Source organism: Labrus bergylta, chromosome 17 (genome assembly GCF_963930695.1).
Source record: "Labrus bergylta chromosome 17, fLabBer1.1, whole genome shotgun sequence".
Taxonomy (NCBI): Eukaryota; Metazoa; Chordata; class Actinopteri; order Labriformes; family Labridae; genus Labrus; species Labrus bergylta.
This window is the reverse complement of record NC_089211.1, coordinates 22,341,683-22,485,861: the sequence shown is the minus strand read 5'-3', so window position 1 is coordinate 22,485,861 and position 144,179 is coordinate 22,341,683. Positions and strand designations below refer to the sequence as shown.

The window sequence follows — 144,179 nt, the reverse complement described above, 5'->3', positions numbered from 1 at the left end:
CAGTTCTCCAGGCTGGAACCTACTCTGTGGTTGAGTCCCACCCCCCTGGCTCTGTTCTCTATTCTGCCGGTGATATGGTCTCTTATTCTTAGCACAAGGCAGCTTGTTGCCCTCACGTGACACGTGGCGTAAGCGTGTCTGCCAAACCGCCTGTGCGAATCTCTTGATCTCTTTCATACTAAGCTGATGTGTACGACTATGCAGGGTGACATCTGAACGCACGCAGCCATGCAGATTGTGCATGAAGATGGACTTGAAAGTTGGGTTCTCTTCCAAACCTGGAGCCTTACGTCCCTGGAAATATGCAGATCTAAGTCGCCAGTAATAATCTTTGGGGGCCTCGTGCTTCTGGTGCAAGACACTGAAAGCACTAAGAAGGGCAGATGCAGGGTCAATGTAGGTGGAGTATTCCTGGCGCAAAGCATTGCAGAGCGCAGAGTACTGGTATCTGATCTCAGGCTGAAGGGTAGTCGTGAAGTTACGGACACTCTTGGAAGTTGTCTTCCAGATCAGCCTGAGTTTTTCTCTTGTGGATGCATCAGGTACCTCACTGAGACACAGGTTAATCTCTCTGAGGTAATCATCGATGCAGAGGTCTGAGTTATCTGGATCAAACCGCTCTACATCCTGTGCCATAGATTCAATGAGCCTTATGCGCATTCTTTGATCTCTGGGTAGAAGGGAGCCATCCCAGTCATCTGAGGTTTGGATATTCCTTAGCCGTGAATCCTGCAATGGGAACCTACAGGTAGCAGGAGGGGGCCTGGTGTTATCTCTGCCTCTGGGGGCTGAGAAGTCACCCCCCTTCCTATGTGGTGATTCAAACCTGTGAAGGTGTGAAAGGGTGTCACAGTTGTCAGAGAACTGGGGCGTTTCCCCAAGGAACGGGGCTCCACAGTCAAAATCAGGGAAAACTAGACTTATTTCCTCAGTCCTTGGGTTATCCTGGCTGCTCGGTTCTTTACTGAGCTTTTTCAGCAGGGTTGTTTGATCTCTTAAGGGGCTTGGTCCAGGATCAGAGTCATATCCTGACGATGTGTCTTGCTCCATGCTTACCTGTGCTCCCTGAATTAATTCAAGCATGTCCAACACTTTCTGCTTGGCAGTTTGTAAGTGCTGATTAACAGATTTGTTTCCTTTCTGCAAGGATCGGACCTTTGGTGGGAGTGTCCCCATGAAATCACGGACACTCCTAGCCGTAGTCTTCCAGATCCGTTTCAGTTTTTCATGTGAGGACGCATGAGGCAGGTCAAGGAGACCATGGTCAACTTCTCTAAGGTAATCGTTAATACTTGAATCTGGGCTATCTGGGTCAAAACGCTTCAGATCTTTGGCCTGAGGTTCTATCTGCCTGGTTCGCAGGCCCTGACCCGAAGGCTGGCGAGGGTCGTCCGATTCGTCTGATGAATCGTAAGCCCTGTGGTTGTCACGGTAGTAGGGTTGTAACCGTGGCGGGGTTTGTGTTCGGCTCAGTCGTGGCCGTCTATCGTGGGACAGGTAGCGTTCGGTGCCCAATTGGGCCCGTGTCTCCTCCCTGTCTCTAGGGGGAGTAAAGCCTCTCATCCTGCGGGGTGAGGGTTCTCTTCGCTCAAAGCGTATGGCGGAACGCGGGGGCCCTTCCTCTTTACTCATCCTACTCTTTACCGGGTGGTCTGAGGACGTGGGCGCTTTTGTGCCTGGGTCGACCCGGCGGTGCCTTCCCCTCTCCTCCAGATCCTGCAACATGTCTGTCTCCCTCCTCCAGGGGCTTGGTTCGGTCTCCCATCCTTCATCTGAGGTTTCCTCATCTGATCTGGGGGCTGAAGTCCTTCTCTGCCTGTCTTGAACTCTGGGTACCATATCACTTCGTTTCCTCTGTTCGGCCAGTTTGCTGCTTTCGTGCAGTGTTTTATTCTCCTCCTGCAGGGCCTTGCAATTTTCCTGCAAGGTCTTTAGTTTATCCTGCATTCTTTCGAAGTCGTCCCGCAGGATCTGTCCTTCTTCTAGTACCCGGGCTAGCTGTTCCCGGTGTATCTCATTCTGCACATTTGATTTGCGCTGATAAAGGAGGAGAATTTCGCCTAGAACATCTGAAGCTGTACGTGTTGGCTTCCCAGTTGGTTGATTTGCATATTCAACCAAGCCCTTTAGTCTCTTTTCACATGTGCTGAGGGTGTAGGAGTTCAGGCTGTCGAGCTGCTCTATGGGGAGGTGGATAAGATTAGCAACTACGTCTTGAAGGGGTGGATCGTCTGATCCATAGTGAGCTTTGGCCCATAGTTGATGTATGTCTTCTGCATACATTCTGTCTTTATTAGGGGTGAGCCTGGCTCTGTGGTTGACAAGATCAACTAGCTCTTCTAACTTCTTATCACTAATGCTAATTGACTAGCTATATAGGTTGGCACTCTCCTCTGAGGAGAGGTTCGTCAGACCGGCAGCAGTTTCTTGCAGTGCTGCGTCGTCTGATCCAAAAGGAGTCTCAGCCCCCGACTCACCTAGGGTCTTGGTACACAAGAGAAAATCTTATCTAAGTTTCCCAACTGATCACTGCAGTCTATCCTGGAAGATAGGAGAGGGGATTCACACCTCAAGTCCTCAAAGGAAGGGAGGAACTCACACCTCTCAGACAGCTGGCTATGCCACAATGATAAGGTTACACTCTCATCTGGCCAAATGGCTCTCAAACAACAAGGAGCACCACAATCCTTTAGTCGAATACTTCAGGATCAAAATCTAGATTAATGCAACAAATCAAGTTCCTTGATAAAGTCACACTAGCTGCATCATTATGTCCAATTGTTGTATGGACCCAAAGGGGACAACAGTTACGGCTTTAACCATTAACTAACAACATAAAACACAACTAAGCCACAGCTTGATGTCTGCTTTGCTTAAACCACAAAAATTTAAAGAAAATATAATTTTCTTCCGAAGGATCCTTTATAGGATTTTAAGTTTGGATTACTGTGCATTTACAGTGCAATAAAGCTGGTTTATTGAAGGCCTCACACGGGCCGCACCATTTGTTGGGGTTGTATCAAGTCAACTTTGGTTATATTCTTTAATAATTATACTTAATTATTAATAATATAAATAAAATATCATTAAACTATGTTTAATCTCGTTTTGGGGCACCAACCTGTAATCAGGTAAATATAACCAAAATATCACTCAAATCAGTCTCAAATTAGTTATTTAATTACTAATATTATTAATAATGAATAACTATATTTCATAAATTGAAGGCGTGAAATCCGTACACAAAGCCTTCGCACCCAGCTTATATCACAATGTAAATACACCAGTAACCACAAACAACTGCTCTCTTAAATTATAACAGAATTTATTTAAACAAAGCAACATCAATCCAAAATCAATGAACTTAATTAAACAAATAACTATTATAAACTAATCTAAGCAACAAACATTATCAAGCAAAGGCTTGTGGAAGGGGTGTGAATGTAGGTGTGTGTGTATGTGTGTGTGTGTGTGTGTGTGAGAGAGAGAGAGAGAGAGAGGGAAGAAGAAAGGGGGGAAGATGGCTTCGTACCCTCGTGGTCGTTCACGATGGCGCAAACCTAACAAAGACCCGGGGTGCGTGCGCGTGTGGATGAAAGGGAGAGAGAAGGGGGGGGAAGATTACTTCGTCCCACGTGGTCGCCCTTCCGATGGCACACACCTAACAAAGGCCTAAATGTGGCCTTAAGGTCTAAAAGAGACTGAGTTCGGCCCTACACAGTCTGTGTCTCTGAGGCGTCTGGATAGCCGCGAGTGTATAGATCTCTGTGCGTAATGGCGCGGTGGTGGAGTTGGTCTCCAGATGTACGTTTACACAGGAATATGTGTGTATGTGTGTGCGTAGAAGGGGAAATAAAAGAGAATAAAAAAAGAGAAATGCGTGCCTGAAGAGGCCGGATCACAGTCCGACTCCCGCGCCACAACTCGGAGTAATTCCCTTCATTCACAGAAACAAACCAATAGCCGAATTCAGGTTAATACGGCTTACACTGGCCTTTCTGATCAGAAGAGTAATACCCGGTTATAACGCTGTTACGCTAAACACATATAGGACGCAGCGGTCCGAAACAGGAACAACAAGGGTTTTAAACAGTTAAAACTCAGGACGCAGGTCCAACAAAGATAAAAATTACAGTTTCTGCTTTGATCAACAATTGTTAAAAACACTCTCTAAAGCTAATTCTGCCCAGACCTAATTAAGCCTCACTTGTGAATCGCTTTGTCCGCGATTGGTGAAAGGAAAAGAGTCCGGCGATGGAGCAGATCTTCTGTCTGTCCTGGTGCAGAGGCGTCTGATGGCGGCGAGGGTCCCTTACGGCGAGAGCGGCTTCGTTGGTTCTCCGTCGAGTGGAAAGATGTCCTTTGATGTCCTTTCGTTGCAGGACAGAATAAGACCGTTATCTTTCTGATAATCTGTTATAGTCTGACGCTCTCCGAGAAACTGAGATGCGTTCACTGGACAATCCGAGCTCGGAATTTAGAACACTGCCGGCCGCGGATTACCTGCGCGCCAAAACTTAAAACAAAGGAAGATTGTTGCAGGAAACAGGAGATCTTCTTGGGTCTCCGAGCACCGAAGGTCAGCGCGTGAAAGAGAGCGAGCAATGGAAGTCTTGGAGTTTTGTAGCCTGGCCTGCTCCATGGGGGTCTACCTCAGGTCCCCTCCAATGAGGAGAGAGAGGTTCCGGTCCCCCCTTTACTTCACACGTAGGTGTGAAGTACCGCAGGGGATTCTGGGATTAAGAGTCCTTTTAGGCCTCTTTGTGATCTCAGTGAATAACTCAAATGAGGCTTTTACAGAGGTGCAGGCCCAAGTCCATTGCTTGACTGTTCTAAGCCTGCGTGGCCCAACACAGTACAGTGTACCTTATTCAGAGAGGGACAAAGAAGGTGAAAGAAGCTGTCAGAGTAGCAGAGCAACAGAGAGAGAAACACAATTAACACTAACACAAGAGTTATTGAACTTTCCAGAAACCTTAGAGTCAGCTCCAAACGGACACAACAATCTGTCATGTTGTGGACTGTCCTCGACTGAGGAAGCTTTGTCATTTTATCTCTAAACTAAACGTGTGTTTTGGTTAGCTAAAGCGGCGGGAAGTCCAAAAAATTGACTGTGCATATCTGGCTCCGAATTACATCACCAGCCCAATATGTCAGCAATTGTCATTGGGAGTATTTTGGCTTCATTTTTAAACAACTGGAGTGAGTTGTCCACCTTTATATAAAGTCAAAGTAGAATACAGTATAAGCATAAAGTGGAAGGGGGATTAAGCAAGCTAACTTTTATGATGCATTTATTTTGTACAATAATGTTTCTGTATTTCTTTAAGTCCAATGCTTCTGTTATAAACCTAAAAGCAAATTAGCGATTGCTACAAACTTGTATTCATGGCATCTACTTTGTATTTTACATATGAAGCAATGTTCAGTGGATGTATCCCTGTTAAATAAATTAGAATAAACTAAAAATCAGCCTCCAAAAGATTAAAAAAACAAAACATTTTAAGGCATTGGAAACTTGTTCTGTGCTTTTCTAAAGAAAAAGAAAAAAAAAACTAATGGCTAATGAACGAGCACTTAAAACGTGCAGCCCCAAGAGACTGGAGAAGAAGAAGTACGACTGCAGGGGGTGGGGGGGGGGGGAGTAGAGGATTCAGGGGGTTTAGATTAAAGTAATGAAGACGCAGTACATTATAAAGCAGCATCATGCCTTAGAGCTCAGAGATACCCCGAACATAAACGAGGAGCAGAAACATAAATTCATGAATTCTCAAATGTGCTGCTGCAAAAAACTAACACACACACACACACACACACACACACACACACACACACACACACACACACACACACACACACACACAGCTGCCTGATTGCCTGTAAATAATGATGGCTGTGAGGGACTGCTGGAGTCCGGCCAACAGCTGTGGGGGGTCCCGGTGTGGATGCCCAAACTGCAATTTGATGGAAAGTATTTGTGTGTGTGTGTGTGTGTGTGTGTGTGTGTGTGTGGTAGGTGGATAACAGAGAAAGTGAGAGATCGTAAAAAGTGGTTTCCTTCGCTCACACTGAAGACAGGAAGTAAATGCTTTTTGAATGTGTGCGTTCCTAACACTTCCGGCCATCCTGCAGAAGTCGCCCAGTCCAACCAGTTTGGCTACGCCACTGCTTAGATGGTCACTGGAAAATTAGCATCCAATGACGTCCTTCCATGAACTTTGTGCTCGATCTTGATGACTTAATGTTCCGTCAAAACCTGTAAACGTTGCGGCTCTCTTGAGCACCTGATGTGCCACGGGTAACAATCTCCACCTCCCCTTTAATCCAGGCAGGAAAGTTAAAAAAAAAAGAAAAACTTAACAAAAGTCTTTGCTGCTTTGCGTTTTCTTTCAATTTTGACCAGCAAAAAGCCGAAGACAGAGTTTTAGTACAGTTGAAACAGCTTGACGATGTTCCCCTCGCCTTTCTTTCCAGGCTACTGATTGGCTGACAGATTGCCTCCTGGCCCCCTTTGTGACATGTGGTGCAGACCCATGCAAGCCCCAAAACCCCTCTCTTGTGTTCAGTTTCCAGTGAAATATAGATGAAGCAGAGATAACACACAATAAGAAAAGGTTAAATAGAGCGAATAGACGCTTTGATTGTCATCATGCTGAGCTAAAAGCAAACACTGAGGTATACAAGCGCCCTGAGGCAAACATTCATTTACTGACTATTCAAAGTGAACCTTTTATCCGGTCGGAGAACTGCCTTCAAGCAAACACCTGGTTTAGAATTTCTGCATGTTTGATCCAATCAAACTTTACATTCAGCGTCATGGGACAGCTATATGCAAAAACTCATCCGTCAATTCCCCTCCTCCTCCTCCCCTTTGTTCCACTACTGCAGCTTCAGAGCTCAGCCCACAGACCACGTACAGGAAGGAGCATCAATCACCGCGGAGTCTTTTGACGCAAGTCGCGTCCCATAATTAGATTTCGGGGCTGTCCTGCAGACTGAGAATCAATCGGTACAGTTTACATGACTCTCCTCGCTGCACCGTGCATTAAAGCCCCGGAGTAATGGATGGATCTGTGTGTGTGTGCGTGTGTGTGTGTGTGTGTGTGTGTGTGTGTGTGTGTGTGTGTGTGTGTGTGCGCGCGTGTGCGTGTGCGTGTGCGTGCGCGCTCTCTGCTCACTGCAGATTCACTCCACTGCTGCTTCTATGCGTGTGCCAACTCATTTTAAACACGATTTTTTTTTGGAGCACGACCGGATGGTAACAACCTCTAACACAGTCACCACGACCAGCTCACACACGGAAGATGTAGAAAGTAAAAAACAAAACAAAAAATTGCTTAGAAAAACTCGCATTTTTTTGTATTTTTTCTCAATTTGTAACATTTTGCCAAATTGATATGAAACAAAAAAAGAAAATCAGTCAGGTGCGGTTCTTCAAATGGTCGCTGACCTAATAGCACCAACATATTTTGATCAAATAACATTCATGGTGGTATGTAGTAAACTCACTTTCTGATGCTCATTCTGACAAACTCTTAAAAAAGTTCCCAAACTCTTGCGTCAATCACGCGCCCATTCATAATTTTCAAAATAATAATAAAAAAAACATTTTTAAATCCGCCCTTATCTGCAGTTTCCATTTTGCATTTTAAATGATCTTAAAAGATGAGATCTATGTTTCACTACAGCGGAGTGCGGAGGGAGATGATGAAGTTCTAGTTTAAACAGAGAAAAAAAGAAACACTTACAGCGTACTGAGAGGAACCATGGGTGCATCATGCCGAGCCTCCGGTGAGTCTCCTCTCTGCCTCTTTTTTAAACAGCAACAGGGAGGAAAAGCATCGCGCCGGAGATTTCTTCTTTCTTGTCTTGTGTGCGATGCAGCGGTTTTTCTCTGCTGCAGTCCAAGGAAGAGACGAGAGAGAGAAGGAGGGGAGGTGGGAAGCGTGAGTGCGATGGGAGAGGAGAGGAGGGGAGGAAGGGGGAGGGAGGGAATAGCAGGAGTAATAGGCAGACTGAAATCAATAGGCCTGTATCCTACAGACAACAGTGAGCATTTCCGTGTAATACAGAGCAGCAGTGATGCAGGAGGGGTTGGTAGGAGTCACAGACTGCTGAGATGATGAGAACAAAAAGGAGGAGGAGTGAAGAAGTTTAGGGATGAGGAGGACTGCTGCTGGATCTGCAGTGACAACTGTAAAACCAACAGAGTAGCTACTACTCTAATGCCAGAGTCCAAGGCAACAGAAGACAATACAAGAGGATACAGTTAATTGAACTGACTAATCTGGATGTGTCACTTAAATCCATCAATTGGACCCCCTAGTTCAAGTTCCAGTGAGGAGTTTGATAGCTGGTTACAAAACAGACTGACATTATAGGTGCCGCCTCTTTTTGAAATCAAGAAAATATTTTTTTTTTTTTTTTTTTTTTCATGTAGCACTTTGAGATTTTTTTGCAAAAATGTAAAGTGCGTTACAAATTAAATGCATTATTATTATTATTATTATTATTATTATTATTATTATTATTATTATTATTAAATAAGACCATCTGCAACGAGACTGATTTTTTTGAACATACAGTAGTTATTGTTAATAACAATTTAAAAAAAAAATCCAAAATAAAAACGTTCATACTGCCTTTTGATCGGTAAAATCTTTTTTTTTCTTATGTTTTGCATATCTATATCGAGCGCCAAAGTCGACACAAATGAAAAGTTACTCATAGGCGCTTTGAAATGCTCAACTCTGCAGCTTAAAGCTTCCATATTTTAATCATAATCACCTTTCATGTTGTTAGTTTCTGAAACCTAGACTAGCTTTGCATGAAAAACGACTTATTTATCTGATACTGCATGGTGTATGTAAAAACCCTAATTTCAGCCTCTGCCTGAAACGGTCATTTCAACTGTTGTCTCTTTAAAGCCTCCCTCCCCACGTGCCCACTTTTCTTCTGATTGGCCAGCACTGTGGAAGCCTTCCCAGGGGCCAGAACGCTGCAGGGCTGCCAGGGCCGCCAGGGGTGGTCTTGCTTGGAGAAGAGAGCCTACGTGAGCGGTTTCAACGGCTTACGTCGAGGCTTGAAGCCATCCCATGAAATTCTTGGTTTCATATCGGGGAACTATTGTGCGATGTGCAGAACAAGCCGTTTAGCGCCCTCTGCAGACTCATCCTGGGATTACTCTGACATTCAGTTACCTCATGATCTGAAGCTTCTCTTTTATTGTAGGCATCTTTCATTGTAACACTTTATGTGAGTTTTAAAATGGACAACAGCACAATGGGTCAACTTTAATATAACATTTTTATAGCCAATACAAAAAATTAATTTGCAGCTATGCAAAATTAGTTCTTAATTTATATTTGATGTTGCGCATATTTTGGGACACAACTTTCAGTGACAGGTAGGTATTGCTTGCAGAGTTTTGTGCATGTGTCTTGTTTGGAAAAAGATAACTTAGGTCGGCTCCCAACACAGAAATATCTTTATTCCAAAGGAAGCATGCTTGATATCTAGAATATCAGCCTGCTAACTAATTAGCCAGGGAACTAGACTGTAAAACTTTGAAAACGTAGCTTTTGCCAACCCTTCACTCCTCTCTTGCTCCAGCCTCTGGACCATTTCTGGCTCCAAAACATACAAACTCATACAGTAGAGTTCATAATTGCTTAATAAGAAGGCTTTTTAAGGTCATGATAAAACCTATGACGGTACTGTGTGCATGTTTCTTTTCATCTCTACATCTTCCAATTGTGTCCCAAAAAAGTTCGAGGCTAAAAGAGTTCAATGCGGACGTCTGGGCAGAGAGAGAGTGTTAGCAATCCCCAAAAAGCCCATCCTTCCCTACATGGCTGAAGAAGAGGCCATTATGAACTCGAGTGAATGAGCTCTCCTCTCCTCCGCTCTCAGAAATAACCATTACGGGGGGGAAATCTCGAGGAGCGAGGAAGGAAGCCTGCGAGGACGTCCCTCTTACTCAGTCACATAAAAATGCAGATACATTTGCATTTCTATCCAGCAGCTGTTGTTTAATTTGAGGGCTGAAATGAATGAAAAACCAAACACACACACACACACACTCACATTATTCATATCAGGACACACGAGCACGAGCACACGCACACGCAGCAGACAAAGTACTCTACTGGAACTAATTCACTCCTGCATTAACATTGCATGAGCGCGGTTCATGATGTCGGGAAATCATGATCTGGATATGCAAATGATTTTCTATGTCTTTTAACCTTTTTTTTCTTTCTTTGCTCTTTCTAAACCAAAACCCAAAGAGTTTGTTAATTCAAAATGTTTTGCAGAATTTAAGCAGGGGAGGGGTGGGCAAAGAGAATAAACAACATAAGAGGAATGACAAAGAGAAGTTCAGGTTAGGGTTACAGTCCAGCAAAACAAGGCTTAAAAAAAAATAATCATCAACAAAAATCAAAGCCCCATTGCAGCTCTTAACCTATGCCTGTTGGTCCAGACGGCACGTATACCCCGACTGTACATCTACCATTGAATGTGTGTATCCACTCTACCGTTATTGCACAGCCTCTCTTATAGTTCATAATCTGTAACTCTGCAGCCCAGAGACAGGAATGACCGACACAATATAACATAAAACAAAAAGTCAAAATAATTTGAATATTTCCACGTATTCAAAGTATAAGCTTCCCTCTCCGCCATCTTACTTGCTGAATTAGCTAGCTACTGTATACACATTCTTGCTGAAACGTCTGAAAGCTGACCTGCTCATGCACAGCTACCTGCAAGAAACAGAAACTGCAGAGGAAACAAAAGGAAGAGGGGAAATACAGCATTTTCTGTCAGTACAGAATTATCTTCATGAAAAAGTAACTATTAACAGATTACTTAATCAGCTGAACCGACACTACAAAAAAAAGTAACCAGAGTACCCTAACAGATTACTTTGTAACACGTTATCCCCAACACTGAACTGGACTTAAATCCATCTAACATTAATGATATTAGAAATACATTTTATTCACAGTATGTAGCACCTCTCTGAGTCTTGGGTTACATCAACACAGATAAGGTAAGTGAAATTAAAAACAAAAAGAAGTTGTGATCAAATTGACTAAAAGACAATAAAGCCACACAGCTCAGACTTGGAGATGTTTCCTACCAGGCAGCAAAAGAAAAGACATGATCTCATAATGTTGTATAATAGTTATGTGGGATCAAACCTTTCCAAAGCTGTAAGTTTGATAACCATTACAATGCATCTGTTCCCGCAGTAAGAAGACATTTACATGAACACTGGTGTGTGTCTTTGTATCGCAACCAACTGTAAGGAAAGCTTAACTGAATGAACTGGACATTTAATCATCATCTCCAAGCCGCCTAATATTTCACTCTTAAGTGAATACACTTCGATAATGTACTGCAGAATTGTTATGAGTAATTTAGCTGGATGTGTGATATAGAGTTTAATTGATTTCTAATTATACGCGCTGGTGGGTGCATAATTTCACGAGTAGAAAAAAAACAAAACAAAGAGGGATGTTCACTAAGGTCTTCTTTAGAATGCATCAGGATGCACTGCTTTGTTTTCCCTGTAATTACACACTCCACTCATCTGCTCATATACTTTACACACACACACACACACACACACACACACACAAACCCACACACTTTTAAAAAATGTACTGTGAGAGAAAAAGGTAATTACCTGTTTTGGCCATAACTTCCATTCCATTAAGTAAGTACTTTGCAACATGACGGGGTTATTAAAAACAAAAAAGGACAAACTCTATTCAGTACATCATGAACACCATTTATCTGGAAATGACATAATAGCACAAACATGAAAAAGAAACCGATCAAAGAAGTGTTAGACAAACAACAAAAAAGTAAATTTGCATTTTTTTTTTTGTCAATGAGATCTGTCGGCTTTGAAGAGAGGGATTTATTGCCTGTTTTTGTTTTCAAAAGATCTTTTTCTAAGATAATTGATTCAATGAGTCATTCACAGTTTCACTGTACTGGCCGAGTGTACTTAGACTTGCATGGCTTAATCTTTGAGACAAGCATATTCTACCAGGTAGCCTGAAACGTGGTCACAGGCACGCTGGGTTAAGTGTTTTTGCGAGTTAGGGTTGCTAAACGTTTATCGTTTATCACTACCCATGGACCATCAAGTCTAAAATAACACACTATTCACTATATGTATATATATTTATATATAAGGATTTGACAGAGTAAACGTCAGCTTTTCCTTATGATACTGAAAGTTACAAAAAGGTGTTCACTAATAAATGACATGTAGTCGTTTTCATTGTTTCTTCTTCCTTTCTTTGATGGCACAGCTGAAGCAAGACAGGACATGTTGGGAGGAGAAAGTCTGGGATGACAGCAGACTGTATATATATATATATATATATATATATATATGAATGTAATCTCAGTGACGTCACCTATTGGTCTCTGAAGTGGACTTTTGAAGCCCATTGGTGGCAGTTGTCATATTGTAAATGCTGAATTAACTCTCAGTCAACTTTTCTTATCCCTCATAAAATTCACCCCCTGTACCGTGTGTGCTGATAAGACCCAGGTTAACAAAAATACTGGAATTACACTTTCTGTTTATTAATAATAAACACTCAATACATAAAAAGAGAAGTGTCTGGTTCTGACTTCTTGTTCAGGCGGACGACAACGAGCTCAAATCAGCGTCCACCCTCTATTTGAGCTCAATAAGGAGCTTGAGACATTGTGATCCAGTTGAGTGACATTCAGTAACAAGGCAAATGACCTTTTGAAAAGCCCTGCAGGTTAAAGCAAGGTCAACTACACGTCTGAACATAGAGGGGTGAAGGGTTGCAGAAGAGGAGGAGACCATAAGAGCGAGGCGGAAACATTTACAGTAAGGACAAAGAGCAGGATTTCCAAGATTTTTCAACCTGGCCCCCGCTTTGAAATATTTTGCGCTCTAAAGTATTTTAGGATACAAAGGTTTTTTGTGTTAAACAGTTGATCACTTCAGTTGGCTTTCTCAAAATGGGCTCTGTGGCCGCAATAAAATCTGGGCTGGAGACAAAAAAAAACCCAATAAAAGTATGTCTACCAAAAATATTTACGACCAAAGTTTGTTATACTTCGTGAAAGACTTTCTTTTATTAAAAGTTGCTCTATCTGCTTTATTACCAGCTGAAACTCCCAGGAGGTTATTCTTCTTTGCCTCTAAAAGAGCAAAAAAACATCTTATTCTTGGCAGAAAGGTCAAGGTCAGAATGGTAGGGAGCTTTTCTTTTAAGAAACTTAAATTAAACATCTAAGCTTGTGTGTGGTAAAAACAAAAAGAAGATAATAAATCTATGCTTTAATGATTATTTTGAAACCATTACACCTGCAGGCTGTGGCAGTCTACTTACACCATTCTGCAAAGTTTGATAAATCTGATGTTTACAAATCAAAACATGCCTTACAAGTATTGCAGTTCCCCTTCAAGACTATTTTATTCCCTTATGTTGCCTGATACCACTGTGGATATTTTAATGTGTGAACAGTGATATTCAGCCTCTTGGGAATGAATTCAAGTCGTGATGCTTTTAGTCGCTGCACGGCGGTCCTTTAAATAGCAGCTTCAATGTGGTGCTTTATAACACATTGGAAAGAGACTGGTTATTTCTGCAAAATGGAAAAAAGAGAGGCAGAGATTTAAAAAAAAAAAAAAGAACATGCAGTCGATAAACCTGATGGTAATGCTATATTTGACGTCTTTTTCTTTCTCTAACCAGGAAAAGTTCAGCCTGATCTGCCGCCGCTCTGTGATCTATTACCCCACTGAGAGTGGATACTTGTTGTGGTGAAACCCTGCAAATGTCAAAGTGTCGCGTCATTTTGCTCCACTGAGGGAAAACATGACGCAAACAGGTTATTTAAGAAGCACAAGATTTTGTTCTTTTGTTTCTTACATAACAGTCTGTTTTGAAATCATCTAATGTGCCATTTCTTCTTTGGAGAAACTGTTTATACCTGCAGCTTTTGTGCAAAACATTTCAGCTCCATCATCACATATATATATGTATTATTACCTTAGGCTTTCTACTATAAATGTCTGCATTGTGTTTTTTTTTTTTAAACCTGCAAGCACCAAACAAACAAATGAGCATTTTGCAAGTATAAGAAATCCCTTTTATCATAACCTTACGACTGTGTCCGTACATTTTCTTTCTTAAAGAAAATAGTGTTTCCTCTCTGTTCACAGAGATAACACCACACAAAGAATCAGGCTATTTTCTGAGCATTAAAAAAGGACCAAGTTACCCAGTATGACATGAACCTGATGATGCTGGGAAAACGCTTCAGGGCAGTAACCCTCCTCTCTTCTTTCACTTTCTTTTCCCATCATAGGAACAACTAAAAGCCACAGGATTAGAAAAGAGGAAAAGCTACCATTGTCGAAGCGCTCTCTGCTTTTGAACTAAGTAAAGGCACTGCAAATGACATCTGTGTGTCACTCTGAAGTGTTTCAGAGCGGGCACAAAACCATTGGAAGAGGATATTAGAAGGAAGTAGCAAGTAGGCGTTATGTACAGTAGAGTTGCACACCATTTATCCTGGTTCACTGGCTTTGAAAAGGCATTTCTTATTCAACGATCATACTTTTACCTTGGATAAGTATATCACTAAAATAACCCAAATAATGTAGTCTTTTAGACACATGACGCGTCACACGCTGGGAGTTACAATAACTTTAACATAAACCCATTTGAGGCCATAGTGCATGCTCTAAGGAACCACACAAATGTTCAAGCATTTGGTAAGTAAGGTGACTTGGTGAGGGGTGACAGATGGGTCAAAAAACATTGGACTTACACCCAGAACATTCAAGCCTAAAGTCAAACTTAAAACTTGGAGACAAAAGAACTACCGGTATTTAAATCCACATTATGGTCAGTTTCCTCAACTAAACCATATGTGCCTGAAATCAAAGATGATTGCCAATTACCATTTGGGATGAAATAAGTATATTTGTTATGTCAATTAAGTTGTGGAAGTAAATACATTTACATGTGTGACATTTCGTTGGCACTTCTTGGAAAGAAGTCCATTTGGTGTACGGCAGGTTGGGACATTTACACCAAGAGAAAAACATGAGTCTTACCAATCTAGCCAACCCCTACCATCTCTATGAAGGTACTCTGTTAACTACCTAACCTGACTTTTTCTTGGCTCCTTTCCTAATTAAAAACAGACACTAGAGAAAGCTGCCTAACTTTGCAATAAGCTGCTTGCCCAGATGATTTGTACTGCACATGTTTTGGCAAGGACGGTCTCCTGATCCCACCTGCCTCACATATACTTTCAAAGTTTTTCTCATTATGATTTAACAGTAGTTTTTAGAGTGTAAAAGTCCTTGGTTCTGCTCATTCACTTGAGTGTTTAGTCCCTTTTCGGTATGGTCCGCTATTGGTGAATAAGACCCTTTTCCGCTTTGTAAGTAACATTTCACACTCACACAAAAGCTTTTAGCTGAAATACATCAGCAATGATATATTTTTTTTTACAAAACTCAACTGGCAAATTTTGCTTTGTTGGTGTACCAACAAGAAACACCATCTGTGTGTGCTTGTGTATGTGTTTGAGTGTGTGTACGTGTATGTGGGTGTATAGATGCTGTCAAGGGCATGCATGAGTAAGTGTCATGTGAAACTTAATGCAATGAGGCATGTGTGGGCGTCCGAATTGCCAGGACACATCAGTCAAAGCAACATGTAATTACTGAGTTGACCTATAGACTAGTGGGAGTGTGACTGACCAACAAATGGCCATTCATTAAAAGTCAGCAAAATGGAAGGTTTTCTTCAACAAATGGAGTAAAATAGACTCTCACTGTGATGCGGATTGTTTAATATGGGGATAGTGATGTAGGCATTAGAGCCCTCTGGGGGCAGGGGGGGGGAAGGGAGGGGAGTGGGGACTGTCAGGAAAGAGAGGGTGGAGGCCTGCAGGGTGATGGTCCCCTGAGATGAAAACATTTGTGGTCCGCACCAAGAACCACAGTGTGCCTGAGGTACAGGGGAAGTAGACCATCTATTACTGAAGACAATATGCACTGACTTGTTTTATCCCACAGGTTAAGAAACCATCCAGTTTTATGTCATAGTGTGGTGATAAAAAACCCCAATGGCGGTGACCATGAATGGGGGGAAAAGAAGAAACGGCTACCTGTTAAAAGGGTTCAGCATAAATGTTCTGCTTGAGGTGACTGGACCAGAAAGGTTTAAAGGAATACTACTATATCTCTGGGAAGTTCTTGTCTTTTTTTGGCATAGAAGGAGAAGGGAAATAATCACTATTTTCATGTCTGTGCATAACTAAGAAGCCAGAGCCAGGAGGCAATAAGCATGGCTAAAACAGCAACCTGCGGTGTTGAAAGATAAAGCTTATGCTGAGTGCAAAAAAATGCTGTTCCTTGGTTGTCCTATTGAAGCTGGCCACAAAAAGCCAAGAAATCCCTGTTAGGTCCGATATTGAAATGCCAATTTTGACAGCAGGAAAAAACATGTTTAGCCTGGTTTTAAAAAAAAACAGGTTTGGTCTCTATAGCTCAATTTTTTGTTTGTAAAAATTGAACAGGAGGTAATTGTTTACCAAGGCTTTTGCATAAACATAAAACATAATTAGGGCGGGACTGAGTTGACAGGTGGGGGCATTGTAGCTGTTTGCCAGGAAACAGACAAGACTACATAGGGTAGATGTCCAAGTAAGCATTATCAGTCCAATGTGTTTGGATCATTGTTCATCCTTTAACTTCAAATACAGTAACAGTTTGCCAATTTATAGCTTTACGTTTATAAGTTAGCTAAGACCAAACTTGATGTTTTGATTTGTTTAACCTGATTATCAAGGATTTATTTGTAATCCTAATGAAAATGTTCCATTAAAGGTTAGGGTTACAAGTCAAGCAATAACAGAGCTAATGTTTCCAGCTGAAGCTAGCGGCTAATGTCTGCTAAAGCTAAAATATTGAAAATACCACACTCAGGGCCAGATTTACTAAGCTCCCAAGAGTACTAAATTGCGTGTTCACTCCAAAAGTTTGCACGTTTGGTAGGTGGCCGTTTTGCGGGTGACCTACGAAGAAAATTTGCGTGAATGACAACAGGTGCAAACCTTGTAGAGGCGGAACTATTTAAGTTAGGTTTTTGCGTGTTTACGGTTTAGATCACGGAGAGTTTGGACAGAAAGCAGGATGACTGCAAGCGCAAAATAGGTATTAGTGAGAGAGGCAAATAAACGCGCAATAATTTGGAGTTATAGGAGATAAATCTGAATATTTGGAGAGGAGCGCACCGGAGGGGGCGAGCTGGGGGAGAGATGCGCGACCCGAGAAAAAGGAAATCCCCAGTTTGAAATGTAATGTTGGCGAAAAAAGGGAAATAGGAAGACATAAATGTCAATGGTGAAATTCTATAGAATTCAGAGGCTGTGGATGTTCAGTTTTGTTTGGCTATGACAACAATAGCCTGTAGTTTAATCATAATGTTTCTCTTCCTTAACGATTAGAATATTGAATCAAATTCAAAAATAAATGCCTGCCATTTATTTTTCTGTCATTTGAAACATGTAAACACTTGTGGGGAAAAATGCGATCTTTATGCCTTCTTTTGTTGTGCCTATGTCTCCTCCTAACAGCAGCCTGTTGTGCGTAACACTGGTCTCCTGGGTTAGCACGTTCTTTTCAAAGGTGTTAAATTCAGACACCGTCACAACCACCGCAGTTTTTGCCAGGCTTGGTAAATCACAATGCGTGTACTAACTTAACTTGTTTGCATTTTCTCCTTTCTAGGGCAGAAACGCCCCATATTGAATATTCATTAAGTCAAACGTACTAAATGGACAATGCGTGTTGTTTTGCTCATTTGAAAGACGCAATCCTCACTGCGCGCCGTTAGTGGATCAGATAGCACTTTTTTTTCTGGTGGTATCAAGTTTGCACACGTTTTAAGACACGCAAACCTTTAGTAAATCTGGTCCACAGACAGTTGGTTATGTCACTGAACTTCATGAGGAAGCGGCTAGCTCATAAGCTAACTACATGCTAATGCAACTAGCTTAGAGTAAAACAAGGTCTTGTTATGGAGCATTGTCATTGAGTTATAAAACCACTTTTAGTGTGAATGAAGGAACTTTTTACAATCTCTCACTCTCTCTGTTATCCACACACACACGTACGTACACACACACACACACACACACACACACACACATGCACACAAGGGTGTAGGAGGTGGGCAATGCCATCCCATATTGAGCTCCATAATTTGTCATCTTCCATTAAGATGGAGGATAATAGATGGATAGTGACAGTGATGTTAATTACTTTCCCCCCTCCTTGTCAGCCAGAGGTTGGGTGAAGAAGAGACGGCAGGAGGGAAAGAAAGAAAGAAAGAACCTCCATACTCTTCTACTTACTGTCCTTTACATTTTCTATCAGATTAGTTCATCTTAGAGGTTCAACCGCTCTTCTGTCAGCTCTTGATTTTAATCCAACACTTTTCTTTCAGCTTTCCAGCCCGTTCAGTTTAACAATGCAAATACATCATTATGTTCGTCGTTGTCTCATTACTGCCCTTTTGCTGGACTCGTCTGCATTTCTGGACAAATCTTCCTTTCTGTACGATTTCCAGACGACATTTTGAGGATTTTTTTTGAAAATGCAAACGGAAAAGAATTCTGTTTTTAGTGGCCTGATCAAATATCATGATTTACTATTATATTATTGTCTTCCTGTGAATCCAGAATCGATGTTGTGATATTATTGTTATCGCAAGTTTTCCCGCCGTTCACACTCCTATAAATGTGAAACACTGTTAACCATCTTTCTTCTTTATTCTTTTATTCTTTATTTCGAACAATTAAAAATAGATGAAAATAAATAAACAAATGGAAAAAAAAATCTGTATAAAATAAAAAAATAAATAAAAAGCCAATTTCAATATAATACACATTTGACTCGTTCGAAAAGGGATAGGAAGAAGCCTAGGCTTGTCAAGTCCTACCCCATTCTTCACCATTAACAAATGCAAAATTCAATAAAATGAAATAAACGGACAATACAAAAAAAAATACTCCAATCGAGCTAAATCTTTAAACTGACTTAGGAATTTAACAAACACAAGAGCTTTGGTTCCCAAGACTGAATATCAACGATAATTTTATAGCCTGCTCAACAATTGAATATAATCTATCGTATGGCGAGATATTATTCAAGAAAGCTCGGTTGAAAAGAACGCAGCCATCGGGGTTGAAATATGGAGCGTAAAGAGTGACAGCAGCACTATGAAGTATTGACTTCTCCTCGTGGAGCTTCATGTTTGATTAAGTGTCCGAGAGCGGCAGGAGATGATACATGGGAACGTAAGGTGAGGGTTAAAGAAGAGACTACAAATATTGATCAATGATAGGGTGGTAAACAAAGTGGGGGCAGAAAGCAGAGTGATATATAACACGATGCTGTGGAAGCCGGCGGAGAGGGAAGGCACTTGTCAGACCATTACTTAAATTTTCTTGACTGCCACTAGCATTTTTAAAGAGCATATGGTGACAGGGTGTGAATATCTGTAACACACATACGTTTGGTTGTGTGCCACTTTGCATCGTGGGAGATTTGGCTACATAATTGAATCAATGCACATGGGGGCAAATATGACTCCTCCAGAAATAAGCGTAGCCTATATGACACGTCTAATCCTATTACGATGCCACTCAGCCCCTTCTTCTAACAGCCTCACGGTCTAAAGATGTCATATGGCGCCAGCTCAGAGGAACCAGAGAGAAGTCATATTCTGCCACACTCAGTGACCAATTTTCTACAGAGTGTTGAAGATATTTAATTGTATCTGGTGTCACCGTGACTCAGCAAGAGGTAGAAGTGAAAACAGCTGAGTCATCATTGAAGTAGGAAGTGCAGAATATTGTAATTATACATGAATCATAACCATTTTAGCAGTAAAAAAATCAAAGTTTTGCAAAGGTTAAACACGACTCGTGACAGGATGAATGGATTTCAGGTAGAATTCCTCCTCTTTCTGGCACAGCTTTAATTAAAGGGTACGATGTTAAAGCTCCTGTGAGGAGTTTTCAACTGCAAATGAAACAGACTGAATCTTCTTTGTATCTGTAACCTCTTCACATGAGGCCATTGAAGCAAAGGGAAAGAGATCTTTGTCAGTGATGAGCATTTACAGGACAAGATGAGCTTGGAGATCGATGAACTGCTTTGTCAATTGGGGGCCCAAAAGTCAATAGAAACTTAAAGTTCCTCATGGGACCGTTAACAGTGGTGGAATTAATATGCAAATCTGTCTCCTGCTCCTGCCATGAAAAAAGCCCTCCAGCTGACTATGTGTTATGATTTAGCTGCCAGCAGGCTTGCATTTATTGGTGATGCAGATTGTGAATGTGTGAAATAGAGTTGCCGGTATGTGTTGGCTATCTGAGACAACTGAAATCAAGCTCCGTCTGATGCAATTTTTCAATTGACAATTGTGAATTCTCCGTCTAGATTAGATTTGTAAAGAGTGGGCTCTCGGGTTGTGCCCAATTATCGGGTGGTTCAGGGTGAGGTACATAAATTGTGAGCTTTGGAAATGACTCAGTCATTCAGTGTGAGCTGACATTTCACCACAACTTTTCTGCAATCGTACAGCGCTGCAGAGTTGTAGAATGACGCTACGCTATGTGTCGTAAAGGCTCGTAAAGCGGTCTGGATCAGTTCTGTTCTGTATGGTACCACTTTATGGTGTTTCTACTGTCAAAAGTTGGGAATGGAAAAAAAAAAGAGAAAAAGACGGCTCGCACACTGAAAAGCTAAAATCCTCCAGATAATCAAATTCACTGGAGTAGTGACGTTCAGAACAGACCTGCTCTTCATCCAGACTCAGTGAGATGAAGTCTGATGATGAGCGGTTCTGCTCCATACGTCACTACCCTGGTGAATTATAGTATCTGGACTATTGGAGCCCAGCAGTGTGTGACATGTCCTTCTCTTTGTTTTCTGTGACATTCTTGCTTTGACTCAGCAACTTGCCCTCTTTGATTTGGATGTTTCTAGATTGTTTTTACAATAATACCAAAATAAACGATCTGTACCATCTTACTTTTTTGAAACCCTTGTGCGAGGCTGTGAAGTGTAACAATCCAACTCTGGGTAAATTCCTTTGCTACAGTGGTAAACTGTGCCGTGTTTAACTATCTTGTGGATTCCAAGAGAGCATAACAAGGCTGTTTTTTATTTTTGAAACTAATGTCAGCTTGTAGCACTGCTCCATGGGCGACCTCTGAGGTGTAGAGCTCTGTTGAACGTCCTCCATTTTTACCCTTTATTTACTGTGACGTGTTCTTCTTTTTTGCTGGATTTATTGGCGGGCTACATTGTGTCGCACTGCTATGTTGTCATGCTATTAATTAGCTGAAGCCACTGTCGCTATGCCGCTTACACTTCTTTACCAAACACAGAGCTATCAGGTTGTAGTTCAGTACGGTTTGGCTGTGGAAATGCAAGCAAGATCAGGATTTACAGAATTAGAATCAGATTTATTGGCCAGATATGCTTACACACACAAGGAATTTAACTTGGGTGAACTGTGCTCTCTTATGTACAGGTACAACATTAAATATCAACAATAAACATAATGAGAAAAGACTAATATTTACATGACTAAATATGAAACAGTGCAGTGGTGAATAGTGCAAAAGATGCTGAAGTAACATGATAAGTAAAATGAAGTCATGTGACAGATGGGTCAATTAAGATGTCAATTACAGTATTTACATAAATAAGTGTGCGTATATTATCATTTAAATTAAATGATATATATATACATATATGTATATTCACAGTGACGGTTTACCATGCCAAACTGTACTGATCCAAACCTGACTGTTAACCTGTTGGATAAAGAACAGCTGATATTCATTTAATAATGGCACGTCATCGGAATAGGGTATTAGTCAGTGTGTTCACTTACCAATTTAAGCTTGGTATTCTTGTGTCCTCTTCTGATACTATCAGGACTTTTCTGTCTGTATGCTAAAATGGTATACATGGGATACCGAGCTTTAGACTGAGCCCCTGGGGTTAAAATCTGACGCTCTTTTTTGTTATATCTGGAACTACTTCTGGTCTTTTGAGAACACACCTTTCTTTTATTTATTACAGTCCATATGGCAGCAACAATGATGGCAGTGAAGACACTGACAGAAGGTGGGAGATATAAGGATGCCATTAAATCCACCAGAGCAAAGCCAGTTGACAGAGTTTGCAGAGACAATGTAATAAGTTGCCCAAAACTTCCTCAAAGGCACAGAGTTGGGGGTCAGCTCCTTAATCGCTTAATGGGTGTGTTCAGGCCAGAAATGGGCTGGGGTACGTGATCTATGTGCACAAGTAGCAGCTGGGATATTCAGGCCAGACGTGCATTTCTACATGGTCCACTAGTCAATGCACAACATACTCCAAGAAGGCTGTATTTACATCCAAGTCTTCCAACAGCTGTGGCAAGACCAGACCATCTCTTTTTCTTTTTTTTTTTACTTTCATTAAAGGCTTTATATGTGATTTTTTACACTTGAATATAATAGAAATCAAGTATATCCTCTGAAAATAACTCTGAGTCATGACTGTCTACAATGGGTGTAACACCCGAGTCCCACTGTCTGTGATGTTTTCAGAGTTTTCAGAGTCCTATCTTCACTTTGTTTACATCGCCCGGACGGCCGGCTGACTCCTCCCCTCATGTATAAAAGTTGTTTAATTGAGGGACTAGAGAAAAGAAGAATAACATACTGTACTCACTGCTTAACTGTGTTTCTAGATCACGCTCATTTCAGGTAAATTTACATGCAGTGTGAAGATACGAGCATAGTAAAGATCGCTAGCATTAGCATGCTAACACAACAATGCAGCGCAAGTTGTTTTGGTTTCATGCTGGTGCTCAAGGGCGACATCTGCTGGATCAAAAAATAGCATATAAAGCCTTTAAATTAAGCAGACTGTCATTATGTCATAGGCGTGGTCACATCACACGTCATCAGTACTTATCACAGCTAAAAATACAAAATACAGCACATTAAGAATACTGTCTTTATAACGTCTACCATAACTGTTTCACTATTGGGTCTAATAAATGTGAAATAGAATACTTGAAAACTGTGGCTGTTAAATCATTCAGCACCAATGTCGGCGCAAACCTTTTAGAAATACTTCAAAGTGCTGCTGAGGATCGCAGAGGGAGCCAGTTGTGCCTTTTTCTGGCAGGCAAAGAAAAAATCAAAGGAAGAAATCTTGGAGGCATACGGTTTGAGAAAAAGCTTGTGGGAGACTCGGAGATGTGAAAGCCGGGAGAGAGAGATTGATGAGATGGAAATGTAGTGAGCTGTCTTTGTGTGTTATGTGTCATCATATCTTTGTGTGACATTGATGAGAGCTGATTTGCATTACACAGAGGATCCCTTTTTTTTCTTTTTTCTTTTAAAGAATGAGGCAGATGAGCGGTGAAGGGAGTCAGAGATTTCCCTCCCACGCCTGCATGTCTCATGCAATGCTACACCGTCCTATGACTCACAGATGGGAATTCCTCGGGTGGTGAATCCTGCTGCTACAGTATATCCTCGGCTCAGCACTTTTTATGTGAATTGAGCTGACAGGTTAAAGCCATAAATGAAACTCTCTCTTAATTACTTCCATAACAAGCAGCCATTAGTTTGTGCAAGCCGAGGCGAGGACACTGCATTGTCCTATTAGTTTGCACAGTGGTTTGTCGCATCCATCAGGGCTCCTTTTTGCTCTACTAAGTGTGCAGATAATGTGCTTTCTGATGCACTGCAGCCAATAAAGGGCCCAGCTCAATCTACCAGACCTCCACTTTCCTACTCTACAAGATAAGCAAACATGTGGATACTGCAGTATATAGGAGAGAAGATAAGAATAGCATCTTACTCAGCTCTACACAGTGGTGCAGACATTTTCAAATACATCGCATCGCTGGTAGAAGTGCCTATTTAACACCAGCATGGAAAGAAAAGGTCTAGAGTAACATGGTTTGATGCCACTAAAATAATAACCAGTTAAGCATCTTTATGACAAACCTTTTTCAATCTTAACCCACACAGTAATCCAAGTAATCCAACAGGATTAAAGATATTTAATAGAGTTCAATCACAGACTGTAAATATTAATAGATGAACCCTGAGTGACGTCAGCCATCTGTTACAGCAGGAGGCTCTGGAGGCTCATCGGCAGCAGCCGCCATGCTGGAAATGCTGTCTCAGCCTAACTTTCAGTCAATTTAACGACAGGCTGAGAGTTGGGGCGGAGGCGGGTTTTAAGCCTCTTGACGAACCGTTACAGTGCAACCACCTGTCAATTATGTCAGAAAAATTCACCCCTCTTACAAAACTAGAATTCTCTCAGACATAAAAGTGTGTACATTTTTTCCCACCCAAGTACCGACTTCCATCCAATATGGACCTAAAAAGAAATCTAAAAAAAAAAAAAAAAACCTTCCAAGGCCTCGAAATGATGTAATCAGACACCATGAACAGACAATTTCAAATATATCAAACCCGAATATCTGAGCCTCATTCGAGACATACATCATGTCTTTACACTTAAAAAAAATAAGGAGGGTACAGGACATTAATAGCTATTTGTGATTCTGTATTTTGCCAGTGAGGATAATACCTAATCAGACCTGTTCATATCATAATTTATTGGATATGGCTCAGTCATGTGTTGTGGGGTTGTTTACATACAGTACTGTGTAAACATATTTGTAAAATATTAGATAATTTAGGGCAGGAATGACGCTTAAATGTAAGAAAATATCAGTGCAATGCCATATTTTAATGATTATATGTCACAAAAGGACAAGGCAGCATTGTGGCACAGTGGCAGTCTGGTTTTGTCTCTCCAGGTTTTCTCACACTTAGACACAGAGTATGATCGAAGCGGATGGTTATCTTGAAACCAAGTTATAAAAAGTTAATAGATTTATGGATTTACGCTCCAGCACTGTGTCGTGAAAGAGTCGGTCTCTGCCCCTGCAAGCTATTTGTCCTCGTCCTCCTCAATGTAATTTAATTAAGATTAGAACTGAAAAGGTCTATCTTCAGGCTGAAAATAAAACAAGCATGTACAGCATATCTTGTAGTATCTGCTCAGCTATACTGAGCCAACACAGCACACAGTCAGAAGCAAATACATGAGAAACAGAAAGGGGACAGAATCATTATTTTTCTTCAAAGTGATCGGGACATTATCAGTCAGTGGAGCTTTTTTTTTCCACTGGACATTTTGACTTTCGGAAAGCAGAAAAATCAAAGATTATTTCTGAATGTGTTTTGGACAGTGGTGACCTATACTGTGCATCATTTGCATCATTAACTTTCAGCTATAGTAGCTGCTTCTGATAATACAATCTCTAGAATAATTCTTGCTGTATTATATTTGGAGAAATCTGTTTTTTTTTAAACACTTCAGCACCATGGAGAGCGACACAGAGCCCCAACAGGCTTCTTTACGGCTGACATTTAGACTGGTCAAACACAGCTGGAATTAATAATATCACCGGTGGTTGATTAAATTTGTCTGACAGATCCAGGGTTTGTGTTGTGCTCACTGCCTCTCTGGTATAAATCACTGGGACACTTCAGTGGAGCAGATCCAGCATTAATGATATCAAAGAACAGCTGTGCTTTTCGGGCTGTGACGAGTGAAGATCTCTGCTGATTATAACAGCCTTTGTTTTGCACTTTGTTGTATTTGAATGAAATCAAATGAGTGTATTTTATGTGACAGGTGACCTACAAAAAGTGCACATAATAAGAAAGAACAACGCATAATGCTTTAGTTTTATAAGCAGAGACAGAGAAGTGTTGAACATGATATTAGAGGACGGAGCAGAACTAGTTTTTACTCAATCCTGGGTTGTTGTTTTTTTTTACAATGATTGAGACTTAATATATTTTACACAGATGTCATTTATTTTTTACACTACCCTCGCTCGCAGTCGATCTTGCTTTACATCGTATCAATGCAGCCAGAAACTGTGCTCAACACAAACAGCCTGTCAAGACTCAGCCAACATTGTGAATCTACCAAGTGACAAATAAAAACACAAGTGACAGTATGTCAAATCTTGTTTATTCATGAAGCCCACATTTTATTTTATTTCTTCTTCAGGAAAGCTTTACAATCTGGCCATAAGTCGTTCTCTTATTTTAAGGGCAAGCGAGACACCCTATGAAGAGCAACAGAGGGAGGATCCCCCTGTTAGGATTGGTATGTGTCCTGAGTGGCCATATATGAGTACAAATAATTACAAAATGATGCACAAAGTGTTCAATATTAGTTTTTTTTATTATTATTTCAAACAATAGACTTGCAGAATAGTCCAGTTCATGGACACACAAGCTGTTAAGAAGTTTTCATCCACCAGGTGTCAGAATATACCTTCACTTATATGTTAGAAAATCTGCTTTACTGACCTGCAAGAAGTCTCCCTCATTGGTGGACCAAACATGTGCTGAAGTCGATCACTAAGACGATATAATTTATCGTAAAAAAGTGGAGTGTTCATATCAGTCGGCCCGATAGACTGCACTTTATTCTGTGTGATGTTTAATTTCTAGCAGCAGGTGTCGATATGATTTAAAAGTGTATTTATTCACTTAAAAATATCTTCTTCTTTCATCTCACTGCATACTCAATCTGTAGCCAAATAACTTCTGTCTATGTTGCCCTCATTCATATTATAGGCACCACACATAAGGAGTCATGAAATGGTCACTGAAATTGGCAGGAAATCTGTTGAGAACGCTATTCATTTTATTAGATTAAAATACTAATATTTTGAGGGCCAGTGGCCTAGCGGTTAGTTTGTCCAGGCAACCTGGGTTTGAATCTGACCTGTGGCTCAATGACCCGCATGTCATTCTACACTCTCATTTCCTGATTTCCGACTCTATCCACTGTCATGTCTCCTTAATAAAGGCTTAAAAAAATCCCAAATAAATATTTAAAAAATAACAATAATAAAGATATTTGGCACCATCGATTTGATAATTTTATCACGAGTCAGGACAACAACCCCAACTATGTACTACAGATTATTTGCGAGATGTTAACGAGCGGTTTTGAGATCATTTCAAGAGCCAATCCATGGGTGCGGTCAGGTCATGCCTCATGTATGATGGTTCAAATCCGACCTGCAGCTCATTTCCGGCATGTCATTCATACTCTCTGCCTGGTATCCTTCTCTATCCACTGTCCTATCAAATGAAGGAAAAAAGCTCCAAATATATCTTTTAAAAAAACAAAGAGCCATTCCAGTATTATCCCTCCCAGATGTTCTACTTTGCCCCAGCTGGCGGTCATTGCACAGCGTTTTTGTGTTCTGCGCCGCTCTGGCGTGTATGAAAGGAGGACCATCCTCACTCATGCGGGTGATGACTGTAATTCCACTGGAAAAAGGGGAAACCGCTGAGTCGGCAAAGCCTGCCTGTCTTGGGAAGGTCAAAGCATTCCCGTGTCACTGACAAATGAGCTGTATTTCAGGCTGCCGTTCTGCTCTGTTGTTTTTACAACAGGGATGGAGAGAAGAGTGAACACACACACACACACACGATCAGACTACCTGAAAATGTACTTTTAATGCTCCACTCAGTGGCCATTGTGTCACCCAGATAAACAATCTACTAGTGTAACAGTAGAAACCAACATGATACTAAGTTAAAATGAATCGCTAATATGAACTGCTTTAACCACATACAGTCAGTCACTACCTGCATGCTGTTTTCTTGGCTACACTGAAACAGATACATTCAACGCGTCATAACAGCAAACATTGCTTGCTTTCTCTCTCTCTCTCTCTGCTCACCTGCAGAGGTTTTTTCAACTTTTTTACAACTAGATGGTGGGAGCATGTTAAAGGCTTTATATGCTTTTTTTATTTTTCACACTTAAATATAATATAAATCAAGTATCTCCTCTGAAAATAACTCTGTGAGTCATGACTGTCTACAATGGGTGTAACACCCGAGTCCCACTGTCTGTGATGTTTTCAGAGTTTTCAGAATCCTATCTTCAGTTTGTTTACATCGCCCAGACGGCCGGCTGACTCCTCCCCTCGTGTATAAAAGTTGTTTAATTGAGGGACTAGAGAAAAGAAGAATAACATACTGTACTCACTGCTTAACTGTGTTTCTAGATCACGCTCATTTCAGGTAAATTTACATGCAATGTGAAGATACGAGCATAATAAAGATCGCTAGCATTAGCATGCTAACACAACAATGCAGCGTGAGTTGTTTTGGTTTCATGCTGGTGCTCAAGGGCGACATCTGCTGGATTAAAAAATCACATATAAAGCCTTTAAGCTCAGCGAGAAGACAGAGGCAGTGTAGGTTTGTGACTTTGTAGCTTTTCTGTATAATTGTTGTCAAATAGTAAAATAAAAGTAAAAGCCATCTAGTGCTTGTGCTTTGTCAACAGGCAAGCAGGCAACTGCTTGGGGCCCCCAGACCAGTAGGGGGCCCCCTGAGGGCTCACAAAATGAAACCAAAGCAGTGGCCCAAAATGTGCAAATTTTGCGCCAGTAAGAAAACCTCCCAAACGGGGCCCCCATCTGACAGCACTCACTCTCATTGCCCTGCTAAGCATGGCAGCATTACTGCTGTGAAGTTTGTCGATGAAAGTTAATTATGAAGAGGAATAATCCGTTTATAGGAGAAAAAACAGAAACAGTTAAAAAAGAGGAGTAAGCGTTGGGACACTGGCAGACATGATGGGGATAAATGTGGGCTGTAGAGCCTCCAATTATTTCTTACCTGGGGCCCCAATAGACTCAAGAATCACAACTGGTTCTTGAGTTTTGTATAAATTAATTTTCTCAAACAATTAAAAATGTGTCTTGGTTACCTGTCATTGTTGTCTTATCCCTTAAACCCTCGAGTTGCTTCTCTGTAGGTTGATTGACTGCTGGATTCAAACCCACAGCCTCTTCATATGGGGCATGAGACATAACCCTGTATCCTATATTTTTATAGTATATTGTTTGGCATCATATCTTATCTGACTGATATGACTCATATGATATGTTATGGTATGGTATGAGAGGTTAGGATGATTACACTCAAACATTATGACAACTTCTAGTGCATACATTAAATCTTCCTGAGTCAGGTCAGGTTGATTCTGATAGATTCACAGTATTAGCTTGGAGTTCCCTCTCTGTTTCCTTTCAAGAGGCTGCAACTAATGAAGTCCAAACCTGGTTCTGTCTCTGTCTCCTGCAAGCTGGAAGGGCTTTATCTCTCCGTAATGACGCTGGCTATAATATATGTCCTCTGTATCTTTAACGGGGTGGATGTCTGTGACGGTACAGGGTTGTTCACTGAGGAGCTGAGAGAAATGTTAACTCTCCCTTCTGTTGTAAGCAGACACCTTCAGAAGAATTGTCTTCATTTAAAAAGGACCGTTGTTCGTGCTCATACATTCTTTCATAATCAAAGGATGAGTCAATTACCTAATGAGGCTTTGCTCTGGGTCCGTGCTCTTGACCTCAGATATGTGTCACAATTAATAAAGGTGTCAAATCGCTTTATTTACATGGAGGCCAATTTCCTTCTGATTTCACGCTCCGGGTCGGGCTCAAATTCTACATGATGTTCTATAGCTTTGTTGCAGGTTTTCAAATTGTATTAATGTAGGGAAGCGATATTTTTTATCATTTCAATGCTTTTCAGTTGATCTGCAAATAAAACGACAATAGATTGCGACACTGCCTTTAACCTGGTTACTACCTAGCTGTTTACGTCGCCCTCTTTGGGACTAATCAAATGCACCACAAAAGTACACAACAACAACAACCACTATCAATCACAGTAAAGCATTCATAGATTTACTAAATATTTTGTGCAGGCAAACTGAGGCAATGTTTTAACCTGATGGCTGGATGTGTTTTATAAAGTTTTTAGCCGTTTTAATTTAGCACACTCTATTAGCTTATTGCAATGGATTTGGGATACTCTTGAAACAGCAGGCAGTCGTGGTAAAAAAAAAAAAAGAGTCTCATTCTTGTATTGAATCATAATGTTCCTCGTGTTAAACCGTTTTCAGACTTGGAGGTTCATTCCTCCAGCTCTGAAAGAGTTCCTCTCTGTTATGAAGCCTCCCACAGCTCAGCGGCTCAGTGTTTCCTCTTTCAGCAGACACCTTTGATGCTGTAAATCAATTATGGAAAATAGCTTAACAAGTGTAGCGTGTCAAAGTGCTTTAGTGGGTGGGGGGGGGGGGCTAACTAGAAAAAATAGCGTCTGCCATTTTTTGTCTTGAGTTGCTGTATTTATATTAATAAATAAATAAATACACTTTTTTGAAACATGTTTTATTCCTTAAAAGTTTGTCCTACTTTGCTCAGAAGTTAATACAATTATATGAACTGAAATTCTTCTCACAAACAAATGAAAATGTATCACACTTTTTTGCTTTAATAATGTAGTATCATTTATTTTGATATTTTTTTTTTAGACTTTGTAACATTGCCTCCCTCTGCACTGTATATCATTTGGTGTCTTTGTTATTTTTCATAATTTATATTGTGCAGAAATATAATTAAAAAAACTAAGTCTATTCACAACTCCTTTTTGTTCTGTATGGCTGCTGTATTTGAACCTTTCTTTATATTTGGCATAATGTATTGCAAAGAATAAGTAGTTATAAGTTTAATGAAAGTTGTTAGACTTTGTAGATTTTATGAATAAATAATAAAAAGCTTGTAATATGTCATACAATAATAACAATACTTATTTATATAGAAATGTTCTCAACAGGGTGACAAAGTTATTCACAAAAAATACAGAAAGATAAAAAGGATGCAGATTTTAAAAAAGAAAAAGGAAGATAAAAAAGGGAAGATTTTAAATATCGTAGAATCCTTCTTATAAAGTAATGTTTGAAAAGAGGATGGGGTCAGGGTTAGAGTTAAAGTTAGGGTTAAATTAAAATGTAATTTAAGTCTGAATAATAAAATGTAACCTGAGCAATGAGGACATAAAGACAGCTCTACCTTCACCTTAGCTATATTTTATGGATTAATAAGAAAGGTGAGGAAAGCTTAAATAGATTTGTTTCTACTGCTGCACTGCCTCGTCTTATCAAAGAGGTGAAGAAGAAAGAAAGTGACAACAGAGAACTCAGTCCATCCCAACCAAAATACCACAGTGCCTTCTACTGGTCATGTTGGAAACATGGAGGTTCCTGTTGTTTTTAATCCCTGTGATACGAGCTGATTCTAGTAGAAGTCACAGCTCAGCAGTCTGAATACAAACAGCATGTCTGCCTAACAGAAAACTGTCTCCTGAGGCGTCGGGTTCACAGACATCATTTGAAGGTTCATGCAACATTTTGTTATTGTGCGTTACTTTAGAGGAAGTGATCACTTAACTGCAGTCTGTGGGGATGTTTGATGTCGTTATTTAATTTGCAACACTGTATTTACAACACAGAAGTGAAAAAAATAAGTAAAAAAGCCCCCTAAAAACTGAATTATTCACTCCTGGACATGTTTTAGACTCAAATAAACAAACAGTCTAAACATCAGAATGTGTGAAAAACATTCTGGCTGCAGACTTTATCAGGTGTGAAGTAGTGTACAAAGTTTTCTGACAGTAGGGCGTCTGAAAGTGGTCACAAAGGCAAGTTTCATCCACGTTGATCAGTAGTAATTCTTGTTTTGTTTCAGAGACTCCTGTTATGTTTTGAAGGACTTGTTGTTTTCGCACGCTGAGCTTGGATAAGCCCGACGATAACAGGAAGATCACAGTTAGATAAAGGTGACCTGGAGGACACAGACGACGCTTGTTGCAACAAACACAGCTTGGACATTTTTACATTGTGGTTTAAGAACATCAATATATGCAGACCTGATCGTATTATCATCCTCAAAGTTCATCTTCAAATGTCACTGACAGACTGCATCTTTCAGCCTTGGAGCTCTGACTTTTAAAGAGTTCATACAGAAATCATTTTAGAAGAACAGAGAGTGAAAAAATAAAGAGTTTATTCAGTGATGTTTGTCAGTATGTGCTTTAAGTCTTGAATATCAGAATGTATCTTCAAAGGCCGACCAGACTGTAAACATGAATGGAGGAAACCTGAGTGACATCACCCATCTGTTCCTGAAGGGCTCTGAAGAGTACTAAAGAGGGGAAAATAACTTTTTCATCATCTGATTAGGAAATATCACAAATCAAGAAACATGATATAAATGTATTTTTTCAAACATATCATGTGTTCGTTTATTTCCCTATATGTCTCTTTGGTCAAGAAAAAGTCCCTGCCCTCCCCCCTCCTCCCACATAACCCAGACTCTCATCAGTCAGACTCTCATCAGCCCCACAGTCAGCATCAGAGTAATGTGAATGCTGAAACTGTTCTTTATGCGTTACATTAACACCCACTGGACTTTAAGTTTATTTTTCTTTGCATGCACTCTGTGAGTATGTTACATACACTAGAAGATTTTTTTCTCATTGTCGACTGCACAGCTCCTACATTGCACCTTTTGTACATTTTGTGTTTTTCATTTTTTTATATTTTACAATTTTAAATTCTATTTTATATATTGTAATATCTTCTTATACTGTATTATTTAAGTTGTTGCTAGTTCTGCTTTATTTCCCTGTTAATTGTTTGGCACCAATACACCAAGTCAAATTCCTCAACATAGTCAACATAGTTAATAAAATGTACGGATGCATGTCCGCTTATGGCTTCTATATTAACAGAATGAAGATCTATTTATTGATTTCCTAGTTTAGGTCTGTTTCATGAGCAGAATGACATCCCAAGTTGTCACCCATAAATCCAACATATTTAAAAATGTGATTACGTAGTCTTAGCATTGGGTAAACTTATTTTTTGGGTAAACTTATTTTTATTCTTTTGCTATCAATGCTATATCAAGCTTTATGCATCATCAGTTATTAATACTTTGTTGGACTGTGATAATAAACATGTATTACCAAAGAGCACTTTTGAGGGTATTACATCATAAAAAGTTACAAAAACTTCAGCATCAAGTGCTTCAAAACCTTCAGCCTCTGGCGGTGTGAGAAATTAAATTATTGGAAAAACACAGAAATGCTCAAATAAAAAGTCCATATAAATTGAATATTCTCTGCAGTTTATGGAACCAACTTTTCTTTGACAACCACCAAACCTTATATTGTTATTGATTCTGGTAATAGAGAGAGAAAAAAAAGAAAGCACTTTTAATAGGGAAATTGAAGAGCAGTAGTCTTTCTTCCTGAATGTAAGAGACTAAAATGCAATGTATCAGGACTCGTTTAAAGAACTAGTAGATTTACATTAAATTTACCTACAATCCCTCAGACTCACCTGACCAGTCCAGCATGTCAGATCTACTCAGCACAGTTCCTGTTCTGTTGCTAAGGTAGAAATTGGAGCCAGCGTAGGCAAATATTGCTCATCTGTCTGAACGAGAGAGAGCGAGAGGACACAGCATCCATAATGCATGAGTACTGATCTGTCTGACTGTCCGGACTCACCTAGGTTTTTTCTTCAGCCGGTCCACTGAAATTGCTCATTTCTTTAACACAGTTTATCTCTTTCTTCCTGCACCTAACGGGGATCCATGGACAGCCATGCATTTAATTGGAAAAAATTACACTGAATCCTTGAAATGAAATTTCATGAGTGCAAAGCCATTCGACTACAGACCAGTTTGATATCAGAGTAACAGTGTCAAAAGTGAACATTAAATCAGAGAGAAACCACAAGAATAAAGTATATAAAGGTTGGGGAACTCATTTTTTTTATTTAAGAAGATTAAAGGTTTATAGTGACTGTATGCAATCTGAAATCCATACTGTAAATACTGGTTCTGACCTGCAGAGGGTGCTGTTGCCTTTATCTTCTGGTGCTTTATACATGAATTTTAAAAGATGAAGTTGGACTTGGATTTGACTGTTAGACTGTTTGAACAAATTATGTGGTTTTTTTTTCAGAATTTACCAAATTAAACACTTAGTCACACAATAACACAAACAAATGACCTGACTTTGGCAGTAGTAGATCAGGAACTCTCATGCTCTGCGAGGTAACAGTATAGTTTTTTCGAAGGTGCCTTTATGGCTTTAATGGTTCATGGAGGTCACGGTTCAGTTTGTACTTCGGTTTTAGGGTCACAGTTCTGTACGGGGATTTCTCATTTGTAGTTTCCTCTCATTTATTTTGACGTGTCAGTAGTGCAAGTTACAGGTTGTTCCATCTTGTAATATAATGACTTCATGTGATAGTTGGCCTGTAGTGTCTAAAGTTCATATCTGATGTGTTTCCAGTGACATACAACACTGGAGACCAGAAGTTTCCCCACATAACTGGTTCTCTTCCAGCTCCGGTGAGTCATCTTGCTTTATTCATAGACTGTATATACATGGATGAAGCCTCAGTGACATCACACATTGGTCATAAAAGAAAAGGTCGCCATATTGAGATACTGTCTCAAACCGGCCAGCCTTAAAATCTTATCCTTCTTAAAATCAAAAACAAATGAGTGATAAACTAAATAACCTCCCGGACAGTGTGTGCCAATAAACACATGAGTCATTCAGACATTTCTTTTGTTTTGAATCAGGCTGTGAACAATTTTGAATGGGTGTGTATGTGCATCAGCAGTTTTTGGGCATCAATATTAACAATATACAGTAGAAGGTTCAATTTTGTCGCTGATGGTCTAGATTTGCATTTCTTCACAGGAGCTTTAAGGGAATCCTTTCTTTAATGTTTTCAGACACTCAGAATGACAGCAAAAAAACGAGCACTTAGTGGATGTGATATGATTAAGCACTTTTGCACAACAGGTGAATGAACAAAATGCTCCTCCAGTGTATAGCTTACTTGGAAAAGGGGGTTTCCAAATTGTACTTACAGCCGTTTGAACGAATCAGTACATCACGTGCACATGACATAAAGAGACACATATGCAGCCTGTTTACACTTTTATACTTCATCCTCCTGGTTTCCTAGCAACTCTTTCCACGTTGTCCAGTAAGTGTTGTCACAGTGTCAGGATTAGTGTCACAGCTGTTGCACTTGATGAGATAAGCCCCACACATACACACGGATACATACACGTTGTCATTATTGTCAACAAAGCAGCCACCAGCAGAGGGCACAGCAGGCTCGTTAGGCAGGTCAAACTGCTCCAGCCTTTTCCTGAGGTTTCTTATGCAATACTTTTCCTGACACTAAACCTCCTACTCCGTCCGTACTGCTTGACAGTCACGTCCACATGCAGCTGGTGTGAATATACTAATAAACATCACTTGTAAAGGAAGCGTTTGACACCAGTATGAAGTGAAATGATACGTCCATGGTTGGTGCAGCTGCTTCGCTCCACTTTTACCCACTTGTAGCAGCTGACCCATGGGGAACATGCAGCTTGGAAAGTGGATGTGATTTAATCACATTACAGCCTGATCAGGTTGGTCTGAGTCATGGTCCTGCTCTCCTCTGGCCTCTAAATGAATCACACAAGTCAGGGACAATGTGTGTGTCAACGTGATCCAATCAGCTGCTTCAATGCAAGCCAGTCAAACAAAGGTTATGTAGAGTCCAGTTTGTTTATTTATTGAATTAGGACAGAGCACATTCATCATCATATCAGCAATACAGGGAAAGTACAACTGCTGGAATTAGCACAATAGACAGACAGGTAGTTAAAAAAAAACATACGACAGATTTTACATCTGAAAGACTGAGTAAAGATTTTCAGGGAATTAAAGTGAATTGAAGAGATAAGAAAACTTTTTACATGTCTGATACTATATGTTATATAATATAATTGACTGCTTTAAAGCTCCTGTGAGATGTTTTTAACAGGTTATAGAATAGACTGAAATGAATACTGATGCCTCTATATGACCTACAAAAGCAAACGAGACCATCAGCAACAAGATTTGTAGAATTCTTTATGCTGACACCTAGTCAGACAAGGTGAGTTACAGGATGCTGCAAAACCAGCCTTTGTTTACATTTTCCAAAGAAAAGATTCTTGATGAGTAATACAGTAGACCGTTAATTCGTCATCAGAAACTCTGGGATCGGCAAAGAAAGAATAGGTATTGCTTTGTCCACAGTGGCCGCCAAAACTGACAATAAAGGAAAGTTCCTCGCAGCAGAGTCAAAGAATATTTCTAGTATTGACAAACAAGATAAAAATTAAGATAATGCGATAATGGGTTTACTATGTTGTGATTGCTCCAGCTTTTTAAAACTCGCTCTCCCTGACCACTTCCAGCCATTCACGCTCTTCCTTTTGACGGAGGGAAGTTGTATTGTTGCAGCTAATAGAAGTCTCGTGGTTTCTACATTTCATTTCAGGTCTCATGATTCCATGGAACTGCATCCGACTCACTCAACCCATGACATGGCTGAGAGCTATCATCTCCAGTAACTCACTGAAACACTGCTGCTTGAGTTACGGGAGGTGTGTGTGTGTGTGTGTGTGTGTGTATATATAGTATATATGTGTGTGTGTGTGTGTGTGTGTGTGTGTGTGTGCTAAATTGCTAAAGGATTATCACCTGACTCATGGTTAAGATAAGCACAGGCTTAAGTCAAGTAGGTAAAGAAGACAGAGAATGTCTTATGTAACTAACTATAATAATGTTAAATATTTAAAGTGTTAAATTGTAAAGCCATCTGAGTTGTCTAAGCCGCCACTGCATTTATTTTATAATGCACGTCTCTTTATTTGGCTGTTAATTCCACTGAATCATGTAAACCTGAAACTAATAAAAACACTGGCTCATACTGTGTTCAGGAATTAAAGTTAAGCAAAACTTATTCTTGTGATTGAAGCAGATAAAAGCTCAAATAGGAAGCCATCAATAAAAAAAAAACATGTCTACATAAAATGCATTAAATCATTTTCTAAACATGACATGTCGGCTTGCCCTGCAAATGAAAGCTTTTAAGGATTTGACCACACACACACACACACACATATCTCCTTATGTTTCTGTGAATGTAAACAGGCCTCACATACAGTAAATCTCTGGTCTCCAGTAAGTTCACGCCTGCAATCTCTGCCTGTTGTATGAGTGGCTCTGGAGACCACAATGGGTGTTGCTGCACGGGGTTTTAAAGGCCCCTCGTCCTTGAACATAATTTCAATTCAACAAATAAATACTTGTATAAGTGTACAGAGATAAATGATTATGTCTTAACCAGTAATAGTCTGGAATAGGCTGGTAACCTAGTCTAAAGGGCACTTTCTCCATGGGCAGATGCACTCTGGGCTGAGACAATTTAATCTTTAAATTGTTTTGGTATTGACTGTGCCATCAGCTCGAATGACAGTCTGCCTGCCCAATCACATCTCCTAAGAGAACTACTCCAACTCTTTCCCCTGCTGTCCTCTTCAACTCATCAATTAAGGGTCTGTATGAAATAAAACATCAGCATAGAAATTATCAGTTTTATTTAAGTATGGGGGTTATGGAGAAGTTGTGCTCGTAAAGTGAAAAGACACAGAATTAAAGATGCTGCAAAATCTGCAAAGACACATCACAAAACTCTAAATTTATCTCAACAATAAATAAAAAAAATACTTAAGATGCAGTGGAGCAAGGCTTTCTCACTCAGCATGTTTACATCAGTTGTATAAGACTGAGTGTAATGGTTATAATTTCATACCATTTGGATGCAGTCAGATGGAGCTAATGCTGGCTATCAGCTTCTCTCGGATCAATTTAGTGGAGAATAACAAAGTTTTTATTCAATGATTTTGGATTTAGAAGGAACATGTTGCAAATGAGGGTGTACTGTTAAACAAAAAGAACGGCCGATAGACAGAAACTGTGAGTTATAGTGATTTTGCACCCTTTATTTTTGTTTATTTTTCGCAATTCATACCGTATCACAATATTCTACATATTTATTAAACATAGCATATTTTTAAAATAAAGTGCAGACCTAGTTTAAAGCTCATTAGCAACCCACATTGTATTCCTAAATTTGCAATGGAAGATCAGATAAGATAAGATAATCCTTTATGTATCCCACAATGGGGAAATTTACATTGTTACAGCAGCAAAGAGCAAAGATTGCAGACAAAAAGTGAACACAGTACAATTAAAAAAAATAAGAATGTACAAAAAATAGATACTAAAAAATAGATTTAAAAAATAAAAAATAAAATAAATAAAATAAATAAAATAAATAAAATAAATAAAATAAATAAAAAATAGATCAGCTATTTGACAAAAGTAAGTAAGACATAAGTATGCTTGGTTAGGTTTATATGCAGGTTTAAAAATAAACAGAAACTGCACTTATGCCAGAAAAAATATAATTTCTATTGACAATATAAGAGATGCATAAATGATAGATGGATGGGTGTGTATGCTATAATTGGTAAATTTCCCTCGGTATCAATAAAGTATCTATCTATCTATATTGGTTTTTGATTTCTTTAAACGAGATTCTTTATTATTGTTGGTAAACTATCTAAGTGAGAGACCTTATTCTGTTTCAGGGAATTCCCACCAGTGTGATCAAGCCAAAATGAGGCTAATAAGTTCACCTGCTGTGGCCAAAAACCTTGACACGGAGAGATGTACTACCTGGGTCTATTTTCAGAGAGCGCTATAAACACGAGGAGGAGGAGGAGCCTGGTTTTCCGTTTGGGAGGAGTAGATTTGTTGACGTCACGCCAGCCAGCGCCCCTGCGCACCCACAGTGCGCACCACACCGCGCAAGTTGGGGCACGGAGACGTCAGTTGAACATGGCGTTAAGCTGGAGAGCTGTCACCGGTCAACAGAGGAAAACAAGAACCGACACGACGACTGCGTTTATCTGAAGCCCGCTCACGGTTTTAACCCTGTGATATTGTGACGCTTTAAGCCGTTTTATTTTCATTTCATCCTTCTTTTTTTTTTTTTTTTTTTGTTCCGCCACTTACGCCGCGTTACGAAAAAAAAATGTCAGACAACCAGAGCTGGAACTCGTCCGGTTCCGAGGAGGATTTAGAGCCCAGAGAGGAGCCTGGACCTCTGGTGGGGGTCGTCGACTTAAGCGGGGTCCTCAGTAAGGTAAGAAAAATGGAATTCACCTGTGTTTACTGACTGTGGTGCTCATGGCTTACCTGTCAGATATGCGTCTGTTTACATGTCAGAAATGATGTTTATATCATGTTTATAAGAGGGATGCTTCACCACGTTGCTGCTCATGATTATTATTCTAGATATCCCCACAGAAGCAGAATGAGTAGTTAGTAATGTTATACGAGGTGTTTTTATTTTTTTATTTTTAATACAGTTCATGGATCTCTCTTCAAAGGGTTGTGATGTTGATCACATCTCCTATAGGAACTACTCCAACTCTTCCCCCCTGCTGTCCTCTTCTGCTCATCAGTTCAGTCTCTGTATGAAATAAAACATCAGCATAGAAATGATCAGTTTTTATTTAAGCATGGGGGGTTATGGAGAAGTTGTGCTTGTAAAGTGAAAAGACACAGAATTAAAGATGCAGCAAAATGTGCAAAAAGACACATCACAAAACTCTAAATTTACCTCAACAATAAAAACAATAAATAAATAAAAATGGACCTCTGGTGGGTGTAGTCGACTTAAGCGGAGTCCTCAGTAAGGTAAGAAAAACGGTTTGGCTAAACTGGAATTCACCTGTGTTTACTGACTGTGGTTGGACAAAGTCACTGTGAGATATGCGTCTGTTTACATGTCAGAAATGAATCTATGTTCATATCATGTTTATAAGAGGGATGCTTCACCACGTTGCTGCTCATGAACATTATTGTAGATATCCCCACAGAAGAAGTTAGTAATGTTATACTTTTATACAGTTCATGGATCTCTCTTCAAAGGGTTGTGATGTTGGGGAATGGAAAAAGTATGTTCAGTATGATATCATATATTCAGTGTGACACCAGGTGATCTTAGTAAGCTATGCACAATAGTGTAACCAGTATTAGGCAGGAAATGGGCACACAGGGGTTTAATGTTGACTGTTGCAGGTAAAAACTGCAGGTCCCCTGACAACATCTCTAAAGTGCATTAAACAAAAAGAAACGTCAAGGCAAGTTTAGTTATGTTACCTGTACAATATTCTACTGTTAATGAATGACGACAGTTCTTAATCATTCTTCATAGTTTGTAGAAGTGCCAGACAAAATACTGAGTGGCTTTAACACATGTTCAGTGACGTGCTGTGTTTGCAGATGAAAAGGAGGGTTACCACCCAGTTCATGGATCTCTCTTCAAAGGGTTGTGATTATTTTATTGTGATGTTGGGGAAAAAGCATGTTCAGCATCATGTATTCAGTATGACACCAGGTGATCTTAGTAATATGTCATTGGTTACTTTATTCCTGATGTTTCTTATCCATCATTGCACTACGGTCACTTTATTTATCTCTTTATTACCTTTACAGTTATATTGTTTATATTAGTTCTGTTGTTCCATTATCCACCATGCACCTTAATAACTTATCATTTAGTATTTAGCCTACTTGCACATAGCTCTGTATATATATATTTATTAATGCACATAGTTCTGGTTACATCTGGTCACTACTGCACATAGTTCTGTTTACATCTGGTCACTACTGCACATAGTTCTGGTTACATCTGGTCACTACTGCACATAGTTCTGGTTACATCTGGTCACTACTGCACATAGTTCTGGTTACATCTGGTCACTACTGCACATAGTTCTGGTTACATCTGGTCACTACTGCACATAGTTCTGGTTACATCTGTTTTACATCTGTTAGTCCGATCACTGTCCACTTATATCTACTCTTTTTATATTTTGTATTTTAAGTTGTTTAAGGCAAGTTTAGTCATGTTACCTGTCCAATATCCTACTATAAATTAATGACAACAGTTCTTAATCATTCTTCATAGTTTGTAGAAGTGCCAGACAAAATACTGAGTGGCTTTAATACATGTTCAGTGACGAGCTGTATTTGCAGATGAACAGGAAATACAATTAAACCTGTTATTGTTTTGGGTAGCTACTATTAAATGTTTATGGCTGTCAAACAGGAGTCTAGGCATAGTGCTAATCCTGTTCTGAAGGGTTAATTCCAGTTGTTGCACATTGCTATCTTATTCTCTGATAACAATGTGAGTAAAGCAAACGTTGTTAGTGTTATGGGCAAATTTCCAGCGGTACTCTTCACATGGCTAAACAACAACAATAACAGTATTTACAGGGACACTTGTACAAGTAAACTGAGTTCACAATATAAATAACACTGCAACTAGTCCATGCTCTATTTTCCCTTGGTAAACACTAACACACAGTTAAGCCTTACTGCTATACAAAGTCGTGGTAACCTATTTGGCCATATGCTTCTGTGCACTTGTGCAACACTTTGTTTTGGACAAAATACAGAGTTTTAATGAGTTAAGCTGCTGGCAAGCTAATGTGGTATTAATCTCACTGTACGCTGGCTTCCTGTAAACAGATTGCACACTGACCTGCTAACCAAGCATATTGCAAGATTAAGCAGATCTGTTACCAGAAAAGCTCACCTGTTCAATCATACTAAACCCAATAAACGTCATAGGTCCTGTGAGGATTAATGAGTCTACACCTTATGTAAGGTGTCAGTTTTTCCTTAAGTGCAGCGATCTCAGGTTTGGCAATATACCCAGTTAGTTTCACTACTAGTCTTCAGTGAAAGAAATGCAACACACCAGTCCTTTGATTAAAACTCTGCAGCATTTCTGATGTTCTTTTGTAATTTTGTGGTGATTGTCGAGACAGTAGTTTGTCTTTTGTTGTGTAAGACGTTAATATATCGAGAGAGTGAGGTTAATGGAAAGACGTTATATTCCATTCCCATTGTTGACATGTCTCATTTTCTTGACCCTCAGCAATCAGCAGGATATTAATGAATGTGTTCTATTCATTTTTTCAGTGGACAAATTACATCCATGGATGGCAGGATCGCTGGGTGGTCTTGAAAAACAACACATTGAGCTACTACAAGTCCCAAGACGAGACCGAGTATGGCTGCCGGGGCTCCCTCTGCCTTAGCAAAGCTGTCATTACTGTGAGTACTATTACTCTTTACAACAAGGCAGGGTTCTTCCTTTCTGTTAGCTGTGCCACAATCGTTTGACTGTAAACTTCAGAAGTCTTTTTTTTTTATGCACGTTCTTTGTTCTTGAATAGTAGATTTTTTTTGGCCACGGTGTCTTTCGAGAATAAACACCATTGTTTGTGCTTTCTTAAATAGAAGAACCTTCACTCACAAAACAGTAAATATACAAACTTCCTTCAGCACACACCCAACCACTATTCAGGACCTAGGTACCAGGATACTCTCATGTTTATTCTATTTAAATATTTATTTAAATAGCAAAATGGAGGTTACAAACCACCGCCGTGTTCCCATTTCACCTCCTGCTTAAGGTGGTTTTCTGAAAAAAAAAAAAAAAAGGACTGTATGTGTTACCTTTTCTCGATGTCTCATTCTGACAATACTCAACTGGTGGTGCTAAGACATTTTATTAGCATGACCGTGACTTCCACAGTGAGTACATTTCTACCACAAATAATGTGTGGCTTTGCTTATAAATGTAACAGAATTAACTGACAAGTATTTAATTGTTCAATTTTAGTGGAGTCTTAACCTTCTCCTTAGGTCGGTTTACTAGCTGTTAAAAAAGGAACACATCAGTGTTGTTTTACCTTATTTTTTGCTTTGAGATTTGTCAATACTTTGTAAACCTTCTAATCATCAAAGCAGAATTTTAGGGGATACAACAACTTAAAAGAATGATTTAGTTTATGTAGCTCTTTAAAAAAAAGTTAGGGAGATTTGACAGAACTGAGTTACAGTTAAGATAAAGTAAAAGACACTAACAACAACACTCAATACAGTTCTTACAAATAGTAAGATCTAAAGCAATCCAAAAGACTGATTTGTTTTAAATGAAGTGCCCTCAGCTGATTAACTCACTGGAACAATGTCTTAATAGGCTGTAAAGCTCATGACGATGACGAAAGTTGTGCTAAGGTGTTGTTGTGTTTTTGTGTGGTAAAGTTTGGTCAAAGAATGATGCACCATTTAACTTGTTGTCTGATTTGGGGAGAAACTCATGCTTTTGCATTGCAAATTCACTGCAGTATGAAAATTAACTGCTTTTTGCCTTACTCTTTTTCCTCTTCTTCAAATCTCATACAATCACACCACGAGCTAAACATTCATCAGTAGCTTCTCATAATAAATTAAAAATAGAACTGCAATGCATATAAAATTGAGTTGGACTTGCTTAATGAAATTTAAGTTGTGTGTTGACATTTAATTTATTAAATATTTTTCATGACCAGACTTCTGTATTTTCTTAGCAGAAAATCACAGTTTTCTAGTAAATTACTGTTTCTATTACCATGGCAGCTTTACAACTTTCCTCTTTTTTTTGCTTGTAACCTTTCACACAGTTTTGCATAGTTTCACATGTGTTATATCTTATGTGATTCAGATGTCAGGCATCTATCCACCATATGTTTCTCTTAAATTCAAAAGGAAAGGCTCTGCTCCCTCCTGCATCCATATGTTGGCTTGAGGCTTGTTTACAATTATAATCAGAAGAGGAACTTCACCCTGGAGTTTCTCAAACTTGTTCTTCCACTTAAAGACACAACCTTAAAAAAATAAAAAAAACAAAGTTCTTTGATTATTTCTTAAGTTACGCTTGAGGGTCTCTGGCCTGTCAGGTGACTGTTATGTTTCAACACAACATACTGTGTTGTAACACTTGTTGGGAACATCATCATGAGACTAGTAAGGCTGTGTCATTGTAAGAGCATGAAGGAAAAGACCAAGTCATGCATGATAGCATTGAACAAAGAGTCCCATTCCTATATAACTTTTACTAAAATCCTTTCTCAGAAACTCAAAGGAGCTGCAACAGTTGGCTAAGCACATAGGAGTTAAATCTAGATATGTCAGCGTTGAGGACTGGATGTTCACGCTGTTGTACCTCACATCATTTGTCTTTTTTAACCCAGGTCAGTCATTGACTGAAGCCCCGTGTGCATGTCTCCCAAAATGGTAACAAGGGAAAATGAAAAAAGTTACTGTTCCCAGGCAACATAAAGCGGGCTTTTCTATTAGCTGTATTTGTTCAGCTTCATCCATTCCCAGCCTATGTAAATATTAACCCCCATGTGGTGATCTACACCAGCCATTTCTCATTCCAATGGAAATGTGCGTCACAAGTTGTGGGCGTAAATAATTAAGAGCTAAAGTTAGTGATGGTCATGCACAGACAGTCATTGCCTTCTTTTAACAATTTATTTTCCCTTTTCACCGGTAATTCTTTTTTTGAGTTCTCCATCTTTGTGCCTCTTGCATGAACTCTCACACACAGATGCATCACTTCTCATAAGATCTGTGATGTGTCCAGATGCTTTTTCTTCCATTAGCTAAGCTAAAGAGGAAAAGCTGCTTTTACAACCATTGTGACATCATTATAGAGCAATAATCTCCTTCTTTGCTTTGATGATGGACATACTTGCATTAGCAACTCACCAAACATACTTTACAGTATTGAGACTTCTTTCTTTTTACCCCTGCTTGAGTTACAGACCGGGAATACTATGGAAATTAGATTAATAAGTACAATGATATTCTATAATTCTAAGAGCCCCAATATAAGACTAACCCATCCTCATGTACTGTGTGTTTTAGTGCTGCAACTAAAAGCATTCAATACAGTTCAGTGCGTGATACAGTAAACCATTAAACCCTTACATCTGTTATGAAATATGCATTGCTCATTTGAAGGTTGGTCATTCAAAACAGGTGCAAGTTGAGAACCTGTTTATTGCCTTGCCTTGCTTCCATTGTTGCTGGTTTTGGTGTGGATGAGGGGGCTTGACCCTTAGGTCACTTTCAGACAGGCAAAGGATAAGCATATAGACATACAGTATATTGTTTCCATTATAGTTAGATGCAACCAGGACATGTTTATTTTTATTTTTGTAACTTTCAAAAGACGATTATGTTTCAATAGTAGCTTAATAATGTAGGTTTAAAACATTGATCCTACTGTTTGGCTGATCGCTGCAGCTGAAGTGTGCACATTAGATTTTATTTCCTGTAAGTCAGGAGGAAGTTAGTGCTAGAGTTTCAACATTCACAGACTCTAGTTTGTAGACTGAAGGTGAGAAAAGTTGGTTGACCAGTAAATCGAGGTGTTATTTCTACGTGCAACCAGAAGCATAGAAGCCACACAATATACTGAATTATGATTGAATAGTTTTTCTTGTTTTTCTGGCTGTATTCAATCATACCAAGCAGACACAAGAACAGCCTGAATTATAATACTGTCAGATAGACCCACACTATAAAATACTGCCTCAAATTTCAACAGACTGGAAGCAGCACCTGGTGGACTTTGTCTCAAATAAAGGAGGGTATTCATTGCAGAGCTACTGGATTAGATTGCATGCTCCACCTATCAACACAATGGGAAAGAGAATGAAGTCATGGGTGCTTCTTAATTATAGGGGAACTTGATGATATCATTGAATTGCACACCATTTAATGTGATGTACAACCTTTCTGTGAGTTAATGTGGGCAGAGATAATTAATGTTACATTAGCATTAGCATCAGGAAGGTTTGACCTGACAATAACTGGTTATATTAACATGGAAAAAACAGCAACAATAATGATAAACTGTATTTCCATTGCTTCTCTGCATTGCTCAAAGTGCTTTATCCTCAGCAAATGTTCAGTCAACATTATCCTCGACTGGGTAAAATGAAAACTAATAGCCTCTTGCTGAGAACTGCAGCTGTGACATCGACTTATTGGCTTTTTATGTTCTCTCCATCCAATCCTGAAACCTGACGTGATGGGTTTCTGCTGATGTAAAATACATTTTCATCTTACAAGTATAAAACAGAGCTACATGTAATTTTCCTGCTGCGTTTTTAGGTGTTGACAATCAATCATGTTGCTATTTGATTCTGCATAGAACAGTTACAATTAGGTTGTATCTTTTGTCTTTCAACTCCAAGTTAGTCATCAGACAGTTAACCAGCCCACGGGTAGGTCATATCTTATTCATTATTTGGCTATTCACTTGCTGCAACAGATAGCTCAAAACACCAAATACTTCTAGAAAGTGATTTGTTCCATGCAAAAAGTGATGGATGACTTTTTTATGTTTGTGAGGAAATGACAAACTCTTAAATTATCATCCAGAATACCTATTCCTTTTTATTTAACATCGTACAGCTAACATCAGCCACGTAAGATTCATGCCATTCTCGTTTACTACAGTAACACTATCAATGCCTCTACTTAACAGATACAAGTAAAACCATCAAACTGTGTTGACAGTTTGCTTTTGACCATTTGAGTATGTCAATCACAATTTTGTGGTGCATATGATTATATGATTGTCTGTGTTAGCATGCCTCAAAAACACTGCTTTTGCAACAGTACCTGCAGAGTCTGCAAACCACCGTGGCCATTTTTAGCTCCATGGTAAGTTAATAAGACCACACTGGCCTACTTATAATTCCCTCTCTCAGTGGAATTGTGTAGTAGAGCAGACTGGGTCTATAGTAGTCAGCTGCTGGATACTTTTGAGTTCTTCACAGCAAGCGACAATGGATGTGATGATAGACTACTTTCCTCATCATATTTGACACATCCCTGTAAGAAACAGGAAAAAAAAGAAAGACGGAAGGTCAAGTGGAAGTTGAATAGATTGACGTCAGGCTTTGTGGAAATTGCAAAGTTTCTTCAGTGAGGAAATGAGATTCTTCCTCATAGCATGCAACATCCTCTGCTTAAGCAGGTCATGGGGAGGGTCGACAACCATATATTCATCTGTCAGACTGTGTGTATTTGTGTGTGTGTGTGTGTGTCTTTTTTTTTAGTTTTCCTTTTCCTGTAGTTCCTGACTGTTTGGTGAGTCAGTGTTTCCTCACAACTGGAGCCACCGGGATCCCGTTTTGGTGTCAGAGGCCACAGAAAGATGTTCCTGGCAGCTGAAGATACGAGACACTATGTTTGTCATGATCTCTTCGGCATAGTTATGTTTAAACTTGTACATGTGAGTCATGAAAATAAGTGCAGTGTGGTGCATCGTTGTAGACACCATCAGTGTTTGCATTGGTTTAGGTCTGTCTCTCTTAAACGATACTGTCTGTGACTTTTCAAAGACTGTGTCCTATCCCCCTATTTCTAAAGGCAAAATTGTGTACAAGCTCAAAATGGTGAAAAGGCAGATCTCAAAATCGGATTGCAAAACATTAAGAAATTACAGAAGGATTTAATCTGTTTGTGACATTATTTTCGATTTTGAAACTGGTAATTCTCACTCTCCTGCCCAGTTTCCCTTCTTACCTGTTCACTTGTAAGTTAAAAACTATTCCAAACAAACCAAATACACAAATATGAGTCCCTTGAATCACAGTTATTGACACTGATGATCTATCTGAGTGGGGTGTGAGGCAGAGATATTTGCTGGCAGAGGCACTTCACTGGGGAAAAAAAACTGTTTTGTTGTGTGTCTGCTCTGGCATCCCAGTGGGTGAGACCTACATTTGTGTCTCTAGCACCAGTTCAGTCTGTAATGGTTATTTTGTCACACAGACATTGGGGTTCTAAAAGCCCCATTTGAGTTTTTTCTCAAACAGAGAGGAAGAAGAAGGACGTTTCGGTTACGAGTTCTGACATTATCTTTTACCTGGGAAAGAAGATTGCCATCAATAGTACATTAATTGATCTTGAGGTTTTAACACTATCAAGTTTAACTTCTTGTGGTAACAGCTTTCTTTACCCTCCTGGAATCAGAATCCTGATTAGTATGCTGCTGAATATCGCCTTGAGACTGTATTCCCTCTCTTTAAATTGGTGTTTCTTGGCCCTGGCCTGGTCATGTTCATTGTGACATTTCTTAGTGGTTTTCCTTTATCCACTCTTTATCCACTGGCTATGCACTGTTGCTCAATCTGTGGCCTCTTGATCCCTCTTCTCCATGCCTAGCAACCTCCCAACCTCCCAACCTAGCAACCTAGGCTCAAAGCTCTGATGCAAGCCAAGGGATGCAAACAGTAACACACACCAGTAGCTCTGAGCTTCCAGTCTGGGAGCTAACTTATCTTAGAAAAAGTTACAAGTGAGGAACGGTTCATCAGGAAACTGTTAATGATAGAAAGTTCAATCTAGAATAGCAGGAGGACGTCAGGATTAAAACAGAAAATATTGTCTTTTATATGAACTCAAGTTCCAATAAGTAAATGTAAAAAGAAAGTTGTGTGTTTTTACAGTCATCAGTGAGGCCAGGCTCAGATTAAGTTCATGAACTGTGACCTTGACCTGGTAGTAGCATTGGATCATGACATGGTGCCTGCTCATGATCAGAGGATGATGTAAGACTTGCAGCATCTTTTCTAGAACGTTTTAGCAAGAGCTTCTATTCTAGAGCTCAACATTAGGTAATTTGTGAAAAATAGGGATACATCTGTTGAACATCTGGCAAGCTAGTGAACCTGACTGCTGATTCAGAAAAGAAGTTGTTTTTATAGGGCAGAAGAAGTCAGGTTGGACAAACTGATTTGTTTTCATGGTCAAAGGTGAAATAAATTGTCAGCAGCGTGGGAGTCTTACACCGTTTCTTGCGACATGCAAATGTTTCAGTGACATTTCATTCAAGAGGAGAAACTTCTAACAACAATTAAAATAGATCCAATAGCTGCTGTGCTTGATCACAGAGGGCTTGATTTTATTTCATCTGACACCGGGTAACAACATTTCTTTAGCTCTTCATATTGAATTTCCACCTCCACACTCAAACCACACACTCCATGCAAGTCTTTTTTCGGTCTGTTTTCCTTTCACATAGAGCTCATCCTCAGCATATCTCTAATCTTGTGGAGTGCAAGGCTGCTGCTAAAATGACCTTCCTGTGATGGATTATTGTTTACTGTAGCCTCGGAGCCCAGTAACCTTCTCAGACCCGGCGCAGGCTTTCATTTCTCATCCCTGCTTACCAGTCGGTGTACTCATGACCCTGCGTAGTCTAGAGGTGACTTAGAGGAATCTATTTTCTCACTTTCCTTGCAAACATGTAAAACTAAAATATCACCAAGCAACAAGCAGTTCTGTGCAGGAACACTAACATTTTCTGCTATTTCACATGGGGGACTATACACTTTTGATTTTCAAATGTTGTGGTCAGTTTTTTTTATCATCTTGTCAGCTTATATCAACCTAGTAATCCAAAATGCTGCATGCGTTTTTTCTAATTTACATGACTTTTGCAGATCTAAGCAAGCAGTTGACAACTGTAGAAGAACTGTTATAGCATTCTTGTCCACCGTATGCCTCCAACTTAAGTAAAAAAAAAACGTGTTATGGAATCAGAACCGGTGATTTTTATTTGTATTTTTTACAGACTTTGAAATTCAAACTCTCTGCAATATTTTTTTGGTGATACAAGAGCACTTACACAAGCAGTATAAGGGTTAAAAGTGTGTTTTTGATGTTAATAACAAAATTAGCCTACACTTAAGCTCTATATGCCATAGGAGACCTTGTTATCCTTTCTGATTCAGCTCTTGATGGTAGCATTACTGGTCAGTTGGGATTGCTAAAGCCAGCAGCGCACCTTTTATGACCCTGCCTGTTTATTTAAGGTGTGTACTCTTTGTGTTTATGTTTTATCTGTGCTTACTTCTTCGTCTGTCTGTTTACAAACAGTAGCTTTATTGCAGTGAAAGCATCAACTAGGAGAGGATAGATTACAACAGGAAACATGTATGTAAACTACTAATTAAATAATTGAAACAGTGTTTATTGAGAGATAATACAGCATCACACAATTATATAATAAAACACCCTTACTCCTCCTTTGAAACCCCTTCAAAGACACTAAAGTTGCCTGTTTACTACTTTGCCAGCCCCGTAGAGTAACACAACCTTCAGTTCTTGCTCAAGCTGCCCTTACATTCACCGGGTGATAACAGATTGTGAGCAAGCAACTGTTAATGATAGTATGTGCTTGTTTTGTTTCGACTTGTCTCTGTGAATGCAACATTATTGCAGCCTTAAATAGATTAACTAGAGATGGTAGACTGGAGCAATCAATTCAGTATAATTGCACTACTTATACTCACAAACCTCTATTGATTCAACAACCGAAAGGATCAATAAAGCATCAATTTAAAGGATCACAGATACTGAAACAGCTGAAATGGCTGTTGTCATTTTTGCAGGATTGCAGACTCTTGGCCCTTACAAAATCAATGACTGATTATGCAGTACAAATACAAACAAAGACAGAGATACCAGATGTGTTTATTGTAATCGGGCTAAAAGAGGAATGCAGTACTTTCTTATCTGGCCGGTTTCTCTATTGCTTTCAGTTTTACTGCAGTCTCTGGCATTTCTGCTCATTCAGTCTTTTCCATTTCTCAAGCTGTGTCCTCAAGTACAACTGAACCAGCCAGACACATATATCAGGCTGCTCTTCCTCCTGTGATTAGACCTTGAGAGTGTTTTAGCCTTGAGACTAACTGCAGAGGTGTCCTGATGCATTTGGTATTCACTACACAGCAGGTAAATACCTTTGCTGTCATTACCACTACTTCCACCTCCACCCTTTCCTAGCACACACAAACACACACACACACACACACACACACACACACACACACACACACACACACACACTCCCTTGTTGCTGGCAATGCCGGCGCAGCAGTTTTCAGCGCTGACAATACACTTGAGGGCTATTAGGAATATGCTCTGTCCTGCAAGCTGCCTTAAAAGGCCAGTTATCTGCCACTTCTCCTCCTATGGGACTTTGTCTGGAAACTAAGGCTGCTGTGCATCTGCTGCACTCCTCTGTGACCCATATCTCTGTGAGATATAAACTGCAGATAGACCTTCGAGTGAAGAGGCAACTCTCAGCACTGTCAATGTGGTGGATTAACATGTTCTCTGGTGTTAACGCCATCTCATGAACAGATTGTCGACCACCATGTCACAGGAGGGAGAGAGTGGCAGTCTGCTATTTCAGTGTCATTTTAATAGCTATTTTCAAGGCTGACAGCCTCACATATGCCTCCCCCTGATCTTCCTGAATAGGAAAGAGATTTGTGCTTCCTCTTGCTATGAGGAGAAAAACGTATAAGCTGATAAACGTATGACAGCATATCAAGCAATGTGGTGTTCCTCAACAGGCCAAATATCATAGAATTGTACAGTATCTGACCCTGTTTTTGCTTATATCTAGCTTTGTGGAATTGTGTTTTCCATAAATGGATGATAGTGACTATTGATCTGTAAGCAGTGCAAAAAACAAAAACAAAAAAAACATACAGATAATTAATGTCATCATACGTTTAACCCTTACTAGAAGTTGTAAAATGTTATCTTTTATGGCCTTGGCTCAGGTTAAACCCTTTTGTAAAACAATCAGTTGTAGAAAAATCAACATTTTCCAATTTTCCATTATTAATTCAGTTTGAAAGTTAATCAAAACAAAAAAAGGAAACGCATTCAAGAAAAATAATTCAGTTACAACAATATTTTTTTTTAAATACCTTTTGTATTTTGGTCCAAGACCCTGGGTCAAACAATAAGTGCCCAAGAGACACTTGTTTTGGATGTGATGCTGCTTTAATCAGGTTTTTACCCCTTCTTAAAAATGTTGGTTATTTATAAATTGTGTTGGAGACCACGGGGACCTCTGCAGGTTTTTCCGCTTTTTGTAAAAATAAACAAGTTAAATGAGAAAAACTCTTCACAGCAGAATATATTCAATGCACACTAATCTAATAAGCATCCTGCTGTCTGTGTATTTTCAGCCTCACGAGTTTGATGAGTGCCGACTGGACATCAGTGTAAATGACAGCGTTTGGTACATGCGAGCACAAGACCCAGAGCACAGACATCAGTGGATTGACTCCATTGAGCTGCACAGGGTAAGTAAAGCACAATCTGTTCATCACAGCCGATACTTAACATTTGTTTTCTCTCCAAAGAAACCAAATCTTTGATACAATTTTATCAAAGCATCTAATACAAGTTTGGAATTTGTAAATGTGTGTGTGTTTTTATTGTATGCGTGTGTGTTTCTATCAGAGTATCAGAGAGGGGAGGAGAGACAAGGCAGGAGTCCAGGGAACAATAATCATCCCTCTACCACTGGTGCGTTTGTTGGCAAGTCTGTAGGACTGAAGGACTCCCTGAGTGCTTTACCTGTCTTAGCATAATACACTGTAAAACAACGTTTTGTGTGTGTTCAAATATGCACCTGTATTTATTAAGCCAAAACAAGATTTATGCATGTATGCTGTATAGAGAGTTGAATCCTAGATTGTTCACTATGGCTACAGAACGCTTTCACTTTCAAATGCTTACTTGGTAGTTATCTTAGGTTTAGAAAACTTAATCAATCAAACATCAATCTTTACTTGTATAGCACCAATTCATAACAAATGTTATCTGAAGTCACTATACCAAAAAGAGCAGATCTAGACCATACTCTTATCATGTTATATTATTTAAAGAGACACAATATTAAACCATGAGCACATCACTTAGCAACATTTAGCAAAAAGTAACAGTGGAAAGGAGAAACTTCCTTTTAACAGGCAGAAACCAGGCAGTTGTATTAACACACATTTAAATGCAAATTAGTTGGTTAAGGTTAAGAAAACAGTGAGTTCAATTTTCCTCATCAAGGCTAAACATGGGATCGCAGCGTCTGCGGGAAAAAAAATTCAGATTGGTTTGCAGTGTGGTTAATGTTAGCTGTGCCAGCACTGCAAGCCTGTGGTCCTCCTAGCAGGATAACGTCCACATCCCTGTGATGGATATGCATTGCTCTTGTCGGGTGGTTACATGCCAATTTAATCTGACACTCTCTATATACACGCCATCTGTCCACTGTGCTGGTTAGCATTCAGGTAGTAGAGCAACATGGCAGAATGGCAGGAGCCATTAATCAGAGCTACATCTGCCAGGTCTGAACTTTCTTATTAAATGGTCTAATCAGAAGATAATGAGGTATTTTGAACTAGGTTTTCAAAAGAGTTGGGAACATCAGTCCAGATTAATGAGATGCTTAATGTTAATATAATATTGCCAAGCCAATATTCCAGTTTTTGCGAAAAGGGTTCCACTGATAAGAGTTTCAAGACGTATGAGAGATAATGTTGTGTCATTTGCTGTGTTTATTGATTTTCTGCAGAAAAACCTGAAAAATCAGTGCAATGGGGCTTTACACAGAGCAACAAATATTAAGCCCTTTAAGTGCTGACTGAACAGCCCTGTAGTGCAGAGAGTGCTAAAGTAGCTCCCATTGTATACAGTCAGTGTCAAGGACAGAGGAAGCAAGTTGCAATCCCTACTGTGGACTGCAAGAGCACAGGACAATGGAGGAAAGGAAGAGGTTTATAGTCATACAAATACAAAGTTTAAATTGTGTTACACCCTGTAAAAAAAATGAATAAAGAATCCCATGTGACATCTAGCAATCTCTATTGCTTTAATGTCCATTTAAGTTACAACATATGTTATTGCTCAACATTAAGAAAAAGATTAGTTTGTTTAAAGGTCTTAATCTAAGGCAGATTTAATCCAGCGTGGAGACATAACTGTGGCTCTGTCTGACATGAACGAGGAGTAGTCGGTTGCCACACCTTCTCTCTGTCTGCAGAAACACACACATGTTCACTCGTGGTCCTAAACTTCGGGAAAACCCCCTCCTCTCCTCCGTTAACTCATTCCAGCACAAGGGAGGTATCGTGACTCATACTCAGAATCTTGTGCACACACACACACACACACACCATACTATAGAATCCCACCCATATTGAGTCACCACAGAAAACTCTTCCTCTTTCTAGAAGCCCCTTCTTCCTCTTCTTACCCACATTACTCACAGCAGCAGCACTCAGCAGCTCAGCGTCTCCAGGGAGACACAAAACACTACAGCTAACACATCACTCTGTTGACAGTTTCAGGCGTCTAAATGTGAAAACAACACTCGTTTCTAGGATACTATCCGTATATTAATGTAAGCTTTTGCTCGTATATTCTCAATGTACAAGTGACAGCCATATGGTATGAATTGTGGTTACGCAAGATACAGCTTATGACTTTTTTTTTTTTATATTGCGATTTGATCCATTGTTATAGTCAGATTTCCTGTTAACATGACTAAAAACAGGGAGGTTCTTTTTTAAGGAAAAGTTTTACTGCTGTGGACCTGCTTGATCAACAAGCAAAAATGAAATGAACTTTAAAAAATATGCATTAAACACACTTATTTCTCATTCACATGTAATCGAAAACGTTTTAGATCGACTTGGGAAGTGAATCAGGAGAATTATTTTTTAACTTTCACCTCAGGAATTATCCCATAATAATCATTTTCTTTGTTTTCTTCCTTTTATTTTACAAGTGTAAAACATAGTGTGCATTATTATTCTCCAAAGTCAGTTGTGTTTGTGTCCCTTCTGGCTTTAATCCTGACACATAAACAAACTCCCTCTGTGCTGAAGAGAATCTTGAAAAGATGTGAATACGTTTATTTATTAGGGCAGGACTCCCATCACTTGATTAATGATGCTTTTAGTCCTCTTTGTTTTTTTATCTCCTGATTTTATCATGCAATAAAACCCTGCTTGCCTGCTTTGATGTGTTATCAGCTATCAGACAGATGAAGCACCCTCATGCAGACAGATAGATAGTCCTATCCGTGCTGATGAAGTCACTGGGGTAGCAGCAGTATGTTTGCTAAAGGGCAGGCAGCAGCAGTGACTCAAATCCATGTGAACAGGGGCGGAGTTACGTCTGGTCGTTGACCGACAGTTACCCCAGCTCTAGCAAAAGCTGGTCACGTGCATGTACATGTCCTGCCCTCTGGTGGTTGAAAAACAAAGTGTCTCTTAAAGGGGAAGCGCATCGCTGTAGCTTCTCTCTGCCAGTGTGTGTCTGCGTTGTTGAACCTTTTCCTCTCTGCTGTCCCTGACTGTCTATTTTGAGGACTGGGCTGTTATGTAAGCTGAAAGGGGAACCAGTCAGGTTTACAAGAAGTTACTTGATTATTCATTAGTGGTGTTGCTTTGGTTACTGAAACCTTGTCGGGTTGGGATGAGATCACTGCAACCTGTCAAAATATTCATTGCAGCATGAAGAATCTAGAAATACATATTTGCTGTTTCTGAATATGTACATTATATTTGAATGTAAAATATCAACAAATTATAATATGTGGTTGGTCATTTGCCGAGTTGAGTGAAACTATTTCTGCTGATCATTTTCTTACCCTATATCTTGTTTGAAATTATATCCATATATCTTAAATTTTCCACATATCGCCCAGCCCTGAAGACATTCTGTCATCATGGATCTAAACAAAAAAGCAATATTCACATTTGGGGTTGGCATCTTATAAGAGAAATTTTTTATGATAATATAGTTAAAAAATAACAGCTGATTTTCTGAAAACGTGTTCATCAATTTATTCTAAGAATCTACCATGGTAATGTCTCTCCTCCAACTTCAGGTAGAAGAGATGATAACTAAACATTGATGTGAAGTGTAAACATTGGGGGGGGGGGGGTTCAACTCACAGCTGCATGAATGAAGCAGGTTGAAAACTTGTGAAAAAAACAGGAATGGATTATGTAACATCTGAAGATACCAGGTGAGAACACTTAGGATCTGATCAAACAGAGATTACAAGGGTCAGTTTGAGTGAAGGGTTTCTAGCAGCTGAACTTTTGTTTGGTGTCACTGAGTTTGTTTTTGTCAGTCAGCACTGGATTGCTGCTGCTGTTCTGAATACAGCCATGTTTTTGATTATGCCTTTTGTTTAAATGTTAAATTATGACTTTTAGTTTGTATTTCATTTCATTAAGTTAGACTTCTTTGTAACAACACGACTAACTTGTAACCTCATTGCCTCGTCTGTTTTTCTTCACAGGCTGATTCTGGATATGGCTCAGAGTCCAGTCTGCGCAGACATGGCTCCATGTTGTCTCTCACCTCAGCAACCAGCGGCTACTCTGCAACCTCCACCTCCTCCTTCAAGGTAAATGTTAACTGAGGCAGAAGATGTGCACTGGCTTCAGTTTTGTATATTTACCGACACTGGAGTGGTATCATTATGTAGAATGCAAATAGAGACGACTCTGATGCGTTGTTGTTTTTGTAGAAGGGCCACAGCCTCAGAGAGAAGCTGGCAGAGATGGAGACATTCAGAGACATCCTGTGCAGGCAGGTGGACACGCTGCAGAAACACTTTGACAGCTGTGCAGATGCTGAGTCTAAGGATGAGCTGCAGAGGGATAAAAGTAAGAATCACTGAAGCCTACACCCCTTTTTACCTGAAAAACTCTGAAACCTAGATGGTATGGTTGGAGAAATAACATGCCCCTATGAGTAGTTAGTAAAGAGTTCCATCATTATGAGCAGAAAGGAAACATTTTTAAATATACTGTACATCAACTAATCTGATAATTGCTTGACACATTTCCTGGTTCCACTTTTTAAGACTTAGTATTTATCCATGTTTTCACACATGCTCTCCAGAAAATTTTAAGAAAATATCATGACTGCCTGCCCCTGAAATATTACTCACACATGTCCGTCACAGCGTGAGGTTCTCCCTGTTGGACGAGAGTGGGGGGAGATTACTTTATTGGACAAAATAATAAGTAAATAAAAAAACAACACAGAAACACAGAAATTTAGTTTTCTGAGCTATTATTGATAAAAAGTGAAGTTGTTGAATTCTGGGTATCCAAAATAAGAAAAGAAAAGATGACAAGAAGTCAGTCATGTGACAAAGACAATTTTAAGCTTCCAATAGTCTGTGAAAGAGAATACAAGTATTTGTCGAAATGAAGAACAATGTAGAGATTCTTGTAAGGAATCTGTGTGTGCTGTTACTCAGAAAGCAGTTATTCTACAAGCTCCCTCACCCTCACCCCATCTTGGCCGGCTGGACATTCGCTCATGGCAGCCTGAACCGAGTGCTCCTGTGGACGACTGCAGTGAATGAAGCCCTGCTTTTGTTCTCCTCCCCTCCCTCGCTCCCTTCCTCCTCCTCTCTCTCCTTTCCTCTCTCGCCCTCTGTCCATTCGGAAGATGAAACCAGACCATTGTCATGTTGTCCAGCACAGCAGAGTCCTGTCAGTCGGACGGTCTGCTGCCGCTGTTGCTTAAGTTGTGAATGAGCCACAAGGCGCCCCCCTGCCCTGGACCCCTGCTGGACTTTTAGCAGGGGTCTTAAAGGAAAAGTCCTGTGTGCAGCAACTACCTGTAAATGTTTCCTTTCTGAAACCTCCTTTTTTCTCTTTCAGTCGTGGAGGATGATGAAGATGACTTCCCTAACACCCGGACAGAAGGAGAGTTTCTGCACAACAACAATGGCAGCAAAGAAAAATGTGAGTGTTGCAGAATTCTTACTTCAGGCCACTGAAACTTATTTTAACGATATTTTTCTACAACCTTAAATAATCATGGTATAAAAGGATTAAACTAAAAGTCAAAGCCTCATATAGTACTAAACAAAATGTATGTTTAACTTAAGTAGCAAACAAAACACTGTCATCACACTTGGATCAATAATTGTTTTAATTCTGGGCGTGGTTTTTCAAAAAATGGAACCTGAATTACAAAAAAATGGATTTAAAAAATAAATAAAAATGCTTAAATTAGATTTATACTGATTTGGTGTTTGTTTGAGCGAGACCCTGTGCTTCTCTCGTGTGCAGTGTTCCAGTCATTGAGTCCCAAGGGAATCAATGGCATAGATTTCAAGGGTGAGGCAATCACATTCAAAGCCACCACAGCCGGGATCCTGGCGAATCTGTCCCACTGTATCGACCTCATGGTGAAGAGAGAGGACAGCTGGCAGAGACGACTGGATAAGGTAAAAAACATGTGGATCTTATCAACCGTGTAGAATCCACTTCTTAGAAATTTGAAAAAAAAAGTTATTGTCAGCATTTAATTTTTCAGCTTCCTCCCCACAGTTCCATATCTCTAATGCTGCTGGATTTCTTTCTTTGAAGGAGATGGAGAAGAGAAGAAGAATAGAGGAGAGCTATAAATCAGCACTCAATGAGCTGAAGAAAAAGTCTCACTTTGGAGGTCCAGATTATGAGGTGAAGCCCTCGTCCAAGTCCCCCATAATGCAACATGTTGTTTCAAAGTATGTGTTGCTTTTACAAATAAAATCCTCTCTCCCCCTTCATGCAGGAGGGTCCGAACAGCCTCATTAACGAGGACGAGTTTTTCGATGCGGTTGAAGCTGCTCTGGACAGACAGGACAAGATGGAAGAACAGGTAAAGAAAAGATCACATAGTAGTAGTTAAAGATAGAAACTACAACGGTGATGTTCTTGTGTGATTGATTACAAAAATAGTGAACTTTCTTTTTCTCTGGATTTTGATTCTCTTTTTGTCCGTGTGCAGTCTCATACAGACAAGACGAGGATACAGAGATCCAGCCCCGTGCCCCCTGCAGACATTTACTCCAGCTCCGGCTCGCACAGATTCTCCGACAAGGTTGGTCAACGACAAGCTGCTTACACTTCTCCCTCTGCTCCACCTCATTCCTTCCACTTCTGTGTTTTTTTCATTCATTTTTACATCTCATCCAGTCATTACAAATCTATCTTTTTTTTATCTCTATCCTTTTTCCCATCACCTTCATCATCATCCCTCCCTGTAGCCTCTTAGTCAGTCCTCCCCTGCTCTGATAGTGAGTGCCCCTCCTCATCACACCCACAGATTCAGCACAGAGGTAACTCACTGCAGCTCGTCCAGCTTCACCTGTTGGGACTTAACAAGTTTGCATGACTGTTAAAAACCGCTATAACAGGAAGCTCAATCAAGAACACTTGTTTAAATCCCCTCAGCAGCATCAAGTGTGAGCTTTCATCACATTGTAGTGTGAAATGATACCCGATAAAGGTGATCAGTGGTATCAGAATGTGCCCTACATACCAGAGTTACCAGAGCACAGTATATCCACCGCTCTGTGTGCACATTGACTCTCTATTTTCTTAATTTTTGCATGCTGTTTTGTGGCTGCTTCTTGTTGATATTCGATGGCCCAGTATCAACATGAAGTCCGGTTTCTTTTGCCGCCCAAGGAAATTGAAGAGGCTTTAGTGAAACTAGAAAAGCCGGTTAGCAACTTTCAGACAGCTTTGAAGTCGACTGTTAAAGGCAGAGAGTAAACAGTTCATGTCAACTAAAACCATCTGTCCATTAGGGCTGGGCAATATATCAAGTTTTTAAGATATATAAATATGTTTTCAAACATGATATAGGGTAAGACAATATTGTTAATATCGATATAGTTTAAGTTGCATTAAAATAACGTTACAGAGGTGTTAATTCACCTTTTCCTCATCTCACTGATGATGACTGACTGTCTGTCCCTCTTAACCCTGCTCCTCCTCTCTCTCTCTTTTATTGTATTTAAGGAACATTTTTATTTTATAATATTACTTTTTAAATTCACAAACAGGTAGTTTATTTTTCTGTGTTTTCACTGTTAATAAAATACATATCGATATCGAGTATTGCCATTCTGCTAAACAATATCGAGATGTGAGTTTTGGTCCATATCGCCCAGCCCTACTGTCCATTCATCTTTAAGATTTGATGTCCAGATAAAGTTTGTTTTATTTAGCATGGTTTCATTGTGTCGTATGTTTCGCGCTCTTTAGCTGACTCCATTAAGCCGTGCCGAGCTGATATGTGAGGACCGTTTCTACGTCCTGATAACCAATCATATCCTCTCTGTCTCCCGGCTTTATGTGCACAGGTGGAGGAGATGGTGCAGAATCACATGAACTACTCTCTGCAGGACATGGGTGGAGACGCCAACTGGCAGCTGGTTGTAGAAGAGGGGGAAATGAAGGTGGGAAGAATTGAGTTACTTTAAATAACAAAAGAGAAAAGTTTGATGTAAATTGTGAGATTTTTCTCCTTGCACTCAAATGTGATTTGATGTTTGAATAAAATGTATCTGAAACAAACTTAAGGGATAATTATTTGTATGTGTTTGCAGGTGTACAGGAGAGAGGTGGAAGAAAACGGGATCGTTCTGGACCCGTTGAAGGCCACTCATTCTGTAAAGGGGGTGACCGGCCACGAGGTGTGTCACTACTTTTGGGACACCACCTACCGCAATGACTGGGAGAGTAAGTCTTTTCAATTTGAATCAATAGTAAAAAAAGAAATGAACCTGTATTCCTACTCTTAAACAAAGTGCTCTACAAAAATCTTTGTATTTTAAAAACCTGGATTAACCAAAGTTCATAGAAAACGATTTCTAAGAACTGAAACAGCCTCGTTGTAATGCTCTCATGTCTCTTTTAGCAACAATTGAAAACTTCAACGTTGTGGAGACTTTGTCGGAGAATGCGGTGGTTGTTTATCAGACTCACAAGGTAAGCTCGGATGGATCTGATTGTTTCCTTTGATTTTCTACATGATGATTTGGATCTGAAATGATAACATTGAATGTGTGTTTCAGCGGGTGTGGCCTGCCTCCCAGAGAGACGTGCTCTACCTGTCTGCCATGAGGAAGATCTTAGCCAACAACGAGAACGACCCAGACACCTGGCTCGTCTGCAACTTCTCCGTCGATCATGACGATGCACAGGTGAGCGAAAAAGTCCTCTCAGAACCTTAATAAAGCTTTAACACGTTATGCTAAGAGTTTGTTTTCTAATTCTTCATCCTGTCATCCTGCAGCCGAGCAGCAGGTGTGTCCGTGCTAAAATCAACATCGGCATGATCTGTCAGACGCTGGTCAGTCCACCAGAGGGAGACAAAGAGATCAGCAGAGACAACATCCTGTGTAAAATCACCTACGTCGCCAATGGTGCGTGTCCATCTTTGCTATTTGCTTCTGGGTCATTTTCTTGTTTTTGAAAGTCTCAGAAATTAAATCTAGTTCATTAAGAAAGAGGATTTTGAAAGAGTCAAATATTTTGTGAAGTGACAGTCAGCACCACATGACCTCTAATCAATCCAACTGAATCATTTCAAATGTTTGCCACTTCTTCTGGGTCTAGTTCTTGTTTAGTTCTTTTTGCCTCTTATCAGAGAGACAAGATAGTGGATAGAGTCAGAACTGGGGAGTGAGAGAGAGCGGGGAATGACATGCAGGAAAGGAGCCACAGGTCATATTTGGATGACACGTCTCCACTTCCTTCCAATATCCAAATGTGAGGCCAAAATAACCCAAGCTATTGGCGCTGTGATGTTGAGCTTTTGATGACATTTGGAGCTTCTGTCACAGTTTAGAAGTCCCACCCCCTTCTGCTTACCAAAGGCACATTTATAATTTATGATGAAAAGTTCCAAGACTCTTTTGTTGGCATTGTTTCCTCTCACTGCTCCTCCTACTGTGATAATCCGTTGAACACAGCCTTTTATATTAACACACTATCAAAGGATGGCGGCCTTTTTTTACCCACATAAAAAGATATGCTATTTGATGTTGACATTGTCAAGACAAACTCTAAAGATTTAAAGCAGCTTGTTAACTCAACCCTTCCTGCTGAGTTAAAAGTTCTTTTCCTGTGTGTGCGCAGTGAATCCTGGAGGCTGGGCTCCGGCCTCGGTGCTCCGGGCCGTGGCTAAGAGGGAGTACCCCAAATTCCTGAAACGCTTCACCTCCTACGTGCAGGAAAAGACCGCTGGAAAACCCATCTTATTCTGAGGCCCACAGGTAAATCAGAGGTTTACTGATCTGATAGATCATCGCTGCAGCTTTTAACCAGCACAGGATAACATGTTTTCTTTTCTTTTGCAGTTTTGACACACGGTGGACTGAACTGCATGAAGGGCGGCTTTAATCACTAAGACACTCTGCTGCTCAGCTGCTGTGACACGACGACAAGTTCTCACAAGCTGAATATTTCCCTTCATTATTTTGTGACACTAGTTAGTTAGAAAAAAGAAGGGTTGTAACAGTGCCCCCTGGTGGTAGGATTTAAAAACAAGATACCCCTGAGTTATTTGTAAACTGGTAGTGACATAATAATGGATCATTATCATTTCTAGTTTTTCCTTCTGCTTGTTTTTGTCACTTTCTTTCAATTTGAAAAAGAGAAAATACAAAATAGTGGAGATGATTTGACTGTCAACAGAAAACCCAGAAACATTTCCTCCCAAAGAAAGTTCCTAGAGCAGCTCGTGATGCCTCAGTCGATGCCATATTTCATGCTCATGTCTCTTTTCTTACAGATATATTAATATATAAATGTAAGTATGTTCTATAAGAGGTTTGTAAAAAGGAAACAGATCTTTGCTAATAGACAGAAATATTTTATTCTTGCCATTTCTAGTTCCTATTTTTGTCTAGATTGATCATCATTTTTTCCATCATTAGCAATCTGCCAGCTTTCTTTTCGAGCTGCTAACGTTTTCTGCTAGTGAAACATCATCGATTGACTTGAAAAATCATTTTTACCTGTACCGAGTCCAGAGGGCTGTCATTGACTTATGACCCCGATGATGTAAGACTCCACCTTTTTGTGACCGCGTCCCTCTCATGAAAACGCCTCTCGCTGGCGCTGACGGAGGGACGGGGTCCGGAGGACGTTCATGTACATTGTTGCTTTGCTTTATATTTGTGTCTTAGCACATATTTTGAATGTTGTACATAGTGTCACTAACATTTCTCTGAAGGTCTTTTTGTGACTGAGTCAAGCCCAGATGCCTTAGTGTAAGAGGAACATATAGAGATAACGATTACTGTAACTAAGAAATCATTAGTTAAGTGCCTCGCAGCTATTCTCCCCTTCTTATTCGAGTCTTTCAATTCAAATATATTCATGAACTAACTGTCCTTTAAAGGGCTATTCTGGTATTTTTTAACTTGAACCATATGTTTTTTCACACTTAGGGCCCACTAAAAGTGTTTTTTTTATGTCCACTGACAAGCTCAAATGTTTAAATCAACCGTTAAGATGATATTACAAAAAGGAGCCCCACAGAGAGATACATTTTATGGCAGCACTCTTTTTTAAATCCACCAAACTCCGCTGACTAAATCAGTACTTTTTCCTCAGAACACGGGAGTTGTTGATCCACCTTTGCCGTTTGTGTGTCTGTTTAAAAAACAAACAAAAACACTCAGTAGAGGAAACAGCAGAGCAGCAGATCTTATGCTCTGTAAGGTAAATTTGATGTTTCTTTCTATGGAGTCTGGTGGCTCTGAGGGAGCAATGGGACAGCTGATCTCTATAGGTATCCTCCGCAGACTGTTATCCGAGCCTGTTAGTAGACTAACTTGCACTTTTAGTAAGACACACTTTGATTCCTCCAGCACCAGGAGATGGGCTGGAGCTGCTGCAATCTATAAAAGCAATTATAAAGCTTTTTGCACCACTCAGAAACATAGACCCCAAAAATGTTAAAGTAAAAAATATTCAACAAGCACCGTCATTCTTCAATCAGAGGGCTTGTTGGATATTTTTAAACCTTGAATAGTTTGAAGATTCAAGATTTAATTCAGTGTAAGAGTCTGAGTCTTACTCTGTCCATGTTCCTGCTATTTGTTACATGTGCTGGCATGAAAAACAACAACCCCGTCTTGTAAGCAGTAATGATTGGTGTTCGTAGCATGGATTGTGTCTGAAAATGTCGCTTATACAAACGCAGGGCTGCAAAGTCCAAAGTTAGCGAGGATGTAGATTGTGCTAGTCCTGGGGTTTTATTTGCACATTTTACATTTAACTTAAAGTCTGTGTAAAGCGACATCAGAAACTGGTTTCTAAACTCACTATAAATGTTGGAGACATGAGGACAGCTGAAGACAGAGTTGGGGATGACGTGCTGTGAGGGGCTGAGGTCGGACTTGAACCCACGGCGACTACGACTAGGACTCTAGCCTCCGTACATGGGGCGTGCATCATCACCGTTAGGCTGTCGCTGCCTCGACTTGTGACTGAATTATGGATTTGGACTGTTAGGTTTTTTTTGGAGGGCTCGATGATGATTATTTCATTCAGCAGTCCTCAGTTGTATGACAAACAAAATAAACATTTTGTATTGCTTTACACCGACTTTAAAAAGATATTAAACTCTGGACTTGACAGTTTTGCATTTGGAACTGCTTACATGGCAAAAAAGCAAACTACTTTTTTAAGCATACATTATTTGGTCGGCATAGCTTCTCAAACTTTTCTCATTAAAGCATCACTATCTAAAGAACAGTACTACAGATGAACCTGTGGCCAGCACAAAATGCATTTTCTTGGGTTATGCGAGTGATTTTTTTTTAGCTGTTTTCAGTGTCTGCTCTTTGATTTTCGAGCTTTATTGCAAGAATGATGTGTGAATGAGTGTGAAGCCATATGATGCTCAATCTCTTGAGTGGAAAGAAGCCGGGCTGAATCTCTTCCACCTTCTAAGCATTTCAACATTTTTTTTTTTTCGACACAAGTGTAGTCATAAAAAAAGAAATCTAAATGAATGTAATTAAGAATACTGTTTTTGTAAATATGTTCATACTAATGCTGTGGGATCAACTTACAAAGATGTACTGTGACATCACATTTCTTCTTCGGCTGTTCATAAAGTGAAATAAATAAGTTCACCCTTCACCTCTTGTGTTTTACTCGTGATGATAAATGAAACATCCTTTAGAGGAGACAGTGTTATTTATTCTTTTAAATACAACCTTTTGAGATGAACAACTTTAAATTAAATATTAGCTAGAGCATGCTATGGCTGAACTTCTCCTGGACGTGCGGTATGTAAGGCCACTTCATTGCTTTTTTTTAAAGGACAAACCTGCACACACTGTAGTCAGTGGTACATTAAACCCAACGGTCCGATCATTAAATCGCACCAGAAAAAAAAAAAATCTTAAGTTAATATGGCTTTGAACTTCAACTTCATTCATATTTCCCCTTAACACTGTAACAAAAAAAACACACCTCGCATCAGCAGATGCTTCCTCCTCCTGGAACCAGCAGCCACACTCATCCTACAGTATACACAGTATACAGTAGCACCATAATTCAATAAAAGAACCTATGGCACTGACTTCCTTTAAAATACATTCAGGCGGAAAGTTGGCATTTAAAGTCTCATCTTAAGCAGCAGCAGCGCTATCTCAGACGAGCTTTTGGCAAGTGCAAAGATCCATTAGTCAGAGAACACCAGGAGAGTCATGCATTGAGTTACTGCACACAGTTTTCTTCTTCTTTGTGGGACTTAAAAGGCCGTTAAGCTCTTAAGAGGCACTGGATACTTGTCAAAGACTTAGTGCAGTGTCGAGGGTTTTACCTTTGATTATTATCTGAACCCCATCAATAATTCACAGTTGTCTCCGAAATCGGGGGCCAAAAACAATATTGAATGTTTTCCACAAACCCTCCTGCAGTGTTCAGCCACAGAGACATGGCACAAAATCAGAAAACACGACGTTAACATCTTCAACCATAAAGTCTTTCTTTTGTGCAATTTATCAGGCGAGACACAAGCGAGCACAAACTGTCTGAGGTCTTCAGCATGTGTTGGGCTTTGTAAGTCTTTTTTTAATCCACAGCACTTCAGATCCATTCGATTAGAAAGCTGAGTCATCCCTCAGTGTTCACGCTGCAGAGCTCGCTCGGTCTGAAGATCCACCATCGACGGTCGGTGTCACGCAGCCGACTCCGATGGAGAAGTTTCTGACAGGTTAGATTTCGATCTACGAGCAAATAAGAGGAAAAAAGTCAGAAATCCCTCGAGGGGAACAGCGACTGTGTTTTCCAAATCACAAGAGATAAAAGCATAAATGGTAGAATATCCGACCTGTTGTGAGTCAAGTGGCTCTTGACGAGGTGACCAGCAGCTAGAGCGGCCATGAGGGAGAGCTCTCCTGCCAGCACCGTGCCGCAGACGATGCGAGCCAGCTGACGGGCGTTCTCACCTGGCTGGTCTGAACTCGTACCTTGAACACCAAGCATCTGAAAGACACACATGTAAACAGCATTCTAGTTATTTTCTTCACACCAGAAAAACATTTTCCTTTGTATCTTTTTAGCCTTTATAACATCCAAGTCTGCAACAGCGCTTAGCTCTGCTCTAGTTTTACTCTGCGACCCCGTAATATTTGTGTCCCACTGTGGGATTTCATATTGCATTACAACGTTGCAGAAGCACAAGAGGCACAACGTGTAAAGAAACAGCAAGAGGTTTACATCCACACACATAGTGCTGTTTCACTCCAGTTTGCATCCTTCTTTGTACCAAACCCAAAACAATGTATTCTTTAGAGATAACTAACAAACAGAAAAACACACCACGACATTTACAGAAACCACCCTTGACATTACCTGCAGACAGGCCTGCTGAGGAGTCAGGTTGGTGCCTCCTCCCACAGTTCCCAGTTCAATGGAAGGCATGGTGCAGCTGATGTATAGGTCCTCTCCCTCTGGACCAGCATGCTCCATCTGAGTGATACAGTTAGAGCTCCCCACCGTCTGAGCGGGGTCCTAAAACAAATGATAGATCTCTATTAGTCATCAGTGTTCAGAAACATTAATCAGCCCATCATAACGTTATTTAAATGTCAAACAGGTCCATAAGGATTTACTGTCGATGGTGTGACTCTGTGTTTGTACATATATATAGAGAGGCTGAGAGGTTACCTGTCCACAGGCGATGTAAATGGCTGCTACAATGTTTGCAGCGTGAGCGTTGAAGCCCCCGATGCTGCCGGCCATCGCCGAGCCCACCAAGTTCTTGTTGATGTTGAGCTCTACCAGAGCGGCCGTGCTGCTTTTCAACACCTGCAAACACACGAAAGGGTTGTTTAAGCCACATACTGTATATATCAGCATACTTAAATAACTGAATTAATAAACTGTGATTGGATCCCTGACTGATGGATTTCACTTGTCCGTACCTCTCGGACCACCTTGGCGGGGATGGTGGCCTCACACACAGCAGACTTCCCTCGGCCTAGGATCCAGTTGATGGCAGCAGACTTCTTGTCAGTGCAGTAGTTTCCACTCACAGCCAGCACCTCCACGTCTGGGAACTGCTGCTGCAGTCTGCGCAGAGCCTGCTCGGTGCCCTGATTAAAAACAGACACACATCAGCGTTTACATGAGAAGAGAAAACAAAAACACTGAACACACAACAGAGTAAGCAGACTTGAGATAGATAGAGGATTAGGATTGGACCCCTTTAAGACTTGTTTATACCTTGGAGATCATGTTCATGCCCATGGCGTCTCCGGTCTGAGACTGGAAGCGGATGTACAAGTTCCTCCCAGCTAAGCACACCAGCACCTTGTCCAGACGAGCAAACCTAGCAAGGATAAATATTTATTCAATATCTGCAGGTCCTAGAATCTGAGATCGGCCTATCATATTTGTATCAGTAGTGGTGTGTGTACGTTTTCTGAAAATGTGCTGGCATGAAGACTTTTTTTTATAACAGAACATATACTGAGGTTAACAATTCTTTGAGTGATTTGGACATAGTACTGTCCTGTAGTTTGTCTGACTCTCTGACTCTTGATTTTATAAAGCTTTCTGTTCTGTCTGCAGCACTTACCTTGTTGAATGAATATGAATATAAAGTCGCCTCGTTGGTAACTTAGGAATGAGTCCCTTAAAAAGTCTAATTTCAATCGTGCTCTAGGAAACACCTTTTCTAAATATTCTGGGAGTTATTTTTGCTTGCCCTGTGTTTCTCCTGACCTGCTGGTTTGGTCGAAAGCCTCTTTGATCAGGCTAAATCCATCCAAGGTCTCGAGCCAGACTTTGACCTCTGCTGCCCGGCACGCTGAGGGCAGCCTCACCACGGGGCCCCTGGTCATACTGTCAGCGAGGACCCTGCTGCGGCAGCCCCCGCTCAACTGGGGCAGGAAACACAACACACACGGTCAGCAAAAACACACACACACACATTCAGAATCAAAGGAAGATAGCACCTCACTCACAGAAAGCGCTCTGCATCCTCTGTTGGTACTGGCTACAAGACAGCCTTCTGTGGTCGCCATGGGGACGTGAAACTGCTTCTCATCCAACAGGAGAGGACCGGCGACTCCTACTGGCACCGGCATGTAGCCGATGACATTCTCACAGCAGGCGCCCATAACCTGCAGAGCAACAACACTAAGTGTTACAGACAGTTTGTTTTTAAAAATGTAAGAAAATTGAAGGTTAAGTCTAGTAAACTAAAACCTTTGACATGTTTTTGGCTCTAAATGAAAAATAGGTTCAAAGATTTTCTGAATTGCTTCAGCAGATCACTTCAGCCTGCAGCTGTAAGATGAACTGTTATGGCTCAAAAACTAAAAACAGAACATGAAGAGAAAAATATGTACTAAAACTTCTTGTTTCTGTCACTGTCAGGCTTAGATTGTTGAAGTCAACAGAAAGGGATCATGGGTAACGACCACAGCTGCTTCTTTATTCACAATCACATCAAGCATAATGTCCCGTTGATATAAGACTGGTTTGCATTTGAAGATATCCATCCTCTCAGTACCTTCGAGTAGTCGTAGTCCTTATAAGGCAGACCAGTCAAAGCGGAGGCAACAGGCAGATTGGGTGACAGCATTTTCCTCCGTATGGCCACGCCCCTCTCCCGAGTCTCGACGACGGTTTCCAGTTTGTAGTTGAGGATGTTACGAGAGGCGACGAGGTTCATCACCTCTGTGTCGCTCAGAAAACGGGCACCTTTCTGAAAATTGATAAGAGCAAAACAAGTTCTTTTAGAAACCTTCAGCTCAACACACAGAACCAAAGAGTGTGTGTGTGTGTGTGTGTGTGTGTGTGTGTGTGTGTGTGTGTGTGTGTGTGTGTGTGTGTGTGTGTGTGTGTGTGTGTGTGTGTGCGCGCGCTCTGCCAGCTGACCTGAGGATCGGAGAGGATGCCCAGACACTCCTCAAGCGTGCGGGGCTCCGAGTTACAGCTACTTTGTGGTACAGAAGGTTCTGGAGCAGGACACTCCCCGTCAAATGAAAGACAGGGGTCATTCTCCACCACTGCTGCTGCAGGAGTCCAATCTGTTGTTAAGGAGAGTCAAAAACAACTTCAGGTTTTCATCTGTTTTCTGTGCTGGCAGTTCTCTGATATTAAGAGCAAAAACACACACGGCGTCAGCTGTTTATTGTCAATTCAATTCAATTCAGTTTATTAAAGGCTTTATATGTGATTTTTTTGATCCAGCAGATGTCGCCCTTGAGCACCAGCATGAAACCAAAACAACTCGCGCTGCATTGTTGTGTTAGCATGCTAATGCTAGCGATCTTTATTATGCTGGTATCTTCACACTGCATGTAAATTTACCTGAAATGAGCGTGATCTAGAAACACAGTTAAGCAGTGAGTACAGTATGTTATTCTTCTTTTCTCTAGTCCCTCAATTAATCAACTTTTATACACGAGGGGAGGAGTCAGCCGGTCGTCCTGGCAATGTAAACAAAGTGAAGATAGGACTCTGAAAACTCTGAAAACATCACAGACAGTGGGACTCAGGTGTTACACCCATTGTAGACAGTCATGACTCATAGAGTTATTTTCAGAGGAGATACTTGATTTCTACATTTAAGTGTGAAAAATCACAGATAAAGCCTTTAAGAAAGGGGACAGTCCAAATTAATAAAACACATGATTATACAGGGGTAAAAATGCCAGAATTAGCCAAAACGCTACTTTTCATCTGTAGTCCCCTGGCCTCGATGTTAAAGAGGCTTTTTAAAATTAAAATTAAAATTAAAATTGTCGCTGGCTCACAGCGTTAAGTTGGAGATGTTTCAGCTTTATGTCACCATCCAATCAAAATCAAGAAGTGGCTGGACTTCTGATATAAACTCTGTCAACGACAACAACATCAGAGGAGAACCTAAAAAAACCTTTTCCTCACACGGATTATCTCAACCCAGATTTCTGTTCTTTTTTTTTTTTTTACTGTTAGATGTTAAAACTGTAGAACTGCTGCTAATACCAGGACAGGATTCCTTTCAAATGTAGCGTTTTATTTAAGACGCATATTGAGCATAATGATGAGTTTAAAACAGACTTGGTTTGGTCACTACTACGTAGGGAAGTGCAACCTTTGTCACCTAGCAACAGTGAAGTTGTGTGCGCTACCAGCATGGTAAACTAAGTTAGTGGATACAGATTCTTAATCAGTGATTTCATAAGTCATAAAGCTGAGAAGGACTTACTTTTCCCTGGTAGCACCTTGTCAGTCTCAGGAGGAGCTGGAGAGTCTGAGGCTGATGATGATGGTGATGTTGATGATGATGATGGTGATGATGATGGTGATGATGATGGTGATGATGATGGTGATGATGGTGATGATGGTGATGGTGATGATGGTGATGGAGGAGGGTTGGTTGGTAAGAAACCGTTCAGCATCTTCTGAGGTCTCGGGCCTTGGAAATCTCTCCAGCAGCAGTCTCCTGTCACTCTCGGCTTCTGCGTCGAAGGAGAACTGACGATGGGACTCTTCAGGGAAAGGGAGGACTCGTTCTCAGCTTGCTCGAAGAAGACGTACTTCACAGCCAGCAGAAGGGCGAGCCCCAGTGTGATCAGCTGCTCCAGGTCCATGCTGGCAGGCGGAGGAGAGACAGAGCCGTCGTGAGCGGGTCGCTGAATAAACTGAATAAAATGTTTTTTGTGACGTGAGAAATCGTCATATGTTTTTTTTTACCTGGTAAGCTTTAAAGACAACATGGGACCACCAGAGTCCAGTCTCTTAGAGATGGGCCCCTCCACTGTGCGGTTGTGGTCTGGATTTTCAGCTGCTAATCGAGTGTGAGCGTGAACCAACGCCAAACCCAGAGACTGAGGACAACAGGGAAAAGACACCACAGTCAGAACGAGTCGTTTAGAAAGGATCTAATGCTCATGCTGAGGACATTGGCCAGAACCATCCATGATTTCCATCTGACTCTTATTTGTGTAAATATTTCTTGTACCTATTATTGAAATCTTACTTACATTCCTATTCTATTTGATTAATATTTTTATTACTATATTTCTACTGCTATATTGTATATTCTGGAGCAACTGTAACGATCAAATTTCCCTCCGGGATTAATAAAGTATTTCTGATTCTGATTCTGATTTGTGCACCAGTTGAAGTGTCTTACACAATTACTCAACCTTTTTGGACTCTGGCATTCACAGAGTTTAATTTACCCTTCAGACCCCGGTAACATTTTAGAGTGTTTACTATCATCAGACAATAAGAAAGCATACTACATCTAATGATATCGCCCTTACGGACACTTTCAGGAGGGTAAAAGGCTGAAGGTAGTGTCTCACCATGATGATTTTAACCCTCTGTGTCACAGGGTTGGGCTTGTTGTCTTCCTCTTCAGCCAGCACACAGGAAAACTGGCTCAGCTGCCAGATTGGACGGCCCTCTCGACTCTCCCTGGACAGCTACACACATACGCAACACACAAATGTAAAAAAAAAATATTTTGTGACGACAATGATTCATTGACACTTTTTGTCTGAACTATATGATTTTCAGAGCAGCTGCATATCATCCGTACCTCCAAGACAAGGGAGACGCAGGCGGGGAAGAAAGTCATGAAGACAAAGTAATTGGCCAGAACGGACATACAGCCGAAACAACACATGATCTCCAACTGAGGCACGCCTGCAAAAACAACAGAAAATGTATTTTACAAACAAATATGTGACTGATCTAGTAAAAAAATTGAAATAACACTGGGCTTCCAGTGTAGCCAGCAGATATTCCAGATCAGAATTTAATTTTCTGTACTCTGGGTTTGAGTTGTTAGAGGAGATCACTGGATTAGTGACTACTCTCATATTAAGAAGTCTCTTTATGGATAGATATAAACAGAGATTTATGAACAGTTTATGAGCTTATGGATTGTTCTGTGTCTTTTGCTTGGCACAAGGACTTCCCTGCATACAGCCAAAGCCCTCATGGACGATACTACTTGGACAACAAACAAAAACTGGAATGCTTCTGACACCAAAAATCCTGCTTCTTGTCCAAAAAATTTGCATTTATGTGCAGAATTGTTCGATAGAGATTTGCAGGAAAATGTATATTTACCTGACATGGTGCCAATACCAATAACCAAACATTCAACCAGAGCATCCAGGGTGAAGGTGGGACCCAGGATAGCCATGCCCTGGGAGATGTTCTCCCTAACCTCCTCCTGTACACAACACACAGGAACCACAGCACTAGTCAGCGACACTTCAGTTGCAAATTTTATTATAATCAACAGTTTCTACTTCGGTTAAATATCACATATACAGAAAAGAAAGTTGTGTGACTTTTTTACCTGAGAGTTGGAGCTTAGGGCAAATTTGGCCAGGGTACAGGCTTTGGACAGGTCGATGAGGAGGAGGAAGAAAGGCAGGGCTTCACTGCAGGGTGAAGAGTCAAATGACAATCAGAGACAGACTGTGTAAGATTTCACTGCAGAGGTTACCAACACTATTGAAAGATCCATGACCCTGAAAGTCACAACAATAATCTTCTTTTGTTGTGTTAAATTGCTTGTGGTGTGTCTGACAGGACTGTAATTGTGTTTCTTTAATCTAAACTGAAGGGTGGGCAGTAGGTTTGAATAAAAAAATCTTAATTATGTTAACTTTCCTTGAAATCCTGGGACAGAGGTCATTTGTCTGACTGACAGGGACAGAGTGCTGAGTGCTGTATAAAGCTCTGGACTAATTACCCAAAGGAAAGTTAGGAGGTCAAAGCAGGCAATCTATTTCAATCTCATCTTAAAACAGAGCTTTATAAGAGAGCCTTTCCTTATTTTACAGACACGTAATGGTTTTTATCTTTTTATTTAAACCTGATCATATCATACAACAAGTATTGGTTGTATTCTAGAGCCACTGTGAAGCACTTTAACACATGGCTTTTGAGAAGTGCACTCTTAATACATTATTCTTAATTAATTTTTTGGTTTTCTAGGGTATTGGTTCCCAACCTCGGGTCGTGGCCCCCCTAGGGGTTCAGCCTGAGATCTCAGGGGGGTGTGAGGTTTTGTCTGCTCTGAGGTTGTTAAAATTAGATTTGCACAAATGAAACGGTATAATAAGTAGAAGTTTCAGGGAATCAACAATCACTCCCATGATTCCCCACCAGCCTCAGTGTCATATTTTGTTATTGTTTTGATTGAGAGCCCCCTGGTGGTGGATTTGACTTTACCGTGCGTTTAAATAAAATCATGTTTAAACTGGGAAATTTGAACAAACGTCTTTTGGAAAGAACATGTTTTGGCAAACTCTGTTGAATTGTATCAATTAAAAAAAATTATAAATGTACTGTATGTTCATTTTTAAAAGCAATGTATCTCTTTTTTTCCCGGTGTGGGTCCTAGGGGGGCCTTTCTCAGATACAAGTAAGAGGGGCTCCAAGGGCAAAAGGTTGGGAACCACTGATCTACTGTAGAAACAATGTAGTAACTGAAGTACACAGACAGAACAGCAACATATGAAAGCCATCTCAACCAAACGTTGAAGAGCTCTAAAAGCTATGACTGGGGGACTGTTTACATAACGATAACTCTCAGTGAATATGGAGAACTTACTTGAGCCCCGTCAGTTCTTTCCCAAAGAAATGGATGACCACTGTACTGAAAACAAAGCTGGAAAACACTGTGAATAAACCTGCGATACCTGGTAAGAGAAAAGAAAAAAAAAGTGGTTGAAAGTTGAAAACATCAAATATGGGACATTCAACTACAAAAAGCTGTGCTGTTTCAATTTATCATACAAACCGAGTATATATTTGGATCCCAATTGTCGGAGATTCTTGAACTGGAAATAGATGTAAACGATGGCCATGCAGCGTGTAACTGTCAGGATGATTATGTCACTGCTTTGGATTTTCTACAAGAGAAACAGACATATTTTTCAATACGCTTTCATCCACTGCTCCTTGATTTAAGGCTGGATCACAAATATCACAGAGGCTGCAGGAAAAACTATTAAAAAGGACAGCGGAAGAAGCTACAGTTTTAATATGAGACAGAACACCTCAATCTGTGCGGTTACAGACGAGACGCAACCTGGTCAGCGGAAAAATCTTTCTCTCTCTCTCATGACTGGTGATTTTATGGAAAACCAAAAAAAGGAAATATGCTCGGGCAGCAATAAATACATCTGGCCAGCCCGTCCTTGTATCGTCTATGTGTGGGAGACATTGCTTACCCTATATCTAAGGGCTAGGAAATTAAACGAGATACAATTTTTATTATAATTTTGGCTTTTCACGATCATGAAAACAAGATAATCGAGATTAAACAATGACTGTGCAGCATGCTGTGTTTTCACTTATCCATTTTCATTTATTGCTTGTTTTATGAAGTGTTCAGAGTGTTAGAGTTCAATAAACCCACGTGATCCAGATGTTGTAAAATCATTGCAATGAGCTATCTAGTTTAACATTGAGATAAAATTAAAAAATAATAGTGATCATGACCTTAGACATAAGCGAGCAGCACTTCAAAATATATTGATATATCTTAAAAACGTGACATATTGCCTAGCCTTTCGTTGATCCCATTTCAAATGAGCTGCCACCTCCCGTTCACAGCAGGCTCCTCTCTTAAGACTCACCTCCTCGACCTTGGGGCACTCGTTCCAGGTGCATATCTGGCTGCTGGTTGCCAGGCTGTTCATAGACATGAGGCAGACGGTGATGGCGAGGGTGCCCACTATCACCTCCCACGGGTGGGCGGCCACAAACAGGCCGTGGAGCCGGAACAGTCGCGCTAACATGGTACCCGGTTCGCCTTCCTGTTTACCTAAAGTCACAGTGAGAACACAACAAGGATGACATCAACACCCAAAAGTTTTTTGATTGATTAATTTTTGATTGATTAAATTTATTTCAGACATAAAATCAAACACATCAAAAATACAAAACAAAATGAAAAGCACGAAAATACAATAACCAAAAAAACAATGTTCAAATTATTTCACACAAAAAAAAGAAAAAGAAAAAGCAAACTACATATATTCAATTGCTATGCCTGAAAAGGAGTAGGAAGAAGTATAAAACTGATTTAATCCTACCCCTTTTCCACATCTCAGTAATTAATATTTATTAAATTAAATTAACTTCCTGTGTTCCTTATAAGCTCTCTATATATACAATCAATCTATTTACAATTTGATATACTATATTTATGATACTATATTTGATATTTACAATCCAGTGATTTTCCATACATATATACACAACTTGATATACTATGATTTTTATAATTTATATATTTATACAATCCATATATCTATATATACATATCTATTGGTACAACTTGATATACTATGATTTTTATAATTTATATATTTATACAATCCATATATCTATATATACATATATATTGGTACAACTTGATATACTATGATTTTTATAATTTATATATTTATACAATCCATATATCTATACATACACATATCTATTTGTACAATTTGATTAACTAGGATTTTTTATAATTTATATATTTATACAATCTATATATATACAGTTTGGTACAGTATGTTTACAATTATACATTTAATACAATATATACATATACATACATATATATATATATATATATATATATACACACAATTTGATATAGGCTACTAAATGTACAATTTACATATATATATATAATACACATTATTGTTGTTGTTGTTGTTGTTTAACATTTGTTACTTCACTACAGCAGAGGACATCGTTAGCATCGGTTAGCTTGAGCTACATCAGCCGACACACCCCGGTCTTACTTTCTTACCCAGCCTGTCCTCAAGGTCATTTTATAACTTCACGTTAATGTGCGAGAGTCTAATAGAAGGATTGAATTTACGTACGTTTCAAAAGTAAGTCTTCCTGTGGTCAGAGAGTCCTTTTCATGATGATGACAGATGAACTGCTCAGCTGGCTGTTTCCTTCATCCTGACGCAACCGCTCCAACATGGCGACGCAGGCTGTGCGTGACGTGCCGTGCGTAACTTCTTCTTCTTCTTCTTCTTTGGGTTTTAGCGGCAGTTGGCATCCAAGAAGTTGCACTGCTGCCATCTGCTGGATTTAACCACTTTTTACATTCCCTAGCTCCTCCTCAACAGACCCAGTTCTCTTTCACCACAGTCCAAAATATGTTTTTATATCTCTCCTTACAAGTCCAGTGATTTTCCATTTCTAACATAATGTTCTGTCTTTGTGTTCACAATTCAACAACTAACAACATGTTAAATTGTTTCTGCTTTATTGCATGCCTCACCAAGCTCCAAAACCACATGGATGCTTCCCAATGAGAACTATAACAGCTCTAACCACTGCACCACCATGCAGCCCCCAATCACTTATGCTCACTTATTTTCTTGTAGTCAAGGAATGTAGGTCTGTTGCTTATGAATCAAAATCCAGCAGAGATACTTGTGTTCCCTCCAAAAAAGCTAAAGGAATAATTTCCCAATGTGCCCCCTCTCTGTCCTCTGAGTTCACTGAGATTCCCTCAGTCTGGCGCTGTGTAGCTCCCCTCAGGAGAACAAACCATGTAGCCTGCTGTAACTCTTTTATTCCGTCTGCCATCAGACCGTTTAATCCTTGATAGTAGTCACCTGGAATGAACACTTCATTGTGTCATGTTATTGTTTGTTCTTGTGTTGAACCACATGGGGGGTTTAAACTTGTAAATCTTACATCTGTGGCCTTTTCAGAAATTCTCTGAAAGTAGTCTTTTAATGTCATGTACAAAGCATGCCTTTTCTATTCATTATTTATTAATGTATCAGTTATTGTTCTTAAACTGTATATTTTCAAATTGCCTGGAGTGGGTTGTTAGGTATGGGGCCACACGAGGGTGCCAGAGTGCTTCTGAGCATCTCTGTCAATGTACTGATGTACTGTATTTTTATTAATTTGTTGTCTATTACATAATTATGTCTGCTGTTTGTCTGTTTGACTGTATGTAGGTCTGGGTAGACTGTAAAAAAAATGACCTCTGAGATAAACAAAATTATCTGAGTCTGAGTCTGAGTCTGATTTATCACCTTTTCTCATTGATTTGAACACTAGAAAGACCAAGGCAGTCATTTTGACTGCTTTTAAATTTTGCAATGTAATAACTTACTTAAAATAAAACCTATGTAACTGCAGGACCATGACTTTTCCTAAATGTGTCTATATTTTATTCTAGCATTGTTATTTTATCAAAAACACAAAACACAAAATAATTTTGAGTATTTCTACCTTGAAAGTCCATAGCGGGCATATTGACTGCATGCATTATAGCCAGTGTATCATTTCAGTATTCACTACTTTTTCCCGCTCTTGAAGATAGAGGTGGGCGTTATGGGAAAAATATCATATCACGATTTTTATTTTGTCAAAATCACGATCATGATTTTATCACGATGTTTTTCACACTGTTTAGACACATTTGTAAGTTGCTGACCAGTTCAACCAAACTTATTTACCTGTATAATGGTTTTAAATGCACAAAAACTGTGCAGACAAGTTTAATCTATTTGAAAAACATCTTTGTAGGAGGTCTGGAGGTCTCTCACCCAGAACATCTTTAGCAACAGAAATGTCTTTCCCTCAATTTGATCAATATTTAGGAACAATTTGAAGGTTTTCCTCACCACTTTGAAATGATGATTTAGTTATGTGTCCTCTTTTTATGTTCATCAGGAACATTTTCACGCAGTGATGCATTCATTTAAAAACATGTAGACTTGAAGCTGTTGAAGTTTCTGTTCTGTTTTAGCCCTGCAGAGTTCCTCCAGCTGGAGCTTCATACAGGCTCTGCAGCCTTTGTTGTTTTTTATGACATCATTGGACTAACTTTAGTTTAGTTTATATATAATCAAACATAATACAGAATGTGTTCATTCTGTGACACATGATCAAAGTAAGTTTTACTGACAGAAGAGTTTAATTCATAGAGGGGGCGGGACATTGTTGATTGACAGACAGACACTCACCATGGTTACTCACTCTCACTCTGCCTGCTGCTTTGTAACATCGTTTAGCCTAATCCCTATAAATTCAGTTATCACAACAGGTGAGTTTCGGGTGGAGAGGATGATAGTAACTTTTAAAAACCGAGAGAGAGCAGAAAACACCGACAGCAACATTTGAAACACCGGGGTTATATCTCCCCTCACTGTCTGTCTGAGCTCCTCTCTGTCTGACTCTGACTGTTAACGTCTCTCTCAACTGTGCACATTTTGCAGATAAGTTAACTGTTGCTCACAGCGTGTTGGTTTGGAAAAATATCAAAACAGTTGCATATAACCGAGATGGAGGGGGGGGGGGGGGGGGGGGCATGATAAAATAAACACATTAGTCCGGTTCTACGATCTCTCTGCTTTGGCAGATCGTCAGCAAGTTAAAATCCTTCACGATCTAAGATCGTTATATCGCCCACCACTACTTGAAGGTGCGCATTGCTGTTGCCTAGCAACTATTGTTTATAACGCTGGAGCCTAGGAGGAAAGAAAGCTTACTCGCCTAAAATCATATAGAAAGAATAGGAGACATACATTTGAATTAATCAACATTGAAAAGGCAGAATAGAGTAAATTAGGATCTGATTTAGAACAGAATAGAACGAAATGTCAGGAAGGAGGAGGATTGCTGCCACAGAGGCTCCAGAGCCTTGATGAGGCAGAGTCTGATGGAGGTGCAGGTTCGGATACGGAAAGTGATGTCTCCTGGTCGCTCTTCATCTGGCTCTGAGATTGAACCTGAGAATGATACAGAAATCATTCCTATTCGCAAAAAACGCCGGCTGCTGTTCCCGTGGTTGTCGATAAACTATTCAAATTTCAAATTCATTAGAATTTAATGTTTGTGTCCTGAAGTTTATTACCTTTCACAACATTACAGATCCATTTATTCTTATATTTGATATTGATTATTGAAATGATATGTAAATAATTCGTAAACAGTCAAAATGACCGCTATGGCATTTCTAGTAGTGATAGAATGCCGGTCGTTCTAGTCTTAAAGTTTTTTGTTATCTTTGATAAATTTTTCATCAAATATGGGTTTAGGGTTATTCAAAAGATTTTATTCTGATAAAAATAGCAACAATTCAGATTTGGTAATCCACTTTTTTTCTACCAACGATCATGTAATCCAGGTCGCCTTTTTCCTTTTTATTCAAAGAAAAACCGGATAGGATCCCCCTGATCCAGGTGTAGTCATTGAGGGATTACCAAATCCGGATTATTGTTGCTTTAAAAGGGACTGCACATTATATATTTTGTCCACAGGGGGCGCCAAATCCCCAGAAACAGCTACTTTTAATAACATATTTAATGTTTGATAATGATGCTTTTTAATGAAATATTTTACAAAGACAATCCTTTATTGTTTTACAACCCTAACATGAACCTCGTGTACTTTATCACTAAGGCAAAAACAGCATTCCCAAACTTTTTCTGACGCTTTTTCCCAATGGGCAGATGAAAATATTTTCAAGCCTCACCGCCCATCCCCACAATATAAAACTTCCACATGAACAAATCTGCAAATAATAAGAAGATGGATTTCTTTCTAAGACTTTGAGTCCTGCAATAATTCCAATGACTAGTTTTTAAAGAGTCCAGTGATAAACTGGTTTTCCTGCAGTCCTGACTGGTCACCCGTTAAAGCAATATGAAGCCTAATAAAATGAGAAAAAGGAGACCCTGAACTGTAAAACATTGCACTTTCAAAATGACAGAAAATGGTAATTTCCCCCCAAAAAAAACACATATCACATATTGTTATTAAAAAGAAAAGTGATGCAACAGAGCGATAAAAACATGACCCTGTCCTTAAGTTTTCTAAACGTGTTGCTGGCATCAATTTAAAATAATGGCAGTCGAGAGGGTCGAGAGGTGCGGGGCGGACTAAACCATTCTACGCATTCAGAAGGGGGGAGAGGGGCCTTTGAGACAGACTCCACATTTTTTTCCAGAAATGATTTCTGCATTTATTCAGACAATTTTAGTTATCTTATAGTTATAACTTATAACTTGTAAGTTATAACTTTGAGAAAAAAGCTAAATTAGAAATAGATTTTTATTTCAGGCCCATGAAGGGCCCCCCTCCCCACTGGGGCCCTGGGTAGTCAGTCCCACTTTTCCCCCCACTACAACGCCCCTGCATAAAATCCTCCAACAACAATGACATCTCAGTTTCAACATTTGATAAGTTATCCTTATATGGCCTTTCCATGTTTTGCAGGTCGTCACATTCTGATTTTATTTCCATTTTACACATCGTCCAAACTTTTAAGAAAATGTGTTGTCTGGGGTGCCAACAGCCTAGCGGTTATGTACGGAGGCATGGGACACCTCCTCACAGAGGCCGTAGGTTTGAATCCGACCTTGGCCCTTTGCATATCTCTCTTCTCCCAACGTTTCCTGTCAATCTTCTGCTGCTCAATCCAATAAAGGCAAAAAGGCCCAGCAAGTACAAGAAAAGTAAAATAAAATGTGTTGTCATGTAAAACAAACTTAAATTTATCCTTGTCTCTCCTCATGAATGCATTTCACTTCGTTTCTTCTCTTCTCTCTCACCATCACACATGTAACAAGAAGAACGTATTTAAAGGATTTAGTGGTTGTGATCACCATCACCCCTTCCCCTTCATTACTAGATCTGGTTACTGACAGGTTTTTTTTTTTGATTGTGGTTTTTTTTTACTGATTGTGGTCCTTTCAGCTGAGTCTCACCCGAAAGGCAGACTGTTCACGGGGAAAGGAATGTGTGAAGGACAACCTTAACTTTGTCCTGGGTGTTCCTTAACTCTCCTCTTCAAGTGATTTCAGATCAGATGACTGCACGCGATTTTCATTCATCCTTAATTAGCTGCAGGGATATCTGTTTAGGGACAGGTCAGGTTTGCGCACACGCTGCTCACACTATTATTCCATCCAATTTCCAGTGTGTAGGCTAATATTGTTGGTTTGATGAACACTGGCGTTGATATAAAAAAGTGACTCATCATTTTTTGCACTTTCTGTTATCTGTAAACAGCGCGTCATCTTCTCATCTTTGAGACCCACCCTCTTCTTTCCGGTTTGATTCCTCTGAGCCACACACGCGTCAGTGGACACTTACTGTATTTTGCGCGTAATGCACTTTTCGGTAACCTATTTATTCTTACTTTGGAGGAAGATGTTGCAAATATGAGCTGAAGTCAAAGATGTTCAGTTCGGGATGTGAGCTGCTTCCGGATGACACTTTAATTAGGATGGCGTGCAAGTCGTGAGCAAAAAGGTAAAGCAAAGTTGTCCACTCTTCCAGTTCGAGCGCAGCGTGCCTTAAGATGAAGGTGAGTAACTAATATAACTGAAGGTTTGTGAAATTCACAAGTGGGGATTAACGGTTATCGTTATGCAAATCTACAGTTTTGGTAGGGTCTCAAAGCAGAAAGCAAGGCAGAGTGTTTATAATTTGATTTTGAAGAAACAAGTCTCTGTTATAGCCTGTTTCACGTGGTAATGTTGAGGAATCTGCTTTTGAAACCTAGAAGAAGAAAAAAAAGCTTTAATGGATATTGCAAAATAATCTAATTTTCAATTTCGGCTAATGACATCAGAAAAAATTAAAGCAGGGTCATTCATTCAATATGACACCAGGCTATGATTCTTCTCAGTCTATTTTTTTATGTATTTGATTGAATGTTTCTGGCAGTGTATAAAGCCTGCAAGAGAAAGACAACCTATCAACCAAAACACGAAAAATAAAAAGCTCATATAGACCTATAATGACTCAATGATTTTATTTTTCATGGTCAAAATTAGATTAAAGAATGGCTTGATTGACAAGATTAAATGCACCATGAGGAGGAAAAAAGGCTGAGTTCAGTAAAATGTGGTTTCCATTCATAGCCTATTTCACTACTGTTACTGGGATAACAAATTGGAACGACACATAGCACTCTTTATGATTATGGGGTTTAATAGGAACAGCTGCAAATGCCTGGATTATTTGTGTTCACTAACTGTATGTGGATAAATGTATGTTTATGTGTAAATGTAGACAGTACATTATGCTATCATTGTTGTTAAAAGCATTGCATTGGGGAGGGACTGAGGGTGGGTTTGGGTAGGGATGGGTGGTTTTATATTTTGTATTCTGTACATCAAGCAGCGATTTGTACTGTTCAAGTTAAAAACTCAATAAAAAAAAAAAAAAGAATGGCTTTTATTTTCTATTTTGAAAGGAAAATAAAATAATTCAGGAACTAAAACCTTTTTTAGCCTCAGTGAACTCATTAGTTATTTCCCACATGTCAAAAGAGCATCACATGCCCACCTTGACATCAGTTGTTTCCATCTTCCTGACCTCAGATCAGAGCTGCTAAACTATCATCTTTAATCCTTAATTTGCTTTATGTAGATTGGAGGTAACAGTATTATATCCTAGAACTTACCTTCATGTATCTTAAGCCACCTTTAGCGATAAAACAGGGGAACTTATTATGGAACTTAAGATCTCAAACAAGCAGCAAACTCAGCAAAAAATGAAGCCAATGTGGAAGTGAAAAAAACCTCCAGTTTATTGAGTGACCGCTTGAGGCTGGCTGCAGAATTCCTGAAAGTCACATACACATCCATTCAGCTGTTTGTCGGGAGGTTTAAAGTTCAGTTAGTTTGACAGAAAGTTAGGTTGAGACAGCTTTTCCAGCTTGGGGACCGCCATTGAGTGGCTTCCAAAGCCCCCCTTCTGTAATTAATGGGTGACATCACTCAGGCTTTGTCCAAATTTATTTACAGTTTAAGATCCCGAGCCATGATTTTCTGTATTATTTTAAAAACTTAACTGGATTGGAGAATACCTTGTTTACAACAACATGTTGTTCTTTTGGTTTCAGGTCTCATTGTTTCTCTCTCCCTGCAGAATGAATGCAAGATGCTCATTACTGAAACTGAGAAGAAAGTTAATCCCTTCACTTCTGTCATTGCTGACTTTGTGTGTCCTGCTGTTGATCACTGTGAAGTACAGCTCCATCACTGAATCTTTACCGCCACCTGTCGACATTCAGACTTTTCAAAAGTACAATGTGAACTGTAAAGCAATCTACGACATGGACCCCGTTGAGGTGGGGAAATCGCTCATCACCAGAACAAACCAGCTTGTGGAAGACACCGATGAAAGTCTGTCTACAGCCACCTCAAACTGTCCGATGTTCATGAAGACAAGAGGTTATGATGATGTGTGTGTGTCGGAGGAGGAGAAGGATTTTCCAATTGCTTATTCTCTGGTTGTGCATAAATCTGCGTGGATGTTGGAGAGGCTACTCAAAGCGATTTACTCACCAAATAACATCTATTGCATCCACTACGATGAAAAGTCCTCCGCTCAGTTCACCTCAGCCATGAAGGGTTTGGCTGGGTGTGTGCCCAATGTTTTCATTGCCACCAAGAGAGAAGTGGTATTTTACGGCGACATTACCCGACTGAAAGCTGACCTCAACTGTCTGTCGGACCTTCTGAGGTCAGAGGTCCAGTGGAAGTATGTCATCAACCTCTGTGGTCAGGATTTCCCCCTCAGGACCAACATAGAGCTGGTGTCAGAACTCAAGAAGTTGAACGGAGCGCACATGCTGGAGACATGTCAACCTACCAAGTCCAAGAAGAAAAGGTTTACTTTCCACCATGAGCTGAGAGACAATAGTGAATTTGGCAAGTGGCAAGAGGCAACGAAGCAGAGAAAGACGCCACCTCCACACGGTATCCAGATGTTCACTGGTAGCGCCTACTTTGTCTTATCAAGACACTTTGTCGTTTACTTGAACTCCTCGGCTGTGGTGAGGGATTTGCTGGACTGGTCAGAGGACACCTTCTCTCCGGATGAACACTTCTGGGCGACGCTTGTGCGAATACCAGGAGTACCAGGGGAGGTACCCAGATCCCAGGGTGACATCACCGACCTGATGAGTAAGACCAGGCTGGTGAAGTGGGAATACCTGGAGGGGAAAGTGTACCCGCCATGCACAGGGGAACATGTCCGCAGTGTTTGTGTTTTCGGTGCAGCAGAAATGCGTTGGTTACTGAGCTATGGTCACTGGTTTGCCAATAAGTTTGACCCCAAAGTGGACCCAGTTGCAATACAGTGTCTTGAGGAGGAGCTGGAGGAAAGACAAAGGTTTTTCCGAAAAGCAGCCATTTCCTCCTGTCCAAAACATTAACCCAAAACTACTGTACTGACACATCATCAGATGCCGTTTATCAAGACACCTTCAGGTGAGGCAGGCCCCCTGTAGGCTGATCAGAACCTGGATGTATTTAAAGGTTAGGTGAGAATTCTTTGCTTGATTAACCCTTTAATTGTCCACCAGCATCCTGGCAGTGGTTTTGGTATGAACCTTGTGACCAGACTTCCTCAAGCCTTAAAGGCTTTATATGCGATTTTTTGATCCAGCAGATGTCGCCCTTGAGCACCAGCATGAAACCAAAACAACTCGCTCTGCATTGTTGTGTTAGCATGCTAATGCTAGCGATCTTTATTATGCCGGTATCTTCACACTGCATGTAAATTTACCTGAAATGAGCGTGATCTAGAAACACAGTTAAGCAGTGAGTACAGTATGTTATTCTTCTTTTCTCTAGTCCCTCAATTAAACAACTTTTATACATGAGGGGAGGAGTCAGCCGGCCGTCCCGGCGATGTAAACAAAGTGAAGATAGGACTCTGAAAACTCTGAAAACATCACAGACAGTGGGACTCGGGTGTTACACCCATTGTAGACAGTCATGACTCACAGAGTTATTTTCAGAGGATATACTTGATTTATATTATATTTAAGTGTGAAAAATCACATAGAAAGCCTTTAATGGTACTATAAGAAATCTATTTTTTGTATTTTAAATACATGAGCTTGAATTGATATGCTGACATACATGGCATGACTTGACAATCCACTGTGAGTATTTTTTTAACTGATTTTTTTTTTTTTTTTACTTATTTTTTTAAACATTAAGTGTTTCTATGCAGGAAATGAAGCCATATGATCAGACAATGTGTGTCTGAAATGATTTTCATACTATTCATACACATCGAGTATGTAGCATGATCCAAAGTCATAGTATGCAATTTTGTGTATATTTTGTGAAATACCCGGATGTAAACTAAATCTGCCGGAATTTTTTAAGTATGAAACGGGTGTTTACTGGTCATACTAATCGGCCCCATAATGCACTGAGGCTCTCAAACTGTCCAATCGCAGAGCTTAGAATAAAAGCTCAATACTGAAATAAATTTTACATGTTGCCAAATATTATAATTCAAGACCCCTATTTTAGTAGTAGGCAGTATGAAGTATGTGCTTTTGTTACAGCTAAACATGTTATATTTTAAAGGTAATAATCAATTTATGTCTCGCCTAATGAAGGATGAAACATGCTCTGACATGCCTGTCTATGTATTTCTGAGTCAGTTTTAATTTGTTACAAAAAATCTTCTAAATATTTTTATGTTTTCATGACGGCATCAACAACAGGAATCCTCTGAACGATCAATAAAATGTTACTTTTGATAATTTGGTCACTGTTTGTGATTTTGTCTCAGTTTAAAGATCACACGGGTGTCTCGTTTGCTGTGGTATGATGTCAAAAATAATCATCTGACTTTGTGTTGAATTATGTGTATGGGGACAACTGAGCAGTTCATGCACAGCATCAAAACAAAGCAAACAATGAAAACATGCACGTGTACAATCTGCATTCTTTCACCAGTGAATCGCTTTGAGAATGTGTCCTTGTGGTTGTGCCGCTCCATGAACAGAAGACACAATGTGGTTTGTTTCTCCACATTTACTTCATAGACTGTGTTTAAAACTTTAAAAGAGGAGATATTTTTGGTAACTAACTGCTATACTTTAATGTTGTTTCCTGTAACCTAACAATGTTATACTGAATTAGCTGCATTTGGACCTTCACTATCCCTGCAAGACATGATACGACCCTCAGAAATGATCCTTTTTAACAATAATCTGTTTGATTCTTCATTCCCTGTGTTGCCATTGGACAAGATGACGGCGTATGGAAATGAAGTTTAAACAAGGCAAAATGTCGCTTTAAAGGTATGCAACATTTAAACATTCATATATATCATATGTCAAATGTTTCTAAACATATCAGAGAGAAAAGACTTTAAAAAAAAAAAGAGTGAAGTCAAACTCCCTCTGGATTTGTTGTTCTCAGCTCTGTTAGTAACGCGTTCCTATAACTCCACGACTATTTGCAGGGAGTTTTAGTTTATATAGTTATTTTTCAAATTTAATAACGTTGTTACGATCACAGAAATCTAATGGTAACTTGTTACTCTACATGAAATTGTAGACAGCGACGTGAGATTAAGGTTTATTGACATCGATTCATCGGGAGAGGTCAGCAAAGTAGCATCCTGGGGGAAATGAAATCACCTGCGGTAAACACACACACAGGCTGAAAGTAGCAGAAAGTCAGACAGTTCTCTTAATATACTGAACAAAGGTGAGGGGGGGGAAGGGAAGAAGTGTGCCGTCAGAATGAATCATAAAGCACATTTTAGCTTCCTTCTTTATTGTGAAATACATTTTTATAAATAAATAAAAGAAGCAGCACTTTTCTTTGTACTCCCAAATTCTTTAGTTGTCCTAACGCTGTAAATTAGGGTCACATCCTGACAGGATAAGAGCTGGTGGTTAATTTCCAAATAACATCTACTACATGGTATTTCCATGTTCAATCCTAGTGGTTATAAACACAGTGGTTTAGGAAAATAAAATAAAAAAGCAAGTGGCACAGATGATATTAACTGAGTGGCACCAAACAAAGCTGAGAGCACATTCACAAGTCCTCATTCAAAATGTGAAACCATTCGACTTGACGACCCCTGAACCTGAATTTATTAGCATACACACACGGATGTTAGTCAGCTACTTCTTCTTTGCCGCTGTTAGTTCCAGAAAACGGCATCGCTGACAGTCATGTAAGGTTATCAGGTTCACGTTAACAATTCATTTCTAGATGGTTTATGTATAAGTATGTGAGCTACATGAGCTACACCCGTGTGTGTGTGTGTGTGTGTGTGTGTGTGTGTGTGTGTGTGTGTGTGTGTGTCCATCAGAGTGTCAGGCGTGTCTCTGTATTTCCACAACTGTTTATCGCTGCAGACCATTGTTCCAAAGAATTTGACAAGGGTGTGGTGGACATCAGGGGACGATTCTACTAGTTGTCTAATTAAAATGTGGGAACTTCCAACAAAATTACCCCAACGTTCAGCTGGATTTAATATCTCAGTTAACACTTTTTATAATAAAGGAACTGGTTTCAATCACAAGTTTTAAGTCTTCTTTTCTGCAGAATGTTTCATTTGTGAAATGGTCTCATTTAGAGCGAAGAAAATGAAAAGAGCAGGGAATGCCGCAGGCTGTGGTAAGTTATGAATGGCGACCTGCCAAACAGGATGGAGGCATAGCACGGTGTATCCAGGGTGGCCACAGTGGACAAGCCAAATTTGAGGCTTTAAAATAGTATAATATAGTAAAATATTAAAGTGCGCGTGGTTAGATTAAATTAGGTATTTTTAAATTGTATGGGTTTTTTGGGGATATGACAGCTGGAAAGAGACAGTAAATGTTGGGAGGAGAGAGTGGAGGATGACATGCTGTGAAGGGCCAGGATCAGATCCAGACCGCTGACTGCGTAATGACTCATTAAAATACATGCAAACAGTTAGTGTTCATTTTCATTTTAAAAAGCAGATGTTTAAATCTCATGTTTATTTTTCTTGATCAGCTTATTTTTGAGCACAAAGTGTACGACATATTTTAAACTCTTTCCAATCATAAACACATATCAAGTACAGAATAAAAAAATAGAAGATACATCAGATTCTAAATATGCACTATTTAAATACATGTTAAATAAATCATGAAGACTTAAGGCTGTGTCACTTGCATGTTGCTAACTTAAGTTCAATCAGGAGAGACTTTAATTAAACAGCTAAAACAGTCCAAAGAACATCAATGCATACAACACATGGACACAGGACACTGAAAACATATCATCAAGTTAGTTTTATGTTTACCCAGTTGTCCCCATTAAATTAGGAAAAGTCATTAAATATTAAGCAAAAAAAAATGTCAATCATAAACATTGAATGGGGTCCAATTGACCCCAAAGATAAAAGGAGTTAGGTTTTTTTGTAAATAAAGAACTGTCATGTGTTCCTTACTGATGTTATGATGATGATGAGTTTCAGTGTTACAATTAAAATCCTTCTAAATCTTTGAAATTGTACAGTTGTTTTATCTGAAGGGCTTTTTAAAGTTCCTGACACATAAACTTGGGTGAGAATTTTAATTGTAAACATTTTGGAGGTTTAAATTGCTGGGGTCAAATTGACCCCCGAGGATAAAATATGTTAATAAATGTGTAAGGTAACAGGAGGGTTAAGAATTAACAACTCTTTATTTAACAATTTAGGAAATAAATGTGCAAAGTCTTTGGGGATTAGACTCCATCATGATGACGTCATGCACTCAGAGGGGTAATGTGGCCGACAGCAGGATAGGATACCCCCCTATGGAGTCTAGACCCTGGTGGTGATAGAAGAATGCAGGATGTGATGAGGAGTGGGTTTCTGAGGCTGGATCTGAAGTCTGCTGAGCTGCATTGGAGGTGACTGGGACAGAGAAGGGTTGCAGCGAGCACACTGAAAGTGGAAAAATGTGGTCGCTGCAGGAAGATTGGTCAAGAGAGGTTGCGACAGAATCAGCCGATCACCAGAGAAGTGAGCTGGAGGAAGTGGTAGAGAGGGAGTATAAAGAGAGTCATCACAACATTTACAGACTTCCTCACCGCACTCATTCACTCTGCACTTAAACTTCTTCAGTTCTTCTCACTTCTGTTTCCACAACGTGGTCATACCTGCACACACTGTCATATTTGTCTTTTGTTTTGGCTCATTTTTCCTTTTCCCTAGAGACTCTGAGATAAAACGTTTGAATAATACACATGCACTATGAAAATGAATGTAAGCACCGCCGTTGGTTGCGACAAACACAGATGGTTCATACTGAAATTAAACAGTCTATTCTGTGTGACTCAAGTGTCACATATCTATCCCACCTGCATTGCTCTGTTCTGAGCAACAGAGCAGCTTAGTAACAACTTGTGTTTCAGGATTTTTTGGGGATGCATAAAAAATCTTGGCCAAGATAAAATCACTTTATGATATTGTATACCTAGAACCTTTTAAATGGGACATATTATGAAAAATCCACTTTGACAGTGTTTTTGAACATATATTTGGGTAACCTGAGTGTCTACCAAACCACAAAATGTGAAATAAACCCATCCAGTCCTTTGTTTGTGGTCTGCATCAGTCTTACAACACAGAGAAAAACGCTCCGTTTCAACTTTGCTCTCCAGATGTTTCATTTAGACCACAGGGGGACTGTTTGAAAAGGTGGAAAAGGGGAATAATATGTCCTCTTTGAGTCCATAATGCAGAGAGTGAAGGTCATTGTCATAAAGGAGTCAACACATTAAGAGTTTCACTAGTGTACATCTCAAAGTATACATCTCAGCATGTCTGCAAGAATAATTAGGCCACTTGTTATGTTTTCTTGAAAGCATTCACACATCCGCCCACCTCTTCGGGGTGGGGGGGGGTTAATATCAGAGTGGTGGGAGAGTGGTTAAAAAAGGTAAAGAAACAACAGCGTCAGATAAACACATTTCATGTTTTAGATCTGAAAAATGTTAAGCCTTGTTCAAGGACTTTGCAGAATAGTTTTTGATCTTATTTAACCTGAATGCTGAAGTTAGCTGTGAAGAAAGACCACATCTGAGGTGCTACAGTCTTGAGTGTGGAAAAAAAAAAAAAAGAAAGAAAACTGTTGATGCAATGCCGAGCAGCACACAAGTCAAGGCCAGCACCTCTGAGTCAAACAATGTGTGCTGCTGAGCAACACAATAGCAAGTACAAGTGTTGAGCAAAACAGCAGTCAGTGCTTCAGACTTAGCCTGAAGTTTACACAGTCCTACCCTGCAGACAAAGCAGCCACTCTTACCACACATACATGACACAGTAGAGTCAACAAGGGTGTTACTATTTGTGCGTCATTATCTTTGTCAACTCACTGATCGGGTCAGTCGTGTCTTTTTTGCTATTCGAGGAGGTATTTTGTCAATGCTGGAACCTGTCATTGTATAACGTGCATACTTCATTTTGATCCGCTGAAACAGGAACTCACAAGACGACGACTGCAGGGGGAGAGGGCGTCCTTCAAAGATAGGAAGAGGCTGTGCGGAGAAAAGCAAGAATACGAGAAGTAAGGGAAAAGGAAAGACTGCCTACTCGTTAAACTTCTTCAAAGATCAGGAATAGCTTTGTACGTTTTTAAAATTGAACTGTGGTGAAGTATGGGAGCTCAAAGGGGACATACAGCCACACCTTTTATTAGACGACTGAACCCGTGCTGCCCGCATGATGGACCAAAGCCTCCGTACACGGGGCGCACGCACTAACCACACAGCTACCTAATGCCATTCTACAAGACCTTATGGGAATTTAGGCAATTCTTACTAAAATAAACTTTTACCTGTATCTTGTTTTTTTTTTTAGTGTAAACTAGTTGTTATTAAAAAATCTAATTTTTGCACCTTTCACTTCATAACTGTACTATTTTAATCTATTATTAAAATTTAGAATTAACATCATCTTATGTACACAATCTGTTTTTTTTTACTTCTGGATTGATTTAGTTTATTGTGTCTCCTTTTGTCACTCTCGTTGAAAACACTTACAATCAAATTGGTTTTTATTAATTAATTAAAAACATCTTTCACCTGAGCTTCTAACGTTGTGTTTTAGCTTGAGTGTGTAAAATAAGCCTGTTTTATTTCATTCTTTAATTCAGTTTCATTATCTTTTAAAGTGACTTCATATCAACCTGACCTGCTTCCTCTTGTTGCCTCATTCTGCACAAAATCAGTTTACTGAGTTCAGGAACGTTTCATTGCGATGTAGTAACGATGTGAGGCCACTTGATGGTGCTGTGGTTACGTGTTAGTATTAGAGGAACAGCGCACACAACCTTCTGCTTACTCTTTTGTCTTATTTCCACGCTCTCTGCTGTGTTGCCTCTGAAAGAGGAAAGAAAGTCATGAAAGGTGAAGAAAAATGCAAAAGATTCAAAGACTGACTTCAGATTTATACATTTATGATGAACCCCTTTATTTGAACTCTACAGTGATCTGATAACTAGACAACCTTGCCCCCCCACACACACACATACATACAAACACTCCCCTCACACACCCCAACATGCCCTCTTTACTCGCGCTCTGATTATCAGTTTATAACCACGGCCTGATATCTCAGCACTCTGTGTGCTTAACAAATCACTTTTTATTGTATCCTTCCTTTATGAGAATCACTGCTCATGTATTTTTTAAAGGTGCACTTGCTTGTACATGTTTTTAAGGCTTCAGTATAAAAGCTGTTAATTGATATTGGCCCCAGCATGTGAATCACTCTCTACATACTTAAATATCTTTGTTTTAATTTATCATTTAGCACCTAACAATGAAGTATAGCGGAGAATTGAGCAGCTGATTTGTCAAATATTTTGCTGCAGGGTTGGTACAGAGCAAACCAGAACCAGCAGCAGAGTGAATGTTTGCTAAAATTAATGTTTATTTTATGTTAACTGTGTAAGTAAATAAGTACGTAAGTGTATTTATTTAGCACCTTTAAGAGCAGATGTCACAAAGTGCTTAACAATAAAAGATTAAAAAAGCAAAACAGAGAGGAATAAAAACTATGAAATACAGATAATTCCATAAAAGCAGACATATAAATCAAACTCTTCAACAGACCAGGGTCTTCACTGTTAATGATGCAGGTGTTTGCTTTGCTAGCATTCTTATAAGCTTATTGCATGATTGCAAAGACGCCAAAAACATAAATTAAACAGATGTCAGAGTCATATGTAATAACATCTTGTTTGTTGTGAAATACATTTTAAGGATGTGCTCTAGTCAGAGGGTTTTTTTTATCACGAGAGAAACTCAAATTGGCCCAAAGATACATCATTATTTTATAGTTTCTTGTGACTTATAGGTGATATTGCATTACATGTTTTAAAAATGATGTTGCATATTGTATGACTGTAATTTGTTTAACATTACGTCATGACAACCTGTAGTCCCCGGGGTTTGAAAGGGAAGCCGATGCAATTTTCTTACAGCACTTTGTTAAAAGGACCAAATTAAAATCAGATTGAACAAGTTTGTAGCCGTTGGGGGAACAGGGGCGCTGCTTGTCAACAGGCAAAGGCAGACAACCAGTAGGGGGGGCCCCTGAGGGCTCACAAACCTAAACCAAAGCAGTGGGCAAAAAATGTGCAAATTTTGCCATGACAGTAGGAAACCATCTGACAGCACTAACTCGTGTTGCCCTGCTGGGTGTTGCATGCTTTATTATCGTGAAAACCAAAGTTTGTCAATGAAAGTCACCTGAGAAAAATTAAGAGGAATAAGCTTTCTACAAGAGAGAATACAAATGACACTGGAATAAAGTTGGAGGCCCCCCCCAATTAATTTTTTCCTAAGGCCCAAACAGACTCCAGAATCTCCACTGTGGGGGGGGGGAAGGGATGTTGGTCTGTACAGTTGTTGTTTTTTACGCAATATACGAAAACTATACAGTTTAAAGCTCCTGTGAGGAGTTTTTATCTAATTATGAAACTAAATGAAATTAATACAGATGTCTCTTTATGTTCTTAAATAACAAACCAGACCATCAGCGAGAAGTTTGATTGTTTCTTTTTTGTTATTTTAAATGTCAGCAAGTGTCGTTAAAATCAGCAAAGAGATCAATCATTCTGATCTGTCCACAGTCGCCAAAATTAACGCAACAGGAAAGTTCCTCACAGGAGCTTTAAATTAAATAAGGACTGTAAGTTAGTCATAAATAGGAACATCGACTATTGCAACTCTCTACTGGCAGGTCTTCCTACATGTACTATCAAACCTCTGCAGATGATACAAAATGCAGCAGCACGACTCGTCTTCAACCTTCCTAAAAGAGCACATGTCACTCTGCTGTTCATCTCCTTACACTGGCTCCCAGTTACTGCTCGCATCAAATTTAAAACTCTGCTGCTCGCTTACAAAACAGCCACAAAAAACGTCTCCTCCTTACTTTAACTCTCTGATCCAGGTCTACACTCCCTCCCGCCCACTACGCTCTGCCAATGAAAGATGTCTGATCCAACCTTCACAACAGGGTCCTAAGTCTCTGACTAGACTCTTCTCCTCTGTCGCCCCCCGGTGGTGGAATGAACTTCCAAAACTCCATTGGATCTGCAGAGTCCCTCTGCACCTTTAAGAAAAAGCTAAAGACCCAGCTCTTTCATGAACACCTACTAACTTAATGATGATGGTCTCCATATTATTGATGATGATGATGGTAATGACGATGGTTTTTGTTTGATGACGATGACTTATAAGATGGTTTCTATACTGATTAGAGCTCTCAAGAACTGCCCTCAATGTTGTGCTTTACCTCTGGTCACTTCCTGTCAGCACCTGTGTGTCCAATCAGACTCAAAGCTGATCGTTTGCTCTTACTGACATTGTTCCCTTTTTTCTAGATCCTTGCTTGTGTTGTTCTTACTCTCTGATGTACGTCGCTTTAGATAAAAGAGTCTGCTAAGTGAATTGTAGAATTGTAGGAACAATGAAGCTTTCTATTTGTAAATTGGATCAGGGCATATAGTTAGTTGTTGCTGTAATCTGTTGTTATTTTAACCGTTATAGGGTTGTGATAAATCTGCACATTGATCAGCTGTGTTCCCCGTCACTGGAGGAAAGTTTCTTGTTCTGCTTCTGCTCTGACAGCCACGACTTAATGTGTCCAAAAAGGTGCCCACCTGGGTGCATAAACAGCCTCTCTGACAGCCCTGGCGGCTATGCATGGCTTATTCCTCCGTTGTTCATTTTATAGCATGCATGTATCACTTTATGGCATCCATCTATCCAGTAAACCTTGAGAAGGCTGTTGAGGCTCCGGATAAATCTGAGGGTGACACTCTGACACTCCCTGATCTGCCCGCCTGTCCATGTTGCCTGAAATCTCTCTCGGCGATCGTAACTTTTTTCTTTTTTTTTCCCTCTCACGCTTCCTGACATATTCCTCGCTGAAGCAGAGGCTCTCTTTTTGTATGTGTGTGTGCGTGTGTGTGTGTGTGCTATCAGATAAACCAGCTTGGCTCCTAATGTTAGCTGTCAGGCAGCAGCTGACAGAGAAATATACAAAAAAATGAAATATATGGCAGCATGATGCAGCGGAAAATAAGAGTTTTGTGTAGGAATGAGTTGCTGTGATTTACTCTAAGTGGGTGAGTGTGTGTGTGTTGAAATTGAGCTTGGCATATAGACATGTTTGTGTGTGTCTAAAGGAGTATGTGAGTGTAATTAATGATGTGTTCCTCCTCTTCATAGGGTAATAGGATTTCCCCACCCCAGGCGGTAAAGAGAGTGGGAGGGGGGAGAAATGCACCGATGTATGTGTGTGTGTTTGTCTGCAGTGTTAGTGAATGGGAGCCCCATGTAGTGATGCCAATAGAGGGCCTGTGTTTGTGTGTGTGTGTGTGTGTGTGTGTGTGTGTGTGTGTGTGTGTGTGTGTGTGTGCGTGTGATGGGGGGAGGGGGAACAAGCGAGTGATTTATAACAGCTACTCCAGGTCTCTCCTCTCTCCCACAGCAGCACCGCAAACACATCCATTACAAAACTACTGATGTTAATGGGATTGTTGTGTGTGTGTGTGTGTGTGTGTGTGTGTGTGTGTGTGTGTGTGTGATACAGAGGGTTGCACAAGTGTGTTTATATGTGTGTGTATGCACCTGTATGTGTGTGTGAAAGTGATAACCAGATGCTACTATAGGTGAAAGAAAGGTGAAGGTTACCGAGGGCGATTCTTGGAGGTTTACTGGTGCTCAAGACACAGCACAAGTTTCTATATATTTGTGTGTGTGTATTTATATGAGTGTGTATTTATGTGTGTGTGTATTTGTGTGTGTGTGGCTCTGCGGGAGAAACACAGCCGAGGAGATGGAGTAATAAAACCAGAGTTGAGGAAAATACTCTTGAGAGTAAACAGAGGGGAGCAAAGAAGAAATAAATAAAGAGGATATACTTCTCTGGTAATGGACTGGTGGATGATGAGGACCACATCCCCCTTTAGTGTGTGTGTGTGTGTGTGTGTGTGTGTGTGTGTGTGTGTGTGTGTGTGTGTGTGTGTGTGTGTGTGTGTGTGTGTGTGTGTGTGTGTGCGTGAATATATATCCTCACACACATAGTGTCTGCCTGTCTCCTCTCACATTACCCTTTACATTAAAACCAGTCAGGGGGAAAATTACTGCAGACCTGGGCCACCGTCGGCCCACCTGGCTCCACAACAAGAGGAGGGGATGTGGAGCCAGAGGAGGGGATAAAGAGGAGGATAAGGGGATGGTCAGAGAGTTAAGGGGGGGGTCAGAGAGAACCCTGTGAGGGCCGGGGCTGTCCAACGGCACTCAACTGACGTCACTTTCATGCAAGTAAGAAAGATTTGTACCTCAGACCTTTAGAAAAGTTTCGACTCGGCTTCTGTTTGCAGCGTCAGCTAATGCTCAATTTAGAAACTAAAAGAAACAACGATTTTAGAATTCAACCAAAAAAAGCTTTTCACAATTCTTTTTTTTATAATTAGAAAATGGAAAGAAATGACTTTTTGTTAAGCCAAAGTGTTAATTTCAAGTGACAAACTCATAGAGCATTATCCCACCATTCTGTATTTCCTCTCATTAGCTTTTCAAGTTTTAGATCTGTTAATTCTTTAAGCCTCTTGTTTTGTTTCCATCCCGAAAAATAACTGAACTATTTTGGTTCTTTCTTAGTGCTCTCTATGACAATTTCTCCTGCAGCAGAAAACTGTCATTTCAAAATTAAAATATAATAGTACAATTCATATGAAAGCACTGTGACCACTTGATTTCACCAGAGAGACAAAGCGAGCTGTTGAGTTTTGTAAATTCAGCTGAGGGTTAAAGTTGAGTGAGAATATTCAGCGATGGATGCTAATGTTGTTCTGTGCCTGCCGATAAGATCGAAAGGAAGCTGTTTGCTTTGCTAGCACAGTTGCTAATTTCCCATTTACGACAACTGTAAAGGATTTTTGTGTAACCGTTAATCACTCTGCGTCAGTTCCAGGCGGGATATCAGAATCATATTGCCAAGTACATTTACCCATACAAGGAATTTGTCTTGGTGTATTGGTGCAAAAAACTGTTTTATTTTTACGCCCCTGTTCCACCTCGTCTGCAATGACTAACACTTGGAGAGCACTGCTGGGTCGAACAGCACTGTGTGTCTGAGTGTGTGTATGTGAAGCTCCCGCCATCCGTTTACACACCATGCACTCTGCAAAGCTGTAACACAACAACGACAGAGGAACTTGTTTAGGTGCTGTTGCGAAATGTGTGAAGGTCTGAGGTCATCGGACCTCTTTCAAAAAAAGCCTGACTCAGCTGTAACACATGTAAAGCCTGTTACAGTTTTACACTTTTAATGTCGTCAACTCATTTATATTATAATGACAAAATGTAAAGGTTGTGGGTTTTTTTTTTTGTAACATAGCTTCATATTAATATATTTCATGTTTTCACTTGCTGGTCGTGTTAAGTGACAGGAGAGAGCTGCTGCCTGCTGCCTATGAGTCACTGACCTCTTGATTACTGTCACTTCTGGCTCAAAAAACCCCAAATAAGCTACTGCCCTATAATGTCTTAGGTGACGTTTCAATCCAATGCATGACGTCACTGTCAAGCTCTTCTTATATAAAGTCTTTGAGCTCGACGGCATTGGAAACGAGGGAGACCTCAATGACCTTTTGAGAATAAATAAAGGTTCAGATGTCTGGTTTTAACACATGAATCCACGATGTTGTCACTAGCTCAGATAATAAAGCTTATTTCAGTCACTTTATTACCCCTGGGTAGTTTTTTTTTAAATGTGACAATGCATCATATTTTATATAAAATTACATGTTTTTTTAATCATAGGTCAGGATAAGAGCATAACTAGAGCTGGTAGAATTTGTTTTGTGCGTGCAACCATTCTTACTGATGAATGTTTTGTTTCTGTGTGATGATGTTTGACAAGAAATCCAGATCCTAAATGTTGTAAGAGAAGGTTTTATTACGAGTGCTATTTACATAGAAATAATACAGCCTTGTCACCTTCACCCCCCCCCCCCCCCCCCACCCCCTTTAATGCACACACACACACATTCAGGCAAGCACACACACTCTCAGGCATCCAGGCACACACACACACACACACAAACACACACACATTCACTTTTGTATCCAAGAATATCTCATATACATCAGAAATAAGACACACTCTCTCTAGATCTTATACAATGTTTGAAGGAAACTCCAAAACAATATTCAAGTGAGCTTGTTGTGGACGAACAGAGACGCAAGTGTGTTTTTGCTTAAGACATTTGTTGTGCATGATGCAACCGAGCTGAAAGAGAAACAAAAAAACAAAAAAAAAGATTGAAAATGGGGATGTTCATACTGAATAATATACGCCTATTTGGGTTGCGTTTCTCCCTTTTTGAAGCAGTATAATAAGGAGAGATTAACGTATTGTTTCGTTTAATATAGTCCCACAAAGGCTGACTTCTCCCATAGAGGCCCCCCCCGATGACACTTGGCCCTGAAACTGCAGGATTATGAATTGGCTTTATTTAAAGGGAGGAAAAATTAATCATAATTTGTCCTCTGCAAAACAAAGATGTTCATGTAAACACAGCACCGACTGAGCTGAGATTAATTTTTTATTTTTTTAATTCTGTGTGCTTTAAGGCCACTAGATGGCAATGAGTGCCTCGGAGCAGACATGCAGCGGTAATGTCACAGATGTTGCCTGCCCCCTCTTTTGTTTTCTCTCTTTAGACGAAGGAGACCTCAGCTGTTGAAGGAGATTCTCCATTATGGGTTCAATGTTCTTTTGAAAATCATTTCCATTAAAACATGTTTTTTAAAAGGGACAGTGACAAAAGGAAGGTCAGGTGAAGCAGTCTGTGGAGCAGAACTATCAGGGCCGGGCTGGATGGGTGTGAGATTTAATGTGTGTGTGTGCGTGCTCGAGTGAGTACAAGTGTCTGTATAATTGTGTGCGTGTTTTGAATAATGGTATAGACATCCTTCTTTTGAGCTATGATCAAGAACACTTTTTGTGCATTAAGGGATTTATAGCTGAGATGTGCGTTCGAGGAAGTCAATGCCAGAGGTGTGTGTGTGTGTGTATTTGTGTGTGTGGGGGGGCGGTGTCTGTGAAAAAGCAGCCTTCGATTTGACACATTGACGTAAAGATGAGAGTATTTAAAGCAACATTTTTTCGACTTTGTGTCTAGATTGCCACAAGTTCATATATGAGCATTAAAGCATGTTTTGAACCCTTACTATTGAGTGTATTTTGGAAAATAGGCAACAGAAACTGAATGGAAAAATTAAAAAAAACATTAAAAAAAATAAAAAATGTGTTGACAAATGAAGAGAAGTAAAGATGTTCCCTCATAAAGGGGAAGGCGAGGAATGAAGCGTTTTTGCTGGGTGGAATCGTAACATTTATTTCAAATAATTCAAGTCCAGTAATCCAGGTAGGGGAGATGCTTTGGAGTGTCAACCAGGGAGCAAATATTATGGTTTTCCAGCCAGCTGTCCCATTCTTTATTCCCTTTCTATGTCCATGTTTTTTTAAAAAGTCCTTTGTAGAAATTCCAGCTGTACCGTTCACTCCACAATGTCTCTTGTTTTTTTTTCTCCTGAAGTAACTAGACTGACTGTCAGCCCAGGAATGGTCCATGTTCTGTAGGTTGCTGCTCGTCCTCTACCAGGCTGCGGTTTCTCCCATCTCGGGGCCTTGGTGGGACATGGGCGCGCTGTAGCTTGAGTTACTTGCCAAAGAGAACGGAGGACTGGGCCCGCCCCCGTAAGCCTCCCCGGGGACAGGCTGCAGGGAGCTCGGTAAGCCGGGCTCGGGACTGGGAGTTTCCGCGTGGGAGATCATGTCCGTGAACCTTTGGTCGTCTGACGGGTGGTGGCCCGAGCCCTCCATGGCACCGGGGCCGGAGCCCAGGATGTAAGGGGACTCGGCCGGAGACTGGGCCTGCGAGGAGGGGGGGCCGTGGGGGAAAAAGTCGTAGTTACTTCCTGGTCCGTAATAGTCGCCTTGGTATTCTGTGGAGAGACAGAATCACACGAGGTTAGACTTTCTATCATATCAAATTTGCAATAAAAACCTTCCAAGTCCCCCACATCAGCGTGTGATTTCACACCCACCTCCACCTCTACCTAAGTGGGTAAATTGATCATGTCCAATTTCCAACCAACCGCTCTCCAACAGCCTCATTTGAGTGTATAAACAACTCCACACCTCTCCACCTCAGTTCTCTCATCTTTTACACACTGCGCTCGTCTCCCTCAGCCATCAGCTCGCAGTCATGCGTGCACCACGATGGATTCTCCCCCCCGCTCAAACTTCTAACTCTAAAATGAGATTCCAGCCTCCCTGCAGCCCTGCCAGGTCCTGTGGGCTGCATCTCTCTCTCTCTCTCTCTCTCTCTCTCTCTCTCCGCTCCCTCATGTCTGATGCAGCTTCCAGCAACATCCTGACGCCTCACCTCACTGGGCTGTGGCTATTTCCTGAGCTCCACTGATCACGCCCATTATTCACAGCATGCAATCCAGTTGAAGCTGCAGCTAACTGTTACTTACATTACCAGCTGATCTTCTGATTAATCGTTTTGTCACTACGCCCCAGAAAATAGTGCCAATGAGAGGTTTCTAAAGCCCAATGTGACCTCTCTATATTGCTTTTCCCCCAAGGATTTATAATCCCAAATCAAAATATATCCCCCGTAGAATAAAACTAAAATTAAATAAGATTGAACTTTATTAATCCAGATGGAGAATCTAGAGCCAAAATTCTCCAAAACTAGAGTAAAAAATAAAGTAACATAAAAGAGCACCAAGTGATAAATAACGACATAAAGTGTATTATGAGGGATAAATGTAAATACAGGGTGCAGTGTGCTGAAAAGACATCGAGGTACGATAAGTTAAGCAACAAAAGTAAGATAAGAATAAAGTGATGGCACCTGTACTGTACTGTGTGTAATCTGACCCAGATAATGAATGCAAAATCACAATTATTATATATTATCTAAAAGCACTTTTGCACTTGGTAGCAATAAACGTAATGGATCTTAAAAATTGCACATGGTCTGTCATATCTTTAAAAAAATATTGCACAATACAGAGGAAGTTATATGACTTGGAGGCGGACACATCTGGCTGCAGATGTTCTACCTGATGTGTTTGTGGATGATTTTGACAAACATTTGCTGCTCAGATTTGTTTTCTTTTAATGCCTAATGATGTATTTTTTGTATTTGTATGTTTGGCTGCTCGTTGTTTTTGTGAAAACATTTCCATGCTGTCTTGGCCAGGAACCTCTTGAAAAGGAGATTTTTACTCTCAAGGGAGTTTTCTTTCCTGGTTAAAAAAAAGGTTTAAAAAAACACATTAAAAAAACATGCTGTAGCCCTGTATGGGATATGATATTTCACATGGTGGTTAACCAGACAACAGCAGCAAATCCTCACTTTTCATTGGCTGCAACCAAGAAATGTAAAGTATTTTGGCTTGAAAATGACTTAAAAGATTATTCAATTATCAAACATTTGCTACTCAATAAATTAATCACTCTGACATCTATTCGGTTGTTTGGGGGGAAAAAGCCAATATGTTCAGGCTTCTGGTTTCCACCAGTAGATATCCAGCCTGCAGCTATTGGACCAAAATGGCCAAGACTCTCTCTTCCATCATTTGTTAATGTTTTCATATGGACACGCATGAGACAAGAGAACAGAGTTTGAGTTGACAGCATAGACTACATAAAACATTTAATTTCTGAAAAAGGTGTTTTGAGCCTGACGATGTCGTCTCCATATTAGAAACGCTGTCTCATTTATAGAAATAAAAGTCCTCAGAGCCGGTAGCCATGGTTACACTCTGACCCTTTGCACTGCTTTATGTCACTCCCCACTCTCTCACCCCTGGTTCTTATTCTGTCATCTGTCATCATCCACAAGAAAGGCATCAAAGCCCCGAATAATCTTAAAAGTTGAAACACGTACTGTACAGCTGTTTACACACACGCACTGCTGAGAAAAAAGGAGCAGACAGTCAATTCTCCTGACTTTCACCTGCCCTGTTCCATCTCAGCTTACTTCACACAGAAGTTTAGAGGACGATGACAAGCGCACTAAATAAAAAAATTCCAGAAAAGTCAAGGTGAACATTTTGTCCATTTACGTATACATACAGCAGCTCACCCTAACACTTCAGAAATGTTAAGGAGATTTGCAGCATTAGTGATAGATTTACTAAACTCAGTGTTTAACGATCAATGATGCATCATCCCAAGATCAAATGCTTCTTTATCAAGAAACTTTACGACTGTGTATTTGAAAGGAAACATCTTTTGAGGTCGTCTCTCAATACAATGTTTAAAACTGGCTGAATATAACAAGTCCATGTAGCCATGACCGTGTCACCCACAGGTTTGTCGTCTACTTTAAATCTCTAGTTTTGCATTTTTGAATTTTTGCCATTTTGGTTTTTCACCCAAGAAAGGTGGAAATGCTACGCTGAGGCTCGACAGCCTGTTTGACAGTTACATACAGTCGGGGCTTATCAATAGTAAGGAAGCCATTTCTGAAATCTCTCAATGATTTTTTGTCAACTTGACTCTTAATAGAAACATCATTTCCAAAGAGAACTTCATGCTGTGTTGAAGAAGACTTGAACTTGGGATAGAGAACATAAAAATCATAAGAAAAACCTTTTCTAGGGTAATAAATCAAGCGTGTAGTAGTTTAATATTCTCTTAGACTTTTATATCCATCAGAGAAAAATGAAGGTTTAAGGCACTTCCTATTGGCTTCCTCTGAAACCAACAGGCAAAATATACTTTACCTTTAGAGTCTATGATATGCAGGAATTTGCATCAAGCAGCAGATATTGTTTCTTTAGATTGTTAATGATTCCAAACCTGAAGTTGCTTTAGTTGAATTAAAGCTGCAAATATAAACCTTACAGTGGCACTACAGCGAGCTTGCAGGATTCTCAAAGTATGTAGGATTCTACCTCTGTGTCTCATGCATGTCTGGGCAGAAGTATAGAAAATGTAATGACAATTTTGAATCTCCTTGTTGTCTTATTTCAATGAAGACCACAAAGGTGATCTGAAAAATTCAATTATCTATCTTGTGGAAAAAAAATGATTCATTGAAACTTCAATGTCAGGTTTATGAAGAAAAAAACACCCTCCCTTTTCACTGCAACGTTTGAGCAAAGCTTGATGAATTCACTTCAAGGTGCTGCAGAAAAAAGAAAAAAAAAACTGACATAATAATGACAGAATACAGCTCAAATTCCTTGCTTTCACAGAAAATCTCCTGCACACGCTCGGATTTACAAATAACCTCTAACGCTGAGTGACATGTTTGTGCCTCTGAGAGGGTTTCAGCACGACGTCGGGGCTCTGACTAATATTTGATGCCTGCAGGTGTACTCACACTGATACGTCAAACATTTGTATACATTATTTATATATTCACAGAGTCTCGAGTCTCCTTTGCTCCGCGTTACAAGCGGGGGTTCATGACGGGAAATGAACGAGTTGGTTATCGGTTAAAGGTTGATAGTATTTGAGTACGCTAATTTGCATTTAGTAACTCGGATTTGAAGATAATTGTCCCTTTGATTTTTGCCTCAACGTCAAAACAAAATAAAGAAAAAGGAATACTGATTTTGCTCTCTGCATGAGGAAAATAAATTAACAGTAACACATTTCCTCAACAGCTATTTCCTCTGGGAAGTATATAAACTTCTCTATAAACAGTTCATAGAGGAATTGAGAGGTCTCTGAATACAGAGTTACCTCAACGCTCTGGGCAAAACATTTTTAATTCTATTCATCTGCTTGGAATTTGAGATGAGACAGAATTTTCAGTGACAGAAATCGTATATTTTTGTAAACTTCAAGTCGATAAAAAAACAGAAAAAAATAAAAAATCAGCTTTTTTTTGTGGTACTTTCCTTAAAAGACCATTTGTTGTATCCAAGCAGTGCAAACTATGAATCCAGAACACTTGGAGATCCATTTAGCATAAATGTCTTTTCTTCTCTGTGTAAACTTTTCAATATCTTTGCTCCATTACTGTAAGAAAAAAAATCCATCAAGTAACCAATTTGCAAAAAAAAAGGGAAGTTTTGACAAGGATTTTCTGTCATGCAATTGGGCTCCCTGTTTGGTTCTTTCAGTCTATGGTCCTCGAAATATAAAAAACAACATGTTGGGCACACTTTTATTTCACAGATGCAGCTGTTTTGAAGCCAGAGCTGGACTCAACCAACACTGTTTTCCTAGGACATTATCACTGCACCCCTGAGTCCCCCCCCAAAGACAATTAAGAGGGGTATCCGTTACATCACGCTTGGCTGAACTAGGTTAAAGAGTTGCTGGCTGTGTTTTACTTTCAGAAGAGAGCAATGAGGATGGTGTCAGTTTCCCAATCATTTCAAGAAAGCAAATCGCCTCGGTAAACTACAAATCCGTGCTATCCCTTTAATTACACTCCAATGTGGCACTACTTTGTGTTATAAATTAGATTATATAACCCATGGAAATATAATAGTCTCATGGTTTCTTGAGGTGCGTTCCATTTACCTGGTGACTCAGATTTGGCAGCTGGCAACGATGCCACACCCGAGTTGACCACGTTCCAGTAATGATTTGGCAAAAAGTGTGAAACGCTACACATGAACGCCCCTGGAGTACCTTTGTTTTGTTAGCTAATACCAGGCGATAACAACACTTGTAGGATGCTATCGGTGTGATTAATTTAATTACACAAAACAAGAGTTGTCAATAAACACCATGTTGGATTTCAGCTCTGGCTTTGGAAGTTCCTCCGAGTTTCCTCGTCAGAATTCCGACTTTAGGGGACGTTCCTGATGATGTCTCGACTTGCGAGATCAGATGGAACGCACCGTTAAGAAGCCTTTTAAAGTCAAAGTCAAGATTGCAGCTGCCATATTGGAAATGCTATCTCAACCTAACTTTCAATCAATCCAGAAACAGGCAAAGAGTTGGAGCTGAGGCGGGACTTAAGCCTCCTGGAAAACAACCACAATGCACTCATCTCTTACTTAACTCAACCACACCCCCAATAATGAACATTTCTGCCCCAACACTTGAAATAAAGACTTTAGCTATAGCCCACAACCATTTATTTAACCAGTCTTTAAACATGTCAAAATGTTCATTTTAACATGGAGCTTAGTGGGGAATCCTTATCTTTTAGAGCCAGCCTCAAGAGGACACTTGAGGAACTGTAGTTTTTTGCACGCCAGCACTGGCTTCCTTTATAAACACTGGCGGTTCCTTTTCGCTTTAATCTGACTGAACAAAGGTTACTTTCACACAAAGCAAGGGTAGAGTATCAGCAAAGTCATTTAGGTCAAGTGAACTTCTTCCCTGAAAGTATTAAAGAAGTTGCTTAAGAGAAAACAAACTGTCAAAAACACTTTGTAATCCACCCACTCCACATGTTGCTGATTACTTTACACACTGTTTGCATCCATTAACAATTACAAACCAGCGCCAGTCTTCTGCCTCTCACCTCTATCACAGTCTCTCCTCCAACACCCCCCCCCCACCCCCCCACCTCCCGACTCCCTGTGCTCTGAATTCCTTCAGCTACATTAAACCCTCTCTGCTCCAGCACCACCTTGGTCTGGGATTGGCGACCGACCATTTTTGGTACCGCTGATGTTGCACTTGCATTTCTCCAACCCCCAACACATGCTCCACTCACTCCTGTTTCAACTGAACTAAATGGTTAGGTTTAAAGACAACATGCCACCTGATTTCATTAGCTGCTGCACACGGCTGCTGGGAAATGATCAGTAGAGACAATAAGACCTGACACGACTTTCACAAACAAGCTAATTATTTGATCACAAACAAGCCCCCCCCCCCCCTTGTTGGTTTGGCTGACCTTGAGATTAAGCAACAAGCTTGCGTTGTTGGCTCTGGGAACTATAATAACAGACACACACGCACCATGCCACACACAGGCATTCCTCTCTGTAAGCACAGGTGCGTGAAGAAGCAGCGAGCTCAGATAAAGGCGAGCGGACCGCTCTGTGCTGCTGCTGCTGCTGCAGCGACACAAAAGGGAGTGAAAGCAGCATGCAAAGAGAGATGAGAGCGAGGGATGATGGTTTTTTTGTCCTCTGTTTTTTTCCCCTCCCACACCCTGTGTTGCAGCCTTGACGGCTCCAGGCTATTGTGTCTTCAAAGCTGGGGGGTCCTTCAGGTTTGACATGCAGCGGCTCAACATCAAACTCTCAGACTTTTCATGAAATCAGACTTCTGAAATAAAAAACGACAGGTGAATTTGGTTTCTTCCCTCCACTTCAGGGTGAGGTTGTTGTTGTGTTAGCGTGGTGTTATTATCTGCTGGCCACTTGCTTTTGTCTCCCAAAAAATATTCTTTCCTGATCCACGAGACCAATAGAGGCTAAACTACTCTACAATCCTCGTGTTTTCTTCAAGTAGTCTTGACAAGCGTTTTTCTTCTGAAAGAATATTGATTTAGACGCCTTCACAGCAACTGGAGATCAAATTGTATGCCAGCACACGTACAGTCAGTTAAGGAGAAATCTACTATAAAGTAGCTTTTCATCTCATCATCAGTTTCTTTTTACATGTAGAAAACAGCGACACAGGTATGCCTTCACTCCAGCATCTAAAGCATCTTTGGTGGTTTGATAGCAACAGATATTTTCAACAATCAGTTAAGGGACATTAACATATCAAAGGGGTATTCAGATTTTTTTTATTCTTTTACATATTAAAACATTATTGGTGACTCTAATTGCATTTTAAAGGTGTGAATGTGAGTGTGGTTGGTTGTCTGTCTCTATATGTCAGCCCTGTGATTGACTGGCGACCCCGCACGGGAAAAGCGGTATAGATAATGGATGGATTCTGTTGTGAAAGTTAGTTACTATCGTGCCGATTCATGTCCCTTTAGAGTTAATGCTCTTTTTGTTTGAAGTAGTTAATTTAAGCAAAAAAGAACGACTGTGACATCGTGATTGACAGCATTCAGTTTTATAGTTTGCCCCTATGTCAAATCTGTTAACATGGAGGAGGCGGAGTTTATGACCTATACTTGCAGCCAGTCAGCAGAGGAAGCTCTAAATATTTTGGCTTCACTCCCAGGTGGCTGTTTCTCTGTCCATCTTAATGGGCAGTCCAACGACCCAACACAACACCGTAAAACAAACATACTAACTGTACAGCAGCATTTTAAATAGATTCTTAACTTCTTTTTTTTTTGGGGGGGGGGGGGGGTTTGTCAGTCACTTCCAGCTAAGTGCTAATGCTACCTCTTTAACTCAGTAAAATGCAAAACGGTGCAGCAAGAAATTCAGCCAGTCTCACAGACGACTGGAATAGATCCTGAAGTTTATGTACTAATTCAAATGTAGACTTTGAATCATGAATCCAGAATAGTTTTGAATCGTTCGAATCGTGACTCCAAGAATTGAAATGGAGTCGAAATCGAATCTTGAGACACCCAAAGATCTCCAGCCCTAGTTTAGACAGATTGTTTTGATAATGTATTATGAATAATCACTTTATTTTTTAAACCTATAAGTCATTAACCAGGCAAATATTTAAACTCCACTTCAAGAGCACGTTTTTTTTTTTGTATGTTCAAGGTCAGACAGTTTTCAGTCGATTCGTTTTTACCCCGACTAATCCTGCCAAAAGACATAATTTCCTTGTAAGCTTTGTTGCCAAAGAAGGTGCTGCAAACAATGGTCTATTCTATGTCAGCCTATTGTCGACTAGAATCAGAATCTTCTTCAGAATACTTCATCATGTCAAGCTTCAGATGCTTTTAAAAAACGTCTTTTGTTGAATTGACTCTAATGTGTGACTTCCATTGAAAAACGAGTCTTCTTCTTCTGTTGGAGTAACTTGTGGTAGACGTAGCAGGTGTATTCCAAGGAGAAAAAATTTACAATTCAAGAGAGACTCAAGAAGTGAGCACAGAGGTTCGATCAAATGCTGTAACCTCTGAAAGTTTACAGGGCACAGCTCTATTGTGGTTGAAAGCCGAGGGGGGGGATGACTCTTCTCTTAGGAATCCTATTTGACAAGTTAACTCTTACTAGTGTTTAAATATTTCATTCAGAAAGCGTGCACATACATCATTTCAAACCGAGCGTTTTTGAGCTTGAACAGATGACTGAACAATGCCAACATGTTCCTCTGATTACACTGGCAAGAACCAGACGAGACCTTTTGTGTTGAAGAGTAAAAAAAAAAAAAAAAAATCCTTTCAAGAATATTTTCCAAGTAGAAATGAAAACTGTCTACACACTGAGTGAATAACACCAACAGTTAGAGACAAAACGTTGATGGGTCATGTGCTGTGTGTGTGTGTGTGTGTGTGTGTGTGTGTGTGTGTGTGTGTGTGTGTGTGTGTGTATATATATATAGTGACCTTTCCGTGTCCAAAGAAACAGAGCATACATCTTTAGTGTGCAGTAACTAAAGAACAATACTTCCTGTCAGCTTTGAGGTACCCTTAGTATCTATTTAAAGTACCTATTGGAGTTCTTAATAATCAAGCTGTTGTTTCAAGGTACCCTTAATAGTCTCATCAAAGGTTTATTTAAGTGTCTACTGTTTTGAAGCACCTACTTTGAGATGCCCTACGTGTCTGCTTCAAGGAACCCTTTGGTTTCAGTTATAGGGTATCCTTTTGCATCCTTTTCATGGTGTGCTTATCATTGTTTATGGAGTGTTGTGGAGCACTTTTTCTCAGTTCACTTAAAGAGGACATATTATACCCACTTCCCGCCTTTTCAAACAGTCCCCCTGTGGTCTAAATGAAACATCTGTGCTGTGCTTTGGTCAAAATATAACATGCATCAAGCACCAGAGGAGGTTTGTGACCCTGTATAAACCAGCTCTCTCAGAACGCTCCATTTTGGTGTGTGTGTCTCTTTAAATGCAATCACCCCCCCCTGACTTTTCCCCGTAGACATCACTCCTTCGCTAGCGAGAATAAAAATGGCGGACATGTGCAAGAGTTTTGCTCTAAGCTGGGGATGGAGTCAGTGGGTGGAGATATCAGGGGAGGGGAGGGTTTTTTTTTTTTTTTAACCAGAATCCCACTGTGACATCACAAGGAGAGTAAATTTGAAACGGAGCATTTTTCTCTGTGTTGTAAGACTTATGCAGACCACAAACAAAGGACTGGATGGGTTTATTTCACATTTTGTGGGTCGGTAGAGACTCAGGTTACCCAAATATACAGTATGTTCAAAAAAGTGGATTTTTAATAACATGCAGCTTCCAGCATTCTTTTCTAGGTTTTCCGTTGGCCTCTTTTCAAGGCACATCCTTCTATCTTGTTTATGTGTTATACCAGTTTCAATGTATCCCTTAGTGCCTGCCCGTATATCCTGAAGCATCCTTTGAAGACACCTTTAAACATATTTCACATGCTAACCTTTTGCTGCTGTTTTAACATTCCCTTTAGCATCAGTGCGGAGGGTGAATCTTGTTTGACTGTACCCCTGAGCTCCCTGCAGTGCACAACCTAGTGAGTCAGACTCTCTCTGCCTTCATTGAAGTTGAAACTTGAATACTGTCACTACCAGCCAGTCAGTGTTGTTGACGGTTGCAATGAGTTGCATCATAATATGGGAGCCCCATATTCAGAATGAAGAAAAACATGCTAATTCCATAACACTAGAGTTTATGACCCTGCAGTATGGTCACAAGCTAAAATATAACATGGCTTACCTCCGTAGTAACCGTAGGCCCCAGGTCCTAAAATGTCTGGGTCCTCCAGCCTGCCTCCCAGGGGCCTCATCCTCCTCGGGCCCCTGAAGAAGGCGTGCCGCCGGGCCCCCAGTGCACTCAGCTGCTTCATCCGTCTCTCTTTGGATCTTCTGTTCTGGAACCAAACCTGCACCGAAACCAGAGACATGGGGGAGGGTCAAGGTTATCAGCTTTAAAAAAAATAGTTTTCAGCCTTTTCATTTTGCATTCCATTTCAGATTGCACGTGATAATTCATCAAACGCCATTTTTTTTCCACTCAAACATCATCCATGTCAGAGCAGAGACACGACTCACGCTGTTGTAAGATTCAGGCTCCGATCACAATCACTACAAGATCCAGTCTGTTGCATCATGCGCACAAAAAAAAAACAACTGAAGCAAGGGTAGGTAGAACTGAAAACAAATTAATATGTATCAGCTTCATTTAGAATCCGGGATCATTTCAGGTGATTTCTCTTATCTTTTCAATTTCATGCTCAGTGTTTCAGAGTCTGCTTTGGAGCCATGACACAATCAGAATTCAACACGCAATAGTTTTAAGCATTAGTCTCTTACTGAAAAACAAATCCTTTCTCACCATGAGGAATAGTGTTTGCTTCTTGTTCTATAATTCTCTGACACCTCTGTGAACATGTTTAACTCTATAACGTTTGGGGTTTAACCTCTTTTTTATTTGTGTTTACTGAGGTTTAAATTGTCGTTAAAGCAACTGATTGCATCAAAGGTTAACTAAATATGTTAAATCATTGGTAACAAGTAGGTTAGAATCGAGCAAATATGAGAAAATCTTCAGATGATTCCAAAGAAATATCAGCATCACACGTCTCATCTAGTTCTGCAGAGGCATTTTAGACCAATTACTAACTGACTAACTGACTGGGAAATATATGTACATCATAAGATTTAGGGCTGCATCAAATTATTATCAAGATTGCATCATGGCCGAGTGCAATATCCAAATTTCAGATCATGCTTTTTATCATGTGCTGAGGTGAAATGTGTAACACACAGAGCTGTAAAAGTATTGATACATCATGTCACTTTTACGCTGATGATGCCAAAACAAGCTTCCCCACTAATCTTGAATCTTCCCATAAATATAAAATCTTTAATTTTAATCCCAAAAATGATGATTTTCTTCGACAGGAAGCTCTCATAGAAGTTCCACAATCTAACTGTAGAAAGTACAGAGTCGGAAAGATCAGTAAAAAGAGGCTGCGTTTGAAATGAAGTCTTATTTATATCTATGGGTGGGACTTTAAAAAGACTCTTAAAGAATGAAACGAGAACACTTCCTGCAACACGTCTCAGTTGTGAAGACATCTTTAAATAAAAGTAATTTGAGTGTTCAACCGAATGCACCTCAGTGTTTGTGCAACTAAACAGCCAAAGTAATGGATGGCAGCATCAATGCAAACGCTCATGCACCTCAGTACAAGTTTGAATAAACAGTCAAAGCTATAAATCAGAGTGTAAAAAGGATCATCATTCGTGTTAAATAAACCGTCTTCTGAGGAGGGAACAAAGGCAGGATTTCAGAAAGTGTAGAAACATCACACGCCATATGGAAGAATGTCTGCATTATAAGCTCATAACACATCTCGCATCACTGCTGAATAATGATGTATGTTCAACCCCAGCGAGGCTACACCAGAGGCAGAATCCCACTGTGCTGCAGATTAACAAAAACACACACACACACACACACACACACGCAGAGAGAGGGGAAAAAAAAACACCTAAAACCACTTAGGCTGTGTTCTGTGTGCTCCAGCAGGCAAAGGCGACACCTGCTTATTGAGAACAATCGTCTAACTGTAGGGTACATTTTTATGGAAATGCTGTCGCTCCCCTCCAGAGAGCGTTGCTTAGGGATTACACACACACACTTGCTGGAGAAGCAGCAAGCGTGCGTGCATGTGTGGCTCGCAGGGCTCCCTGCGTTGAGAGCAGTGGTATTTAACACACAGCCAACGAGCAAGGAGGAGGATGACGAAACAGAGACTCCATTTTGGCTCCAAGCAACGAAAACACAGAGACAGACGGACGGAGGAATGGACTGCCTGATTGATTGATTGAGTTCTTTGGATGCACACACACACACACACACACACACACACAAACAAACGCACACACACATTCTGCAGTATATGATATAGATGAGGTCTACTTTAATAAGCAAAGGCAGCAGGCTGTAAGTGAGTAAGAGCAGAGAGGTGGGAAAGGGGGGGTGGTATGTAAATCTGTGAAATCAGCAATAATTACAGCGAGTGCACAAAAAGCCACATCACAGTTGGCAGAGATGGTGCTAATCATCCTGACACAGCCTGCACCCAGACAACATGTGTGTGCGTATGTGTGTGTGTGTGTGTGTGTTTGAGACAGGTCCAAAATCAGTGTGTTACACTGCACAACATGTTTGTTTGTATGTGTGTGTGTGTGTGTGTATGTGTGTGTTGCAGGGGTTCCTCTCCAGCTTTTGGCAAAACAAAATGAAACCTTTCATTAATTTCATGGCTGCGCAGCTGAAACAAAACACGTGTGATCTTCCCAACAAAAACATCGTATTCACTATTATATCTGCGCATCGAGAAATTGGATTACAACATCCTGATTTCACAGAAGAAGACGTGAAACGCCTGCAGATATGGATACCGCAAATATTTGGAAGGATTACATTGGAAAACTTTAAAAAAAAAATCAATCATGCATTGAATAAAATGTGTGAAGTGAAAGTAGAATTTATGAGACTATAACAAACATATGGTATATCGTTTAATTATTTTTTTTTAATAGTGTAACAAAAAAACTCTCATGTTAGGGAATGCATAGCTTCCAAATGCAAATTGAGCGTAAAGGCAGCGTTTATCATTTAAGACATATTTCTTTTATTAGCTTTATTTGAGGGAATTATATAAAAATACACCCTATATAGTCCATATGTCTATTTTATAATTCAACTTTTTACTTCAATCAAAATGCACTTGAATCATGTCAGGTGTGTTTAATGATTCATTCAGGGGGGATTCCACAAAGAGTTAACATGCAGGATTTTACAATAGATTAATTTCTTTTTACATAAGACCAAAAGCAAATTGTCTTTTCAGGCATCATGTAATAATTTAGATATATCCTCATCATTGATTTTTAAGGAAATGTCATGTTTTAGCATCTCAAACAGTCCACATACTGGGATACATTAACTGAGATGATATGCACATTTTCAGTGAAGGCAACTGTTGTCATTGTAAATGTACATTATGCACATTTAAGAAACTTTTTTCAAATGCAACCACAACAAGAATCAGTCTCCCTGCAGACGTTTTAAAGTGGATCTCTCTCCTGCTAATAGATCACATCATGTTTTGGACGTTTCTCCAACAGATAATGAAGCCTTCAATTAAATCCCCGAGCGAAATTAAGAAGTAATTCCACTGATTTATAATCCTTCATTTCTCTCAAATCTGTCTTTGTCTCTCACACAAAGAAGACCCACAGCCTCAGCAGCAGCAGCGCACACACACACACACACACACACACACGCACGCACACACACAAGCACACACACACGCACACACACATACACACACACACTGAGCTGAACCTCACCTGGATGACGCGCATGTTCAGTCCGGTCTCCTGGGCCAGCTGCTCCCGGATGTGCCGGGTCGGTTTCGGCGTGGCCACAAACGCGGCCTTTAACGTTTCCAGCTGCTTGGCCTTGATGGTGGTCCGGGGCCCCCGCCTTTTGGTGCCCGAGTTCTGCTCCTCGTTCTCAATATTGTTCGTTTCTTTATCTGAGGACGTGGAATTGTCCGTCTCCTTTATGTCGTCCTGTATCGGGTCCTGCAGATCCGGCGATAAACTCCTATCCGTACACGACGACACTGAGTGAGGGGGGGGGGACAAACAAGAGGAAGGTCACGATCCGAAATGTCAGGGGAGGGGAGGGAGGGAGGGGGGCTTAAATTAGGCCTTGAGATGCGTATACACTAAAAATCATCTCGCCAAAATATGTTTGTAAATTTGAATGAAAAAAATGAAGACTTCTGGATGATTTATCTGTGCATCTTTTCCCAGCAGATATCTCTCTTTCTTTGTCTTTTTTTCCCCCCCAGTTTCTTTTTTTTTTTTTGATTTGCAGATTTGGCCCCAAAGGAACGCCTTTTAAAATCGTTTTTCCAAGATGCGCATATCAACTTGGAAAACACAATATGTTATGTTGAAAAAAAGCATACATTAAGGATAATTACATACAGATTTAAAAAAAAAAACCTAATAAACTGTGGCTCTATAGAATAAGAGAGTGTTGCTGCAGGGTCCTCGTCAGCTTGCTCTGAGGATGAACAGACTGTGGAAACAGAAGCCGCACACACACACACACACACACACACACACACACACACACACACACACACACACACACACACAAGCAGACTATCCGACATTCCCAGCGGACACTGGCGTACAATAACAGAACGCCGTTGTCCTGTGAAAGGTAAATATTGAAAGCACTCATCTGACAAGGTTGTTGGGAAATCCTCTCCGCGTTGAAAAATCTTACATTCCAAAGCTTCCATCCTTGTCTTTTATATTGTCTCTTGAAGTAGACTGTCTGATCTATATGGTTATGTTTATAGAGCTTCTCACACACAGAATATAAGAAAACGCGCACACACACACACACACACACACACGCACACACACACACACGTCGGTGTATTATATACAGTGATGGTTACCTGAATTTAAGCTGACTTCCTTTATGGCTCCGGAGCTCGCATAATCTTCTTTACACACAAACTTGTTCTCGTCGATCACGTAGAGCTCCTCTCCCGTGGACAGCTGCTTGTTACACACCATGCAGGTGAAGCAGTTCAGGTGGAACACCTTGCTGCGCGCTTTACGCACCAGGTCGTTCGGCGAGATTCCCTGCAGGCAGCCCGCGCACTTTGTGCCAAACCGCCTAGAAATATAAACGAGAAGGAAAAAAAAAGTTTATTTTTCATAATTCAAAAAAAAGAGATTACAGTTTATTTTTATGGCCCTGAGATCGCAAACAAAACGTGGCCATGATAAGGACTTTTTATTACGACATTTAATGGTTATTAAACGGTAACATTTTATATCTACACATGTGCATATCAATGGCAATATTACACAGTATTAGACAATATAATTGTAATGATTCTGAAATTGGTTTCCGGTGTAAATAATATCAGAACATTCACATTAAATTTAAGGAATTAAAGAATGCAGCTAATGAAGCAAATCGCAGCAGCACAATTACAATAAAAATAGCTTTAACAATAGCTTTCTTCATTATAAATTATACGTACAGAGAATCATAAAATATTATTTTTTTATTACCATTTCCAAAATGTACGCCCTTGTAATAATTGTCAGTTTCAGTTAACAGAATATTTCGGTAAAGTGTGATAAATAATAAGCAATATTCTGAAATATTTATTTTATTTTGAAAATCGTTATCGACACAGCTGAATGAGGAAATTCTGAACAGCTGCGGGCACCGTAAAAAAAAAGAAGATGAAAAATAAAATAAAACAAATCAAACTTGAAGACTTTAAAAAAAAATCCTGCTCTCTACACCCTGCGCTTTATTTTGATGGAGGGTGCTCTGACAATAACCCCACGCAAAACGTATTAGTGACAATCAACACATTGTAGACGAGGATATATTACAGGATTAGGCAGAGTGGGAGCGTTTTAGCGTGAAAATCTGCTCTTAATCCATATTCACCCGCTTAAACACGAGCTTCACTGGGTGGGAAAAGACTCATCAATTTGATACACAACAAAAAAAATATTATAATTCCGATGAAGTCGCCTCCTGGTTTTGACAGGATGAATCAGAAGAAGCTTTTTAGTTTATAATAAAAAGGTGCTCAGAGATAAGGCCTGATAAATTAAGGTGTTCTACAGTTTTTCTTTTGACTCATATTAAAGATTTTTCCAGGCTCAAACTGGTCGGTCTACCTGGATTTCCAGCCGGCCTTTCCAGAAGGGGGGGGTGGGGGGGTAGCTTAAGCCCTTGGGTGACAGCAAAGCACTCCCTTTGTGTATCATTGTTTTAACACTAATGTAGGCTTGTCTCTCCATTTGCAATGGTATCGCTTCACTGTCCCTCTTTTTTTTCACATGCATGGCCGAGCCCCCCCCAACACCCCCCCCCCCCCCCAACACCCAACACCCCCCCAGCGAAAAGGGCACAACTCTACTTACACAACAAATGGACATATTAGGGTGATTACTGTTTCGCCCGGCTAATGGCTCGTCCATTTAAATCCAGCCCTTGATGGGACCTGTGGTAATATGATGGCCAAGGCCGCGCGAGGCCAAAACCAGCCCAGTCCCCCTTAAAAAAAAAAAAAAGGGGGCTAATGTGTCTTACATGTCATTAGACAATTTGGGGGAGAAAATAACGCACACATAGAAATGAAAATGATGCTAAGAGAGAGAGAGAGAGAGAGACAGAGAGGGACAAACAAGGGCTTCACTTATCACTCAATTACCTGAAACACTTTTTGGGAACTGTGAACCGGTTAATGGCCTAATGGCTGTTTGGGAAAGTGTTGTCTGCACGTGGAAAATAGATTAAAAATGATCACACGTGCCTACAAAGTGAGATTATATTTTTTAATTGCTCTTTTCTTTGATTTTATGACCCATAATGTGACCAAAATTAGAATTTGGTGACAAGTAAAATCACGTAAATAGCTATTTTTATTATCTATTCTAAATGTAAACGTGTTTCATTTAGTGCAGATGCATCTTAATGAGGTTTATCTAAAATGCTTTGACCCCTGACTTGATATTTTGACCCCTCATGTGCAGGCATACTATCAGTTCAGGCCACATTGTTTTTGATGAAAGGGAAAAAAAATCCCCCCTCGGATTCTATCATATTTCTTTTTAAAATATGTGTTTTTATAATTTTTAACCACACTTTATTCCAGTTTAGGACACATTGTTTTCTCTTTTGTATTTATGTTAAATATCTAGGCCTGCTATATTACTGAAATCAATATTGTATCCATGACATATCGTAGTATAAACTTTGTCGCACCAGAGCAAATTTAAAAACACATTTTCAGTCCAGTTACCTGAAAAAGTCCATTTTGCAATAGAGCTTCCCGTCCCTGGAGAAGCACTTCTCGGTGAGGTTGCAGTTGCACTCGCAGCACTGGACGCACTTGGCGTGCCAGGCTCGGTCCAAAACGTTCAGGAGGAACCGGTCCAGAATTGGCCGTTCGCAGCCGGCACAGAGGACCATCATGTCTCCGGCCTGCAGGACGCCGAGTGCCGACCTGCCCACACTGACTGCGCTGCTCGGACTGGGGCGACCCGGATCTACGGGGAACAACGTCTTGGCTCCGGGAGGTGTGTTGCTGTCAGGCGAAAATTGGACGAACCCTTCAAAAGGTAAGAGGGTGACAACAATCCTTAAGATTTATTGTAGTCCTGGTCCTGTTTGGGGTTCCAGTCCTGGCACTTGTCACAATCCAAAATCCAGAGAGGGAGAAGAGGAGAGCTTCAGCATGGTTTCTCAAACTATTCAAACATCATAATTCAAAACGTGTTTTATTTTTCTGATGTTTTATCCCTCGCTCTTGCTTTGTTGTTTTGGGGCTCCACTCATTTCCTCCGGGCTCACCCTCACGTCGCCACTTTCAGCATCACTGTGCCTGGGTTATCACGAGGTTTTGCCAGCGCGGCGCGCGTCCTGCGCTCACATTGGATGACGCCCCTGTTAATTCCCGTGCCAGCAGAGCCAATCAGAGGACAGTTGTTATGGTTACACGCTCATAGCTGTAGCCTCCAAGCGAAGCCTGAACCACACGCCGTGGAAAAGAGAAATACCAGGGCCGAGGATGCAGCTTGTTTCCAGCTTTTAGAGCCCAGTCTGGATGTGGAAGCTTATAGAGACATATACGGATTTTTTTTTAGGGGTGAAAGTGCAACCAAAGACCCTCCCCCTCCCCCTTTAGCATTCTGGTCAGACCTTAAAGTCCACTAAAATAAAAAAAAAAGATACAATGAAGGTTAGGAAATACCTGCACAACAGGCACGAGGAGGCCGTCTGTAAATGGCTCCTGGATTGAATGTGAATAGCTGCAAAGGGAGTGGGAGTAGTCGAACAAGGGGCTAATGCTACACAACCTTATAATGGCCTTGTGACAAAACGCTCGTGCATTACAGTGCGCAGAGGAGGGGGCTCGCGGGCCTTTTCTCATGCAGAAAGCTATTTACAGGGAAATGCGATGGATTAGCTGCAGCTCGTCAATAGGGAGAGCCTGCTGGTGGTCAGCCGCTGCTTCTTTAACAGAGTGGCCTCCAATCGAAGAGAGATTTCAAATATTTACCATCAGACGCGTTTTGTTAGTTCCAGTTAAGCAAACAGGCGATGCGTTAATTTATGGAGGAGGGGGACTTGTTTAACCTTTTTTTTTTCTCAACCTCAGTGATGTGAATGACACGAGGTGTGAATTTTGACTCATTTTGATGGATCATTGATAACATTTAGAGAGGGAGGGGTTAACAAAGGGGTTTAAGAAATCTATCTATCTATCTATCTATCTATGAATATATGGAGGAGTTAGTTAGTGACGGGCAAGAAGAAATAAAAACAGGGACGCTCATTTTTTAATTGCATTTTGATAGTTTAGTCAAACTTTAGACAAATAAAGGAAAAGTGTTTAGAATGAAGTTCAGATTTGAAGATAAAATGAATCAGAAAAAAATAAAAAATAAAGTCAACCCAAGAATTGAACATAAAAAGTTATTGATGAAGTTCAAATTAAATGGTTAACTTTTATTCTCATTATTATTGTTTTTTCTCATATTATCTCATTCATTTGCATTTTAATAATTAATTTAACGTGCCAAGATTTTCTTTTTCCTTTCTGATTAATTGTGAACATTTCCACAATAAAATATTGAATAACAATTCCTCTGATTAATTTTCTTATAATTGCCCTAAAAGTCTTCCACGCTTCATTCATAAAATAATAAAAGAGCATGTGTGAAAGTTTCTGTTTCTCTCAGGGATTTAAACTCTCATATTTGACTTTTTCCTCTCCTTGATGATTTTAGACTTTTTAAGCTGTTGGCTGTTTGTGTTTCTTCATTGTATTGTTGTTGTTTTTTTTTTAATTCCCAAAGTGTTGTGATGATGGACTTTAAAATCATTACTATTAGTCTGGGTATTAAAGGTGGTTTCATGTCAATATTAGGAGAATTCATTGCCCAGGGAAGCTCTGGTTTACCCTGTATATTTCAGCCCTTTGTAGAGACAAGGCTGAATGAGTTTCCCCCGATTAACTGGACGCCCTTTTGCCTGTAAAACGATTGGGAGACACAAAAATCGAGAGAGGGAATAGTGAAAGAGAGAGAGAGAGAGAGAGAGAGAGACAGACAGAGGGAGATTCTGAAGAGCAGACGGTGGGAAAAAGAACATGTGAGGAAAATGCTCCAAGCCGTGTTTGAATGCAGCCACATCACATTGTGTAAGAAAAAAAGAATAAAAAGCCCTGTTTGCTCTGTTCTGCTCTTCTGTGCACTCAGAGGGCGAGAGACACTCACCTGTGCAGAGAGAGGGAGAGAGAGGCAGAGAGAGAGCTGTCCGTGGTGCTGACACGCAGGAAGCACCAAGGACAGCAGCAGGCTTTTCTCCTTTCAATGGGAATCCTGCATTACACAGTCACATTATATCTCATGTTCTCCATTCTGCAGACTCTATTTACATGTTGAATGGGTTCTGACATGTTGATGTTCTGGTGGAATAAAACTTGGACCTGAGGCCGGTCATCACAATAACAAGGCACAACACTTGAGCCTCCTATAGCAACTATATCCATTTTTCACTCACACAAAACACTTTGTGTCCCTCTTCCTTCAAGGACATTATCCCTCTAACTTACAATTGATGTTTTTTATTGTGTTTTTAAGATGCATTTAAGATGTCTGTAAACCTGAAGTGTATGCAAGGCCTCTCAGGTAGATGTAAACATGACACATTGAGTAACATGACAATACTGTATATAAACTCACTGTTCGGACAATATAATAGTCTTTTATTCAAAGTGGTAATAAAGACTGAATAAGTTTGATTTTTGGATTCCCAATTATTTAAAATATAATCCTCAGTCCAAAATATGAATCTAAAATAAGTGATTAAATAACCTTCAGTGGTTACGCATGTATCAGATATTATAATATGTATATTATTGTTGAATTACAACGATGAAAAACTTATGATTGAATATTTCAGGAATAGTTTGCATTTGCTTTGCATTGTAAGTGGTGGAGCCTCTTGATTTAAGAAATGAAGCCAATGGGAAAGTGCCTTAAACTTGCGTTCTTTCTAATGGCCTGCAGGGGGCGACTCTTTTAGCAAAAAGAAGTCTAATTGTATAGAAGTCTGTAAGAAAATGAGGTTACTTCTTCCATGTTTTTAATTTTTCAATTGAGTGTATAGACTCGATGGTTCATTTAAAGTCTTCACCAACACAGCACGATGTTCATCTTGAACGTTATGGTCCCGTTTAATTAAAAGAAACATCCATCCATCCATTATCCTCAGCTTATCCGGGGTCGGGTCGCGGTGGCAGCAGGCTAAGCAAGTCACCCAAGACGTCCTCTAAATACTCTTAACAAGTCTAAAATAGACATGTTAGGGTATTTCTGGGGGTGTGGCTACCTGTGATTGTGATGTCGCTAACACGTGAGGAATTTCTGTGTGGCTTTAAATCGCATAGTTTTGAAAAATAATCCCCAGGCTCCAGTGTTTCTCCCCCACCCCCCCCGCAACTCAGGAAGATTTATGTTCCTTAAAATGTAAAGACATTTCTTTCCGGTTCCCCAAGACAAAAGTCAAAACTGCCATACACTCATATGGTGCACGATCTGAAAAGTTTGTGAAACCTGGCCAAATCTGAAGGCGAAACAGATTTTACTTCTTTTGAAGAATCCTTCGACATCCTTTTGTCCCACCACCACGAAAGAATTAAAACATTCAAAATACCTTAATTTTTTTTTTTTTTTTTTTACAGCACTAGAGTAAAACTCAATTAACCAGTCACCTGGAATTCATCTGACATTTCCAACACATTCAACTGAGTGGCAAAGTCTCGGCCACTCTTCCTCTTCACAAAAGATTTGAGAGAAGCCTTCACAGGTTGGAGCTCTGAAGTATGGATTGTTATTATTAAGCGCTTGAAATACAGATCAGAAAGCCTTCAAGCCAAGTAGAAGTTACGGAAGAGGATTGATAAAGAACTCAGAATCACACGAGAGGTATTTTGATTTAAAAAAAAAAAAAAAAAGAAGCATAGAATACATATTCATTCATTTGGAGGAGATGTGTACTGTTTATGTGTGCTTACTTTACAGACCAGTGCAACATTTCTGTTTCAAGGACCTACATCTGAAGTGAGCATCAGCCCCCTTTTCTTTCCTCCTCTGTGAGGCCTTCAGGAAATATCTGTAGAGCCGCAGAGTGCGTCTCTCTCATTTAGACTTTTTTTTCTAAAATACCTATTTTGATTCACAGGAAGTAAACAGTTCTTACAAATTCCACAAACCCTGAACTCCATGTGTTCCCCGAGCTTCTACAGAATCTGCAGAATTTAAGGACAGGAATAAAAGGTTATAGTGTTTGCAATAATAGGAAATATTTAAAAAATAAATAAATAAATAAAAAAGCTTTTCAGTGGAGAGGCTGTGTAGTGGAAGCTGAAGTGAAGCCATGTCAAAGTAAAGACTAAAAATGTATGTCAAAAAATAAGAAAATATCAGCCCCCGTCCCTCTCTGCTCCACTCTGCACTGTGACAGCCCGGACACCTGAGCAGACCAGTTCCTCCTCCCTCCCTCCCTCCCTCCCCTGCAGCCGCCATTCCACACACACGCAGTGTCACCCCCCCAACCCCGCGCACGCAGACGCGCACGCTCGAGACCACCTCCAGGGCCCCTCTTTGGCAGGGCCGGTCCCAAGGGAGAGGTTAGTATGATGGATGTCTGATTGGTAGCCCTCCCTTAGGGCCTCCCTCTCCGTCACCTCTCCGCGCTCTGAATTAAAAGGCCGTTTGTCTCCTCGGAGTCCTCAGCTGTAGAGCGCCGGCCTGCAATTTCACAGCATTCAGAGAGTGAGGGAGACCATTACAGAGGAGGTTGTCAGGGGAGCCATCAGAGCCCCGGACACGCCTGAGGGACTCTCTCTTTCCCCTCCATCTTCCCCCCCCCTTCCCCCTGCTCCTGTCTTCTCCTGCTCAGCTCCACCGACACCTCCGTCCCACTACAGGCAGCCAACCCTGAGCTCACAAATATATAAATATTCAAGGCCTGCGTTACACTCCAGCATGCATGCACCTATATGCATATAAGCAGCATGCACACACACACACACACACACACACACACACACACACACACACACACACAAACACACACGTGTCGTCTGGGACATTTTAAAATCTATCATCTATCTCTCTGTTGGTGCTGAAATAAATTAACACATCAAGACTACAGAGCTTTTGAAAAAAATAAAATGAACGACACATTCTTCTATTTGCATAGGTTAGCACAAGTTGTGAATGCAGAGAATATGTGCCCTCCCAGATAATGTCAGAAACCCAAAGACTGTCATGTCTCCCTTCAAACAACGGTAACCCAAACAAACTGTGCCTCAATTAACATTAATTATGCATGAGCCACTTGAAGTTGATCAGTGCCCAGTTTGATGATATGTTAGCTTCAGGGGGCATTTTTCCATTGAAGTGACTTTATAAAAAAACTAATTTGTCCACCGTTGAATAGACATTTGAAAGAGGTCTTTTGGTGTTTTCACACACACACAAAACTCTTGAAAATGTCCCCGGATTGTCAGATTGTTGAGATGATGTGTGAAAGCAAACAGGTGATTCTTCACGCCAACTTTAGAATTTTAGTGCCAGCCCCCTTGTACAATGTCTGTATGGAATTTAGGTGGAAATTTAGGGGTGTAAATATTCAGTTAAAGGGATACTTCACCCGTTGAAATGTGAAATACATTTTGAAGTTGGAGCCTTCTTGGCCGAGAAAAGGCAGAAATTGTCTTTTTGGCTCATGTGGATGAAAGACACCAAATCCCAGAATGCACAGCACCGCAGGCCACTCCCACAAACGTCCTCGATTTCAGAATCAGAATCAGAAATACTTTATTAATCCCAGAGGGAAATTCGATCGTTACAGTTTCTCCAAAATATACAATATAGCAGTAGAAATATAATTTAAAAAAAAACATTTACAGACACATTTATATGCAACAGCTTCCAGTGACGCAATATGACATCACTGGAAGCTTCTTTTCAGACTTAGAAATACAGAACTTTCCAGTCTCAGGGGGAAACGAGGGCGGGATGAACGGCCATTCAAAAATACTACCAGTTTACTACTGATATAATGCTTAATACAAATGGTTGAAGTATCCCTTTAAATTCCCAGCGAGCGAGAGGGTATGGTGATGAATTTTATACGACACGGCCGTTTTTATCTGTGACATTTTTTACATCATGTTCTTGCCATTGAGAGAATTTAAACAAAGCTGCCTTTAACCCAGTAAAGAGTTGACTTCATATATCGGCTGAAAAATGAAGCTAATGCCAGAATTTTAAAAAAAAAACTGTATTTCCTCAAGTGTCCACTTGAAGCTGGCTCCAAAAGCTAAGTAATCACCATTAGAGCCCATATTAAAATGCATTTTTTTTACAGCAGAAATAACCATGTTTACATCCTGGTTCAAGAACACCTTTAGTCTAAATAGTTAATTTCAGTATTGCTTCACAGAGTCAGTTATGCATACATTAGCAAAATTAGGCTCATGTCTGATTTCAGTGCCAGGCGGACCCATTCTACTAATTTTACCTGTTACAAGCTTGATCAGAAAGTTAGGTAGAGATAGCATTTCCAACATGGCCACCGCTTCAAAACGCCCCTTCAGCAAACCAATAGGTGACATCACTGAGACTACGTCCATGTTTCATACAGTCTGTGTTATACTCTGATGTTGCATACCAAACCATTAAAGCAGCACCCGTGTCAAATGAAAGAGAAGCTTCACTAGTGTCCAAATAAACAGCATGTCCCTTTAAATCCAAATGCAAAATGAATTGAGAATGCAAAACCACAAGTAACTTATTTGGAGAGATGTGCAGGAAATAGCTATTGTGTGCAGTGCTTTTGCTCAATGGGAAACTGCACTTGTGTCTGTGCACGTGTTCCTATTACAAGGACGTGCAGAACGAGACAATATAATCAAGGACAACAAACATGGTGGGAATCTCAACCTTGCAAATATAACAGTCTCAAATACCCAGAATGAAGAACAAATACAAACAAACGGATTCACCTTCAACCCTGTGAGCATTGAATGAAGGAAAAATAAACACCTAACAGCAAATATACACTAACCTTTATGTTGTATCCCGTGTTACACTTGTGAATTTTTACATGGAGTCACAAGTCTTTGTGGTTAACTGTTCATCACGTCGATTGTCCTCTCTGCACTGAGTGCTGGGTAAAGTACTGTGACTTTGTGTGTGTCAGTGTAAAAAGACAGGTGGAAGGGACCTGGGTGGTTGTAGAGAGTAAAAGCCTCACACTGCGTTCAGTTCAGCCCCTGTCATTGAGATATAATGAGGCAGATCACCTTTCACTGTGGGCCATCCTAATGAGGTAATGAATGGGGGTGTGCAATGCACCTTTGCCCTCACCTACTCTATTAATCAGAGTAGGGTCACACACAGCCGCTAGGACCCAACCTCCCCCCATCTGGCAGCGCTAATGGACCAAGCGAAGGATTGAAGGTGCTTTTAGTTAAAGAGCTGTGGTTAATAACCAAAAAAAAAAGAGAGGGATGGCTACCCCAGAAGGAAACTCAGAGGAAATACAGAGAGAGAGAGAGAGGTAGCATTTACATCTGAGGGGTAGTAGGAGTGAGGAGTGAGAAGTGTGAGTGCGACGCCGACCTTAGATCTCATCTGAGGCACCTTGAGGAAGGGTCAGAAGGGTCAGCCTGCTATCTGGACCAAGCAAGATTCAGCATCAGCAAACTGACGTACATTTTACCTTACGGACCACGATGATGGACAGCATCACTGTGTTACATTCCAAGGCAAGAAATTGCTCGATGTTTTCCATTTGGTACATCTGTCATGGGAAACAAAAACTTACAGAAGTGAATCTTTACTGGGAAAGGGAATATCAGGGTAACGCACCATGCCATGCAAAACCATACCATATAACAAGAACAAAACAAGATGGTTGACAGTGAGGATAGCAGGTACATTGTGAGGCAATCATCTAATGCAGTGGTTCTCAAACATTTCACAACGAGTACCATCTCAGAAAATCTCTCCATTATGGCCAACACTGAAATACAGTCTAGGGCTATTTAAAGGCTTTAAATGCCATTTTTTGATCCAGCAGATGTCGCCCTTGAGCACCAGCATGAAACCAAAACAACTCGCGCTGCATTGTTGTGTTAGCATGCTAATGCTAGCGATCTTTATTATGCTCATATCTTCACACTGCATGTAAATTTACCTGAAATGAGCGTGATCTAGAAACACAGTTAAGCAGTGAGTACAGTATGTTATTCTTCTTTTCTCTAGTCCCTCAATTAAACAACTTTTATACACGAGGGGAGGAGTCAGCCGGCCGTCCCGGCGATGTAAACAAACTGAAGATAGGACTCTGAAAACTCTGAAAGCATCACAGACAGTGGGACTCGGGTGTTACACCCATTGTAGACAGTCATGACTCACAGAGTTATTTTCAGAGGATATACTTGATTTCTATTATATTTAAGTGTGAAAAATCACATATAAAGCCTTTAACTACAAATACAATTTACACAGGAGGCCATTTTATTCCTGATATGCATATTTTTTATTATTGACATCATACCGCGCACTGCCATCTGGGCTCATTCTCTGTGCCACTCCAAAAGAATCCAAAAGCAGATGTGACTGTCATATTGTTTTCGTGTTTTTGCGCCGTTTGTTGCTGGTGGGTGCCGAAGTGTCACCAGCACCGCCTCTTGCACTTGTGATGTGTCCACTGTCGTCGACTTCAGCTTCTGCTCAATGTATCCACCGCGCTGAGATGTGCGGAGAACAATACAGAGATCATGACAGCTGCTTTACTGACTTTGTGGCTTATTTTGAGTCAGATACAGCCATAACACTACGGGATTTTTTTCAATAATGGTGCCGGGGATAGATCGTACTTCATAACCGCGTTGTGTACCAGTGCTTGTGCTCGTGCATGAACAACTGTGCCGTGCTAAAAAAAACATCTCTTTTAAACGTGCCAGGGCCAAGGAAGTGTAATGTGATAAAACATCCAACAGAACACTTACACTCGTCAAAGTAACTGGACTTTAGGGGTGAGGCATGTTTAGGCACAGTGCACCCTAAGCCTTAATAAAATCTAAAGTTGTTAGTTATATTAAAAAGTATCACATTCCAAGGCAAGATCAGGTATCATAAATAGAGAAAAGTAACTTATAGAGACTTAAAATATGTCTGTACCAGCATGTAAACATGGTTAATTTAGCTGTAAATCTGGTTATTAAATATGGAACTTATGGGAGTTACTCTCTTTTTTGAGCCAGCCTCTTCTGGACACTATGGGAACTGCAGTTTCTGACTCTTGAGCAGTTGCTTCATTTCTCAGCCCTGGAGGTTACAGCTAGATCAGAACCAACTCAGGCACTACTGTGGTTGAACAGCATGCATAGAAACCACTGCTCCGCCAACTTAAGTATGGGAGAATAAAAAATGTGAACAAATAGGGCTGCTGGAAGAAAAAGGTCTTTATCACAAGAGTCATAACATTTAATCTCTGAGGCCAATTGTGTCCGCACAAAAAAGCCATGCAGAGAGAAAAAAGGTTGTGTATTGGTAGTGAAACATCAAGGCGAGCCGAGCAGATATAAGGATTAGATTTATGTATGAAGGACAAACAGGAGCTGAAGGAGTAACAGGAGCAAGTGAGTCAAAAGAGACTAGACCAGTAGGTCAAGTGAGCATGTTTGAACTTGTGCTATGATCCTTTCCTCCTTTTGATTCCTCCACCATGCTGATGACTTACTCCAATTTTGTTCAGTAACACTGTGACCTAATTCTATGAATGAGCAAAAATGTAAATGGATGTATGGATGCTATTTGACTTAAATTGAAATATGAATTATCCCGCTCGAACACAGAATACAATTCACCAAAAAGGAAATGTCAGTTAATGTCATATTTCATTTTAAGATACATTTCTACAACTCTGGTTCACTCTCAGCATGTTAAAGGCTTTATATGCGATTTTTCACACTTACATGTCATAGAAATCAAGTATATCCTCTGAAAATAACTCTGTGAGTCATGACTGTCTACAATGGGTGTAACACCTGAGTCCCACTGTCTGTGATGCTTTCAGAGTTTTCAGAGTCCTATCTTCAGTTTGTTTACATCGCCGGGACGGCCGGCTGACTCCTCCCCTCGTGTATAAAAGTTGTTTAATTGAGGGACTAGAGAAAAGAAGAATAACATACTGTACTCACTGCTTAACTGTGTTTCTAGATCACGCTCATTTCAGGTAAATTTGCATGCAGTGTGAAGATACGAGAATCATAAAGATCGCTAGCATTAGCATGCTAACACAACAATGCAGCGCGAGTTGTTTTGGTTTCATGCTGGTGCTCAAGGGCGACATCTGCTGGATCAAAAAATCGCATCTAAAGCCATTAAAGAAGAGTTTGTTGGACGGACATTGGGTAAAGAGTATTTTTCCATTATTTGAAACTTCTATAACTAATTCATATTTCTATAATCATCAGAATACAGTTTAAAAAACAGATCAGTTCATAAAATTCTGATTGTAACGCTCGTAATATTGAAAAACATTTTCTGAAACATGAAGGCTTGTATTCGTCTGTGTTTGTGTGTTTATCACAAAGACTGTAAATATTAAAGGATGAAGTCTGAGTGACATCACACATCTGTCACAGCAGGGGGCTAGACTCATCTGCAGCAGCCGCCATGTTGGAAATCCTGTCTCAACCTAACTTTCAGTCAACCTAACGACAGGCTGAGAGCTGGAGCTGAGGCGGGTTTTGAGCCTCTTGACCAACCATTACATCGAGCCCACCTGTCAGCTATGCGCCTAACTTTGGGAATGAAGACGTTTTTTAAAAATCCCCCGTACAGTGTGTTCCAGTGACAACAATAACTAATCAGACCTACAGTGTGTCGTTTTTGTACCAGGCTGTTAAAAAAATATATTTCTCCTATAAAAACTGCTTTTTTGCCTGGTGTGTGTATGTGACTCCCTGTGTTCCTGGAGCAAGCCTCTAGTGGACACTCGTTGAACTGTAGGATTTTTGCAATTCAGCATTGGCTTCATTTTTCAACACCGGAGGTTTCCACTTGGATTATCAACATGATTACGGAAAAAACTACAGGAATGATTTTCATGAAACTTGTCAGATAGATAAAGCTCGAGCAAAGGAAGAACACATTTAATGTTGGACATGATCACTCATCAGCAATATTGACCTAATGGTAACAATCATAAGCCTTTTTCACATATGCACTCCGGATAATATCTAGATATTTACAGGAGGACTTCTCGGGAGATTCTCTCGACCTAGCCGTTGACATATGCTCCTCACAGTGGGGGACTTTCCCTGTCAGAGGGGAGGGGGCTCGGGGGATTTCCCGAGGTAAGACGTGACGTAAATAAACAACGCGGAAGTAGCGGCAGTAGCAACAGAGTCCACTACACGACGCTTTAATGAGAATTTTTGCCTTTATATCAATGCTACGTGTAATCCAATGGAATGACAACATCCACAAAAGAGAGGAGAACAACATACTGACCAACAGAAAACAGAATGCAGTCGTTTGTTTACGTGCACAGAGATCGTAGAGGTCATGTGCAGACACTTTAGACAGTCACTGTATATAAACGTCATTCTCTTTCTATTGGCTCAAATTGAAATCTCCGGAGTATAAGGAGATTTCTGGATGTGTGAAAAGGGTTAAAGTGTTTTCACCTCACAGAGGAGTTCAGATTGTATCCTTGTAAACATACACTTTTTTTCTTTTTTTTGCTATTTCCATGAAGTTATCTCTGTGTGAAGCAGTTGAAATTATACACACAGTTCATACATGATAATAAAGTGTGTTTCTGCTTTTTGAAGATGAATGTTAAATGTGCGAGATATTACCATTTTATATGCGTATAATGAATGCACAGTTGAGATCATGACGCTCTTGCTTGACACAGCCATCTTTTCTTATCGTTTCTGAAAAGAAGATTCAGATATACAAAGCTTTTTTTTTTCCCTTGCAGTTTTGCAATTGATCGAGTGAAGGTCTTTTGACATTGACAGATTTCTGCTCTCTGAGTGCTCTTGGTATTAAGACGCAGGTTTACCACATGCTCCTTCAAGGGTTACTAGGTTGAAAAACAGCGGGATCACCACCAGTTACATGGACAATACAATGATTACATAATACTTGCTACAAGATGCGACAAGTCATGGTTAAGATTGGATCAAATAATCTTTATATCAATAAAAATGTACAGTATATACCTCCTCCTCCACTGGTCATTAAAAAAGGGTTTGGGGGGTGAGTTAGACTGGACTCAACACGACAAAGTGGGGACGCTGGGCAGGGAAGGAAGAGGGAGAGGGAGAGGGAGAGAGAGGGGGGAGGAAATAATCTCGGCTATGTATGTGTTCTCAGCATCCCGTCCTCCCCTGGCTAACCGCACCGGCGGCCACTTGAATTAGCAGCAGAGGATTATGGGCAGAGAGCCTCATTAATCTGGGCAACAAACAGTGGCCAGTGTGAATATTTGCACCCAGAAATTGAAAAGATTAAGTCCTATTTGACAATGACTGGCAGGCTCTGTGCTGCAAGAGGCTACTGTTAAATATTCATATCCTGGACTCCTTCTCTCTCTCTCTCTCTCTCTCTCTCTCTCTCTCAGTGTCATTCTGCCTTGTCTGTGTGTTTTGTGTGTGTGTGTGTGTGTGTGTGTGTGTGTGTGTGTGTGTGTGTGTGTGTGTGTGTGTGTGTGTGTGTGTTTTTGTCTGCCGAGGTTAGAAGTAATGTGCAAAGACAATAAGAGAGGGATTTTGTCATTTATCTCAACCATTAAGCCCACAAATTGAATATTTACATACACCAAATTGGCAGAGCAAGAAAACAACACAATAAAATGTGTTTTATTATTAATCTAGTGTGTCCTCATACAATGGGTTTGTTTAAAATCTTACCAAAAGAAAAATACATTTTTCATACGTAATCCTTTGAATTGTTATCAAATACAGACTCTTTGTCTCCAGCTATCCTCTAGGGGATGTTTTAATGTCCGTTTTGATTATTTCCAATTCATTTGTAGGTCTGAAGGCGTTTAGAGTATGTTTAGTTTTTGACATGATGTTAAGACTGTTTTAAGGTACCCTTTAGCTAATGTTTAATGGGCTTTTTGTCTTTCTGTCCAACACCTGCCATGTTTGTTTTCAGGTACCCAAACATGTCTGTTGCACCATTTTCTTTCAATGGATCAGGTGTACCCCCCTAGTAAAAAGAAATTCTGTTCAGGTCTGTTTTAAGGTATCCTTTAGAGTCAGTCTTTCAGGTTCTAACGCATTGGTTAGATCTGTGTTAAGGTACCCATTTGGCGCCCAATTTTCCCTTTTCTAGAAAATAATGTGTCTGTTTTCAGGTTCCCTAAGAAACAATGTAATGTAATGTAATCTTCTATCCTGTTATTAAGTCAGTTTAAGGTCATCTGAAATAAAGGAGAAAAAAATGGCTACAATCGTATGATTAGGGTTTGTTTGGAATATTTTAACTTCTCTTTCTATTCGTTTCTTACATGGGGTCACATCTGTTTTGTTAAATGTTGCTAAGTGCTACGCTCATGATGAATTAACGCTGGGTCTTAAAAAATAAAATAGCAATGAGTATGGTCTTTTAACTGCTCTTTTGTAATATTAAATAACAAAAAGTAAGGTCTTTTACCTGCTTTTTGTAAAGTGTCTTGAGGTCACACTTGTATTGAATTGGCTCTATACAAATAAAGATGGATTGATTGATTGATATGTTTTAAGGCATCCATTAGCATCTGCTTGTGGTGAATTTGTAAGGTGTGTTTGTTTAGGTTTAGGTTTAGGTAAAAAAAAAAAAAAAGCACTGGTTTGTTTTTTGGTGATACATAAATTGCAGCGGTTACTTTTATAGATTTCAGTAAGATCATTAACTTCCATAACCTCTGTAACAATGTGAAATCACAAGCTATTTAAACGGATGTGTTCAGTTTTCTTTTCTTGCTGAAAAGAATGGCAAAAAATAAAATCCACAACTAGTTGGAGAGATATACAGACACGCCTCCTCCTCTTAAAACACACTTACAAACACACACAGTAATGGCGAGAAAAAGCATCAGGGGGTCCTGCTGCTGTGACATCCCATCGTTCTGCCTGCCCTGTCAGCCTGCCAGGAGATTCCCTCCCGCAAACTCTCAGCAAATACACCTGCTATTCATTTCCTACAAGGCAGAGAAGGCTCGCCAGACCTGACAAAGCTATTTACCCACCTCTAGCCCCAGCCTGTGCAGACGCTATCGCTAATGTTTTCCCTTCTGCAGGAGATCAATATGTTTGGAAGCAGACAAACAACCCTGCTCTGCCAGCCAGGCTCTTCCCGTTTAGCAGGCCACCACTGGGGGCCCTGACAGCAGATGTACACAACCGAATCAACAAGCGCCGCTCCTCCAGAGTCAACACTGGACACAATCAACAGTGCGGGATCTAAGAATGAACAGCGCAGCCCATATGTGCCATACCAAGGATCAACACTCAGCCTCACTCCTGTGCCAAGTAACGTCTGCTTCCAAGAGACAAACCACACACAAGACGGATTTAGGCACGACCGGGGGAGAATTATCATAGACATGTAAGCTTCTGGAATAAATAAAAAGCATCATTTTGGTTTGTGAGTTGGAGGGCTGCTCATTAAAGCGTCCTGGAAAATGCCAGAGAGGACGATCAGACGGACACAGAGCAGCTGACAAATATGCATCAGGGGGAAAAAAACACACACACACATGCGTAAGCCTTGAGTGTGATGTCACAGATTGAAGCCGCGCAGACACACACACACACACACACACTGACGCATATTATAGGCTAAAGGCCACACATGCGGTTATCATCACCTTGTTCTATTTTTACTCTATTTTTTAGTAGCAATGGGTGAACACTTAGGAGCTCTATTCCAGCACACACATCTTAAATTCACACAACTTTCTGTCCACTTACCTGAAGGTGTGCTGCATAGTCACTCCGTCATGTCCCATGAGAAAAGCAGAGGCCTTTTAATCCTGCATAGTAAAAAGTCAAATATCAGTTAAATTCACAATTATGCCAATTTATCATTTGTTTGTTTCATTATATATCTAGACAAATACGCTGTTGTAGTTTAATCAAAATGAATAAAATACAGACATGACTCTCCTACATACCCTTCTTATGAAATAGATTTTCACAGTCTGCCCCTGAAATCTTTCTGGGTGGCTCTTTCACACATGTACCTCACAGCGGGAGAATTTCACTCTCCAACAGAAGAGGAGGGAGGGCTTCAGGAGGAAGGATGCTACAGAAGTCTGTATGATGTTTACAGAATATCCAAGATGGCAAACACAGGAATGGACTCTGACAGTGTTTGCCTTTATATCGATGTTATTAGGAATTGGATTTATTCACAGAATAAACCAATGTGTGAAAACGAACACACTGGCAAGCAGAAAAGAGAGAGTGCAGATCACACATCAGCATACCCCAACTTCTTGCAGACCTTTTTTCACTTGTTGCTGGCAGGAAAAAGTCTGGGTGAAAAATGTAGCTGTGTGCGTAAACGTGCAGCTCACCCAGACAATTTGGGGAAGTTTTGTGCATGTGAAAAAACAGCTACATCACTGCACTTCACCACTACGTTTATGTTTTTGTTAATTTTTAAGGAGTTTAAGAGAGAATCCCGCTTGACGCACTGAGTAAACATCGGCGGCAGCCAAACCAGACAAAACAAACACGGAGTGCCAGACTAAACCAACATCCAGGTCCCCAGATTCCTCCTCTGGATAAACCGGCAGGCTCTCCACAGCTGTGTCTCTTCTGATTCCCTCGCATCGCACTTCTCTCACCCCTTTTGTTTTTCCTCCTCTTACCTTTTCTCTCACCTTCTCTCCTAATTTCTTTCCCGTTTTGTTTTCCCCTTCACTTGTTCCTTTTAATGTATTTATAATCCACTATTTCCTCTCCTCTTTTTTCATCTCCACTTGTGTTACTTATTCTTATGTCCTCTTCCCTTGTTTATAGAACTCTCTTTTCCTCTTATCTCTTCTTGTTTCCTCTCCTTTTGTTTCCTTCCCTCAACACATGTAATTCTCTTCTCATCCCCTCTCGCTTCCTCTCATCTCCTCTTGTTTCCTCGTTTCCTCTCCTGTCTCCTCTCATTTCCTCTTGTTCCCGCTCCTGTTTCCTCTCATGTCGTCTTGTACCCTCGCCTTCTCACTTGCCTTGGACAGACTGCTTTCAGTTCTATGCTGATGACACTCTCCTTTACAGCTGCACACCTATGCCTGCACAAGCTTTTACAAATCTTCAGCATGCGTTTGATATTTTCAGGAAGCACATTCAGGGTGTGACTGAAAAGCCGAAGGTTTGAATGGATTTTAAAACAGAAACAAGTCTTGTTTCTTCTTTTATGTAAAAAAAAAAAAAAGAAACCAGTGGAGTCTACCATTTATACCTGTCCTTGATTATACAGATGTGTTTTCCATGAATGCCTCTGCTCAAAAACTGAGGCTTTCTTATTCACCACTAGACTTTTTATTCTAAAGTCAACTGGACTGCTTTAAGTACACACCGGGATAGGATCCACAACCTTAGTTCTTTGGACATTGTGCAATTATCACACCTTTCACTTGGAACAATCTACAATCTGATTTTATTTTTTAAAACTTACTTACCATGAATGCTTTTTTTTATATCTTTATTAAAAATCCAGGCTTTCTGAATGCAAATGTTTAAGCTGATCCTCTTCCTATTTTTTACATGTACTATGGTTTTGATTGTTGTTGTTAAAACTATGTTTTGCTGCAATTCCTGTTCAGAGGGGTGTACCACAATGTGAGCTAAGAGGGTAAGCCAGATCTGTTGAGCCTAAAATCAAAGTTTTCAAGAAGCGTCATGAAGCTGGCTCTCTTTTAACCTGGCTAGATCACCATGGCTTAGATCACAACTTTGACTTCTTCACAAGTTGCTGAATATGAAGCTTAAAAGACAGCGTATCATCAATTAAGAATCTGAGGTATTCATAAGATGATAAACACTCAATAACATCACCCTGAATCATAATAATAGAAAGCAGGTTCAGTGGTTTTTTTCTTTGAGTTTGAAAATATCATGAGTTTTGTTTTGTTAGGATTCAAAGATTCAAACCAAATTTGTCCTGAAGAGTTTATGTGCAGTAACAAACGTCTCTTCTAACTGACAGAGAACTTTATGTTGTGTAGGAGCAGAGCAATAAATAACAGTATCATCCACATACAAATGGAAGTTTCATTGGTAAAATTATGGCCGGTACTGTTGACGTACAGTATAAATAACATCGGTCCCAAGACTGCACCCTGTGGCACACCATTTTCTTTTTTTTACTTCAAGACATCTAGAGGTAATGCCTTCAGCCTGCAAACACTGTGATCAGTTTGATAAATCATTTTCAAAACCAAGTAATTAACTGGGGAATATTCTCCGCAAGCTGTATAGATCTTCAGTTTCAGGAATATGTAACAGGCAACATGCAACAGCATTAACAGCGACACATAGGCGTACTTTATTCATCACATCATGGAGCCTATCCCCCCCCCCCACCCCCCCCTCTATTTTACCTGTTGAGTTATTAAATTGACACGTTTAATTTAATCTGATCATTCCTCAGTTAAAGCACAGTCACGACACAACATAGCATCTTAATTAAGAAATTACTAAGAAATGTTTTAAAGTCCTACTAAGTGTGTTAAACAAGGTTGGTTTTACAAAGGAAGCACAGATAAAATAAATCAGATTTTAGTTGTCATAACGTATTAAATTAATACAATAAATTACTTTGATTTCAATTTGGCAGTATATGCACATATTTGTCATTGCGTGAAAGGCTTCCAACATAATATTGTGTATCATTATTAGAGTCTAAGAGTTGTCCATGTCATATTAGAAATAACGATCAAATCAAAGCAATTAATTAATTTACACATTAATATATGCTCTTGTTTCCTGTCTTTCATTTCCTGCCTTCTTGTTTTCTCCTCATCTCCTCTTTTTTACCCCTTCTTTTAACTTTAAGCTTTCTCTTTTTTTCTTTCATTATATCTCCACTTCTCTTTTTCATGTACTCACATAAAATAAGCAGAGCCATTATGCAATCTCCACTTTCCTGTTTTTTCTATTCTCAAAATAATGCAGACCATGGAAGATACTACAAACATATAATCATCTAAATGTACTATAGCATCTGTCTTTTGATGCATTTTAAATTGGTGAATCTGTATAAGAGGGAACATGAAGAGGTAAGCCTGAGCGACTAATGTCTGTCTGCGTGTTTGTGAGTGTGTTAGAGAGAGAGAGAGAGAGAAACACAGGGAGATCGAGAGAGTAAGTGTGAGTGTGCATTTGAATATTCCTTTTGACATGAAGCAGCTGTGTGCAAATGTGCATGTGCATACACTGAAGGTGGTCTTGGGGTTGGTTTTTTACATGCGAGGGCGTGTGTGTGTGTGTGTGTGTGTGAGAGTGTGTGCATGTGCAGAGTGAGAGTGTTAAGTTGTTCTGTGTTGCGGAGATAACAGCCGATCTCTATCAGCTGCATCAGGGGCTTAAGACCCCGATGGGCGTGAGGGGAGAATGAATTTTCCTCACCACTCTGCATATTACAGGATTACACTGCACCTTTAGATACGCTCAGGCTGAGCCTATCTCTGCCTTTTGGCTATACGCATGTAGATTATTGAAATAGACTGTCACACAGAGGATGAATAGAAGCAACACCGCGGGGACTGTGCCGGGCCCTGAAATATAAAAAAAAAAAAAAAAACACTGAAGTGAGATAACCATGATAGGATTTTGGTTTTTGACATTGTTCGGACAGAATAGTGTGCCGTATAATCCTGGCATGTGACTTCTTTTATTCCCCCCCCCCAAAAAAAAATCACAATGTGCTGTTTTGCTTTTTTCACAGAAAGAAACTAAATCTGAGGGACAGCCAGGGCTGCTGTTAAAAAAATTAGGGATACCTTAAAAAGCTCCTTAAAGAGAACATTTTAATAATGTCTGTCATGTTCAGCTGATAAAGAGGGTAAAAGTCCACTTGAGGTGGATACTGATAAAAGTGATGGACTCTCACCCAGGACATTGGATTTAAAACAATAATCAATTTTGTACATTACTACGATTCTTTTCTCAAAAAGGGGACATAAGTAACTTTAAAACAATAACAGGTTTTTATTAAATTAGTTATCAGTTATATGTTCCTCTGTTTGTACTTGTTTGATTTTGTTTGTTGCAATATGTTTGTGTGCTTTTGTATTTTTTTCACGACTTTGTGAACCATTACAAACAAGGAATGTAGGTTACTCTTAAAATGAATTTGTCTTTAGTAAATGTTTTTTTTATAGATATTTTGCTTGTCATCTTGGTGTTAGCTATCTCAGGGGTCACCTTAAACTAAATTATGTTATTCTCGTAGTAAACATTAAGAGATTAATGAGCATTTGAATTCTTGTCAATTCTGTGTGATTTAAGTGACTGGATGTGAGTGTTGTAAAGGCCCCTTGATTAACCCCTTGTCTGAAGCTTCTTTGACTCATGCACTGCTAAACATCTAAACATTTCTAGAAAATGTAAGCATGGTCTTTCCTCACATGTCCCTCACAGCAGGAGAGTCTTCACTCCAAAAGGGGGGGGGGGGGGGGGTCTCAGGAGGCAGGACATGTTGTAAAAAGGACTCTTGAAATTCCCAGTGTAATATTTATTACACATTCAAGAGTCCAATGCTACGCTTCTTTTGTGTGTTTTTATGTTTTTATAATGTACTTTTAATGTTTGTCTTGACATTTACATAATCATTATTCCTGTCTGTCTGTCTGTGCTGCCACTGACGAGACCTGCTCAACTCTTTTTTGTTGTTTTTATAGCAATGACCATGAAGATTTATTCTTGATGACAATTTTTGTCTTCATATCAACGCCTAGGTGTAAATGGATGCATTCACAGTAATTACAAAAAAGTCGAAAAAAAACAAATAAATGTCCAGCAGAAAAGAGTATGAAGCAGCTTCATTACTACAGGATTATCCCAAGTGGTGGGGTGCCGATGGCCGAGCGGTAAGGTCACACCCTATGTACGGAGGCTTTAGACATCCAAGCGGGCGGCCCGGGTTCAAATTTGACCTGTGGCGACTTTCCTGCATGTCATTCCTCCGTGGTTTATACTCTATCCACTGTCCGATCAAAAAAACTGCCCCAAAATACATCTTAAGAATACCCTAAGAATACCCTACCCTTTCTCCCCAGTAGCATGGTGTATAAGTCATTGCACCTGCCTGTTCACTAGCAGTGAATATCGGCTCACCCCAACATCTTTGCAAGAAAGCTGACAGGAGAAAAAGGGCGGCTAAAGTCGGGTTGAACTATTCTGACATTTGGGTTCACACATGCAGCTCACCCTAACATTTCAGGAAGTTTGCAGGAGTACAGTGCATGTCAGGCTTTGATCCAGGCCCCCTCGGTTGTGCTAGCTCCTCCAATAAGATGAAATCAGGTGCAGCAGAGTCTATAAACCGGGTCCACTAGTGCATTATTTGTCGGTAGAAGACGTGTAGGTCGAACAGGCTGGCCTCTTGGTTTGATGGCGGACAAGCGGGGTAACACAGGGGAGCAAGGGGCCTTGCTCTGCTTCTTCTTCCTCTTCTTCCTCTTTCCCCTTCAACACCTCCTTCTTCTCTCAGCCCTGTCTCTCCCCCCCCCCCCCTCCCTTTTCCCTCCTCGAAGCCTCTGGCTAATTACACCTTTTTTCAAATGCAAAGCAGCGGCAGAAAGTGAGATGATTTCTCGGCGGCCGCTTTAGGGAAGAAGCGAGGAGAGAGGAGAGAAAGAAAGCCACGGCAAGAAAAGAGGAGCAGGGGGAGAGACGCTGAATGGAAGAAAGAGGTGACTTTCTTTCCTCGGCTGGCAGGGACCTTTGAAGTTGGGCAAGACGGAGATTGGGGGGGGGGGGTCTTTCTGTTACGGAGGTAAGAAAAAAAAGCGAGGGGAAGATCGTGTTAACGAGATGGCCTCTAAAGACGAATTAAATGGTGGGAGAAAAGAAACACGATCAGGCCCGGCCCTACTTATAGACTCCTCACAGACTCACTCCTTTGAGCCCACGGAGGTGTTCCAAAAGCCTGAATTCCTTAGCTCAGCTCTTTAAAAGGCTTGGAGTGTGTGGGTGTGTGAGTGAGGGGGCTGCATTGGGGGCAATGGGGTGTGTGCGTACGAGTGCGAATGTGTGTGCGGGAGGGTCACCCGTCCCTTAGTCACACATCCCGGCCCCTCAATGGGGAGGTCAGGGACTTACACACCGATGGAGGGTCAGAAGTGGCAGGGATTACACGTCTGCTCTAAGCCCCCTAAGATCCCAGTGTTTTCACTCCCTCTCACTGTTTGTTGTTTTGTGGCGGAGCAGACGAAGGGAAGAAAAGGAGACGGTCGGGGAATTAGTGTAAAGCTCGGGAGATGAATGGGCATCTTATTCGCACCTCTTGTTGGCTGTTTTTCAACCCACCCCCCCACCCCAAAAGCAGCCCTCCCATTCCTTGTCGCAGTGAAAGCGCGTTAGGGTTTGCCTTTGTGCGGACAAAAGGAGACTCCCCTCCTGGCTTTCATGCTCCTGCTGGAGCAACAAGAGGATTTGGCCCGCCGTGCAGCGCCCCCAGAGCTGCTCCAGCTTTGATTGGACATCGGCAGGAGAGAGAGAGAGCTCTGCCTCTCTTTCTTGATTAATCAAGTGATTCCAGTGCTCTCAATAACACCTTCTTATTTCTTTTTTTTTTTTACACACTCTTTCTGTGTCTCAATAATCCCATCCTCCTCCCCCTGAAGACCCGACCCAACCCCCATGACTATACCTACACCTCCACCACGTCTGTCTTTTCTTCCCAGAGAGCGAAGACAAATTTTCCATCAGATTTCTTCATTTGCTTCATGTGACTTTGTGCTAATCTGATGCGTGGGCGTTTCTATTTATCACCGCTGCTACATGAAAACAGTAGCCGAACTAATTTAGAGGGTTTTTTGACCAAGAGTTAAACCAAAGTGTCATTCAAAACACAAGTGTCTTATTTTTTTTTTTCTCTCTACGGGATGAGATTGTTATCCGTTTTAAATACAAATCTCCTCGACTCATGCATTATTCTGCTCTCTCAAATAAGATTTATATGCATCGAAACGTGGTCACACTCCACAGATTGTCATATTTTCTTGGTGCTGCATCAGACTCTATTCAATTAGATTTATTTTCTGTTCAATTTAAAGGCCATCATTTGCTTGGTAGAGAACAGTGCGCAGAACATAACACAGATATGGAGCACTTAAGGGAGCAAATTATTTTTATTTTTTATTAAGTGGCTGACCGGGTCGCCGTGCTGTATCCACTTGAGCTCTGGCAACTCCTCCATTATGTCGAGGAGTTTACATATCTGGGGGAAGTCTCGTCAGTAAAAAACAATGCATGCATTTGGCTCGGGAGATACATTTGCAAGCCTTCAAACCATCTGTAAGTAAAAGCGCTACAGCCTTAAAAAACACAAGCTTTGACTGTATAAGAGTGGTGTTAAATCAGTTCTCCTGTGCAGCTCAGGCTGCTGGCATGTAGTAGAAAGTAACAAGAAAAAGATCTGTGCGTTCCACAACCGCTGTCTGTGGAAGATATGTTGCATCTTTTGGCAGGAGATCTCCAAAAAGGACCTATATGTTAAAAACTGTGGAGCTGGAAATCCAACATGGACAGCTCCACTGACTCAGAAATGTTCTTAGAATGGACCAGGACCTCTTTCCTAAAGTCGCCTTGAGATGGTCCCCGTCTGGTAAGAGGGAGGCCAAAAACAACCATGAGGGGGAACCATGACCTGGGGAACTTAAAAACCGACTGACCGAACTTGTGGGGGGGAGGCACAACATGTTGCACAGGATAGGCTTAAGTAGAGATAGTTGCAGCCTCCACAGGGGACGAAGAGGATTAAGTAAGTAAGACTGGTAATGCAGAGAAATACTGAGTCCAAGTACCTCACCCGGTTCATGGTTGAAGTTTTTTTTTTTTTAAGTCTTGACATGTTGAAAGATCAAGATGTTAATCTTGTTTTTATCAATGAACATTTTTAAATGTGAACTTTATAAGCTTAAGCCCAAAGAGAAGATATAACCATGCACAACACGCCTTTTTGTTTTTCTAACGTGCTGTTTACTAGGCCGGAGATATGCACGTTTTTTTAAACATTGCTTTCATGTACACAACCAAATGTATCATGGATGTAATTGTTCAAATACTTGACTCTGAACTACACCTGTTACTGGAGAAGGGAACACCAGAGAGCTAAGACTGCATGCAACAAAACAGATGTGCAGGGTGTCAAAACAAAAGACATCACAACACAACTGATCCAGTGGTTGGCAGCACAATATACTCCCTATTGGCTGAATTGACCCAGTGATTAATTCTACAAAGGTGGGGTATGATAATCTAGCATTAAAAACATCTGTAAATAATGCACAGACAGTTCAGAGGAAAGGGGGTAAATGGGGGGCTTTTTTGTTTATTGTTGCCCTGAGGCCTTGTTTTATATTGATCCAGCACTGCCAATATGTAAGAACCCGTAAGAACCTGCTCTTTTCCCTTAATTATGACCTTTTTTCAAATGATTTTTGCTCATGAAACTCTACATATGACCTTCAGTGAAGATACTTTTTTATAAAACAGTCAAATAGTGAGCTGAATCACTGAACTTCTCTGCAAGCTTTTATCACATTGCACCTTTCATGACATGACCACTTGAGTGTGCTGCTATATGTATGCTGCTCCTCACCTTTATGGCCCGTTATCATATCTCAGCTGTTCTTATTGGTAATCGTTCTGAGTATTTTAAGAAGGGATTTAGTTATTTTTAAAACTGTTTTTACAAGATGTCATTTAAATATGTATATTTTTGTATTTTCGTTCTCGGCTGTGGAGCAGGCTGGGAAAACACCATTTTCTGTTTTGTTTTTTTTCATTTGCAGATGCATAAAAAAACAGCCAATAACCCTTTCCAAAATTCTATTTCAATTACCGAATACACTCAGGATCTGATCCTTTCATTGTCAGGTCTTCATTTCTGATATTCTGTCTTCAGAGAAGGCCTGCTCGAAGATGAAACAAATGAGACGAAAATCAGATCAGAGAGGTAGACGTCACATTTTAGTTTGACATGTTTCCACACATTTGATGGATACATACTTGATGATATCTTTCAAATCCAACACAATGTAAAAACATGTATTTTTTGTCTGTTAATCAGCGGCTTGTTTAACACAGAGAACGTTTTTCTACATCACATGTATGAATCCCTTACAATTTATACAGTGAACACGGTTCTATTATACATCTCTTCCTTTTGGACCTTAGATCCCAAGTGTGTTTACCTTATCATTTCTGCAGCTTTGTATCTGTATGGGGGTTTTCAGGGAGTAGGTGGGCGGCTGTTACAGATGCTACAAAGACAAGAGAAAAACAGAGAGAGGGAGGCAGAGAATGGGGGGGTTAGAGGTGGTGATAAACAGAGTTGGGTGGGGGGTTGCTTTGCAACGATAAATCAAGTTCCAGACTAATCTATTTAGCATGCTCTCACCATTATCCTGTCAGTGAAACAGCTAATTAATTAACTGATTCTACAATGAAGAGGTTTTGAATGAGCCCATTTAGATAATTACTACAAGGAGCCGATCAGGCTGGGCATTTACAACTGTCACACAGGATCCAGCTTTGGCAGCTGCCCTTCACTCCAGCCCCCCGGTATTCACTGTTATAAAATAATCTCCATACAGCACGGCGATGAAGGCGACCATGAGGATCACAGGTCCGAACAGAGCCATGTTTGTTTACTGGATTTGTATTAACAAGGTAAAAAAAAAAAACCTTTTCATGCACGTGTTTATGTTGAGTATTAGCAGTGTTGTCCTTCAGTAAACAACATCTTTCTGTGAATGGATGTTTTTCAAAGAGCAATACATTCAATACATTCTGTGGAACAATGGTGAACAAGGCTATGGCCTACTGATGAGTTTGTTTCTTCTAAGCGGTTGAAAAGCTGACTTTTCCGGAAAAGTCAAAAGTTGCGTACATCACCCAGTAGAAGTCAGTCGGTCATATTGAGCTTGTTAAAGCATTGAGATCCGTGTTCTTTTATGTGCTGTCTTTGGGTCATTAAAGGCTTTATCTGTGATTTTTCCCACTTAAATGTAGAAATCAAGTATATCCTCTGAAAATAACTCTGTGAGTCATGACTGTCTACAATGAGTGTAACACCCGAGTCCCACTGTCTGTGATGTTTTCAGAGTTTTCAGAGTCCTATCTTCACTTTGTTTACATCGCCGGGACGGCCATCTGACTCCTCCCCTCGTGTATAAAAGTTGATTAATTGAGGGACTAGAGAAAAGAAGAATAACATACTGTACTCACTGCTTAACTGTGTTTCTAGATCACGCTCATTTCAGGTAAATTTACATGCAGTGTGAAGATACGAGCATAATAAAGATCGCTAGCATTAGCATGCTAACACAACAATGCAGCGCGAGTTGTTTTGGTTTCATGCTGGTGCTCAAGGGCGACATCTGCTGGATCAAAAAAATCGCATATAAAGCCTTAAACTGCCTAATAAAGCAGTGTCCCAACAATGTTTATTATGTTTTCATGTATCTGCTTCTTGTTTGGTGCAGCAGGACTTTTGATGACTACGTTCACACAATTGAACTCCATTTTGCATCAGCCAAGATTTAAAAAAAATCAAATAGTATTAACCATGTATGATGTTCTCAAGCACCAAGCCAAGAAAAAAAACTGTCTTAACTTAGCTCATGTTGGTTTTATGTTCTTAAAACAAGTATTTAGGATGACAAGAGCATGTTTTAACTCCAGAAATACTTGTGATTAATTTTCCAATATTGGTTTGTCCCCCAGTCCCGTTGGTCTGCTACAGTAAAAATCCAGTAAGAAATAGTTTGGGAGGCCTTTACCGGTGTCATTATAAACATTTGTGATGCTTTCTGTAGTAGTGGTTTAACTTACAGTAAGATTTCCACGTGTTAAGTCTATAACTTCCTGGTTTAAAAAAAAAAAAAGGATAGAGCTAACAGAGAGAACAGTACTTGATGAAAGAGGTTCCATGCTTAAAAAAAGACCATGACTCTTGTAATCCAAGAGGGTTGAACCTGAAGTACTTATGTGGAATTACACAAAAAAACAAACAGCCATCGTAGGAGAAGGTTAATTAGCTTTACAAATAAAGGGATACTGATACTTGAGCTCCTATCTTTAAAAAAAAAAAAAACAATTACTTTATCAATTCAGTTTGATTAAAGTAACACGAGTGTTTAGCAGCTTATTACTACGCTGGATACATTTAAAAGCTTTTAAGCTCATCTTTAGATAAAGTTGGTGTATTGGTATTGGTGGGGGAGTTTTTTTTGTATCCTTGTGTTTCTCATTAAGAGAACACCTTAAAGTGATCAAGATTGAGAGAATACGTTCATGTTCAGATGTACATAATGAACTGTTTACATGTACTGTAAACAGACCAATGAAAACGTCTTTAAAACAGGTAAGCCTGGAACATCTAAAATTAGAAAACAATTCCATAAAGAAGGAGTACTTAGAAGTCTTCAGCCTTGCTTAATTATAGATTGATTTGAACTTTTCCACACCATGCAGTAGGGTTGAAAATTACTTTTTCACAGCAATTGAATGAATTGCAATTTCACAGTCATCGTGATGTGAACAGGCGCAACAAACACATCAAGACTGCTAGAATCTTTTGGATTTTGGACGAGGGGGAACATGTTTTCACTCTAAGCATGCAAAAAAGTGCCAAAAATAGATATAGCACCAAGTAGCTTTTAGCCACCATCAGATTAGTTGATGTCACTTTAGAGGTGACTGGGAGGAAAGCTTCTTGGCATCTGAGGAAAGAGAGAAGACTGAGGAAGATGCTGTTGATGGAGAAGTTGTGTTTTTTTTTTTAAAGACAAGTCAAACAGTTAAGTCGATGTTAAACAATGTCATTGCACATCACAGGTTTCTCTCATACATGCAGGTCTACAAAGGGTTTAAATAATGGACTTTAAGTGGACTTAGCTGCTGTCACTTCACACATTGGTTTGTGGCAACCTTTTAAAAGCCTAAAATTTGGCATCTTGTTTTTTTTTTATCTAAGAGTTTGGTCAAGGAAGTGGCCCTGAAGGTCCAGAAGATCAAAATCCAACCAACAAAACAAGACTTTTCACTTGATACAAACAAAAATGTACAACGCAGAAAGACATCTCACTAAACACAACATCATTTTAAAACAAAGTCAACAACCAGAATCTCTTAAATAAAAAACAGAGCACAGACGTCTTGGGGAGTCTTATAGCACAATTAAATACACTGCAAGCCAATTTTCATGGCAGCCAACAACTAATTTAGATTCGGCATCGAATTACAGAATCTGTAAGCACAGGACCAAATATTGGTATCAGAACTTTTCTGGTTTTGGTTTACAAAGCGTATCGGCCGATTTAGTTTGAGTGGGATTTAGCTGCACGCTAGAAAACAATCCGTGTGGAATGCAAAATGGGTGG

At 40.1% G+C, this 144,179-nt stretch overlaps 5 protein-coding genes across 11 annotated transcripts in view; 2 read left to right on the top strand and 3 right to left on the bottom strand.

Annotated features, from left to right (window-relative positions):
• The window catches only part of LOC109978317 (synaptic vesicle glycoprotein 2C-like), a 52,835-nt gene extending 44,760 nt beyond the window's left edge, over positions 1–8,075 (bottom strand). Inside the window, exon 1 of the mRNA XM_065965843.1 lies at positions 7,749–8,075. The gene's annotated coding sequence lies outside the window, so the exon portion shown is untranslated. The remainder of the gene's footprint in view (positions 1–7,748) is intronic.
• A 30,735-nt stretch (positions 8,076–38,810) lies between these two features.
• Positions 38,811–64,727, top strand: LOC109995093 (ceramide transfer protein-like). Of its 7 annotated transcripts, none has more exons than XM_065965339.1 (19): positions 38,811–39,157; positions 42,013–42,147; positions 51,939–52,055; positions 52,216–52,281; positions 56,069–56,176; positions 56,300–56,438; positions 57,450–57,533; positions 57,864–58,021; positions 58,125–58,256; positions 58,351–58,437; positions 58,567–58,659; positions 58,826–58,897; positions 59,930–60,025; positions 60,176–60,308; positions 60,487–60,557; positions 60,644–60,772; positions 60,865–60,994; positions 61,710–61,846; positions 61,931–64,727. In XM_065965339.1, exons 1-18 carry the CDS (start codon positions 39,047–39,049, stop codon positions 61,835–61,837), a joined length of 1,989 nt encoding a protein of 662 aa, XP_065821411.1. In that variant the 5' UTR covers positions 38,811–39,046; the 3' UTR covers positions 61,838–61,846; positions 61,931–64,727. The 7 variants fall into 7 exon arrangements, with proteins under 7 accessions (XP_065821411.1, XP_065821413.1, XP_065821412.1 ...); XM_065965340.1 differs by having other exon boundaries at positions 38,812–39,157; positions 58,164–58,256; XM_065965341.1 differs by lacking the exon at positions 52,216–52,281.
• Positions 64,728–64,765: 38 nt separating this feature from the next.
• Positions 64,766–76,082, bottom strand: LOC109995092 (3-hydroxy-3-methylglutaryl-coenzyme A reductase-like). Its single transcript, XM_065965338.1, has 20 exons — positions 75,950–76,082; positions 74,705–74,892; positions 73,864–73,975; positions 73,675–73,762; positions 72,412–72,496; positions 72,177–72,282; positions 71,641–71,747; positions 71,405–71,524; positions 70,788–70,921; positions 70,300–70,685; positions 68,985–69,136; positions 68,617–68,811; positions 68,066–68,224; positions 67,824–67,981; positions 67,323–67,428; positions 67,022–67,192; positions 66,765–66,905; positions 66,450–66,608; positions 65,926–66,080; positions 64,766–65,821 (listed from the first exon to the last, which is right to left on the bottom strand). The coding sequence occupies exons 2-20, from the start codon at positions 74,864–74,866 to the stop codon at positions 65,773–65,775; spliced, it is 2,745 nt and encodes a 914-aa protein (XP_065821410.1). The 5' UTR covers positions 74,867–74,892; positions 75,950–76,082; the 3' UTR covers positions 64,766–65,772.
• A 5,066-nt stretch (positions 76,083–81,148) lies between these two features.
• Positions 81,149–85,626, top strand: LOC109995098 (beta-1,3-galactosyl-O-glycosyl-glycoprotein beta-1,6-N-acetylglucosaminyltransferase 4-like). The gene is made up of 2 exons (XM_020648703.3): positions 81,149–81,414; positions 82,960–85,626. Exons 1-2 carry the CDS (start codon positions 81,409–81,411, stop codon positions 84,274–84,276), a joined length of 1,323 nt encoding a protein of 440 aa, XP_020504359.2. The 5' UTR covers positions 81,149–81,408; the 3' UTR covers positions 84,277–85,626.
• An 11,770-nt stretch (positions 85,627–97,396) lies between these two features.
• On the bottom strand, positions 97,397–117,136 carry lhx5 (LIM homeobox 5). The gene is made up of 5 exons (XM_020648692.3): positions 116,272–117,136; positions 113,890–114,113; positions 112,757–113,034; positions 109,107–109,272; positions 97,397–99,379 (listed from the first exon to the last, which is right to left on the bottom strand). The coding sequence occupies exons 1-5, from the start codon at positions 116,442–116,444 to the stop codon at positions 99,030–99,032; spliced, it is 1,191 nt and encodes a 396-aa protein (XP_020504348.1). The 5' UTR covers positions 116,445–117,136; the 3' UTR covers positions 97,397–99,029.
• Positions 117,137–144,179: the final 27,043 nt, after the last annotated feature.

Bases quoted from the DNA above. Each gene is read 5' to 3' on its own strand.
- LOC109995093 (XM_065965339.1), top strand. From the start codon at position 39,047: ATGTCAGACAACCAGAGCTGGAACTCGTCCGGTTCCGAGGAGGATTTA. The intron at 52,056-52,215 runs GTAAGTAAAGCA...TGTTTCTATCAG, and splicing joins ACTCCATTGAGCTGCACAGG to AGTATCAGAGAGGGGAGGAG. The intron at 60,026-60,175 runs GTGGGAAGAATT...ATGTGTTTGCAG, and splicing joins TAGAAGAGGGGGAAATGAAG to GTGTACAGGAGAGAGGTGGA.
- LOC109995092 (XM_065965338.1), bottom strand. From the start codon at position 74,866: ATGTTAGCGCGACTGTTCCGGCTCCACGGCCTGTTTGTGGCCGCCCAC. The intron at 70,922-71,404 runs GTGAGACACTAC...TGTTGTCCTCAG, and splicing joins AGAGGGTTAAAATCATCATG to TCTCTGGGTTTGGCGTTGGT. The intron at 67,429-67,823 runs GTCAGGAGAAAC...TATCCTTGCTAG, and splicing joins GCTTTCGACCAAACCAGCAG to GTTTGCTCGTCTGGACAAGG.
- lhx5 (XM_020648692.3), bottom strand. From the start codon at position 116,444: ATGATGGTCCTCTGTGCCGGCTGCGAACGGCCAATTCTGGACCGGTTC. The intron at 109,273-112,756 runs GTGAGGTTCAGC...GTTTCGGTGCAG, and splicing joins TGAACATGCGCGTCATCCAG to GTTTGGTTCCAGAACAGAAG. The intron at 99,380-109,106 runs GTAAGCCATGTT...GTCTCTCCACAG, and splicing joins GGCCTACGGTTACTACGGAG to AATACCAAGGCGACTATTAC.